The 115,183-nt window shown below is 45.7% G+C and overlaps 3 protein-coding genes and 1 long non-coding RNA gene across 9 annotated transcripts; 1 reads left to right on the top strand and 3 right to left on the bottom strand.

Moving 5' to 3' along the window:
* Positions 1 to 21,387: 21,387 nt before the first annotated feature.
* On the bottom strand, positions 21,388 to 35,449 carry LOC134341468 (uncharacterized). Its single transcript, XM_063039329.1, has 8 exons — positions 35,172 to 35,449; positions 30,423 to 35,012; positions 29,917 to 30,234; positions 25,577 to 25,697; positions 24,371 to 24,426; positions 24,068 to 24,132; positions 23,182 to 23,225; positions 21,388 to 22,802 (listed from the first exon to the last, which is right to left on the bottom strand). The coding sequence occupies exons 2-8, from the start codon at positions 30,472 to 30,474 to the stop codon at positions 22,799 to 22,801; spliced, it is 660 nt and encodes a 219-aa protein (XP_062895399.1). The 5' UTR covers positions 30,475 to 35,012; positions 35,172 to 35,449; the 3' UTR covers positions 21,388 to 22,798.
* Positions 35,450 to 35,745: 296 nt separating this feature from the next.
* On the top strand, positions 35,746 to 55,041 carry LOC134341469 (uncharacterized). 2 transcript variants are annotated; one of them, XR_010016766.1, is made up of 5 exons: positions 35,746 to 35,864; positions 49,844 to 49,992; positions 52,239 to 52,413; positions 53,673 to 53,782; positions 54,124 to 55,041. It is a non-coding gene; the product is annotated as an uncharacterized LOC134341469 (long non-coding RNA). The 2 variants fall into 2 exon arrangements; XR_010016765.1 differs by lacking the exon at positions 35,746 to 35,864 and having other exon boundaries at positions 49,084 to 49,992.
* Positions 43,170 to 64,178, bottom strand: LOC134341466 (carcinoembryonic antigen-related cell adhesion molecule 5-like). 5 transcript variants are annotated; one of them, XM_063039323.1, is made up of 12 exons: positions 62,927 to 64,178; positions 62,407 to 62,724; positions 58,311 to 58,628; positions 52,953 to 53,213; positions 51,019 to 51,294; positions 50,611 to 50,868; positions 50,248 to 50,371; positions 49,038 to 49,075; positions 48,288 to 48,352; positions 47,017 to 47,058; positions 45,130 to 45,173; positions 43,170 to 44,757 (listed from the first exon to the last, which is right to left on the bottom strand). In XM_063039323.1, the coding sequence occupies exons 1-12, from the start codon at positions 62,976 to 62,978 to the stop codon at positions 44,754 to 44,756; spliced, it is 1,800 nt and encodes a 599-aa protein (XP_062895393.1). In that variant the 5' UTR covers positions 62,979 to 64,178; the 3' UTR covers positions 43,170 to 44,753. The 5 variants fall into 5 exon arrangements, with proteins under 5 accessions (XP_062895393.1, XP_062895395.1, XP_062895394.1 ...); XM_063039325.1 differs by having other exon boundaries at positions 52,953 to 53,114; XM_063039324.1 differs by lacking the exon at positions 58,311 to 58,628 and adding an exon at positions 53,611 to 53,886.
* A 14,601-nt stretch (positions 64,179 to 78,779) lies between these two features.
* Positions 78,780 to 93,619, bottom strand: LOC134341460 (uncharacterized). Its single transcript, XM_063039316.1, has 8 exons — positions 93,568 to 93,619; positions 93,049 to 93,366; positions 87,954 to 88,074; positions 84,752 to 84,807; positions 84,279 to 84,343; positions 79,994 to 80,035; positions 79,283 to 79,326; positions 78,780 to 78,909 (listed from the first exon to the last, which is right to left on the bottom strand). The coding sequence occupies exons 1-8, from the start codon at positions 93,617 to 93,619 to the stop codon at positions 78,906 to 78,908; spliced, it is 702 nt and encodes a 233-aa protein (XP_062895386.1). The 3' UTR covers positions 78,780 to 78,905.
* Positions 93,620 to 115,183: the final 21,564 nt, after the last annotated feature.

Below are 115,183 nucleotides of genomic sequence, written 5' to 3'. Positions count from 1 at the left end.
CGGGTTCACCGCAGAAGCACGGTTGTATCCGGAACGGAGGGGTCACAGTCAGTGACCTCAGAAGACATTAAAAAGGACTCGCGCCGATAGCTAACTGCGAAGACCAAAGGTCGGTCTGTGGACTCCGATTTGAATATCAGCATTCGCTCTCTCTCTCTCTCCCCAACGGCACGACGGCGATCACTGCGAACTGAAACAGAACTGAACTCTGTGTCACTTGAGACTGATCATTTTACCCCCAGACTGCGATAGAGCTTGATTGATCCTATTATCCTAGTTCTGTGTACATGTGTGTTTTATCATTGCTAACCTGTTGCATTTATATCGTTACTATTAGAGAACTGTGTTACTTATTTCTTTAATAAAACTTTCTTCGTTCCAGTAATCCAGACTCCAACTAAGTGGTCCATTTCTGCTGGTTTGGCAACCCAGTTACGGGGTACGTAACAGTGTGTTGTTGCGACCCTGCGGTTGTCCTTTTGAGTGTTACTTTAAGAGCGCCTGAGAGGCGGGTGTATGACGTCAGTCAGAGGCTGTGGCAGCCTGCTGTGGACTGAAACAGAGAGAGAGAGAGAGAGAGAGAGAGAGAGAGAGAGAGAGAGAGAGAGAGAGAGAGAAAGTTAGTATCGCAATCTTCGCAAAACTTGGAACTACGAGCTACCAGGGCAAGTTTGCTCCAGAATGTGTGTGAAGCCCAGAGTTTTCCCATTACCCAAAAGTTTGGGTTAATGGACAATACTGAGAACAACGAACGCGTGACTGTCATTTCGTATAATCCACAGAATTGGAGATATCCTGTGGGACCACTTGTGTTAACCCTTGCCTGGGTATGTTGTCTGGTAACTACTCGAAGATGATATTCCTGTGACAAGTCACTTTTGGTGAGAATTTGGATGTGGACGGATTCTCCGGACAAGATCTTCCGCGACAATGACTTTGTTTACCTGACGTGGAACCTCTGGAAAGCTTCATACTTACCTTTTCACTACATCACAGCGCGGATTACATAGAATAGTACAGCACAGTACCGGCCCTTCAACAAACAATGTTGTGCTGACCCTGAAACCCTGCCTCCCGTATAACCCCCCACCTTAAATTCCTCCATATACCTGTCTAGTAGTCTCTTAAACTTCACTCGTGTATCTGCCTCCACCACTGACTCAGGCAGTGCATTCCACGCACCAACCACTCTCTGAGTAAAAAACCTTCCTCTAATATCCCCCTTGAACTTCCTACCCTTTACCTTAAAGCCATGTCCTCTTGTAGTGAGCAGTGGTGCCCTGGGGAAGAGGCGCTGGCTATCCACTCTATCTATTCCTCTTAATATCTTGTACACCTCTATCATGTCTCCTCTCATCCTCCTTCTCTCCAAAGAGTAAAGTCCTAGCTCCCTTAATCTCTGATCATAATGCATACTCTCTAAACCAGGCAGCATCCTGGTAAATCTCCTCTGTACCCTTTCCAATGCTTCCACACCCTTCCTATAGTGAGGTGACCAGAACTGGACACAATACTCCAAGTGTGGCCTAACCAGAGTTTTATAGAGCTGTATCATTACCCCACGACTCTTAAACTGTATCCATCAATTTATGAAAGCTAACACCCCATAAGCTTTCTTAACTACCCTATCTACCTGTGAGGCAACTTTCAGGGATCTGTGGACATGTACCCCTCGATCCCTCTACTCCTCCATACTACCAAGTATCCTGCCATTTACTTTGTACTCTGCCTTGGAGTTTGTCCTTCCAAAGTGTACCACCTCACACTTCTCCGGGTTGATCTCCATCTGTCACTTCTCACCCCACTTCTGCATCCTGTCAATGTCTCTCTGCAATCTTTGACAATCCTCTACACTATCTACAACACCACCAACCTTTGTGTCGTCTGCAAACTTGCCAACCCAGCCTTCTACCCCCACAACCAGGTCGTTAATAAACATCACGAACAGTAGAGATCCCAGAACAGATCCTTGTGGGACACCACTAGTCACAATCCTCCAATCTGAATAACGAAAAATCTCTCTCCATCATTTGTTCCGTGGATTACTAAACCTTACTAATGTTCCATCTTAAGACTTCAATAACTATTCCTAAGCTTGATAGTTACACATATATACACATAACACTGTTAACTTTTGTTTTTCTCGTTAAGTTACCATATTATGAGTAGATAATAATAAAGATAGTGGTTTTAGCATGAAAACCTGACTCAGAGTGAAATCTCTTGCTTCTGGCTCGTTCCTAAAACGTTACAATTTGTAACAGTGTCACCAAAGAGTGGGAAGTGTACGTACATGCAAGGTGGGGAGCATTCTGTTGTGTAGGCTCCAATTCACAGGATCGACAACGATTGCAGAATGTTGGACACACAATTGCATCCCAACCTCACCATAACCGACGACCATTCGGTAACATGCTGTCTTCTCACGACTACCAACCGGGAGATAGTCTCATCTCATAACAACCATAGCCTCCAACCTGATGGCATGAACATTGACTTCTCAAACTTCCGCTAATGCCCCACCTCCCCCTCGTACACCATCCGTTATCCGTCATATACACACATTATTTTTTTTCTCTCTCTCTCCTTTTTCTCCCTCTGCCCCTCTCACTGTTCCCCTAGCCCATCCTCTTGGGTACCCCACCCCTCCTGTCCCATGATCCTCTCATATCCCTTTTGCCAATCAACTGTCCAGCTCTTGGCTTCATCCCTCCCCCTCCTGTCTTCTCTTATCATTTCGGATCTCCCCCTCGCCCTCCCACTTTCAAATTCCTTACTCACTCTTCCTTCAGTTAGTCCTGACGAAGGGTCTCGGCCCGAAACGTCGACTGTACCTCTTCCTGTAGATGCTGCCTAGCCTGGTGCGTTCACCAGCAACTTTGATATGTGTTGCTTATAACTCGTCACATCCTGTTTCCAAACCCATTCGTTGGGAGCAGGTAGCATTTGGTTTTGCTGTGGCTGCTCTGTGTTCAGTCATGCGCAGTTTCTTGCTGACGGGAAGGAGATCCAGTATAGAGTGCCGGATGAAATCCTGCAAGCGGGCTGTGATGGATTGGAAAATCGAACCATATTCATCAAGCCAGAATTCCTTCTTGTGAGACGGAGTCCAAGGCGATTTTTGTTTTCTTGCTTGCTGCTTCGAAACCCGGTGCTGGAAGTAGGTACTGTTTTAATGGCTCAACACATTGTCCAGGCTGAATCCTCAGTAACTCAGCCTTGTGTGACATCGGCGCTTAAGCTTGCGAGACACTTAGCAAAGTCAGCCAACGATCGAGTTTAACAACACGAAACTTTGCCTTCTGTGGACAAACTAATTCAGGATTCTCAAGGGAAGGCCCCTTGGCCCCCATGCCTCCTCACTATCTGAATGAGCCTTGCATGAGAACCTTAGCATATACCTTGCTGAAATCCATATACACTACATCCAGTGTTCCTCCTTCACCAGTCTGGTTTGTTGCACCCTTTAATAATTCAGTCAGGCACCTAAGGCACAACCTGCCCTTGACAAAGCCACGCTGACTATCCCTGATCAGATTGTTCTGCTCCGAATGACCATAAATCCTGCCTCACGCGATCTTCTCCAATATCCTGCCCACCACTGAAAGAAGGCTCACTGGTCTATTATTTCCTGGGTTGATTTCAATATTCCTTCATTCAATTTTGTCATCTATTTCCTCATTTATGTGCTTTGTCTGTAAGTTGGTTTGTTTATTTTGTAGCTACGTTCGCTTGAAGAAAAAACGAGACGATTAACTCACCAATCCACACCACAGCGTGCGGAAGGACAGATCGGGTCTGTATTTTGCAGATCATTTTAATTGGCAAATAACGGCTGTGTTATTGACAGAGAGAGCTGGTCTGGCTGCCATACTACAGTTGAAGGTGTACGTTCGGTATTACTCAATACAGATTCAGCATACGATCTCGATTTCTGTTGAAAATGGGCCAGACAACTTCACGATTCAGCTTCAGAGTCTCCCTGTAGCAGATATCGTTACAACCCTGAAATTAATTGGTTCTGCCCAGTCAGTTCCCAATGCTGACGATAGATGGCGCAATGGGACAAACTATGTGCAGACAGGACAGGGCTACGTCAACGAGTCAGTACTCAACGTTGAATGTAGAAATTATACTTGCCAGGTTGAGAACAGAATAACCATGGAAAACAACGGCCTTTCTGCAAAGATCACTGAACAGGGCAAATGGAAGTTTCTGTCGATATTCCGCTTCCAACCAACGCTTCAACTTCTCAGCAACTTTATATTGCAGTTTTCGCGTTTTTCTTTTCTGTATACCTTAGTCGTAAGAAAAAAAAACTGTTTATCAGGGACAGGGGATGTGGAACAGGGTAACAGATATACTGGAGCTCCTCAAAGGGTTTAAGTCAAGATCCCGGACATGTTTATGTCAAATTTCCGGTGATCTTCATTTAAATCTACAGCGGATAAGCTCTCACGCTTCCCAGAGCATTTCAACTCTTCATTTAAAATAACGGAGAACCACGCCGGTTTATCTGACTGTGTCACACGGGGACATTCCTTCCCCGTGCTTGTAAGTAGGATTGCCCCGCGCTTCTCTTCACACCGGCAGCTTCATTTGGAATCACCACCGACTGTGCAGTGAAGCTCTGAGTTTTGAGAAGTAGATCTGTTTCTCAGAGTACAGACCTCCGAGCAGAGAGGACGTGACTCCACGAAGTGAAGGAATCGATCCATTTATGAATGAATTTCAGCCGCTGGACATACTGAACAAACCAATCCTAAATCAAATCCAATTAAGCAGGCAGAGAAAAAAAAAAGAGGCCGACAAAATAAAACGCATCTTCTCCATGCTTCCATAGAATTATAGCCGGGAACTCCTTTTCATAAACTCCAATTTGTTTGCTATTCAAGTTAATACGTCGGCCACGATTGTAACTTGGTGTGAGAGTCCCAGCTGATATGACTGAGTTGCAGTAGAAAGGAATAATTCCATTCCTCTTTCAGTTCTATTTGCAGAGCCCGTGTCTCATCTCAATGTGAACATCAACTATTACAGTCCTCAGGAAAACAACGGTAAAGTTGTATTCACCTGTGATGCTAAGGTCACAATTCAGATAAAACATGGTTAGAAGACATCTAACCGAACCAATATCTCTGCTTTCAGAAAAAAACTAATCTGAACATAATCCGTCTTAACAGAAATGACACAGAAAAAAAAAATTATAGACGTACCGTCAGTATTGATTACAGCAGCGACAGTGCAGAGATCTACCAGCAAGTTAATCGTAGGTACGCAGGTCGGTCATTATATAAGTTTCCATTCACTATTTCCGATCACAGAAACAGTGCACAATCTCTGTTTCTGTTCCAGATGGATCAAACAACATCAGGATTCAACCGCAGTGGCCGGTTGTCGCAGACACTGTCACATGCCAGAAATTAACTTGTTCAGTCCCCGATACTGACTATAGATGGCGCAATGGAGCAATTGATCAGCAGACAGGACGGGGCATCGCCGTCGAGTGATTTATCAACGTTGACAGTGGGAATTATACTTGTCAACACAGCAGCCTTTCTGTAACCATCAGCTTGCGCCTAAATAAATGTTCCTGTTGATAGCGACGACTTAAACGTAAACGTCCAAGTGTTTTTTTTTGCAATTTTGTAATTTTCACGCTGTGGTCCTCTGTCGACTTCTGTTACCAGAGGTTAAAAATATGGGGCCGAGTTGCAGATACCATGGAGGGTCTGGAGTGATTTATTTAGAAGTCAGTTTGCCGGAAATTTGGTATCTACATCTGAGTCTACGGCGAATAGTATTTCATGTTTCCCAGAGTATAGAGAATTAAAGTTCAGGTAGAAGTATTCGGTTAAAATTACGGAGTGCCATGTCGGTTTATCTGCTTCAGTACCCGAGGGACAAACTGTTCATGCTTGTGAGCAGGATCACTCAAAGCCGTTCTTCACAGTAGCCGCTTCAGTTGACGTCACGACGTATTGTCGAGGGAAATTCCTGATGTTTTGAGAAGTAGATGTGTTTCTCAGAAGACAGAATCGCGAGCAGTGAAAGCCTGACTTTACTAAGTTAAGGAAAGAAACAAATTGTGAATAAAATACAGCCGCTGGAAGTACTGAACGAACCAATCTTGGAGCCAGTTACCGGGGGTATAAGTAACATAACGTTAAGGGGGAGAAACATAAACTGCTGGAAACACTCAGCAGGTCGGGCAGCATCTGTGAAGGGAGATACAGAAGTCGACATTGCAATGCAGGATGGGAAGGTGGGGAAAAAATAAAGCGGCAATAATATGTGAGATGAGCTTTCACCGGAGAGGGAGGGTCATGTGTCCAGCAGTTCTCACAGAGGATCTTCGACTTGAAATCTTCACAGTTTCTGCTCCACAGAGGCTGCCTGACCGTCTGAGTGTATTCCGGGATCACCTTTTTAAAAAAAAAAATATTTCCATCAATTCCAGCGCGTGCGTTGTCTTAAAATTCAGTTAATTCTAATACAAATGTGAACGAAATGAACTTTCAGGTAACCCGTCCTGCTGGGAGATCCCGATTTTTCAGGCGAACGATGCTTAGGTCACCGGTAATGGGGTGTCCCAATTCACCGCGGGTCTCAGCGACATATAGGTGACCACACGGAGAGCACCGAGAACAGTACTCTCTATGACCCCGATTCACTCACAGGTGGGTTGTCGCCTCACCTGGGAAGATCGTTTGGGTCCCTGAATGGTGGCCCGGAAGGAGGTGAAGGGACAGGTCTTTCACTTGTTCCGCGTGCAAGGATAAGTGCCCGGAGGTACATCAGTGCGGAGGGACAAATGGAGAAGGGAGTCACGCAGGGTGCGATCCATGCGGAAAGCACATATTGGGGTGGTGTGGTGGGAAAGATCTACTTGGTGGTGGGATCGCGCTGGAGTTTGAGGAGGTTCTGGACAACTCTGTACTGCAAGCGGAGTCTGGGCTCTCTGTTTTGCCATTTGCCGCTCCAGTTCCACATAAAACTTTCAAACGTCAGGTCCAGATTTTCCAATCAGGCAACGTCTGCCCAGACTGAACTGTATTTCACAACTGCAATCGGTGAATAGATTCATGTCAGTCACTCTGGATATAAAACAACTAGAGAACGTTCAAAAATGAGGAAATAACACGAAATCATGGATACTTTCTCTGTCTCTGAAACCCCAGCCTCTACACCACTCCCTCTCTGAAAAGGCAAGCATTCTATTCACACCCTCCCTGTCTCTATAAAGACTTTTATCCCGCGCCCCTCCGACTCTGTGACCAATCCTGCCACAAACCCCATCCATGGCTCTGTAACCACCACCCTCCAAGCCAGGACACTGCTCGGCTGTCGATAAACCCTCCTACCGCTACACCCTCTCGTCTGTAAATCCGTCAAGACCCTACATCCATCCATCCGAACCTCCTCTCTCCTTTACGCTTCCCTGCTTCTGAAGCACGCTGCAAGCACGACATATCTCCCACTTTCTGTCCCCTACAACCACCTGTCTCTGTATTCACCTCAATTGCTGCTCCCATCAGAGTCTCCGTAACCCTCTCCGGTCCCAATAACCTTCCCCATCTCTGTAACGGCTTACACCGTTAATGAAATATTTAAGATTCCTTGGGAGGTATGGACATTCTGGTGTGAAACATAGAAACATAGAAAATAGGTGCAGGAGTAGGCCATTCGGCCCTTCGAGCCTGCACCGCCATTTATTATGATCATGGCTGATCATCCAACTCAGAACCCAGCCTTCCCTCCATACCCCCTGACCCCTGTAGCCACAAGGGCCATATCTAACTTCCTTTTAAACATAGCTGATGAACTGGCCTCAACAGTTTGCTGTGGCAGAGAATTCCACAGATTCACCACTCTCTGTGTGAAGAAGTTTTTCCTAACCTCGGTCCTAAAAGGCTTCCCCTCTATCCTCAAACTGTGACCCCTCGTTCTAGACCTCCCCAACATCGGGAACAATCTTCCTGCATCTAGCCTGTCCAATCCCTTTAGGATCTTATACGTTTCAATCAGATCCCCCCTCAATCTTCTAAATTCCAACGAGTACAAGCCCAGTTCATCCAGTCTTTCTTCATATGAAAGATGTATTTTTTAACCACCTTCGTTACTATTTGTGGATGGGATCCAATTGTCAGATTGAATCGGTTGTGTTTGGGAAATTCTGCTCAGATTTGGGGAATCATCTATCCAGGATGCAAATTGAGGGGGGATCACTTGGAGGGAATTAAAGAGGAGATGAATACTGCTCGAAAGGTCGGTGTGGTGAGTTGGGGCGGGATTGGAGATGATGGGGAACCGGGACAGGAGTGTCTGGGGTAGATCCTTGTGAATGGTTGGGGAGGGGGTCGAGGAGCCGAGTGGTTCCTTGTGTTGTTGTCTCCGTGTGTACATCCGGCATCAGGTGTTGTGGACACTGTGGGTATAAAACAAGGCTTGGGACAGGGTCTCTGATCTGACAAAACGGGATTAAGCGCGCCAAACTTTGACATTCGCGAGGTGCTTTTCCATTGTTTTTCTCACAATTCAGGGCTCGTTGAATTAAGTTCCGGAAATGTTTGTTACACAATACCAGTTTGCTCAGAACCAACTTTAATGATGACAAAGGATGGAGCCGATTGCAGCTGCAGAAATCAGATCCACAGCAACCTTACTAACCCTTTATGAAGGCCCAGAGACTCATAGAGAGGGCGGAGAGCCAGACTGAACACTGGACTCTGCGGCTGCGCCACTGCAGAACACATTGGTCTCTGATCTCCTGTCAGTGCTGTGTTTCCGAGTGTCATTTCTTCCTCGAATTGGCTCAAATTACTGTAAGGACACGCCGGTTCAGGGAGTAGCTGTGGAGAGAGACACTGTCTACTTTTCGGGTCCGAGATGAAGGCACCACGACCCAGAACATCAGCTGGTTCTCACACCCAGATATTTGGCAGTGATGTTTAACACACTTTAACACACCGAGCGAAACAACAGCCAGCATATCCATGACCCCACCCACACAGGACATTCTCTCTACCCTTTTCCCCACCCCATTCCTTCGGTACAAGCCTGATAACACGTACCACCAGTCACAAGGACGGAGAGGAGACATGTTAGCGAGTTAGTGCTCACGGTTTCATTGTCCATTCAGAATCCTTCTGTGGAAGGGAAGAAAATGCTCATGAAATTTTGTCTGCGTGTCTCCTGTCTCCATGCCTTTGCAGCTACTCCCTGATTGTGGTAATTCGAAGATAGGAAAGAGATTAATGTTTGAAAGTTCGGGGATTGAGGGCCATGGCAAAAGGTGACGGAAGATGAGATCTGGAGCTGATTAGCTCTGATCATACCGGAAGTTAGGGCAGGGTAGAGTGGACAAGTGGCCTTCGTTTCTTCCTGTTTGCTTGTTCTTGTCTTCCAGGACAAGAGTAAGGTGGAAGGAGATTCAAAATCTTGTATACCCACAAATTAAACTGTTAGACGCCGCGGCGAGACGGGCTTCGTGTTCACCGTGACTCATACCCTTTTTGAAAGATTTACATAGCTTTGCACTGTTGGTATTTTAAAGTATGTTTATAATGAATGAAGTTTTTTATTTCTTCCCTATCCCCAGCCACCTTCTGTAACCGCTGCAATGTCTCTGATGCTGGTTTGCCTGCAGGGTCCATTTTAGGGACCCTCTTGATACACGGAGGACAGACTAGATTTTGGTACTGCTCGCCAGATGGATTTGAACTGTTACAGCTGAAGTCATCATCACTGGCGTTTCAGTTTGACCTGCTCCTCCCGCCCGACATTCTTGTCTTGGCTTCTTGTCCTTTTCTTTTCCAGTCTTAGTGAAGGGCTCTGATCTGCAACATTGTCCTTCCTCATATGCTGTAGGACTTGATGAGTTCCTCGAGCATTGTGTGTTTGTAAGTGCTGTAGAGCGCTGGGCGTGTGTAAACATCTCTCAGATTATTTAAAGAAATGCGATCGACAATTTACAATGATCGCGGAGGAGTTTAAACTCGAATCTCTCAATGGCTGCAACCCACCCACGTCACTGACAGTGTTCAACCCTTCAGAGGCAACAAAATGAATGAGTTTGAGGCGTCTGCGACATTGGTCACAGTGCACCCATGGGTGGTGCCGATGCCGGACAGTTCCCGAGTACACCCCGAGGTGTGTGTGTGTGTGTGTGTGTGTGTGTGTGTGTGTGTGTGTGGAATGAACGTGTGTGAAGAAGAGCGGGTTAGAGAAAACTGCTGGGGGATGGGTTGTGAGGTCTGTGGTTGAATTTTCATTACAGTCCCATGGAACAGATTCAACGCTTAAGACGAGAAGGCTTGGATGTGGTGTGAACGCTACAATTAGTAAAGCCTCAGGTCTTGATGGAAAAATAAACTGTTATTTACTTGGATGTTTAAATCACCCTGTATTTTGTCCGCCATGAACTATCCTGTGGAGTAGAGGGAGAGAAGCATCAGAAAGTGGGTTCTGTTCTGTATTATTTATTGTTTAATTGAACCGTTGAGGAACTATGAGGAAGTCATTCCCACAGTTTCCCTTTTCTCTCTTATCTATTGTTAACAGACAGTGTGCCCAATTAAACGTTTTCCTCTGCTCTCTGATTCTATCCGTTGCCATGATACTGTTAAAGGTCTGGGCGCGGTGGTTACTGTCCCCCAGATGCTCACCTAGTGAGAGATCTGTGACCTGACCCGGATCGTTAACTGGTACTAGATCTAGTATGGCATTCCCCCTAGTCGGCCTGTCAAAATATTGTGACAGGAATCGGTCCTGGACACACATAACAAACGCTGCCCCGTCAAAACCATTGGAACTAATCAGATGCCATTCAACATTCGGGTAGTTAAAGTCACCCATGATAACATCCCAGTTAGTATTGCACCTTTCCAAAATCTGATTCCCAATCTGCTCCTCGGTATCTCTGCTGCTACCAGGAGACCTATAGAATACTCCCAGGAGAGTAACTGCTCCCTTCCTGTTCCTGACTTCTTCCCATACTGACTCAAAAGAGGATCCTACTACATTACCCACCCTTTCTGTAGCTGTAATAGTTTTCCTGACCAATCATGCCGGCACTGTTCCTCCCCCCGCCCCCATCCCTTTTAAAGCACTGAAATCCAGGAGGGTTGAGAATCCATTCTTGTCCTGGAGCCTGGCAAGTATCTCTATTGGCCACTACATCATAATTTCATGTATGTATCCAAGCTCACAGTTCATCACGTTTGTTCCTGATGCTTCTTGTATTGAAGTACACGCACTTGAGCCGTTCCACTTTCCTACCTTTACACCCTTTTTTACTGCTTCTCTTTCCTCGGAGCCTCTTCATATCTGTAAGCGGGTTTCGTCTTTTATGTTGCTGCGGAGGCTAATTAAAATGGCTTCCTTGCTATGTTATAATCGGGAATGCTTCTTTGTTATGTTAAACGCTGAGAAAGCTTTGCACTGGCAGCTTGTTTTGGGTTAGCGGGTGATAAGGGGATTTACGAACCAGTTGGGATAGCTGTTATAACTTTGGCGCATCTGGAAAATTGTATGTGCGGGGTTTTGAGGGAGAAGGAGGGAGAGAGAGACAGAGAATGGGCCAGGTGCTGTGATGTCCGCGAACCGGGTCGGACCCCGAAGAGGGCGTTCGGCGAGGAGGGGAGACGGAGACGGACTCGTGTGGAGCGTCTGGTCGACCACCGTTGTTGGTCCCAGGCGGCCGGTCGAGCTGGCCCGAGGGGACGCAGGGTGAAGGAGAAGGGTCCCGAGATCCAACTGTTTGTGCACGAAGAGATTGAACTTTGATAAGTGTGGCGCCTTTTATTTTCCTTTTATATTTTATTCTCTATTAATTATAAAGTCCAGTAATTTCTATAAACTGTAATGCATTTAATTGTATCTGATGTATTGTCTGTTATTTGGGAGGAGTGGGGTACATCACAAGCATCCACACAAACTAATTACCCAGTCTGGCGGGGCCGAGGGCTGTTTCCCTAGACAACAGCGAGGCGAGCGACCCTGAGACTGGCCGGGGGGCGCTACATATGTTAGAACTTGCTTTACTCCATGCACTGTACTTCCTGTTCTCGCATAACCTTTATCCTCCTCCAGCTCAGCATCTGCTCTAACACTCTGCTTCCCTCCCTCTGAACATCTAGTTTAAACCCTGCAGAGAAACACGAGCAAACCTTCCCGCAAGGATGTTAGTCCCCCTCCTATTCTGCGAAGTTACCTGTGGAAAGGGAATTATGAAGCGAGGCTTCGGACAGGATCTGTAATCTGACAAAACAGGACTAAGCACATCAAAGGCTGACATTTCTGAGACGAGATCCACTTCCTTTTTTGGAATGAACGGTGGGTTGTACTGAGCTCGGGATTTGCTCGTTACACTTGCAGGACGAGTGGAAAGATATTGGTGAATTAGTTTTCATGGATTCATTGTGCAATCTGAAATCATATGGCGGAGGGGAAGCAGCTGTTCATGAATTGCTCACTGCCTGCCTGCTGCCTTCATGCCCCCGCACCTCCCCCAATTGTAGCAATTGGAAGGTAGGGAGGTTATAAATGATTGAATGTTAGGTGATTGGGGGTCAGGCAAAATGAGACAGAAGATGAGATCTGCAGCTGATTCGCTGACTGGTGGGTCAAGCGGCCATTTCATCCTCTTCCTATTTACAGACCGTCGCCAAGTCGTCCTCAGTTAATTACAATTTAATATCGTTCGTTCAGATGCTGTGGTTTATCGTTACAAAATAGTCTCTGGTCCTCCATCACGTCGGGTTCACACACAATGGAAGAAAGAAAGAAGCAGTGGTAATCAGGACTGAGGAAGAAGAAGAAGATCGGCGGTGGTGGGGGGAGGGAGAACAAGGTTAATATTTGCAGCACCAGAGGTCTCTCCAAGCTGCTGCTCAGGTTGACTCTGTGGTTAAGAAGGCATATGATGTGCTGGCCCTCATCAACCGTGGGATTGAGTTTGAGAGCGGACAGGTAGTGTTGCAGCTATATAGGATCCCGGTCAGACCCCACTTGGAGTACTGTGCTCAGTTGTGGTCGCCTCACTACAGGAGAGATGTGGAAACTATTGAAAGGGTGCAGAGGAGATTTACGAGGATGTTGCCTGGATTGGAGAGCATGCCTTATGAGAATAGGTTGAGGGAACTCGGACTTTTCTCCTTGGAGTGACAGAGGATGAGGGGTGACCTGATAGGGGTGTACAAGATGGTGAGAGGCATTGATCGTGTGGATAGTCGGAGGACTTTTCCCAGGGATGAAATGGCTAACACGAGAGGGCAGAGTTTTAAGGTGATTGGAAGTTGGTACAGAGCAGATGTCCGGGGTAAATTATGTTTACGATGAGCGTGGTGAGTGCGTGGAATGGACTGTAGGTCGAGGCAGATAAGGTAGAGACCCCTGGACAGGTACCCATGGAGATTAGGAAAATGGGTAATCCTAGTTTGTTTCTAGAATAAGCACATGATCGGCACATCTTTGTGCGCAGACGGGCCTGTATTGTGCTGTAGGATTTTTCAGTCTCTACAAGATCGGCGGTGCTGGAGGGGGGGAGGGAGAGCTAGATTCGTATCTGTTGCACAAGGAGCCTAAAGAGTGAAAGATCCAGCAAATGATGCGATTAATCATTCAACCACAGCATGTCACCTCCCAGAATTCACAGAGTCTGAGAAATGTAAGGAACGAGGCGATTAAAACCACTTTTGCCTCCAAGTCAATGTCTGGACTCTGCCGAGAGACGGTAGTCTTCACCGCCACACATTGCCTTCTTGAAGGATGAAAGAGAGATGACACCGTTTACTTTTCAAAACTTTTTCATGCTGAATGAAGCTTCACCCCATTCCCAGGCTGCCTCCCGGAATCACTGCCGTTGCCAAGTGGCCACCTTGTTGGTGACACTGCTGCTTCACGGGGGTCGGACTGGATTCAGTCACTGCTCGGCAGATGGGTTTGATCAACAACCCGGTCAGCACTGAAGTCCCTATCACTGACCTTACAGTTTGACCGACTGGCCCTCCTCTCGCATTCTTGTTCCAGCTTCTTGGCTCCTTCCATAGAAACCATGGAAACCATAGAAAAACTACAGCACAGAAACAGGCCTTTTGGCCCTTCTTGGCTGTGCCGAACCATTTTCTGCCTAGTCCCACTGACCTGCACACGGACCATATCCCTCCATACACCTCCCATCCATGTATCTGTCCAATTTATTCTTAAATGTTAAAAAAAAAACCATTTACCATCTCGTCTGGTAGCTCATTCCATACTCCCACCACCCTCTGTGTGAAGAAGCCCCACCCCATGTTCCCTTTAAACTTTTCCCCCTCACCCTTAACCCATGTCCTCTGTTGTTTTTCTCCCCTTGCCTCAGAGGAGAAAGCCTGCTTGCATTCGCTCTATCTATACCCATCATAATTTTATATACCTCTTCCTTTCCACTCCTGGTGAAGGGTCTCGACCTACAACGTCGAACTTCTACAGGTTTTGTTGAACCTACCCAGCTCCTCCAGTATTGAGTGTTTGCTCCCCCTGCGATGCCCTGGAAACTTGTTGGGGGATGGGATGTGTGGCACGTGGTTTATTTTGTTTTTACAGTCCCTTGGAACTGACTTAATGCTTGAGAGTGGGTGAAGAAGGGTTTGGCGAGGTGTGAATACTATACGTACTACAGCCTTCAGTCCTGAAGGGGGAGAAAAAAACAAGCTATAACTAACATCGATTTTTAAAACGGTTTGTATGTTTTTCAGCATGAACTGGCCTGTGGAGTGAGGTGATCGATAGAGGGGGAACTGAGTTGTTTTTGACAGCATTTCTGTTTGGATTGAACTGCTGAAGAAATATGGGAAGTGATTACCACAGTTCCCCATTTCTCTCTTATCTATTGCTAGCAGACAGTGTAGCGTTAGACACTGCAACAGAACTAACGGATACAATAACAACATTAAAGTTCCCTGCCTCCACCACCGGCACTTAACAGCCGATGTGTGCACAGTCTATAGAATGCAGTGCAGTTACTCACCAGGACTATTATACGTGAACCTACGACCACCACTCCCACCACTACACCCACCGCCGCACCCCACCTCCCACCTCCTCCCTCGCACCCTCTCTATCGCTCTCGCCGTGAGGGCGAATGGCAGCAATAAGATGAACGAATAGCGCCACCCGCTTGTCCCGCCACTCGGAAATCTGCCTGTCCTGTCTACATCACAGCGCGGGTCCGATTCCCGGAACCCGCTGCCTGACAGCACTTTGGAACCACCTTCCCCAGACAGGGTCTGACAGTTCAAGGAGGGAACCCACCAGTAACACCTCAGTGAGGGGTTTTGGTAAGGGAGGAGTGATAAATTCCAGCCTTGCCAACAGCACCCAGATTCATCCCTTAAAATATTAATGAACAATCCCCACAACACTCCGGTGAAAATATTCCCCTGGGAATTGTTTTCCATACAACCATTTTACTATATAGCAATTACAGCACGGAAACGGGCCATCTGGGGCCTTCTAGTTCGTGCCGAACTCTTATTCTCACCTAGTCCTACCGACCTGCAATCAGCCCATAACGCTCCATTCCTTTCCTGTCCATATAGCTGTCTAATTTTACTTTAAATGACAATATCGAAACTGCCTCTACCTCCTCTACTGGAAGCTCGTTCCACACAACTACCACTCTCTGAGTAAAGAAGTTCCCCCACGTGTTACCCCTCAACTTTTGCACCCTAAAACTCAATTCATGGCCTCTTGTTTGAATCTCTCCCACTCTCAATGGAAAAAGCCTATCCACGTCAACTCTATCTATCCACCTGATAAATTTAGATACCTCTATCAAGTCCCCCCTCAACATTCTCGGCTCTAAAGTATAAATACCCAACTCGCTCAATCTTTCTCTGTAAATTAGGTGCTGAAATCCAGGTAACATCTAGTAAATCTTCTCTGTACTCTCTCTGTTTTGTTGACATCTTTCCTGCACTTCGGTGTCCAGAACAGTACACAGTACTCCAAATTTGGCCTTTCCAGTGCCTTTTACAAATTTAACATTACATTCCTGGTGACCATATCTCGCTGAGGTATGTCTCAGTGGAGAGACTATGTTCATTCTGTAATCTATCAACATACATTGATATTCGACAAATCAACCAACCTCCCTTACCACCCGGTCCCGAGAAGCTCAATCCTTCCTGCTGAATCTGTCTGCTCCTTGTTTTTAAAATGCTCTCCCTGGTACATCTACAGATTTTTTTCTACAATCATTGGTGACGTACCACGTACTCTGATAGTTTAAGGAGAGAGCCCACCAGAAACACCTCAGTGAGGGTTTTGGTAAGAGAGCGGTGATAAGTTCCAGCCTTGCCAACAACACACAGATTCATCCCTTAAAATACTCAGCAACAATCCCAACCACTCTTTCCTAACACCCGGTTAAATATCTCAATTGCTATGTTTATATTTTCTGTCATCCTCTGTAGTTGCATTAATGTGCTTGACACAGATTAGATACTCTGAAATGTTGACAGCCAACAGCATGAAGCTGATCACGTTTGCATTGCTGACCCATCATTAAGCGCTGGTGCATTCCACGCACCAACCACTCTCTGAGTAAAAAACCTTCCTCTAATATCACCCTTGAACTTCCCACCCCTTACCTTAAAGCCATGTTCTCTTGTATAGAGCAATGGTGCTCTGGGAAGGAGGCGCTGGCTATCCACTCTATCTATTCCTATTATTATCTTGTACACCTCTCTCATGTCTCCTCTCATCCTCCTTCTCTCCAAACAGTAAAGCCCTAGCTCCCTTAATCTCTGATCATAATGCATACTTTCTAAACCAGGCAGCGTCTGGTAAATATCCTCTGTACCCTTTCCAGTGCTACGACATCCTTCCTATAGTGAGGTGACCAGAATTGGGCACAGTACTCCTAGTGTGGCCTAACCAGAGTTTTATAGAGCTGCATCATTTCATCGCGACTCTTAAACTCTATCCCTCGACTTATGAAAGCTAACACCCCATAAGCTTTCCTAACTACCCTATCCACCTGTCAAGCAACTTTCAGGGATCTGTGGACATATACCCCGATATCCGTCTGTTCCTCCACACTACCCAGTATCCTGCCATTTACCTTGTACTCTGCCTTGGAGTTTGTCCTTCCAAAGTGTACCACCTCACACTTCTCCAGGTTGAACTCCATCCGCCTCTTCTCAGCCCACTTCTGCATCCTATCAACGTCTCTCCGCAATCTTTGACAATCCTCTACACTATCCACAACACCACCAACCTTTGTGTTGTCTGCAAACTTGCCAACCCACCCTTCTACCCCCACATCCAGGTCGTTAACAAAAATCACGAAAAATAGAGGTCCCAGAACAGATCCTTGTGAGGCAACACTAGTCACAATCCTCCAGTCTGAATGTACTCTCTCCACCACCACCCTCTGTCTTCTGCAGGCAAGCCAATTCTGAATCCACCTGGCCAAACTTCCCTGGATCCCATGCCTTCTAACTTTCTGAATAAGCCTACCGTGTGGAACCTTGTCAAATGCCTTACTAAATTCCATATAGATCACATCCACTGCACTACCCTCATCTATATGCCTGATCACCTCTTCAAAAAACTCTCTCAGGTTTGTTAGACACGATGTGCCCTTCACAAAGCCATGCTGACTGTCCCTGATCAAACTATGATTCTTTAAATGCCTATAGATCCTATCTCTAAGAATCTTTTCCAACAGCTTTCCCACCACAGACGTCAGACTCACTGGTCTATAATTACCCGGCCTATCCCTACTACCTTTTTTGAACAAGGGGACAGCATTCGCCTCCCTCCAATCCTCCGGTACCATTCCCGTGGACAACGAGGACATAAAGATCCTAGCCAGAGGCTCAGCAATCTCTTCTCTCGCCTCGTGGAGCAGCCTGGGGAGTATACCTTCAGGCCCCGGGGACTTATCTGTCCTAATGTATTTTAACAACTCCAACACCTCCTCTTCCTTAATATCAACATGCTCCAGAAGATCAACCTCACTCATATTGTTCTCACCATCATCAAGTTGCCTCTCATTGGTAAATACCGAAGAGAAGTATTCATTGAGGATCTCGCTCACTCCAAAGCCTCCAGGCACATCTTCCCACCTTTATCTCTAATCGGTCCTACCTTCACTCCTGTAATCCTTTTTTTCCTCAGATAATTGAAGAATGCCTTGGGGTTTTCCTTTACCCTACTTGCCAAGGCCTTCTCATGCCCCGTTCTTGCTCTTCTCAGCCCCTTCTTAAGCTCCTTTCTTGCTGCCCTATATTCCTCAATAGACCCATCTGACCCTTGCTTCCTAAACCTCATGTATGTTGCCTTCTTCCACCTGACTAGATTTTCCACCTCACTTGTCACTCATGGTTCCTTCACCCTACCATTCTTTATCCAGTTCCCAGCCTTCTCCCCGTTACCTTGTAATGCCATGTCAAATCAAGAACCTATCAATCTCTGTCTTACATACACCCAACGACCTGACCCCCACAGCTACATGTGGCAACAAGTTCCACAAATTCACCACCCTTTGGCTGACGAAATTCCTCCGCATCTCGGTTTTGAAAGTGCGCCCATCTATCCGGAGGCTGGGCCCTCTTGTCCCAGACTTGACCACCATGGGAAATATCCTTTCCACATCTACTCTGTCTGTGCTTTTGAACATGCGAAACGTTTCAAAGAGATCTTCCCTCATCCTTCTGAATTCCGGCGAGTACAGGCCCAGGCGTTCTTCGTAAGATAACCCTTTCATTCCCGGTATCATCACCGTTCACGTACTCTGTACCCTCTCTAATGCCAGCATCTTTTGAAAAAGGAGGGGATGGAGGTAGAGGGCAGATTACTCGGAGGTATTGAAAGTCTGGAAGAAGAATAATGGAATGGTCGGGGAGGGGTGAGTTGGCAGGGGATAGAGGGTGATAGGGAATTGGGAGTGAAGTGCTTGGGACATATTGTACTGAATGGTTGGGCATGTTAGAGGACCGGAGAATTGTTTAATGTTGTTGTTCCTCTGTGCTCATCAGACAACAAGTGGTGCGGAGGGTATAAGGATAAAACAAAGTTTGAGACAGGATCTCTAACCTGACAACATAGGACTAAGCTCGTCAAAGGCTGACATTCGTGAGATGTTCTTTTTTTCTCCTGTTTTTCTTAGAATTGAGCTCGGGAAGTGTGTGTTACACAATACCGGTTTGTTCGGAACCAACTTTGTTTACAACAAAGGAAGCAGCCGATTGCAATCTGCAGAAACTAGATCGACAGAAAGTTAACTCTTTATAAACAGCAACAGAGATACGGAGAAGGTGGGGAGCGTGATTGAACACGGGTCACCGCGGGTGCGCCAGAACACACCACGTCCATCTCAGATCTCTTATCGCCTTTTTTTTTTTCGAGTATCATCTTCTTCTTATAAGTACGCCTTCTAATCCTGAGGGTGTGTCTTCTGGTCTTAGATTCCACTACCATAAGAAACAGCCTCTCCACATCCACTCTCTCTGTGTCAACTGGTCCTAGCTTCCCCCACTATAGGAAACATCCTCTCCACATCCACTCTCTCTGTGTCAACTGGTCCTGGATTCCCCCACTATGGAAAACATCTTCTCCACATCCACTCTCTCAAGGCCGTTCACCATTCGACAGGTTTTATTGAGGTCACCCCTCATTCTTCTGAACTCTCTGTATACAGGGCCAGAGCCATTGAAAGCTCTTCATCGGACAATCCATTCTATCCTGGAATGACTTCCACACAGCTGCTTTGAACTCTTCATCAGTTTCAGCTCCTCGCTTGTCAGACAAACGGCTTAGACCTGCTTACAATGCCGCAATTTAGCTGTCACCAGAGCATTGTCCTCTTGAAATGAATTCCAACACCTCATTTACCTTCGTAATCAGAGATTGATCCTGCAAGTCAACCTTTAGCGAACCCTGCACAGGGATCCTCAAGTCCCTTTGTACCCCAGTTTTTGTCTTGTTTTTTTTTTTATTTGGAAAATGGTCAACCTTCCATTTCATCCCCCAAAGCGCATTTTCAACACTTCCGAAAGTACATTAAATGTGCCTTTTTTACCCAAACTCCCAATCTGTCTGAGTCCTTCTTTAGCCTCTCTAATTTGATGTCTCTTCATCTCTCTTCAAATCGTCTGCAAACCTTACAACAAAGCCATCACTACCACCATCCCGCTCATTGACATCTGACGGAAAAGAGCCTTTCCCAACAGAGACCCTATGAAACACCACTCGTCACCGTTTGCCAGTCCGAAAAGGTGTCCTGTATTCCCACCCTTCGTCTCCTTCCCGGGATATGTATTCCCGTTCTGGGAAATCGCCAAGCGGCCTGCATTATTTCCGGATTTCCTGGATCTGCTTCGGCTACGTGTGCTTTCGGGGTGAGGCTGTGGGTGTGACCCGATTCCTCGCCGATTTTGCCGACTGAAGCATCTGGAGAGACTGAACGTCGAGACAGCAGGCGCTGTGCGAGCTATCGGAGGCCTCTCTCTCTCTCGATGATGGCAGAGAGTCCACTGGTCCCGGAGTCAGGGCAGCTCGAATAGACTCAGGTTATCAAATCATTTTGATGTAACTGACTGGAATTCAAAGCGATCTGCGTGGGATTCAGGGGTACGCGCAAGAAGAAAATTATATTCAGGTGGAGAGCGGCAAGGTGAATTGTTGAAATCCATCAGTGAGTGAAGACAACACAGTCAACTTGAATACTATGGGTTATTGACTGCAGGAGTCCATACTGATATAATTTGATTCATGTTATCCAAATGAAAGAAAAAAAAATACCGGAAGCACAACGTGGGGGGCGGGTGGTAAATACGAGAGGGATTGGTGACCAGGTGAGAGAAGGAAAAGTGAAATCCAGATTTGTATGAAATACTGAGAGTGGTCGGTGCCTTGAACGCACTGTCAGGGGAAGCAGAGAATCGCAGCTTAAGTGTCATTTGGGCACTTACGCGGGGAATGGAGGGGTGCTGATCTCATATTGGCAGATGTTTTGTTCTAATCTCACAAGATGGTTTTCGTTGGCCGAACTGCCAGTTCCTATTCACGTCTGTTCCCCCTAACCCCCCGCCACCCCCAGTCACCTTGAGCTGTACGAACCAAAGAGCAAAGAAAGAAGTTTGAATCCATAATACCCAACAAAAAATCACGTAATTGCGTTACAGTGAAACATAGACACCAGGGAGACTGGTGGAAGAACCAGGGGATGTGAACGGGTTATGGGGTAAATCAGGGTTTTTCAAACAGGAAGTGACGTCATAATCTCGGGGTACAGGAACATTGGTGACGGGGGCTGAAACAGTGACTCGGATTGATAATCATTTACTGAGCTAATTCACGCAGAAATCAGGAGGCAACTCAGGGTTTCAGCAAAGGTTTCTATTTTATTACATTTATTATTCAGCCATAAAGCGCGGAATAGACTTTCAGCAACTGACGACAAACCCCATTAACAGAGGAGGTTTACGGGGGCGATGCCTGGGTTGGGGAGCATGGCCTATGAGAATAGGTTGCGTGACCTCGGCCTTTTCTCCTTGGAGCGACGGAGGATGAGAGGTGACTGAGAGAGGTGTACAAGACGATGACGGTGATTGATCGTGCGGATTGCAAGAGGCTTTTCCCCAGGGCTGAAATGACTAACGCCAGAGCGCGTACCTTTAAGGAATTTGGGGGTAGGTACAAGGGGAAGGTCAGGGGTAATCTTTTCCACGGATGCTGCCCGACCTGCTGAGTTCCTCCAGCGTGTTGTGGGGATCTTTTAAGTGTCTCTGTGATCTGCGCATGGAGCTTAGAAACATACAGGGCGATGTGGCAGGGTAATTCAAGGCAGTTTCCAGAGTAGGTGACATGGTCGGCACAACATTGTAGGCCGAAGAGCCTGTAATTTGCTGTAGATGTCTATGTTCTGTGTTCAATGTTCTGACACTAACTTAACCACGGGACCCTTTACAATGACCAATTAACCTTCCCGGACTCTGGATATGGAGATCGACAGATTTCTTACACGTGACGCCGGACTTCATCTCCGAACTCGCAATGCTAACAGCACCAGAGTAGAATAGCTTTAATCGAAGCTAAGAGCACAGAGACTATGTTATTTGCTGCTTTGATTGGAACACTAAAGCTCATTAGGTATTTTCTAATCGCTGGAAAAGCACTTCTGCCTTCCATTCTCGTATCTACACCGCTCTGTCCAAATGGCTTTGTGCCTCTGAGACACTAACGGAAGCTGAATACGAGGAGACTGACACAGTATTCAGTGCGCGAATACGTATCCCTTGCTCACAGCCAGCTCCGTGACGCTAAGGGTGAAATTAATGGAATTATTCCCACTTGGCCGCTTGTGCAGCTGAACCGGCCTCACGCCAAGTGAATAACGGAGCGACGCTGAGGGTTGAGAGCGACACGCTACGATATTTCATGTTTCTGAGCGTACCAAGTGGTCAGAAACCTATCGGCCCATGATGTGGGTCAGGACGGTACAGAGATTGTATCACACAGCAACGTTGAGAGGGTATATGTTGGTGGCAGTGTGGAGGTGGCAATTATGGGATGTAAAGTCTGGGTTGAGCTGAGCGAACTAATCTGCTATGGTACAAACGAGTCAGAACCGTCAGCGATGTCTTCGTCGTGAGGATGTTAACCGCAGAAGCTATGTAGCGGAGACATGGAGAACAATTATAAAGAAATAACGAAAGACATTGTGAACGATGGCTTTTTCCTCGATGGTTGTCCTTCCTCTGTGTCAATTCACCTGCCAACCATCCTCTTCCGTTCCCCAGTGACGTCATCTGAGGAAACAACACACCATTTACGTTGACTACGTCAGCAACCCGGAAGCGCTGCTGCTGGTGAGTTTTAATTACGGGATGATGATTTTCCAATCTGTGACAAAACATCATGACAATGCAACTTTGCATACAACTAGTATATTTCATACAGCCACGGGCCCAGGGAATTTGTTCCTTTCAAAATCATTAAAACGCTGTATAATACCGCCTAACTCAAATCTTGCGTTGTTACGTGTCTCAAAACTGCTGATCACAGGGTAATATATACAGTACATGGACACAACCATGGCACTGCATGACTAACAGACCTGAAATTAGTAGATACGTTTCCTTTACAAGTGACACTGTGTATCGCCAGCCCAATATTCCATTCACATACCTCTTCAGATCACTGTAAACAGATCGGTCCTCCAGCACAAGTCCCTATAATGTGAGGAAATCAGCATGATTAGCAGCTTCTGTTTTTTTATCAAAAGCATTTTGTGGCAGAGTAGAACTGCAATAATATTGAAGAGTATTTGCACTTATTTAATAAATTCTGTCTGAAAGTAACACGGAATAGTCAGACCATGATGAAAAGAGGATCAGAGACAGACAGTCATGATCCCCAAGCGAAAGGGAGCATAATCCCTTGTCATTCCCTTCCCTTCCTTCAAAATATCAGAGTGATATTTGCAACTTTCCAGTGCTCAAAAACAATTCCATAGTAATCTGTAGCTTGGAATATCAGTAATCTTCCCTCGAATCCCTCTTCAGAATGCTGGGGTGCGGTTAATCTCGTCCATTTAGTCCACGTATCCCAGACCATGACCTTCAGCCCTTCAAGTTGGGGAGAGGAAGGACGTCTGTGTGGAAGGTGATTGGTGGGCCTGGAGAGTGGGCAAGGTGAACTGCTGAAGAAAAAGGAATCCGATTACAGAGGACTAGACCATGGTAGAAATGGAAGATGGAGAAGTGCCGGGGAAAGTTGTTGGGCATCTGAAGAGAAGAGAAATGAGTCCGGAGAGTAGAATAGAAGAAGAGTGAAGTGAACAAAAAACACCAGTAGGAAAAGGACGATTTTCATGCCATCTGGTTTGGGTCTACTTTGAGGTGTTCCACCTCAGTTAACTGGAAATGAGAATCGGGGAGATCATCCCTGATATAAATAAATAGCCAATCAAAGCCGAAGGCTCTGATGGACGCTACCGATCACATTACCTATGTTTTTACCTTCCCTTTGCAAAACAATGACTGAGGCCATGAGCATAATACAAACATCCAACCTGCTCATTCCTTGGGAAATGTTCATCGTTTTGCGATGCCTTCACGGTGTTTGTATCCAAGGTGCCTGTCGGAACAAAACAGATATGTCAAAACGCTGAATGCAATCAGGAGCCGTTGTTAATACAGCAGAGGTCAATCCGGGCCACCCAACAAACGCCAGCGATAGCATGAGCAACATTTTAGGCCGAGATACAACAACCTCCAGCTCCCGTGCTTATGAGCTTCCATATTTAAATGCAATGTGCAATGTTGAGATTTCCATGGGCTCAGTCACAAAATAGTTCAAAAGGAATTTCACTCACTCCTTCTTCGGGAATCCATGCTCGTGTAGTATTGGGATTGTGGTGGATCCCTGATCCTGAATAAACAGAAACAAGCGTCAAAACATGAATTCGGCAGGATGTCACTTCCCTGCACTGATATCCCGAATGAGAACGACTCCTATAATTCCATCGGATGCTCTCGTTGTTGCTTGATACTGTTCCGGTTGCCCGATACCAGATTCCAGCCCTGCTGGATCTCAACAACAGTGGTCATACTCTGTTAAACGGAGAAAATTATTTTGCTCATTCGGATGTCGGTTCTCCGGGAGAAAGTTGCGCACGTATCACGGATTGCGCGGATTGACCAACTGCTCCTCTGTGATTGAAACTGATTGTTATCGACAGGGTAATATTCACCCATAGATCCCTTATCTCACGGAAAGGACACCAGTGCCTGGTGGGGATCTCCACCAATGCACCGGTCGTGTTCCATTCCTGAACCTTGCACATGAATCGTCACCATTTAATTATCCATTTCCCTCTTAAAGGCCGAAGCGGATCCGCCCTCAGGAGATCTGCAAACAGAGCGCCCCCTGTTCCAACAGCAAACTGCTGGAAAACTAACCATTCCCCCTGACTTGTAATGCCTGCCTCTTTCATCTTGAGTCTCTAGTCTTTAATCCTGGACTCAGTGATGTGGGAGAACAACTTCAAACTCACATATGAACTCTGATGTTTATGCGTTTCACTATGAACTCCACTCAAAATATCTTCCAGGAAACAGCGTGCTTCCAAAAGCACAATCTGTCCCTGAACCCAGTATCCGCTCTGGTATATTTCTTCAGCACCATTTCTGAATCCTTAGCTTCCCTCCTGTCACATGGTGAGAAGGCAGGAAATAATAACTTCCAACACGGCCAATAGTTCTGTTCCTTCTATTCATGCATTCCTGACTTCAATAATTGTTGTTTCGGAAACAGATCCCAGAACTCTTTGTGCTGTGTGAAGCACTTCCTCATCCTGCACCCCCGCATCTCAAAAGGGTCTGTTCATGTTCCCCCACAAATAATGCCTGACTCGCCAGTTTCCTCCAGCTCCAGTTTGTGTACCCTTCTTCGTTTACCGGCTGCATCGCAAATTCGCGTTAAAGCTTCCAATATACCCGCTTCTGCCAAAAAAAAATCTTCCGCACTAATTGAAAGTAGAGGTGACATTCGGAAATAAACAAAAAAAACATGCATTTACTCGTCAGTTTTCCGGGTGATCAACCATCCACTGACTCCGCCGATCAGGGTCACGCCAAGGAAAAATACCACAATGCCCACGATTGCGCCAGAGCTGAGGGTACATTTGCCATCTGTTTTTGCTGTTAACACACAAAGAAAATGTATATCTTACATTCCGAGAACACGTCTTCATCAGTGACAAATTCATTTTCGCAGCAATTTGACTGGGTCAGTTTAGAGTTGTATATTGTCTCACAAGGATTACCCCCGGAATGAAAGCGTTAACATACGATGAACGTTTAATTGCTGTGGGTGTGCAGTCGTTTGAATTTACAAGGATTGTCGCGGGGGGCGGGGGGGCCGTGGAGGGAATCCCATTGAAACTTTCAACGAATGTTGGAAGGTCTAGACAGAGTAGATGTGGAAAGTGTGTTTCATGCGGTGGGGGTGTCTCGGATATGGAGGCACAACCTGAGGATAGAGGGGTGTCAATTTAAAATAGAGATGCGCGAAAATTTCTTCATAAGTCCATAAGACAAAGGAGCAGAAGTCGGCCATTCGGCCCATCGAGTCTGCTCCGCCATTTTATCATGAGCTAATCCATTCTCCCATTTAGTCCCACTCCCCCGCCTTCTCACCATAACCTTTGATTCCCTGGCTACTCAGATACCTATCAATCTCTGCCTTAAATATGACTTGGCCTCCACTGCCCCCGTCGCAACAAATTCCATCGATTCACCACCCTCTGGCTGAAAGAACTTTCTTCGCATCCCCGTTCTGAATGGGCGCCCTTCAATCCTTAAATCGTTGCCTCACGTACCAAACCCCGAGATCATAGGAAACAGGTTTGCTACATCCACTTTGTCCATGCTGTTCAACATTCGAAATGTTTCTATGAGGTCTCCCCTCATTCTTCTAAACTTCAAGGAATACAGTCCGAGTGCGGATAAACGTTCCTCATATGTTAACCTTATTCCTGAAATTATTCCAGTGAATCTTCTCTGCACCCTATCCAACGTCAGCACATCCTTTCTTAAATAAGGAGCCCAAAAATGCCCACAATACTCCAAGTGAGGTCTTACCAGCGCCTTATAGAGCCTCAAAATCACATCCCTGCTGCTATACTCTATTCCGCAGGAAATGAATGCCAACATTGCATTCGCCTTCTTGACCACCGACTCAACCTGGAGGTTAATCTTACGGGTTTCCTGGCACGAGGACTCCCAAATCTCGTTGCACCTCAGAAGTCTGAATTCTCTCCCTATTTAAATAATAGTCTGCCCGTTTATTTCTTCTGCCAAAGTGCATAACCATACAGTTTCTAACATTGTATTTCATTTGTCACCTCTTTGCCCATTCTTCCAATCTATCCAAATCTCTCTGCAGACTCTCCGTTTCCTCAGTACTACAGGCCCCTCCACCAATCTGTGTAGCATCAGCAAACTCAGCCACAAAGCCATTTATTCATTAATCCAAATCGTTGATGTGCAACGTAAGAAGAAGCGGCCCCAACACGGACCCCTCTGCAAAACCACTGGTAACCGGCAGCCAACCCAAATAGGATTCCTTCATTCCAAATCTCTGTTTCCTGCCAATCGGCCAACGCCATATCCATATATGTAAATTTCCCGTAATTCCATGGGCTGTTGTCTTGTTAAGAAGCCGCATGTGTGGCCCCTTGTCAAAGACCTTCTGAAAATCTAAATATACAACATCCACCTCATCTCCCTGCTCTAATCTACCTGTAATTTCCTCAAAAAATTGTAACAGGTTTGTCAGGCAGGATTTTCCTTTAAGGAATCCATGCTGAGTTCTGTCTATCTTGTCATATGCCTCCAGGTGCTCCGTATCCATAACCTCATCCTTGACAATCGACTCCAACAACTTCCCAACCACGGATGTCAAGGTAACAGGTCTATAATTTCCTTTTTGCTTCCCTGCCCCCTTCTTAAATAGCTGAGTGACATTTCCAATCTTCCAGTCCTCCGGAACCATGCCAGAATCTATCGACTTTTGAGCGATCATTGCTAATGCCTTTGCAATCTCCACAGCTATATCCTTCAGAACACGCGGGTGCATTCCATCTGGTCCGGGAGATTTATCTACCTTTAGACTATTCAGTTTCCTGTGTACTTTCTCTGTCGTAATTGTGACTGCGCACACTTCTCTTCCCTGCCACCCTTGAGTGTCCGGTATCCTGCTGTCTTCCTCAATGAAGACTGATGCAAAATACTCGTTCAGTTCCTCTGCCATCTCCGTATCTCGCATTACAATTTCTCCAGTATCATTTTCTATTGGTCCTATATCTACACTCAACTCTCTTTTTCTCTTTATATACTTGATAAAGCTTTTAGTATCCTCTTTGATATTATTTGCTAGCTTACTTTCATAGTTTCAGTTTCCTCGCTTCTGCATCCTAACATCCTAATAATCTGAACATCCCAATAATCTGTGTTGTTGATTTCACAAACTTCTATATGGTCAGGCCAAGGCCTTCCACGCTCCGAGGATAACTCGAACAATCTCCCATTCCAGTAGCATCCTTGTGAATTTTTTTCTGCACTTTTAAGGCTGAATGAAATTCTTCTCAGAATTCTTTCTGCCTATTCGAGGACTGATAATGCAATTCCTAACCATAAACTTCAAGGTGAATTTTATGTCCCATCAAAACATCCAACCCTACAGTACAATTCGTCATTCGCGTCAAATCACCTCAGCGGGAATCTTGATGGGCTAAGCCCGCAAGCGTCGCCTCGACCCTGGCTCCAGGATAGCAGTCCCAAAACTTACTAAAGCTAATTGCACCTCTTTCGGATGTTTGCGGGGACCGGAGCTCCCATTGTCTTTCGGACTGATGAAGGGCTGCGGCCCGAAACGTCGACTGTACCTCCTCCTATAGATGCTGCCTGGCCTTCTGCCTTCCACTAGCATTTTGTCTGTGTCACCTCAAAGATGGTTGCTTAGCCCACTGATATACGCTCTCAACACCCACGACGACGTGACTAGTGACAGATCATATTCCAACCATCAAATTGCCGGTGATACAACTATTGTTGACAGGATTTTAGATGCAACGATAAGGCATACGGGAGAGTGACATATCAGCTTGGTGACAGGGGCCGCAACAATTACCTTGTACTCAACTTCACTGAGTCTGAGGAAGTGATTTGAACATCAAGAAGGATTAGTCGAGTGCAAACACCCACCAGTCCTCATCGAGGGAACGGAAGTGGAAACAGTCAGCAGTCTCAAGATGTTGGATGTCAACCTCTCTCAGGATCTACCCTGGGCCGAACATATTGATGCAATTCCAATGAAGGTACTGCGGCGGCCATTTTTCATCAGTAGTTTGAGGATACTACGTTACTGAAGATACTCGCAAATTTCTACAGATGTACCGTGGGGAGCATTCCAACTGTTTGCAGGACGTGCTGGTCTTGGACTCAGCACATAAGTGCAATAGCGAAGATTGCATGGCAGCTTCTCCACTTCCTTTGGAGTTTGTGAAGATTCGTCATGGCGTCTCAAAGATTGACAAACTTCGATAGATGTGTAATGCTAAGTGTATTGACCTGCTGCCTCGTGGCCTGGTCTGAGAACAATCAATGCCTTTGAATGGAAAATCCCACAGAAAGTAATGGACACGGCCCAGTTCATCACCGGTAAATCCCTCCCAAGCACTGAGTGCAATCTACATGAACGGCTGTCGCAGGAAGACATAATTCACCATCAAACATCATCACCACCCAGGACTTGCTATTTTCGCGATGCTGCCATCAGGTAGAAGGTACAAGAACCTCAGGACTCGCACCACCACGTTCAAGAACAGTTACAATCCATCAGCCATCAGGCTCTTGAACAAAGCGGATCACTACACTCACTGGCCATCCACTGACATGTTCCCACAACCAATGATCTCAGTTTAAGGACCCTTACCACGTGATTTCATGTCCTGAGTATTTATTACTATTTATCTATATTTGTATTTGCACAGTATGTTGTCTTGCCCACTCCCGTGGGCTGTTCATTGATCCTGTTGTAGTTACTAATCTACAGCTTTACTGGGACGGGTGAGAGTTGAACAGTCCGCAAATTGGGACCGGCAGGGGGCGCTAGAGGCGAGGTTCACATCCACAGCCACCGATCACCGCCGAAGGTTGTCCGAGAGGATCTTCAAACTAAATCTAATGCAGATCTGTGTTGTTCACAAGGGATAGTTTTTTTCTTTTTTTTCATTCAGAAACAATACGTCATCCAGCAACGAACTGTAAAGGTTATATTGTATTCTACCACCACAGGAATACAAATGAATGTTACAATCCGAGATCGCATGACTCTGAATAACTCTGTCTCACTTACCAATGACACCCAGAGTGATGGTCACTGAGGACTGGGAGCCAATCGTTGGAACCATATTCACACGGTATCTCCCACTGTCTGACATCTTCACCGACTTCAGCAGAAGCGACCCGTTGGAGATGAATAACTTAGCCCGCGATGTTAAGGCATCGTCAACAGACACTGACTGGTTGATCCACTGGGCGACTGTTCTCCCATTAAAACTCCAGCTTCCATTGTAGATATTGGCCGACGGCCGCACTGAAAAGAGCGCATCTCCCCCGACGGTGACATTTATCTGTTTGTGCTCAACGAAAATGGTAAACTGCTGAGAATCACCTGAGGAGGAGAAAATCGTACGAGTGAAAAGCGACAGAGACGGATAGCATCCAGAACTGCAATTAACTCAATCTGCACCGATACCAGAAGTCTCTACATAGCTCTGTAAGTCGACCCATATAACCTGATCTTCATCCCCCACGCTGATGATTATCCGACAACTAACAGTTTCAGAGAGCGATCCTTACCGGCTGTTATGCAGAGACACAGAACGAGCGCTGCGAAGGGCAGTCCCGACATCCCGACAGAGAGCAGCGCCGATCTCTGTTACACTCGGAGACTGAGCCGCACTTCCGGGTTTGCGCGTCAGATAACTGGATGCTGACGTCACAGGCGGCAGCGCTGATTGGATCAGAGAATCTGGACTCTGCTCAAATCTGAACCAAACCTTGTGTGTTGTTCTACAAATATCTGCTGCTGTGTTGAATCCGATAATGATCTCAAAGTGAGTTTCTTTCACCCTCCGACATGAACAGATAGAGAGAGAGACATTGCTTTGCAGATCCAGAACTGGCTTGCCCGCAGAAGGGAAAGAGTAGTCGAAGACGGGTTATATTCTGCATGGAGGTCGGTGACCAGTGGAGAGCCTCAGGGATCTTTTATGGGACCCCTACTCTTCGTCATTTTTATAAACCACCGAGATGAGGAAGGGGAGTTATAGGTTAGTAAGTTTGCTAACGACAGAAAGGATGGAGGTGTTGTAGATAGTGTGGAGGACTGTCAGAGCTTACAGCGGGACATTGATAGGATGCAAAACTGGGCTGAGAAGTGGCAGATGGTGTTAAACACAGATAAGTGTGAAGTGGTTCATTTTGGTAGGTCAAATATAATGGCAGAATATTGTATTAATGGTAAGACTCTTGGCAGTGAGGTGGATCAGAGGGAACTCGGAACCGAACCCATAGGACGCTCAAAGCAGCTGCGCAGGTTGACTCTGTGGTTAAGAAGGCGTACGTTGTATTGGCCTTCATCAATAGTGGAATTGAATTTAGGGGCCGAGAGGTAATGTTGTAGCTATATAGGACCTTGGTCAGACCGCACTTGGAGTACTGTGCTCAGTTCTGGTCGCCTCACTACAGGAATGACGTGGAAACCATAGAAATGGTGCAGAGGAGATTTACTAGGATTTTGCCTGGATTGGGGAGCATGCTTAATGACAATAGGTTGAGTGAACTCGGCCTTGAGCGACGGAGGATGAGAGGTGATCTGATAGAGGTGTATAAGATCATGGGAGGCATTGATCGTGTTGATCTTCAGAGGCATTTCCCAGGGCTGAAATGGTTGCTACAAGAGCCAACAGGTATTAGGTGTGGTAAGTAGGTACAGAGGAGATGTCAGAGGTATGTGAGACATTGGGTGACAGTCAGAGGGGGGAAAGCGAAGGTGAGCAGACAGGTAGTGCAGGGAACCCCAGTAGCCATTCCCCTGAATAATAAGTTTACCGTCCCTGATGCCGTTGGCGGGGACGACCAACCAGGTGTGAGCCACGGTGGCAGGGCCTCCGGCACTGAGTCTGACCCTGCGGTGCAGGAGGGTCCGGGATGTCTCTGACCGGGTGCACGACATCCTGGTACGAGAGGGAAAACAACCAGAAGTCGTGATATATGTTGGGACCAACGACATAGGCAGGAAGAGGGATGAGGTCCTGAAGTGTGAGTTTCGGGAACTAGGCAGAAGGCTGAAGAACAGGACCTCAAGGGTGGCGTTCTCAGGATTGCTGCCAGTGCTACGTGACAGTGATGGTAAGAATTGGAGGAGATGGCAGTTTAATGCATGGCTGAGGAGTTGGTCCAGGGAGCAAGGTTTTAGATTTTTAGATCATTGGAATCTCTTCTGGGTAAGGTGGGACCTGTGCAGAATGGATGGGTTGTACCTGAACTCCAGGGAGAGCAATATCCTTGCGGGTGGGTTTGCCAGCATGGTTCGGGAGGGTTTAAACTAATTTGCAAGGGGGATGGGACCCAGAGCGATAGAGCAGTGAAAGAAGTGCATGGAGTAAAGCCAGATCTAACATACAGAGAGGCTTTGAGGAAAGAGAAGCAGAATAAACGGTGTAAAGACAGTAAGGTAGAAGGGCTGAAATGTGTGTACCTCAATGCAAGAAGCATCAGGAACAAAGGTGATTAACTGAGCGCTTGGATACATACATGGAATTATGATGTAGTGGCCATTATAGAGACTTGGCTGGCACCAGGGCAGGAATGGATTCTCAATATTCCTGGATTTCAGTGCTTTAAAAGGGATAGAGACGGTGGAAAGAGGGGAGGAGGGGTGGCATTACTGGTCAGGGATACTATTACAGCTACAGAAAGGGTGGGTAATGTAGCAGGATCCTCTTTGGAGTTAATGTGGGTGGATGTCAGGAACAGGAAGGGAGCAGTTACTCTACTGGGGGTATTCTATAGGCCACCTGGTAGCAGCAGAGATACGGAGGAGCAGACTGAGAGGCAGATTTTGGAAAGGTGCAAAAATAACAGGGTTGTTATCATGGGTGACTTTAACTTCCCTCGTATTGATTGGCACCTGATTAGTTCCAGGGGTTTAGATGGGGCAGAGTTTGTTAAGTGTGTCCAGGAGGGATTCCTGTCACAGTACGTGGACAGGCCGAGCAGGGGGAATGCCATACTAGATCTAGTACTAGGTAATGAGCCGGGTCAGGTCACAGATCTCTCTGTGGGTGAGCATCTGGGGGACAGTAACCACCGCTTCCTGGCCTTTACCATTATCATGGGAAAGGATAGAATCAGAGAGGACAGAATTTTTTTTTAAGTGGGGAAAGGCGAATAGGGAGGATATAAGGCTAGAACTTGCGGGTGTGAATTGGGATGATGTTTTATGCAGGCAAATGTACTGTGGGCATGTGGTCGATGTTTGGCGATCTCTTGCCGGATGTAAGAGATAAATTTGTCTCTGTGAGGAAGATAAAGAATGGTAGGGTGAAGGAACCATGGGTGACAAGTGAGGTGGAAAATCTAATCAGGTGGAAGAAGGCAGCATACATGAGGTTTAGGAAGCAAGAATGAGATGCGTCTATTGAGGAATATAGGGAAACAAGAAAGGAGCTTAAGAAGGGGCTGAGAAGAGCAAGAAGGGGGCATGAGAAGGCCTTGGCGAGTACGGTAAAGGAAAACCCCAAGGCATTCTTCAATTATGTGAAGAAAAAAGGGATGACAGGTGTGAAGGTAGGACCGATTAGAGATAAAGCTGGGAAGATGTGCCTGGAGGCTGTGGAAGTGACCGAGGTCCTCAATGAATTGACCGACCGAAAGTAAGGCATTTGACAAGATTCCATACGGTAGGCTTATTCAGAAAGTTGGAAGGCATGGGATCCAGGGAAGTTTGGCCAGGTGGATTCAGAATTGGCTTGCCTGCAGAAGGCAGAGGGTGGTGCTGGAGAGAGTGCATTCAGATTGGAGGATTGTGACTAGTGGTGTCCCACAAGGATCTATTCTGGGTCCTCTACTTTTCGTGATTTTTATTAACGACCTGGATGTGGGGGTAGAAGGGTGCGTTGGCAAGTTTGCAGACGACACAAAGGTTGGTGGTGTTGTAGATAGTGTAGAGGATTGTCAAAGATTGCAGAGAGACATCGATAGGATGCAGAAGTGGGCTGAGAAGTGGCAGATGGAGTTCAACCCGGAGAAGTGTGAGGTGGTACACTTTGGAAGGACAAACTCCAAGGCAGAGTACAAAGTAAATGGCAGGATACTTGGTAGTGTGGAGGAGCAGAGGGATCTCGGCGTACATGTCCACAGATCCCTGAAAGTTGCCTCACAGGTGGATAGGGTAGTTAAGAAAGCTTATGGGGTATTAGCTTTCATAAGTCGAGGGATAGAGTTTAAGAGTCGCGATGTAATGGTGTAGCTCTATAAAACTCTGGTTAGGCCACACTTGGAGTACTGTGCCCAGTTCTGGTCACCTCACTACAGGAAGAATGTGGAAGCATTGGAAAGGGTACAGAGGAGATTTACCAGGATGATGCCTGGTTTAGAATGTCTGCATTATGATCAGAGATTAAGGGAGCTAGGGCTTTACTCTTTGGAGAGAAGGAGGATGAGAGGAGACATGATAGAGGTGTACAAGATAATAAGAGGAATAGATAGAGTGGATAGCCAGCGCCTCTGCCACAGGGCACCACTGCTCAATACAAGAGGACATGGCTTTAAGGTAAGGGGTGGGAAGTTCAAGGGGGATATTAGAGGAAGGTTTTTTACTCAGAGAGTGGTTGGTGCGTGGAATGCACTGCCTGAGTCAGTGATGGAGGCAGATACACGAGTGAAGTTTAGGAGACGACTAGACAGGTATATGGAGGAATTTAAGGTGGTGGCTTATATGGGAGGCAGGGTCTGAGGGTCAGCACAAAATTTTGGACCGAAGGGCCTGTACTGTGCTGTGCTATTCTATGTTCTATGTTCTAAATCACCCCAGAATCATGGCGTGAAGCAGAAATTAGGACATGGGTATGCAGTTGTCGTAAACTTCCCCTGGGTCGACTGAAAAGGCGCCCATGTGAGTTCGCATCCGAGAGATGAGTGGATAACTACAGACAACTGAGAGAAACGCCCTTTTAGCGGGCGCCTCCAGAAACATGGCTGGTTACCCCCTCGTTAACAAACCAATGGACTCAGCGGTGAGAAAGCCGACTTTCAACAGCTCCGTACGTCCTGCGTCGTTGTGACTTGGGACCCAGCAGACCGGGAGAGTCCGAATGCTTCAACCATCTGCCCCCAAATATCTGCGAATACAGTGTAAATGCTGTCCCCTTGTCCCCTTGTACACTGCACAGAAATAGAATAAAGTTAAATTTATCAATGCCAACGTAAGGGAACAGAAGAAAAATAAATAAATAAATAAAGCTGCCATTATTTTAAAGTAGTCAAATTTGTACGACGTTGTAGCTCAAATCATCCAAAAGGTGGCGCTGTCCTTGTACTCACGGCGTCGAAAGAACTTTCCCCTTGGACTCCATAGTATGGAGCATTCCGATTGGATGGAATCCTCCCGCTGGTTCCCTCGGCCTTCCTCTCTCTTCGTCTCCCACCGAAGAAGCCCCCGTCCCGTTCCCTGTCAGCCCAGCTTTCTCAGCAACTGTCCAGCATCCTGATTGACTGAGCAGACGCTCCTGAGAGAGTGACCCGCAGGAATGAACAGACAAAGAGCAAGCTCTGAGATGGACAACCCCGCCATCCCGAGAGAGAGCAGCGCCTGTGTCTGTTACACTCGGAGACTGAGCCGCACTTCCTGGTCTCCGCGCCGGATCACTGCAGCCCGTCATCTGAAAAGGCGGAGCTGAATGGGTCGCGGAGCGAGAACGTGTCGAGGGGAATAAACGAACCGAAAACGCGGAAGAAGGAGAAGGCCGATCCGTCCTCGCTCCTCTTATTTCATCCTCTACCAGCTCACGTGTCATTTTTCTGAATACTGCTTAACTGCCAGATAGATAGACTGGTTGAGTGAAGCCGCACAGCAAGACAGCGAGACGAAGGAATGTATTGTGGACTTCACGAAGGAGAATTCAAGCGAACAGACACACGTCCTCCCGGAAGTGGTGAGCAGCTTTAAGCTTCTTGGCGTGAACTTCTGAGAGGATCTCTGCTTGGCCTCACATATTTATAATTTCACAAAGAAAGGTAAGTAAAGCGCGTAGAGCATGGAAGAGGATTTAATTTAATGAGGCAAAGAGAACAGACATGATGAGATGTTGCTGAGATCACCTGAGCATCCTGGAGTGGTGTAGAGATCAGGATATGCGAGTAAAGATGTCTCACGCCTCCACTGGGACGACTGAGAGAGCTCACATGTGAGTGTTTACATTGAGAGATGAGTAGATCACTGAAGATCTAGTGTGCGCCGTGGGCTTTCACTGTGCACAGTTTCCGTAGGGGTGAGGTCAGTAAATCCGGATTCACACCTTCTCAGGTGGAACTGTCCACTTACAGGCAAATGAGTGAAACTCCCTTTTACCGGGCTCCTCCTGAAACACGGCTCGTTAACAGGGCCAATGGAGTCAGCGGTGAGAAAACCACCTTTCGCCAACGCGGTGCGTCTCACAATTGAGCCCCACCAGACCCAGAGAGCAGGGATGTTTCAACCACTCGCGCCCCAATCTGAGCGAATTCTGTGTCCACTTGCAATTATGCGTCGGCAAGATATAACAAATTATACAATGCAGACTGTTATAAGAAAGGCATATTTATGAAATTTAACTTAACCAAAGAGTTATTAAAGAAGAAAGAAAAAAGATAAAAATAGGAGAATACATTATAATTCAATCATTCAAATGTGCACAAAGTTGTTGCCGAGGTCTCCTAATGGCTGGAGAGCCTTGTACTCACAGCATCAACTCCTATTCACCAGCAACCGATAGAACCTCTCATCCGATTCTTCATCGAATCGTCCATTCCTTGAGATCTCTCTGTCCCCCTAGGGCGGCCTTCCCCTGCCCATTACTTGTGCTTCCCGGAAACTCAAGTCACTTCGTCACTTAACGGCGTTCCGGTGTATCCCCAATTACGCAGGAGTCCAAATTCATTATCAAGCATTGAGTCTGTATTTCCACTGCTAGTCTCACCCTCCGCAAGTCAGCTTGGAGTGGTTTCCGAATATCTTCAACATTTATTGGGTTGGGGGGTGTTTGCATAAAGTAACGTTTATCACACCCCAAGCTCCTCATCCTCTGATTCAACACAGCATTCAGTGATGATGTCGCCTGCAAGTCTCTCCGTTGGTTGCCTTTCTGTCGTGACATTCTGCCAGAGTTTTCTTACTAGTTGTAGGGTAAATACTAGGCCCTGGGTCAACACGTACCGTCTTATAACCATATAACCAGCACATATATAAACATAGAACCATATAACAATTACAGCATCGAAACAGGTCATCGCGGCCCTTCTAGTCCGTGCCGAACTCTTACTCTCACCTAGTCCCACCGACCTGCACTCGGCCCATAACCCTCCATTCCTTTCCTGCCCGTATTCCTATCGAACTTAACTTTAAACGACAGCATCGAACCCGCCTCAACCACTTCTGCTGGAAGCTCGTTCCACACAGCTACCACTCTCTGAGTAAAGAAGTTCCCCCTCATGTTAACCCTAAACTTTGGCCCTATAACTCTCAACTCATGTCCTCTTATTTGAACCTCCCCCATAATCAATGGAAAAAGCCTGTCCACGTCAACTCCATCAATCCCACCCCCCATAATTTTAAACACATCTGTCATGTGCTTCTCAACATTATACGCTCCAAAGAATAAAGACCTAATTTGTTCAACCTTCCTCTGTAACTTAGGAGATGAAACCCAGGCAACATTTTAGTGAATCTCCTCTGTACTCTCTCAAATGTATTGACATCTTTCCTATAATTCGGTGACCAGAATTGCAATTGGTGACCAGAACGGTTGCCTAGAGGTTTTGAACGGACATTCCCCATCTTCTAGCATCACCCGAAAACTGGAAAATCTGCTCTGTATTCCATAATAAACCACGATTCTTTCAGGAATTGAGAGATTCTGGCACTGTACCGGGCGGCTGAAAAATTGCAAATGTTATTCCACGACATAAAAAGGGTGGGAGGAGGCAGTAAGGAGACTACAGGCCTGTTAGTCTGACATCAGTGGTTGGAAAGTTGTTGGAATCGATTGATAGGGATGAGGTTGCGGAGTACCTGGAGACACATGACAGGATAGGCCAACACCAGCATAGTTTCCTGAAAGAAAAATCCTTCCTGAGAAACCTATTGCAAGTCTTTAATGAAATTACAAGCAGGGTAGACAAAGGAGATGCAGTAGACCTGGTGTACTTGGATTTTCAGAAGGCCTTCGCCAAGGTGCTGCAGAGCCCATGGAATGACACGGAAATTAATTGCATGGGTGGACCATTGGCTGATCGGCAGAAAACAGAGTGAGAATATATGAAGCATTATTCTGGCTGGCTGTCGGTTATCAGTGGAGTTCCACAGGGGTCGTTGTTGGGGCACTGCTTGTTACGATATATGTTAGTGATTCGGACAACGGTATTAATGGTTTTGTGGCTATATCTGCCGATGATACAAAGATAGTAGTGTTGAGGAAACAGAGAACTTGCAGAGAGACTCGGATAGTTTAGGGCAATGGACAGAGAAGTGACAAATGAAATACAATGTTAGAAAGTGTATGGTCATGCACCTTGGTGGGAGAAATAAACGGGCAGACTATTATTTAGATGAGGAGGGAATTCAAAATGCAGAGATGCAAAGGAACTTGGTACTCCTTGTGCAGAATATCCTAAAGATTAACCTCCAGGTTGAGTCGGATGTATAGAGGGGGAATGCAATTTTGGGATTCATTTCTAGAGGTATAGAATATAAGAGCAGAGAATGTGATGTTGAGGCTCTATAAGGCACTCGTGATATCACACTTGGAGTATTGCGTGCAGTTTTAGGCTCTTTGTTTTTGAAAAGATATACTGACATTGGAGAGCGGTCAGAGAAGATTCACGTGAATGATTCCAGAAATGAAAGGGTTACCGTATGAGGAACCTCTTGCAGCTCTTACACTGTATTCCCTGGAGTTCAGGAGAATGAGGGGGCGGGGGTGGGGGTGATCTCATAGAAACATTCTGAATGTCAACAGGCCTGAACAGATTAGATATGGCAATGTTATACCCCGTGGTAGGGGATTCTAGGGCAAGAGGGCACGACTTCAGGATTGAAGGAAGTCCATTTAGAACTGAGATAGGCTGAAATTACTTTAGTCAGATGGTAGTATGTCTGTGGAATTCGTTGACTCGAGCGGCAGTGGAGGCCAAGTCATTGGGTGTATTTAAGCGAGAGATAGACAGGTTCTTGATTAGGCAGGGCGTCAAAGGGTATGGGGTGAAGGCAGCGGAGTGAGGATAACTGGAACAATTGGAACAGCACATGTTTGAATAGCGGAGCAGACTCGATGGACCGAATGGCCTACTTCTGCTCCTATATCGTATAGTCTTATGATTTTATTATGGTCTTATTGCAACGTAAGTGATTACAGACTCACGACCGATTGTTTAACAGGTGGAATTCTACCTCCGAAACACCTGATTTCGTTGGATACTTCCTAAAACCCTACTGCGAATGAGCCCAAATGTTCCCCAGCTTATGGGCCAACGGAAAGAAATTGTTTGCACGACAAATTAAGCCTGTTGGAGTTATCCACCTTTGGCGTGATCGACTGGTTTCTGCTCTTTACCCAAAGGCTGTATCACCTGATCATCTACCCTGCTGGCTTCGATTGTACCCTCATGGAAACAACAGACGTGTTACCACAAAATAATGCATTCACGTATTTAAGGGTTTAGGGACCAGGGTTATTATATGCAGTATTTGGCAGAAAATGGTTATCCATCTGAAATTTCAGCATTTACCCTGAAACCGTGACCTCTATTGTAGTCTCACCAAAAGTACCAACCAACAATTAGCCTCTCTCTATCGCTGATAATTCTGCATACTTCCAATAAACCTCCGCTCTAACCTCTCAATTGTGATAGTGCTCTAATTGTTCAATTGTCGCATTGAGCAGTCCGGAAAATCGAGCAGATGCCGCTAACCAATCACTAATCATCTTCCTAAAAGGTTAATGTAGGTATAAGACTGAATGTCGACTGCAGGCCTCGTTGTACATATTTTATGAACTAATAACTGCAACGAGGTGAACTTTGGATGGAATTAAAAATCCAAACAAATCATGTTTTCCGACCTGAAATGGCATTGTCAGCTTGTGGATTAGTTGTCAATGTAGTTTGATCTCTGCTCAGAATTACATATTAACTTTAGGTTTTTATAATGCCCACAGTATGACTTTCAAAGTTCTCCTTTAGTAACTTTATCACTGCTGATAAATATCCAGCAGTGAATTTGTAGTCTGGGCTGCTTCAGCGAAGTTTCGCAAGATGTCTCTTTTTTTTAATCTTATCGCTTGAGAAATAAACAGACAGGTTAATCTATAATCGGACGCCATGCGATTCAGCTGAGGAGAGAAACGGCCTGTGGAAGGGAAATGGGAGATTTCCTTTTCTGCCAGAAGTACAGATTAAGGTGGAGGTATATGAGATGCACATCCAGATTTGGCAGTATAAAGCGAATGGTCAGATGAACGTATGAAATACCAGGTCTAGGAATGTTGTGGAACTCGACCTGGAAACTGGGTTTCACGAGACAATATAATTAGGACAGGCAAGGATAATATGAGCCGAATTCCCCACTTCCATAATGTGTGACCCTGTAGTTTAACGGCTGATCTCGTGCGGTTCTGTGATAGCTGTCGCAAAGGAATTTAGCCTGCGTGTTTTACTGGTTTAAAATCTACTTGTATGGAAGAATATTTACTTATGGGAAAAACAACCAGTCACGGAGTATCGGTGAAAAGGTAATTAGCACAATTTTTCATAATTAGTTTGCCTGCAATAAAATTTCTCGCTTTGAGAGAGGGCGATGCAGAGAAGTTAAGTGAACAAGTTTGGAGTTGAGAAACTTCAATGTCGTCAAAGTATGGGATTGTCCAGCACACATTGGAGTCTGTGTAAACAGTTAAAAGAGTTGGATCGATAAATAGGGTGACAGAGATAGAGAAAGAACGAGAGAGAGAGAGAGAGAGAGAGAGAGAGAGAGAGAGAGAGAGAGAGAGAGAGAGAAAGAGAGAGAGAGAGAGAGGGAGAGAGAGAGGGAGGGAGAATTAGGGTTAGGGTAGTGATAGTGATCCTGCCCTACACGAGTGTCAGTGTTTAGGCCCTGCATTTGTGCCAGGGAGCAATATTGGGGTTAGTGCTGACGCTTTGCAATAGTGACGCACCTTTTCCTGAAAAATCGACGGCAGTCGGAGGCCTCTGCCCTCGACAGATCTCCCCGTGTCTCTCCCAATGGTGTCAGCGATTCGGCTCGAAGTCGAATAAGCGATGCTGCAGATTGAAACATCGAAACAGCGAGGTTTTGGCCTGTGGTCAGGAACAAGAGGGTGTGACTCCCACTGAGGTGGGTAGTGGGATTGGAGAGACAGTGCTGGACGAGCCTCAGCCCTTTAGCCTGTCCAACAGGACTGAGGTCCTTGCTCCCAGTTTGGAGGAGAGTGGGGGCTGAAGGAAGGATGCGCAACCTAACCGTGGCACCGTCGATCAGCGAGTCATTCAAGACGGGAGAGAACAGAAATGTAGCGGTAATTGAGGATAATGCAGAAAGAGGAATAGACAGAGTTCCCTGTCGCGGGGACAGAGCGTTGCCAAAGCTGTGTTGCCTGCCTGGTGTCCGGGTGCGGGACCGTTTCCGTCCAGCAAAGGAATTTGCAGTGGGAGGGAAAATATCCAGTTGGCCTATTCCATGTGGGTAGCACCGACTCAGGTAGAACGAGGAAGGGTGTTCTACTGAGTGTATTTGGGCAGCTGGGGACTAAAGTAAAAAACAGATACAAAAGGGTGGTAATATCTGCATTAACACCAGAGCCACGGCAAATTGGCAGAGGGCCAAGAAGATTGGAGAGTTAAATGCGTTATCTAAGGATTGGTTTGGAAGAGGTAGGTTTGAATTCATGGGGGAACTGACACCGGTATTGGGAAGGAGGGTGCTGTACCAATGGGACGATATGCACTTGGAATCTAGCAAAAGAGAAAATTGTGGATGAAGATATAGCAAAGGCAAAAGATTAAACAAGAGAAATGTAAGACTGGAGTGAAGACAAGTCAAGTGCGAAAGGGAAAAAAAAGTTTAAAAGATTTCAATCGTGTAATGAGTGTAAGGGGAATTTTTTTCTTAATGCCCGTCATATTCTAAGCAGGGTCAGTGAAATTTTGGCACAAATAAGTACAGAGGGGTATGATTTAGTGGTCATTACAGAAACGTGGTTGTAGGGTGACCGGGATTGCGAATTCAATTTCCCAGGAGATCAAGGAATAAGGAAGGATAAGCAAGAAGGTAAGGGAGCTGAGGCAGGGCTCTTAGATAAAGATATCATGGCGATTGTGAAATATGATATACGATCTAAAGAGCAGAAGGTTAAATCCATCTGGGCAGAGATTAGAAATTGTAAAGTGAAAAAATCATTGGTGGGAGTTTTCTATAGGCCACCGATAGACAACAGAAATATCTAAGGCATGTGAAAATGGAACAACAGCTATCATGGGGGATTTTAACTTGTGCGTAGATTGGGTGAATCAAGTTGGTCGTGACAGAATTGAAGAGAACTTCACAGAATGCAATCTCGATATCTTCCTCAAACAGTAGTAGAGCTACTAGGACTTGATGTTACAATCCCTATGGTAAGTTGGTGAGAAGGAGGGAGAGGTATAACGCTTCAATCTATCACCTGCAAAGAAACTGATCCATCAGGCAGACGCGGCATGGATTCAGAAAAGGCAGGCCCTGTTTGACGAACCTGCTGGAGTTCTTTGAGGATTTAGCGAGCGCAGTGGATAGAGGGGAACAAATGGGTGATAGTTACTTGGATTTCCAGAAGGCGTTCGATATGGTGCCGCATAAACGTTCTAACCATAAGGGAGGGATGCACAGTGTTGGGGGTGGTGTATCAGCACGGATAGAAGATCGGTTAACTAGCAGGAAGCAGAGAGTTGTGATGCACGGGTGTTACGCTGGTTAGCAATCAGTGGTGAGCATTGTCTTACCCCGCAGTAGTCGATGCTGGTCCCACAGATGTACACGATATACATTAACGATGTGGAAGAGGGGACAGAGTGTAATGTATCTAAGTTTGCTAAGTGGGTGGAAAGCGGATTACCCTGGAATAACGCAACCAACAGGAATTCTGCAGATGCTGGATATTCAAGCAACACACTTTGATGTGTGCCCCCTGCAATAACACACGGATTCCACGAGGTATATCTATAGACATGTTACAGATGACACCGGAATTGACTCTGAACTCCGGATCGACTGGAGCTGTAATAGAATACAATTGAATAGATCTGAATTGAATTGACTTGAGTTTATTACTTATATCCCTCAGATACATGAGGAGTAGAATATCTCACGTTATGTCTCCTTCTAAATTGCAATGTGTAATTTATAGTAATTTATACTAAATAGTATGTATAACAAGATAGTCATTATAACGGAATAAAGCTGCATCGGTATGAATTAAGCGGTCTGATGGCCTGGTGGAAGAAACCGTCCCGGAGCCTGTTGGGCCTGGCTTTTATGCTGCGGTACCGTTTCCCGGATGGTAGCAGCTGGAACAGTTTGTGGTTGGGGTGACTCGGGTCCCCAATGATCCTTCGGACCCGTTTTACACATCCGTCTTTGGAAATGTGCTGAATCATGGGAAGTTCACATCTACAGATGACCTGGGCGTGAAACATGGAGGGCGATTTGGTCGGACCAACAGTGGACGGTAATGTCTATGGCCGCCTTCAGTTTCAGCTTCCGCCTATGCTTTGGCCGCATCAAGCTGGAGGAGTGATCCAATTTTCCAAATGGGCGGCGAAGGAGCGCTTTGTAAGCGTGGCGGAAAGGAGAGTAGCAGTGTCGAGTGCGCTATTTCTCCGTGAGCTCACCTGGATGTGTTGACAAAGCTTCGGAGAGACTTTGTGCAGTGACGGTCTATTAAAGTCTCCGGCGACGATGAAGGCAGCCTCCGGGAGCGCAGCCTCCAGGGTGCTGATGGCCTCGTACAGTTCCTCGAGAGTCAGGTCAGTATCAGCCTGCGGAGGAATATACACCGCTGTGACAATAACAGCCGTGTACTCCTAGACATCCAGAAATGAAACACACAGCAACTCCTAGTACTCCGAATCAGGGATGGCAAAAGGTCTTGATGTGATTGAATGGCGGGGCAGGCTCAGTGGGCCGGATGGATAACTCCTTCTCCTATTTCTTATGTTCTTATGTCATCGCGATATCAATGCTCTTTTCACGTTCATGGTCCAGGCCAGGATTTGATAATTCTTTGCTCACAGCAATGCCTTATCATTCTTTACATTACTCCTTGATCGAAAATGAAGAACAAATAAACAATGTTGATTTGCTAGTCATTTACCAAGCGCTAACGCTGAGTATGTATCTTCAAATCATTGGGAAATCACTTCTCCTGCCCGTGCTCGTATCGCCACCACTCAGCCCGAATGAGCTCCTGCCTCCGTGACACTTCGTGAAGGTGGGACGGGAATACTCGGAAGCTGACGCGGTATTCAGTGAGCGAAATCTATTGTTTGGTAGCAGGAAACTTCAAAAAACACCTGTCCATGATGTGGATGAAGAGTTTATAGAGAGTATATCGCACCAAAATGTCGAGAGGGCAGCTGCCTGTGGCAGTGTGACGGTGCCAAGTATCGGATGTAGGAGTCTGGCTTGAGGTGAGAGAACTCAGCTTCTATGATGCAAATCAGTCAAAATCTTCAGTGATGTCTCCGGCGTCAAGCTGTGAGCGCGCAGAAGAAATCTAACGGAGATATGAATTAAGAATGGCAAAGAAATAGTCAGAGAGGTTTTCAGTAAACATCCTGGATGGTTGTCTTTCTGATGTGTCCGTCCACGTCCCGACCATCCTCTTCCATTCACCAGTGACGTCACCTGCGGAAACAATACACAACTCATGTTGACTCCGCAGGCAACCCGAAGGAGTTGCTGTTGGTGAGGAGAAAGACGAGCGGTGTTTTCTCAATCCGTGTCAAACATCGTGACAAAGCAACCTTGCATACAATTTACATGTTTCATATGACCACGGCCCCACGAAAATTGTTCGTTTGATTATCAATATATCGCCTCTCAACGCCTCCTGATTCCAGTCGTACACTGTTACATCTATGTATATTGCTAATCACAATGTGATATGTGCACGGGAACGATCACATATCCTGCACGACTCACAGTCTTGAACATTATCGATATGTTTCTTTTGTAGGTAACATTTTACATCGAGAGCCGGATGTTCTGTTCACTTACCTCTTCAGATCACTGTAAACAGATCGATCGCCCAGATTAAGTTCCTGTTAACGTGAGGAAATCGTCAGCATTAACAAAAAATATTATCAAAATCAGGACATGGTAGAGGAGAATTGGAGGAATATTGGAAAGGACCTGCCCGTATTTAACGATCTCGCTTTGAAAGAACCGCGGATCAGCCAGAACATGATGGAAAGAGGATTTTCTGAGACACGTAGTTATTGAAAATTGAGGGAGGAACGAGACTTCCATGAGTCTCCAGGAGAAGACGCAGGGGAAGGTTTAATCAATTCCTGACATGGAGCCCGCTCCCTCATTTTATCATGTCCGATTTACTGTCACTCTCAACCCCATTCACCCGCCTTCACTCTGCAACATTCGGCGCGATCAACGCTTCATAACAGAGTACATTGGCCTCCACAGCCATAAGCGACAATAAATAGCGCAGATAAAACACGCTCTGTCTAAAGATATTCCTTCTTATCTCTCCGTTCCAAAGGGCGTTCATTGTACTCTCAGGCTGTGCCCTTTGGTCTGAGACACTCCCGCGATAAGTATGTTTCAAATAAGTCATTCTGCCAAACTACAGTGGGTAGAGAACTCAGAGTCGTTAAACGCTTTCACTCCTTAGATAATTCTCGTTAATTTCCTCCAAAGCCACCCTGTCCTTTCTAAGAAAAGGTCTTCAACACTCTTCAAAATATTCTGAGTCTTCTCTGACAAATCCCTTCAATATCTTTCACGTTTGTGTTCGATACCTGTCAAAATGATGGACAACAATGCACTTGCCTTCCTTCCTTATCACTAACGCAACCTGAAAGTTCGACTTTCAGCAACCTTGCACTACAACTGCATAGGGCATTTTCACCTCCGATTTGTAAGTTCAATCCCTTTCGGAAAATAGGCTCCGGCTTCACGCCTGTCAAAGAGCACGAACTAATGCTTCCATGCACTGGATTTTAGTTGCAGTTGTTTCTCTGTTTCCCTCATTGTTCCAACTCCTTCTGCAGACCCGCAGCTTCCTAAGTCCTGCACACCCCCTACAACTATCTTTGCATCGTCCCCAAGCCTGACCACACATCCACCAGCTCATTTGTCGATCTCATTGACTGGAAACACGGGAAGAAGCGGCCGAACACCGACACCAGCAGAACCGCACTGGTAGCCCAATTCGGCAGCCCAACACACAACTATCCCATTCAATCCCACTCTTCCCTTCCTTCCGGTCGGACAAACCTCTGTGCATGCTGTCTTCTGCCATGTAATACCATGCGCTCTTATGTTCAGTGGCCTGATGTGCGTTACCTTGTCAAAGGCCGTCTGAAAATCCAAGTGCACAACTCCCTCTGACTCTCTTTTGTCGATCGCACATGTGATTTCCTCCAAGAATTCCAACAGCATTGCCAGGCAGGATTTTCGCAGGGGCAAAACATTCCTGCCTGCCACCCGTTTTATCTCGTGCCTCCATCTATCCTCAAACCTCCTCTTTTATCGTGCAGTCTTACCCCATCCTGTCAGTTCAGCCCCTTTCCTCGTAAAGAGCGTAGTGATATTTGCAACTTTGCAGTCCTTCAAAACAATTCAATAGTGACGTGAGGCTTGGAATATCAGTGCTAATTCCTCCACTCCCTCTTCAGCGGCCCATTTCAGAACCCTAGTGTGTAGCTCATCTCGTCCATTTAGTCCAGTTGACTCTTCTACCTTCCTCCCTTTCAGCTTCCCATGACACTGCCCCTTATTATAGTGACCGCAATCACTTTCGTATCCTGACACTGACATATTAATGTTGTGCTCAACACTGCAGTCTATGGAACGTCTCACTTCAGGGTCTATTTCTTACTCAATGAAATGGAAACAATTACTTCAATGAGAGATTGACGCATATACCATGTAAGTGGAGTTTTCGTCTTGTGCATTGTGACTTGCGCCCTGCAAAGAGAAAAAGGCGTTTTTTTATCATGACGTTTAAACAAGTGAACAACAATTGTATTCTGACTCTGCACATATAAACCCGGAGGGTATCAATGGTCACAGTCGTTGCTGCTTGGAGCGAAATTGTATCGGTCACCGTTCGATGCTCTGCGAGTTTCTGATTCAGAGCGAGTGCAATATACATTTTCCCCAACGTCAGCAATGTTACTGAATGTCATTAAACCATTCGTCAATATTCAGTCACCATGGAGCGTGGTGAATATTATTTGAGGAGTAATTTGCCTTTAAAACCATTCCTTCTGAGAGATTTGTCTGGATCAGAACGTTCACTCGGCGGATTGAAAGCCATTCATCTTGACAGGTAAGTCTGGATCAGAATGCGGACTCGTGGCCTCAGGCTGTTCACCGTAAGCTGCTGTTTCTCTTGAACGCTCACAGAGATCACTGTTGATCAGAGACAGAAATGTGCAAACCTGACCACGGCTTCACTCTGTGAGTGATTGTGGAGTCTCCGGCGTTACTCACATTGATCGGACGTTATAAAAGACTCTTTCATGAAAAATGTTGCAGCAAAGGTCGGATATGTTTTTGCATCTTACAGGTATAATAGATTCTGGGGTATACTGTGGAAATTCTGCAGGTGCTGGAAAATCAGAGCAACACGCACAAAATGCCGAAGGAACTCAGAGTGTCAGGCAGCATTAATAGAATTTATTAATCCGTTTAGGTTTTGTGACGATACACATCTACTGGGCTGAGAAGGAGGCAGGAAGACGCCTGAACAAAATGGTGGCGAGGGGAAGGGGGCCTGGCTGGGAGCTGATAGGTGAGGCCTGACGGGTGGGACAAGGGAAGATGAAGAAAAAGTAGTCGGATTGCAGAGGCGAGTGTGCCATAGGAGAAAGGGAAGAAGGAGGGGCACCAGGGGGAGATGATGGGCAGATAAGGAGAAGGGATAAGAGGCCAGAGTGACAATAGAAGAAGACGGAGGTGAAAAGAAATACCGGTGGGATAAGGTCGATGTTCATACCATCAGGATTGGGTTTACTTTGCAGAATATGATGTGTTGTTTCTCCATTAACTGACAATGAGATCCGACATCGATGAACCATGATCTTATTAAATGACCAATCAGAGCGGAAAGGCCCGATGGACGCTACCGGTCGCATTACTCGTGTTCTTATCGTCCCTGGGCAAAACCATGACGGAGATCATGACCACCCTACCTGTTCATTCCTGGGGAAATTCTCATAGTTTTGCGGTGTGTTCACGGTATTTGTATCCAAGGTGCCTGTGGGAACCAAACAGATATGTGACAACGGTGCAGAGCGGCAGGAGCCGTTGTTGAACACAGCAGACGTCAATCCGGCCCAAAACAAAACGCCATTGATAGCATGAGCTTCCGTCCCACCAATCGCCAGAACCAGGAAGTGAGGACCGATATTGATCAATATGAAGAGAAATTACGTTGTATAAACTGCTATCCCATCTCTCCGCTGATATTCTAATCTTGAGCAGAAAATTTCACCTTATATAAATGGAAAACTCCACGACAAAAGTCGCGTAATTCGTGACCATTCGCTCTGATGAAAACCTCCATATTCCATAAGACCATAGGACAAAGGAGCAGAAGACGGCCATTCGGCCCATCGAGTCTGCTCCGCCATTTTTCCATGAACTGATCCATTCTCCCCTTTTGTCCCACTCCCCAATGATTTGGCCTCCACTGCTGCCCGTGGCAACAAATTCCATAGATTCGCCACCCTCAGACTAAAAAAAAATCTTCGTATTTCTGTTCTGAATCGGCTCCATTCAATCCTTAAGTCATGCCCTCTCGTACTAGACTCCCCCATCATGGGAAACAACTTTGTCACATCCACTCTGTCAATGCCGTGCACTATGAGCTCCCAAATTAAAATCAATGTTAAGATTTCCATTGGCTCCAAGTTAGAAAATTTCAAATGCAGTTCACTCACTCTTCCTTCCGGATTTGGATTGTGGTGGATCTTTGATCCTGAATAAACAGAAACAAAGGTCAAAACATGGATTCGGCAGGAAGTCACTTTCCTGCACGGATACACTGAATGAGAACGGCTCCTACAATTGCATTGGATACTCTCTTGTTATTCCTTGATACTGTTCTGGTTATTGGACGCCGGATTCCAGCCCTACTCGATCACAACAACAGTGACCATAATTCGTAAAGGAAAGAAAATTGCTTTGGCCCTTTTTGACATATATGCTGTTTACAGAAATCTTGCTGAACACAGGCCTCTTTCAGACAGATGTTCAGATTTCAGACAAAGAACGTCACCGTGAAGGCGGAATGCTGATTCTGCCCACAGATGATCCCGGATCCGGGCAGAAGTCGGTTCTGCCGAAATCCTCAAAAAATCTGGTTTTGGTAGGGCAAATCTGATGGCAGAATATAGTATTAATGGTAAGACTCTTGGCAGTGTGGAGGATCAGAGGGATCTTGGGGTCCGAGTCCATAGGACGCTCAAAGCAGCTACGCCGCTTGACACTGTTGTTAAGAAGGCACACGGTGTATTGACCTTCATTAGTCGTGGAATTGAATTTAGGACCCGAGTGGTAATGTTGCAGCTATATAGAACCCTGGGCAAACCAAACTTGGAGTACTGTGCTCAGTTCTGGTCGCCTCACTAGAGGAAGGATGTGGAAGCCACAGAAAGGGTGCAGAGGAGGTGTACAAGGATGTTGGCTGGAATAGGGAGGATGCCTTATGAGAATAGTTTGAGTGAACTCTGCCTTTTCTCCTTAGAGCGACGGAGGATGAGAGGTGACCTGATAAGATGATGAGAGGCACTGACCGTGTGGATAGTCAGAGGCTCTTTCTCAAGGCTGAAATGGTTGAAACAAGTGAACACAAGTTTAAGGTGTTGGGGAATAGGTACAGAGGAGATATTACAGGTAAGTTTTTTTTACTCAGAGTGTGGTGAGTGCGTGGAAGGGGCTGCCGGCAATGGTGTTGGAGGCGGATAAGATCTGGTCTTTTAAGGGGCTTTTAGATAGGTACATGAAGCTCAGTAAAATAGAGGGATATGGGGATGTCTAGTAATTTCTTCACGGGCCGATAGGCCTGTTTTGTGTTGTAGGTTTCTACGTTTCTATGTTTATATGAAATAATTAAAGGTAGAAACGAGATTCGGAGAGCGATGAGTTTACCCGCTCGTTTTCCTTGCGATGAACCATCCAGTGACTCCCCCGATCAGGCCCATGCCAAGTAAACCAAGTACAATGCCCACGATCGCGCCGGCGGTGAGGGTGATATTGTCATCTGTTTTTGGTGCTAACACAGAAAACAAGCATATATTGTACATGGCGAAAACTCATCTTTTTTTTTAGAAACTCCCGAAAGTTCTGGTCGCTGCTCTCGATATTTAATCTCTTTAAATCAATTATTATTCTCTCTGATAAGCAATTTGGAAGGGGGAATGAAGGTACGGCGTGAGGAGGGCGTGAGAGGGAAATGGTTTGGATCTTTGACCATCGGGTTTACATGGACGAATAAGAGACACATTCACTCACCTTCTGCGGTGACATGGACAGTAAGGTTACTGTTCCTGTTGGTTACGCGGTTAGTAACCCGACATGTATAACTCCCAACGTCAACCATTCTGGCTGACAAAAGACGGAGTTCCTGCCCTGTCTGCAGGAGATTGTTCCCGTTGTACCATACATATATGCCCCAGGGGACTGACAGAGCAAAGCAAGTTAATGTCAGGTTTGACACAGTATTGGACACAACTGGACGCTCCGGTACAATTCTGATCATCTCTGGTCCATCTAAAATGAAAAAAAAAAAATGCTGATTAGAGTGATATCTCGCTGGATCCGGGATATTCCGTTCTTATGTGGTCGCCCCACAATGATTACATATCTTGATAAATGTAATATCGGATACAAATGAACGCGGTTGATTTACTGAGTACTTACAGTAAACTTGCACGTAGGTCTCTCCAGAGCCACTGCTGAAAGAGTTGCTGGCGATGCACTTGTACGTCCCTGCGTCGTTTCTGTAAACACTGATTATAATCAGTTTCGCCTTCCCGGATGATGTAAATATTCTGTTGTTTTCCTGGATGGGTTGGTTATCCTTGAACCATGCCCGGGCCTGAACAGGGCCCGACGCGTCACAACTCAGTGCGATGGTATCAAGATTTTCCAGGGGAGTGGAATCATTGGCCACCACAGTAACACCGGTCACCGGCTCTGTAAATACAATTAAATGCAAACACTTTTACACTTGCTTTGATCTGCAACATGTACATGCTTCGTGGATCCAGAACCTGCTTGCGCACATGAGACAAAGCGTGTTCGTAGACGGTTCATATTCTGCCTGGAGGTCGGTGACCAGTGAGGTGCCTCGGGGATCCGTTCTGGGACTCTTACTCTACGTGATGTTCATACATGACCTGGATGAGGAAGCGGAGGGTTGGGTTAGTAAGTTAGCTGATGTCACAAAGGTTGGGGGAGTTGTGGATAGTGTGGAGAGCTGTCGGAAGTTACAGAAGAGCATTGGTAGGATGGAAAACTGTGCGGAGAACTGGCAGACGGAGTTCAACACAGATAAGCGTGAAGTGGTTCATTTTGGTAGATCAAATATGAAGGCAGAATGCGGTATTAATGGTAAGACTCTTGGCAGTGTGGAGGATCAGGGGGATCTTGGGGTCCGAGACGATAGGACGCTCAAAGCAGCTGCTCAGGTCACCTCTGTGGTTGAGAATGCATTGTATTGGCCTTCATTAATCGTGGAATCGAATTTAGAAGCCGGGAGGTAATGTTGCAGCTATATAGGTTCCTCTTCAGACCCCACTTGCGGTGCTGTGTTTAGTTCTGGTTGTTTCACTATAGAAGGGATGTGACCGCCATAGAAAGGGGGCAGATGAGATTTACAAGGATATTGCCTGGATCGTGGAGAACCCGTTATGAGAATAGGTGGAGTAAACTCGGCCTTTTCTCCTTGGAGTGACGGAGGATGAGAGGTGACCTGATAGAGGAGTCTCAGATGATGAGAGCAATCGATCCTGTGGATAATCAGAGAATTTTTCCAGGGCTGAAATGGCTGCCACAGGAGCGCGCAGGGTTAAGGTGCTGGCGAGTAGGTACAGAGGAGATCTCAGGCGTAAGTTTTTTTTTTGTTTTTTTTTACGCAGAGAGTGGTGAGTTCGTGGAATGAACAGGATTGAACAACTTTTCATAAGCAGAGTGTTTGATGGTTTTGGGCCTCTGCCGACTGGAAATCAGAAGAATATGGGGTGACGTCATGAGACCTATCGAATTGTGAAAGGCCTTATTAGAGTGGATGTGGAGAGGATGTTTCCCATGGCGGTGAGTTTAAAACCAAAAGGCACACCTTTTAAATAGAGTGGCGTCCTTTTAGAACGGAGACGAAAGGGAATTTATTTCGCCTGAGGGTGGTCAATCTGGAAATTATGTTTCATGGGAAGCTGTAGAGGCCATGTCCTTCCGTAAGTGTAAAGAGAGGATGATAGATTCTTGATTGGTCAGTGCATCAATGCATATGCAGAGAAGGCTTGTACAGTAATTGGAACTGTGAGGAATATTAGATTAACCACGATGAAATGGCGGAGCAGACTCCATTGCCCAGTTGTCTAAATCTCCTGCCTATGCCTTATGGCCTTATGGTCCTAACTGCAGCAAGTAAATATTTGTAGTTTAATCGACAAGTCAAAACAATTCCGATTTGCCTCTTAATCAATACTCTGTTTCATCAATGTTCACCGTTGTGGATTAAGGTTGTTAGTCAATATTCTAATCGGGTTTAGGCATTCAGTTCAATTACACTGCCCTGGCTGCACCAACGCCGCTATATACGACCTCAACAAAGGGAGGAGCAGACTACCTACCGTAAACATCAATTTCCCTGGTTGAGGAATTTTTCTTCATTGTAAGCATGTTATAAGCCTCACAAGTATACCTTCCCGTCTGGCTCACAGAGATGTTGTCGAGGATGAGAAGCTGCCCACTTTGGAGATGGGCACCGTTCAGTTGCCAATTCAGTTCAGCGTCTGGGTGCGACAGTGTGAAACATGTTAACGATACGCTGCTTCCGGCAACGTGAAGAGTAGAGTCCGGTTCAGTGATGATATGTGGACGATCCGGTCCGTCTGAAATGAAACGGACAAAACGGATTCCTCTTGCCGCGAGAGGAAGAACAGCCCACCAGCAGAGAAAGTGCTCCCACACAACGACGGCGGCATTGGTCTGGAAGCCACCCGCGGTAAATAGGGGAGTCAGGTCACAGTGTCAGATTAAACACGTTTTAAGAAACTATGCACAGTTACCTCCTATCCCCAAACCCGTCTCCTTCTCCAACCTGGATACAATGCACATCACTCATAAGCATATCGATAGACCCCGATCCGTCTCCCAATTAACTGTTCAGTTGTTCCGGTGTTAGTCCATTGATGTAACGTTCAATGATATAATCACACACTCCCGGAACCCTGTATCTAGCGCGACCTGTAATATTATGTGTTACTACGGAACTCTCGGGGTGCTTACAGTTGACATCGAGAGAAAACGGAGCGCTTGTGATTTCAATAATCAGGTTGTTTGCTCTGCAGGTGAAAGTTCCGTCTGTCCGTAGCACTCCAGAAACAATAAGTGTGCTGTTGTCCGCACTTAGTTCAATCCTGCCGCCAGGAATTATCATGCTATTCTCCTCAAGCCACAGGTAAGAGACTGCCGTGCCTCTTGCGAGGCAGGTTAGAGTGACGGTGTCATTGTACTCTATCAGTCTGGTGGCATTAGATGTTACGGTGACATTGGAAACAGGTTCTGTTAAAACAGACAGGAGAAGTTAATGAACGACCCAGGAATAGAATCCGGCAGTTTATGGCTTCTGTTCTGAATCTTAAAATAAAATCATTATTCTCCATAATAAGTAAACATTAACAAATAATTCCACTTGATTGAGTTAAGGATTGAGATGGAGACACTAGAATTGAGACAAGTGACTTCATTCTTTATTCATCGCTTACTCAGAGACAGTATGTTGAAATTCTCTCCCTTCAGGTGTAGCCATATCATTCATCGCCTCAAGGACCCTTCTGCCGATCTCGTTCATGCTGACCAAGCTATTTCGTTGAACTATTCCCATTTGCCTGCAACTGGACCATGTATAAACTGTTATATACTTCTGTTGTCTACATGATTTCTGAACATTATATTTCCACGCATCTCCAGCATTCCCTTTGGCAGTTCCTAGCATTTGCGGAACACATTGTGCATAAGGCTGTCCCTTTTACTTTACCTCACTAGCTATGAATCTAAGTTCTTTATTTTAGACCACTGTAGCCTGCTAAAATAGGTGAACATCGAAATTACTTGTGCCTTTCGTGATTTTAGAAACTTCTGTATGATCATGCCACGACCTGCCACGCTCGGAGAGTAAGGTCTCGGTCGAACCACCCTCCTAAGTTCAAGAGACTCCCATTCCAGTTGGACGATTGTGAATCATTTTCTGGACCGCTTGCGGCTTCAGGATGAAGGACTTACATTATGATCATGATGTTGAAGATTAACCATATTGTCTCTCTGTTTTAATCTGCGACGCCATGGCGTTTTGAAATTGCATATGTCAAAAACAAACCCGACAAAAATGGCAAATCAATGGAGCTCGTGAAGGAGGAAGTAGGAAATGATTCACTTCAGGCAAGGGTCACTTGGCAATGAGAAAGATGATGCATAATCACTGGCAAACACAGAACAGAAATACTGACAACAGTTTCTAATATCATCCAGAGAATCTATCGCTACTGAAATGATCCAAAGTTCAGTGTTAATGTTAATGTTTTGGAGCCAATGGAAATTGTTATCACACGAGACGGAACAGATATAATTTGGGAACAACAGGAATTCTGCAGATGCTGGAAATTCAACCAACACACATAAAAGTTGCTGGTGAACGCAGCAGGCCAGGCAGCATCTCTATGAAGAGGTGCAGTCGACGTTTCAGGCCGAGACCCTACGTCAGGACTAACTGAAGGAAGAGTGAGTAAGGGATTTGAAAGTGGGAGGGGGAGGGGGGATCCAAAATGATAGGAGAAGACAGGAGGGGAAGGGATAGAGCCAAGAGCTGGACAGGTGATAGGCAAAAGGGATACGAGAGGATCATGGGACAGGAGGTCCGGGAAGAAAGGCAAGGAGGTGGCGGGGGGGGGGGGGGAGGATCCAGAGGATGAGCAAGGGGTATATTCAGAGGGACAGAGGGAGAAAAAGGAGAGTGAGAGAAATAATGTGTGTATAAAAATAAGTAACAGTGGGGTACGAGGGGGAGGTGGGGCATTAGCGGTAGTTAGAGAAGTCGATGTTCATGCCATCAGGTTGGAGGCTACCCAGTCGGAATATAAGGTGTTGTTCCTCCAACCTGAGTGTGGCTTCATCTTTACAGTAGAGGAGGCCGTGGATAGAACTGTCAGAATGTGAATGGGATGTGGAATTAAAATGTCTGGCCACTGGGAGATCCTGCTTTCTCTGGCGGACAGAGCGTAGATGTTCAGCAAACGACTCCCAGTCTGCGGCAATATATAAGAGGCCAGATCGGAAGCACCGGACGCAGTCTATCACCCCAGTCGACTCACAGGTAAAGTGATGCCTCACCTGGAAGGACTGTTTGGGGCCCTGAATGGTGGTAAGGGAGGAAGTGTAAGGGCATGTGTAACACTTGTTCCGCTTACACGGATAAGTGCCAGGAGGGAGATCAGTGGGGAGGGATGGGAGGGGGAACGAATGGGCAAGGGAGTTGTGTAGGGAGCGATCTCTGCGGAATGCAGAGAAATTGGTGGAGCGATAGATGTGCTTAGTGGTGGGATCCCGTTGGAGGTGGCGGAAGTTATGGAGAATAATATGTTGGACCCGGAGGCTGGTGGGGTGGTAGGTGAGGACCAGGGGAACCCTATTCCTAGTGGGGTGGCGGGAGGATGGAGTGAGACCAGATGTACGTGAAATGGGGGAGTATGCTTTTAAGAGCAGAGTTGATAGTGGAGGGAGGGAAGCCCCTTTCTTTAAAAAAGGAAGACATCTCCCTCTTCCTAGAATGAAAAGCCTCATCCTGAGAGCAGATGCGGCGGAGACGGAGGAATTGCGAGATGGGGATGGCGTTTTTGCAAGAGACAGGGTGAGAAGAGGAATAGTCCAGATAGCTGTGAGAGTCAGTAGGCTTATAGTAGACATCAGTGGATAAGCTGTCTCCAGAGACAGAGACAGAAAGATCTAGAAAGGGGAGGGAGGTGTCGGAAATGGACCAGGTAAACTTGAGGGCAGGGTGAAAGTTGGAGGCAAAGTTAATAAAGTCAACGCGCTCTGCATGCCTGCAGGAAACAGCGCCAATGCAGTCATCGATGTAGCGAAGGAAAAGTGGGGGACAGATAGCAGAATAGACACGGAACATAGATTGTTCCACAAAGCCAACAAAAAGGCAGGCAGAGCTAGGACCCATACGGGTGCCCATAGCTACACCTTTAGTTTGGAGGAAGTGGGAGGAGCCAAAGGAGAAATTATTAAGAGTAAGGACTAATTCCGCTAGACGGAGCAGGGTGGTGGTAGAGGGGAACTGATTAGGGCTGGAAACCAACAAGAAGCGTAGAGCTTTGAGACCTTCCTGATGGGGGATGGAAGTATATAGGGACTGGACATCCATGGTGAAAATAAAGCGGTGGGCGCCAGGGAACTTAAAATTCGATGATTTTCAGTTCCATGGCCCCCACCCCTCCTGCTCCAACTTTCAAATCCCTTACTCACTCTTCTTTCAGTTAGTCCTGACGAAGGGTCTCGGCCTGAAACGTCGACTGCACCTCTTCCTAGAGATGCCGCCTGGCCTCCTGCGTTCACCAGCAACTTTTAGATATAATTTGGGGTTCGTCTTAAAAGTATGCGTTGCAAGCCCAGTACTGCGTAATGACACACATCAGAATATCTTACTCAGCACCGGACTCCACCTTACCAGATGCTGATAACTGAAAAAAATAAAAATAAACTCTGTGTTCATGGATACGCAAGTTAGACACTTTTTGTCCACCTCTGGGGATAATACAAACGGTATCCTAGAAGAAATTATTTCGTGTACTGAGCTGGATAGTTGGTTTGCATTGTTAAATGCTCACACGTAAATAAAAATATGGGGATAAATCGACAAATATGCAACGCTGTCCAGATTATTGTAAAAGGACCACAGGGGTCGGATACAGCCGAAAAGGGGCAAATCGTGTTTGACCCCGTCCCGTCTGCAGCACGTTCTGGTTTGATGGATTTCTCTGGAATGAACTCACTAAGGGGACGGTGAGCAACATATTCTCCTCTCAGAGGTTACCCACTGCAGCAAATATCAAAGCAGAATAAACGGAATTGCACTTGGTTATAGCATAATTGTTCCGTGGAACATGTGAACATAAGCCACTCGGCAGAGGGGGTGCTCCCGGCTCGGTGTCGGAGCCTCGAAGTTTCCTTTGAAAATAGAATCAATGTTTGACACATGGTCTAATACAGCGACACTGGCAGTAAACGTTCAGTCGATGTGCTGCTCACCGTAATCCTAACGGCAGAGCTAACTGTCTTGCTTTTCATTAACCACGAATAAGGAGCATGTCCCCCTCTTGCCGAGCAAGCGACACTGACCGTGTCATTGTGTTCTACAGAGCCAGCGGCATTTGATGTGGTGTTGGGCCAGGATACGGCTTCTGTCAAAATACTAATACCATGTATCACGCGTATCGTACTGTGCTGAAATGATGGCTCCAAGAATATACATTCCGCTTAAAGTAAAATACTACCGATGCACAGATGAGAGATAAAACTACAGAATGCTGTCAATATACTTTCATAGACATGTGGGCGGCACCGGGGAGGGGCGCATCGTTAAACTTTCAGGTGGATGATTTAGAACTGATCGTTTCCAGCTGACTTGAAAAACAGTCCGTTTAAAAAAAAATACAGTATAATACAGCAAAAAATGTTATTTGGTAGACTTAAAAGCTGAACTGACATTCGGCAAAGACAAGTGCGGAGAACCTGCAAACAGAAACGGCGATACACAGCCACGCAAAACAGTGAGAACTGAACAGTCCGAAAATAGGTCTGGCAGAGTTCACTGGAGTCCAGGTTCTGCGATACCGTAATGGTTATATTGTATTCTTTCACCACAGGAATAAAATGAAATTTACAGTCCGAGATCGCATGACTGTGTATAACTCTGTCTCACTTACCAATAACACGCAGAGTGATGGTCGCTGAGCTTTGGGAGCCACTGACTGGAATCATATTCACACGGTATTCCCCGCTGTCCCGCACTTTCACCGATTTCAGCAGAAGCGACCCATTGGAGGTGAATAACTCTGCCCGCGTTTTGTAAACATTGTCAACAGACACGGTCTGATCGATCCACCAGACGGCTAAAATCCCATTAACAGACCAGTCTCCCCTGCTGACCATGGACGACGGCCGTACTGAAAAAAGCGCATCACCCCCAACGGGGACATTTATCTGGCTGTGCTCAACGGTAATAGTAAACTGCTGGGACTCACCTGAGAAAGAGAAAATCATATGAGGGAAAAGCGACCGACGCAGATAGTCGTGAGAAACTGCACTTAACTCAGTCTGTACAGATACCAGGGATCGGTTCTCAGCTCAGTACGGTCGATAATTATAAAATCACCTTCATTCACCTAACTACCCGTCGTTCTGTTGATGATACGATCACTACTGGTTAGAGAGAGTGATCCTCACCCGCCGTTATGCAGAGACACAGAAGGAGCGCTGCGAAGGGCAGTCCCGACATCCCGACAGAGAGCAGCGCCGATCTCTGTTACACTCGGAGACTGAGCCGCACTTCCGGGTTTGCGCGTCAGATAATTGGATGCTGACGTCACAAGCGGCAGCGCTGATTGGATCAGAGAATCTGGACTCTGCTCAGATCTGAATCAAACCTTGTGTGCTGTTAAACCATAGAAACCATAGAAACTACAGCACAGAAACAAGCTTTTTGGCCCTTATTGGCTGTGCCGAACCATTGTCTGCCTAGTCCCACTGACCTGCACACGGTCCATATCACTGCATAAACATCCCGTCCATGTATCTGTCCAATTTATTCTTAAATGTTAAAAAAGATCCCGCATTTACCACCTCGTCTGGCAGCTCATTCCATACTCCCACCACTCTCTGTGTTAAGAAGCCCCACTAATGTTCCCTTTAAACTTTTCCCCCCTCACCCTTAACCCATGTCCTTTTTTTTTTCTCCCCTTGCCTCAGTGGAAAAAGCCTGCTTGCATTCACTCTTACAATACCCATCATAATTTTATATACCTCTATCAAATCTCCCCTCATTCTTCTACGCTCCAGGGAATAAAGTCATAACATTTTCAACCTTTCTCTGTAACAGAGATTCTCAAGTCCCGGCAACATTCTTGTAAACCTTCTCTGCACTCTTTCAACCTTATTTATATACTTCCTGTAATTTGGTGACCAAAACTGAACACAATACTCCAGATTCGGCCTCACCAATGCCTTGTACAACCTCATCATAACAATCCAGCTCTAATACTCAATACTTCAATTAATAAAGGCCAATGTACCAAAAGCTCACTTTACGACCCTATCTACCTGTAACGCCACTTTGAGGGAATTTTGCATCTGTTTTCCCAGATCCCTCTGTTCCACTGCACTCCTCAGTGCCTTACCATTAACCCTGTTTGTTCTACCTTGGTTTGTCCTTCCAACGTGCAATACCTCACACTTGTCTGTATTATACTCCATCTGCCAATTTTCAGCCCATTTTTCCAGCTGGTCCAAGTCCTTCTGCAGGCTCTGAAAACTTTCCTCACTGTCTACTACACCTCAAATCTTAGTATCATCTGCAAATTTGCTGATCCAATTTACCACATTATTATCCAAATCATTGATATAGATGACAAATAACAAGGGACCCAGCACTGATACCTGTAGCATACCACTAGTCACAGGCCTCCACTCGGTGAAGCAATTCTCTACTACCACTCTTTGGCTTTTTCCATTGAGCCAATGTCTAATCCAATTTACCACCTCTCCATGTATACCTAGCGACTGAATTTTCCTTAAGAACCTCCCATGCGGGACCTTGTCAAAGGCCTTACTGAAGTCCATGTAGACAATATCCACTGCCTTCCCTTCATCCACTTTCCTGGTAACCTCCTCGAAAAACTCCAATACATTGGTCAAACATGACCTACCACGCACAAAGCCATGTTGACTCTCCCTAATTTGTCCCTGTCTATCCAAATGCTTGTAGATTCTGTCTTTTGGTACTCTCTCCAATAACTTACCTACTATCGACGTTAAATTTACTGGCCTATAATTTCCCGGATTACTTTTCGATCCTTTTTCAAACAACGGAACAACAGGAGCCACTCTCCAACTCTCCAGCACCTCACGAAGAGACAGCGACTTTTTAAATATTTCTGCCAGGGCCCCTGCAATTTCAAGACTAGTCTCCTGCAAGGTCCGAGGGAACACCCTGTCAGGACCCGGGGATTTATCCACTTTAATTTTCCTCACGACAGCAAGGACCTCCTCCTTTTCGATCTGTACAGTCTCCATGATCTCATTACTTGTTTCCCTTAATTCCAAAGACTTCATGCCAGTTTCCTTAGTAAATACAGAAGCAAAAGATATTTAATATCTCCCCCATTTCCTTTGGTTCCGCACATAGCCGACCACTCTGAACTTCAAGAGGACCAATTTCATCCCTTACAATCCTTTTGCTCTTAATATACCTGTAAAAGCTCTTTGGATTATCCTTCACTTTGACTGCCAATGCAACCTCATGTCTTCTTTTACCCTCCTGATTACTTTCTGAAGTATTTTCTTGCACTTCTTATACTCCTCAAGCACCTTATTTACTCTCTGTTTCTTATACATGTCATACAACTCCCTCTTCTTCTTTATCAGAGTTGCAATATCCCTTAAGAACAAAGGTTCCTTATTCCTATTCACTTTGCCTTTAATCCTGACAGGAACATACAAATTCTGCAGTCTCAGAATTTCTCCTTTGAAGGCTTCCCACCTACCGATCACGTCCTTGCCAGAGAACAACCTGTCCCAAACCACGCTTTTTAGATCCTTTCTCATTTTTTTCAATTCTGGCCTTCTTCCAGTTAAGAACCTCTACCCTAGGACCAGATCTATCCTTGTCCATGATCAAGTTGAATTTAATGGTGTTATGATCACTGGAACCAAAGTGCTCCCCTACACAGACTTCTGTCACTTGTCCTAACTCGTTTCCTAACAGGAGATCCAATATTGCATCCCCTCCAGTTGGTCCCTCTATATATTGATTTAGAAAACTTTCCTGAATACATTTTACAAACTCTAAACCATCTAGATCTCTAAAGGTATGGGAGAACCAATCAATATATGGAAAATTAAAATCCCCTACCACCAGAACTTTATGTTTCCTGCAGTTGCCTGCTATCTCTCTGCAGATTTGCTCTTCCAATTCTCATTGACTATTGGGTGTTCTGTAATACAATCCCACTAATGTGGCCATACCTTTCCTGTTTCCCAGCTCCACCCATAAAGACTCAGTAGACAAGCCCTCTAATCTGTCCAGCCTGACAACTGCTGTAATATTTTCCCTAACAAGCAATGCTAATCCCCCACCTTTCATTCCTCTACCTCGATCCCATCTGAAACATCGGAACCCTGGAATATTAAGCTGCCAGTCCTGCCCCTCCTGTAGCCAAGTTTCACTAATTGATATAATATCATAATTCCACGTGTCAATCCACGCTCTCAACTCACCCGCCTTCCCCGCATTACTCCTAGCATTGAAATATATACACCTCAGAAGACTTTTGAAGCAAAAAGAAGCAAAAATACTACAGGTATACTACAGGAAGAAGCAAAATACTACAGATGCACAGATCAGAGATAAAACTACAGAATGCTGTCAATATACTGTCATTCACTTGTGGGCGGCACTGGGGAGGGGAACATATTTAAACTTTCAGGTGGATGATTACGACTGATTATTTCCAGCTGCTTGAAAAACAGTCCGTTTTCAAAAATATAGTATAATACAGCAAAAAAAAGTTACTTGATAGAGTTAAAGACCGAACTGACATACGGCACAGGCAAGTGAACAGAAACGGCGATAAACAGCCACGCACAACAGTGAGAACTGAACAGTCCGAAAGTAGGTCTGGCAGAGTTCACTGGAGTCCAGGTTCTGCGATACCGTAATGGTTATATTGTATTCTTTCACCACAGGAATAAAATGAAATTTACAGTCCGAGATCGCATGACTGTGTATAACTCTGTCTCACTTACCAATAACACGCAGAGTGATGGTCGCTGAGGTTTGGGAGCCACTGACTGGAACCATATTCACACGGTATTCCCCGCTGTCCCGCACGTTCACCGATTTCAGCAGAAGCGACCCATTGGAGGTGAATAACTCTGCCCGCGGTTTGTAAACATTGTCAACAGACACGGTCTGATCGATCCACCAGACGGCTAAAATCCCATTAACAGACCAGTCTCCACTTCTGACCTTGGACGACGGCCGCACTGAAAAAAGCGCATCACCCCCAACGGGGACATTTATCTGGCTGTGCTCAACGGTAATAGTAAACTGCTGGGACTGACCTAAGAACGAGAAAATCATATGAGGAAAAAGCGACCGACGCAGATAGTCGTGAGAAACTGCACTTAACTCAGTCTGTACAGATACCAGGGATCCGTTCTTAGCTCAGTACGGTCGATAATTATAAAGTCACCTTCATTCACCTAACTACCCGTCGTTCAGTTGATTATACGATCACTACTGGTTAGAGAGAGTGATCCTTACCGGCTGTTATGCAGAGACACAGAAGGAGCGCTGCGAAGGGCAGTCCCGACATCCCGACAGAGAGCAGCGCCGATCTCTGTTACACTCGGAGACTGAGCCGCACTTCCGGGTTTGCGCGTCAGATAATTGGATGCTGACGTCACAGGCGGCAGCGCTGATTGGATCAGAGAATCTGGACTCTGCTCAGATCTGAATCAAACCTTGTGTGTTGTTCTACAAATATCTGCTGCTGTGTTGAATCCGACAATGATCTCAAAGTGAGTTTCTATCACCCACAGACATGAAGAGTAAAAGAGAGAGTAAAGTGAGCGTCGTCCACGCGATCCCGAGAGAGCGGCGCCTGTCTCTGTTACATTCGGAGAGTGAGTCTCATTTCCTGGTCTCCATGACGGATCCCGGGAGCCCGTTACCTGAAAAGCCGGAGCTGATCGGAGCGCAGAGCGAGAGAGCGGAGAGTGAACCAACCAATAACACTGAAGAAGCAGAAGGCCGTTCGGCCCGCGATACTCTGGTGTCTTCCTCCACCAGATCACGTGGGATTTTCCTCAAAATTACTTCCCTCCGGGATAGGTAGACGAGTTGAGAGTTGCCGCCGCAATAATCTTGTACACAAAGACAGCAAGATGTGATTGTGAACTCCGCGGAGGACAGGTCGAGAGAACACACACCAGTCCTCATTGAAGGATCGGCGGTGGGAAGGGTGAGCAGCTTTAAGCTCCTTCTGAGAGAATCTCTGCTTGGCCTCACATGGTTATACATTCACAAAGAAAGGCAAGTCAGCGGCTGTATTCCATTAGGTGATAAATACACAGAAACAGAGAAGACCAACAGCATAATAAAGGCCCTGGATAAAGCGGTGTGCCCCCACAAGTTGGTGAAAGTTTTGGTGGTCTGGTCTCGGGACCAGCCATAGACGCACAGGGTGAGAAGGTACGGTCGGCGGGAACCTGGTGTGTGTGTCCACCCTTGCCTGGATGCCGGGTTCACCGCAGAAGCACGGTTGTATCCGGAACGGAGGGGGTCACAGTCGGTGACCTGAGAAGACATTAAAAAGGACTCGCACCGATAGCTAACTGCGAAGACCAAAGGTCGGTCTGTGGACTCCGATTTGAATATCAGCATTCGCTCTCTCTCTCTCTCCCCAACGGCACGACGGCGATCACTGCGAACTGAAACTGAACTGAACTCTGTGTCACTTGAGACTGATCATTTTACCCCCAGACTGCGTTAGAGCTTGATTGATCCTATTATCCTAGTTCTGTGTACATGTGTGTTTTATCATTGCTAACCTGTTGCATTTATATCGTTGCTATTAGAGAACTGTGTTACTTATTTCTTTAATAAAACTTTCTTCGTTCCAGTAATCCAGACTCCAACTAAGTGGTCCATTTCTGCTGGTTTGGCAACCCAGTTGCGGGGTACGTAACAGTGTGTTGTTGCGACCCTGCGGTTGTCCTTTTGAGTGTTACTTTAAGAGCGCCTGAGAGGCGGGTGTATGACGTCAGTCAGAGGCTGTGGCAGTCTGCTGTGGACTGAAACAGAGAGAGAGAGAGAGAGAGAGAGAGAAAGAGAGAGAGAGAGAGAGAGAGAGAGAAAGTTAGTATCGCAATCTTCGCAAGACTTGGAACTACGAGCTACCAGGGCAAGTTTGCTCCAGAATGTGTGTGAAGCCCAGAGTTTTCCCATTACCCAAAAGTTTGGGTTAATCGACAATACTGAGAACAACGAACGCGTGACTGTCATTTCGTATAATCCACAGAATTGGAGATATCCTGTGGGACCACTTGTGTTAACCCTTGCCTGGGTATGTTGTCTGGTAACTACTCGAAGATGATATTCCTGTGACAAGGCACTTTTGGTGAGAATTTGGATGTGGACGGATTCTCCGGACAAGATCTTCCGCGACAATGACTTTGTTTACCTGACGTGGAACCTCTGGAAAACTTCATACTTACCTTTTCACTACATCACAGCGCGGATTACATAGAATAGTACAGCACAGTACCGGCCCTTCAACAAACAATGTTGTACTGACCCTGAAACCCTGCCTCCCGTATAACCCCCCCCACCTTAAATTCCTCCATATACCTGTCTCGTGGTCTCTTAAACTTCGCTAGTGTATCTGCCTCCACCACTGACTCAGGCAGTGCATTCCACGCACCAACCACTCTCTGAGTAAAAAACCTTCCTCTAATATCCCCCTTGAACTTCCCACCCTTTACCTTAAAGCCATATCCTCTTGTATTGAGCAGTGGTGCCCTGGGGAAGAGGCGCTGGCTATCCACTCTATCTATTCCTCTTATTATCTTGTACACTTCTATCATGTCTCCTCTCATCCTTCTTCTCTCCAAAGAGTAAAGTCCTAGCTCCCTTAACCTCTGATCATAATGCATACTCTCTATACCAGGCAGCATCCTGGTAAATCTCCTCTGTACCCTTTCCAATGCTTCCACACCCTTCCTATAGTGAGGTGACCAGAACTGGACACAATACTCCAAGTGTGGCCTAACCAGAGTTTTATAGAGCTGTATCATTACCCCACGACTCTTAAACTGTATCCCTCAATTTATGAAAGCTAACACCCCATAAGCTTTCTTAACTACCCTATCTACCTGTGAGGCAACTTTCAGGGATCTGTGGACATGTACCCCTCGATCCCTCTACTCCTCCATACTACCAAGTATCCTGCCATTTACTTTGTACTCTGCCTTGGAGTTTGTCCTTCCAAAGTGTACCACCTCACACTTCTCCGGGTTGATCTCCATCTGTCACTTCTCACCCCACTTCTGCATCCTGTCAATGTCTCTCTGCAATCTTCGACAATCCTCTACACTGTCTACAACACCACCAACCTTTGTGTCGTCTGCAAACTTGCCAACCCACCCTTCTACCCCCACAACCAGGTCGTTAATAAAAATCACGAAAAGTAGAGGTCCAGGAACCAATCCTTGCGGGACACCACGAGTCACAAACCTCCAATCTGAATAACGAAAAATCTCTCTCCATCATTTGTTCCGTGGATTACTAAACCTTACTAATGTTCCATCTTAAGACTTCAATAACTATTCCTAAGCTTGATAGTTACACATATATACACATAACACTGTTAACTTTTGTTTATCTCGTTAAGTTACCATATTATGAGTAGATAATAATAAAGATAGTGGTTTTAGCATGAAAACCTGACTCAGAGTGAAATCTCTTGCTGCTGGCTCGTTCCTAAAACGTTACAATTCGTAACAGTGTCACCAAAGAGTGGGAAGTGTACGTACATGCAAGGTGGGGAGCATTCTGTTGTGTAGGCTCCAATGCACAGGATCGACAACGATTGCAGAATGTTGGACACACAATTGCATCCCAGCCTCACCATAACCGACGACCATTCGGTACATGCTGTCTTCTCACGACTACCAACCGGGAGGTAGTCTCATCTCATAACAACCATAGCCTCCAACCTGATGGCATGAACATTGACTTCTCGAACTTCCGCTAATGCCCCACCTCCCCCTCGTACACCATCCGTTATCCGTCATATAGACACATTATTTTTTTCTCTCTCTCTCCTTTTTCTCCCTCTGCCCCTCTCACTGTTCCCCTTGCCCATCCTCTTGAGTTCCCCACCACTCCTGTCCCATGATCCTCTCATATCCCTTTTGCCAATCAACTGTCCAGCTCTTGGCTTCATCCCTCCCCCTCATGTCTTCTCTTATCATTTCGGATCTCCCCCTCCCCTTCCCACTTTCAAATTCCTTACTCACTCTTCCTTCAGTTAGTTCCGACGAAGGGTCTCGGCCCGAAACGTCGACTGTACCTCTTCCTGTAGATGCTGCCTAGCCTGGTGCGTTCACCAGCAACTTTGATGTGTGTTGCTTATAACTCGTCACATCCTGTTTCCAAACCCATTCGTTGGGAGCAGGTAGCATTTGGTTTTGCTGTGGCTGCTCTGTGTTCAGTCATGCGCAGTTTCTTGGCGACGGGAAGGAGATCTAGTATAGAGTGCCGGATGAAATCCTGCAAGCGGGCTGTGATGGATTGGAAAATCGAACCATATTCATCAAGCCAGAATTCCTTCTTGTGAGACGGAGTCCAAGGCGATTTTTGTTTTCTTGCTTGCTGCTTCGAAACCCGGTGCTGGAAGTAGGTACTGTTTTAATGGCTCAACACATTGTCCAGGCTGAATCCTCGGTAACTCAGCCTTGTGTGACATCGGCGCTTACGCTTGCGAGACACTTAGCAAAGTCAGCCAACGATCGAGTTTAACAACACGAAACTTTGCCTTCTGTGGACAAACTAATTCAGGATTCTCAAGGGAAGGCCCCTTGGCCCCCATGCCTCCTCACTCTCTGAATGAGCCTTGCATGGGTACCTTAGCATATACCTTGCTGAAATCCATATACACTACATCCAGTGTTCCTCCTTCACCAGTCTGGTTTCTTGCACCCTTTAATAATTCAGTCAGGCACCTAAGGCACAACCTGCCTTTGACAAAGCCACGCTGACTATCCCTGATCAGATTGTTCTGCTCCGAATGACCATAAATCCTCCCTCACGCGATCTTCTCCAATATCCTGCCCACCACTGAAAGAAGGCTCACTGGTCTATTATTTCCTGGGTTGAGTTCAATATTCCTTCATTCAATTTTGTCATCTATTTCCTCATTTATGTGCTTTGTCTGTAAGTTGGTTTGTTTATTTTGTAGCTACGTTCGCTTGAAGAAAAAACGAGACGATTAACTCACCAATCCACACCACAGCGTGCGGAAGGACAGATCGGGTCTGTATTTTGCAGATCATTTTAATTGGCAAATAACGACTGTGTTATTGACAGAGAGAGCTGGTCTGGCTTCCATACGACAGTTGAAGGTGTACGTTCGGTATTACTCAATACAGATTCAGCATACGATCTCGATTTCTGTTGAAAATGGGCCAGACAACTTCACGATTCAGCTTCAGAGTCTCCCTGTGGCAGATATCGTTACAACCCTGAAATTAATTGGTTCTGCCCAGTGAGTTCCCAATGCTGACGATAGATGGCGCAATGGGACAAACTATGTGCAGACAGGACAGGGCTACGTCAACGAGTCAGTACTCAACGTTGAATGTAGAAATTATACTTGCCAGGTTGAGAACAGAATAACCATGGAAAACAACGGCCTTTCTGCAAAGATCACTGAACAGGGCAAATGGAAGTTTCTGTCGATATTCCGCTTCCAACCAACGCTTCAACTTCTCAGCAACTTTATATTGCAGTTTTCGCGTTTTTCTTTTCTGTATACCTTAGTCGTAAGAAAAAAAAACTGTTTATCAGGGACAGGGGAGGTGGAACAGGGTAACAGATATACTGGAGCTCCTCAAAGGGTTTAAGTCAAGATCCCGGACATGTTTATGTCAAATTTCCGGTGATCTTCATTTAAGTCTACAGCGGATAAGCTCTCATGCTTCCCAAAGCATTTCAACTCTTCATTTAAAATAATGGAGAACCACGCCGGTTTATCTGACTGTGTCACACGGGGACATTCCTTCCCCGTGCTTGTAAGTAGGATTGCCCCGCGCTTCTCTTTCACACCGGCAGCTTCATTTGGAATCACCACCGACTGTGCAGTGAAGCTCTGAGTTTTGATCTGTTTCTCAGAGTACAGACCTCCGAGCAGTGCGGACGTGACTACACGAAGTGAAGGAATCGATCCATTTATGAATGAATTTCAGCCACTGGACATACTGAACAAACCAATCCTAAATCAAATTCAATTAAGCAGGCAGAGAGAAAAAAAAGAGGCCGACAAAATAAAACGCATCTTCTCCATGCTTCCATAGAATTATAGCCGGGAACTCCTTTTCATAAACTCCAATTTGTTTGCTATTCAAGTTAATACGTCGGCCACGATTGTAACTTGGTGTGAGAGTCCCAGCTGATATGACTGAGTTGCAGTAGAAAGGAATAATTCCATTCCTCTTTCAGTTCTATTTGCAGAGCCCGTGTCTCATCTCAATGTGAACATCAACTATTGCAGTCCTCAGGAAAACAACGGTAAAGTTGTATTCACCTGTGATGCTAAGGTCCCAATTCAGATAAAACATGGTTAGAAGACATCTAACCCAACCAATATCTCTGCTTTCAGAAAAAAACTAATCTGAACATAATCCGTCTTAACAGAAATGACTCAGAAAAAAATTATACACGTACTGTCAGTATTGATTACAGCAGCGACAGTGCAGAGATCTACCAGCAAGTTAATCGTAGGTACGCAGGTCGCTCATTATATAAGTTTCCATTCACTATTTCCGATCACAGAAACAGTGCACAATCTGTATTTCTGTTCCAGATGGATCAAACAACATCAGGATTCAACCGCAGTGGCCGGTTGTCGTAGACACTGTCACATGCCAGAAATTAACTTGTTCAGTCCCCGATACTGACTATAGATGGCGCAATGGAGCAATTGATCAGTGGACAGGACGGGGCATCACCGTCGAGTGATTTATCAACGTTGACAGTCGGAATTATACTTGTCAACACAGCAGCCTTTCTGTAACCATCAGCTTGCGCCTAAATAAATGTTCCTGTTGATAGCGACGACTTAAACGTAAACGTCCAAGTTTTTTTTTGCAATTTTGTAATTTTCACGCTGTGGTCCTCTGTCGACTTCTGTTACCAGAGGTTAAAAATATGGAGCCGAGTTGCAGATACCATGGAGGGTCTGGAGTGATTTATTTAGAAGTCAGTTTGCCGGAAATTTGATATCTACATTTAAGTCTACGGCGAATAGTATTTCATGTTTCCCAGAGTATAGAGAATTAAAGTGCAGGTAGAAGTATTCGGTTAAAATTACGGAGTGCCATGTCGGTTTATCTGCTTCAGTACCCGAGGGACAAACTGTTCATGCTTGTGAGCAGGATCACTCAAAGCCGTTCTTCACAGTAGCCGCTCCAGTTGACGTCACGACGTATTGTCGAGCGAAATTCCTGATGTTTTGAGAAGTAGATGTGTTTCTCAGAAGACAGAATGGCGAGCAGTGAAAGCCTGACTTTACTAAGTTAAGGAAAGAAACAAATTGTGAATAAAATACAGCCTCTGGAAGTACTGAACGAACAGATCTTCGAGCCAGTTACCGGGGGTATAGCTAACATAACGTTAATGGGGAGAAACATAAACTGCTGGAAACACTCAGCAGGTCGGGCAGCATCTGTGAAGGGAGATACAAAAGTCGACATTGCAAAGCAGAATGGGAAGGTGGGGAATCAATAAAGCGGCAATAATATGTTAGATGAGCTTTCACCGGAGAGGGAGGGTCATGTGTCCAGCAGTTCTGACAGAGGATCTTCGACTTGAAATCGAAGGGAAGGGAAGCAGCTGTTCATGAATTGCTCACTGCCTGCCTGCTGCCTTCATGCCCCCGCACCTCCCCCAATTGCAGCAATTCGAAGGTAGGGAGGTGATAAATGATTGAATGTTAGGTGATTGAGGGTCAGGCAAAATGAGACAGAAGATGAGATCTGCAGCTGATTCGCTGACTGGTGGGTCAAGCGGCCATTTCATCCTCTTCCTATTTACAGACCGTCGCCAAGTCGTCCTCAGTTAATTACTATTTAATATCGTTCGTTCAGATCCTGTGGCTTATCGTTACAAAGTAGGCTCTGCTCCTCCATCATGTCGGGTTCACACACAATGGAAGAAAGAAAGAAGCAGTGGTAATCAGGACTGAGGAAGAAGATGAAGATCGGCGGTGGTGGGGGGAGGGAGAACAAGGTTAATACATCCAGCACCAGAGGTCTCTCCAAGCTGCTGCTCAGGTTGACTCTGTGGTTAAGAAGGCATATGATGTGTTGGCCCTCATCAACCGTGGGATTGAGTTTGAGAGCGGACAGGTAGTGTTGCAGCTATATAGGATCCCGGTCAGACCCCACTTGGAGTACTGTGCTCAGTTATGGTCGCCTCACTACAGGAGAGATGTGGAAACTATTGAAAGGGTGCAGAGGAGATTTACGAGGACGTTGCCTGGATTGGAGAGCATGCCTTATGAGAATAGGTTGAGTGAACTCGGACTTTACTCCTCGGAGTGACAGAGGATGAGGGGTGACCTGATAGGGGTGTACAAGATGGTGAGAGGCATTGATCGTGTGGATAGTCGGAGGACTTTTCCCAGGGATGAAATGGCTAACACGAGAGGGCAGAGTTTTAAGGTGATTGGAAGTTGGTACAGAGCAGATGTCCGGGGTAAATTATGTTTACGATGAGCGTGGTGAGTGCGTGGAATGGACTGTAGGTCGAGGCAGATAAGGTAGAGACCCCTGGACAGGTACCCATGGAGATTAGGAAAGTGGGACATCCGAGTTTGTTTCTAGAATAAGCACATGATCGGCACAGCTTTGTGCGCAGACGGGCCTGTATTGTGCTGTAGGATTTTTCAGGCTCTACAAGATCGGCGGTGCTGGAGGGGGGGAGGGAGAGCTAGATTCGTATCTGTTGCACAAGGAGCCTAAAGAGTGAAAGATCCAGCAAATGATGCGATTAATCATTCAACCACAGCATGTCACCTCCCAGAATTCACAGAGTCTGAGAAATGTAAGGAACGAGGCGATTAAAACCACTTTTGCCCCCAAGTCAATGTCTGGACTCTGCCGAGAGACGGTAGTCTTCACCGCGACCCATTGCCTTCTTGAAGGATGAAAGAGAGATGACACCGTTTACTTTTCAAAACATTGTCATGCTGAATGAAGCTTCACCCCATTCCCAGTCTGCCTCCCGGAATCACTGCCATTGCCAAGTGGCCACATTGTTGGTGACCCTGCTGCTTCACGGGGGTCGGACTGGATTCAGTCACTGCTCGGCAGATGGGTTTGATCAACAATCCGGTCAGCACTGAAGTCCCCATCACTGACCTTTCAGTTTGACCGACTGGCCCTCCTCTCGCATTCTTGTTCCAGCTTCTTGGCTCCTTCCATTGAAACCATGGAAACCATAGAAAAACTACAGCACAGAAACAGGCCTTTTGGCCCTTCTTGGCTGTGCCGAACCATTTTCTGCCTAGTCCCACTGACCTGCACACGGACCATATCCCTCCATACACCTCCCATCCATGTATCTGTCCAATTTATTCTTAAATGTTAAAAAAAAAACCCGCATTTACCACATCGCCCGGCAGCTCATTCCTTACTCCCACCACTCTCTGTGTGAAGAAGCCCTCCTAATGTTCCTTTAAACTTTTCCCCCCTCACCCTTAACCCATGTCCTCTGTTTTATTTTCTCCCCTTGCCTCAGAGGAGAAAGCCTGCTTGCATTCACTCTATCTCTACCCATCATAATTTTATATACCTCTTCCTTTCCACTCCTGGTGAAGGGTCTCGACCTACAACGTTGATCTTCTACAGGTGTTGTTGAACCTACCCAGCTCCTCCAGTATTGAGTGTTTGCTCCCCCTGCGATGCCCTGGAAACTTGTTGGGGGGTGGGATGTGTGGCTCGTAGTTTATTTATTTTTTTACAGTCCCTTGGAACTGACTTAATGCTTGAGAGTGGGTGAGGAAGGGTTTGGCGAGGTGTGAGTACTATACGTACTACAGCCTTCAGTCCTGAAGGGGGAGGAAAAAACAAGCTATAACTAACATCGATCTGTAAAACTGTTTGTATGTTTTTCAGCATGAACTGGCCTGTGGGGTGAGGGGATCGATGGAGGGGGAACTGAGTTGTTTTTGACAGCATTTCTGTTTGGATTGAACTGCTGAAGAAATATGGGAAGTGATTACCGCAGTTCCCCATTTCTCTCTTATCTATTGCTAGCAGACAGTGTAGCGTTAGACACTGCAACAGAACTAACGGATACAATGACAACATTAAAGTTCCCTGCCTCCACCACCGGCACTTAACAGCCGATGTGTGCACAGTCTATAGAATGCAGTGCAGTTACTCACCAGGACTATTATACGTGAACCTACGACCACCACTCCCACCACTACACCCACCGCCGCACCCCACCTCCCACCTCCTCCCTCGCACCCTCTCTATCGCTCTCGCCGTGAGGGCGAATGGCAGCAATAAGATGAACGAATAGCGCCACCCGCTTATCCCGCCACTCGGAAATCTGCCTGTCCTGCCTACATCACAGTGCGGGTCCGATTCCCGGAACCCGCTACCTGACAGCACTTTGGAACCACCTTCCCCAGACAGGGTCTGACAGTTCAAGGAGGGAACCCACCAGTAACACCTCAGTGAGGGGTTTTGGTAAGGGAGGAGTGATGAATTCCGGCCTTGCCAACAGCACCCAGATTCATCCCTTAAAATATTAATGAACAATCCCCACAACGCTCCGGTGAAAATATTCCCCTGGGAATTGTTTTCCATACAACCATTTTACCATATAGCAATTACAGCACGGGAAAGGGCCATCTCGGGCCTTCTAGTTCGTGCCGAACTCTTATTCTCACCTAGTCCTACCGACCTGCACTCAGCCCATAACCCTCCATTCCTTTCCTGTCCATATAGCTGTCCATTTTTACTTTAAATGACAATATCGAAACTGCCTCTACCTCTTTACTGGAAGCTCGTTCACACAACTACCACTCGCTGAGTAAAGAAGTTCCCCCACGTGTTACCCCTAAATTTTGCCCTGTAAAACTCAATTCATGTCCTCTTGTTTGAATCTCCCCTACTCTCAGTGGAAAAAGCCTATCCACGTCAACTCTATCTATCCACATCATAATTTTAAATACCTCTATCAAGTCCCCCCTCAACCTTCTACGCTCCAAAGAATAAAGACCCAACTTGCTCAATCTTTCTCTGTAAATTAGGTGCTGAAATCCAGGTAACATCTTGTAAATCATCTCTGTACTCTCTCTATTTTATTGACATCTTTCCTGCAATTCGGTGAACAGAACTGTACACAGTACTCCAAATGTTGCCTTTCCAATGCCTTGTACAATTTTAACATTACATTCCTGGTGACCATATCTCGCTGAGGTATGTCTCAGTGGAGAGACTATGTTCTTTCTGTAATCTATCAACACACATTGATATTGGACAAATCAACCAACCTCCCTTACCACCCGATCCCGAGAAGCTCAATCCTTCCTGCTGAATCTGTCTGCTCCTTGTTTTTAAAATGCTCTCCCTGGTACATCTATAGATTTCTCTCTACAATCATTGGTGACGTACCACGTACTCTGATAGTTTAAGGAGAGAGCCCACCAGAAACACCTCAGTAACATTTTGGTAAGGGAGCGGTGATAAATTCCTACCTTGCCAACAACACACAGATTCATCCCTTAAAATACTCAGCAACAATCCCAACCACTCTTTCGTAACACCCGGTTAAATATCTCAATTGCTATGTTTTTATTTTCTTTCATCCTCTGTAGTTGCATTAATGTGCTTGACACAGATTAGATACTCTGAAATGTTGACAGCCAACAGCATGAAGCTGATCACGTTGGCATTGCTGACCCATCATTAAGGGCTGGTGCATTCCACGCACCAACCACTCTCTGAGTAAAAAACCTTCCTCTAATATCACCGTTGAACTTCCCACCCCTTACCTTAAAGCCATGTTCTCTTGTATAGAGCAGTGGTGCCCTGGGGAAGAGGCGCTGGCTATCCACTGTGTCTATTCCTCTTATTACCTTGTACACCTCTATCATGTCTCCTCTCATCCTCCTTCTCTCCAAACAGTAAAGCCCTAGCTCCCTTGATCTCTGATCATAATGCATACTCTCTAAACCAGGTAGCGTCTGGTAAATATCCTCTGTACCCTTTCCAGTGCTTCGAAATCCTTCCCATAGTGAGGTGACCAGAATTGGGCACAGTACTCCAAGAGTCTTCCTAGTCTGGAAGAAGAATAATGGAATGGTCGGGGAGGGGTGAGTTGGCAGGGGATAGAGGGTGATAGGGAATTGGGAGTGAAGTGCTTGGGACATATTGTACTGAATGGTTGGGCATGTTAGAGGACCGGAGAATTGTTTAATGTTGTTTTCCCCTGTGCTCATCAGACAACAAGTGGTGCGGAGGGTATAAGGATGAAACAAAGTTTGAGACAGGATCTCTAACCTGACAACATAGGACTAAGCTCGTCAAAGGCTGACATTCGGGAGATGTTTTTTTTTTCTCCTGTTTTTCTTAGAATTGAGCTCGGGAAGTATGTGTTACACAACGCCAGTTTGTTCGGAACCAACTTTGTTTACAACAAAGGAAGCAGCCGATTGCAATCTGCAGAAACTAGATCGACAGAAAGTTAACTCTTTATAAACAGCAACAGAGAGACAGAGAAGGTGGGGAGCGTGATTGAACACGGGTCACCGCGGGTGCGTCAGAACAGACCACGTCCATCTCAGATCTCTTATCGCCTCTTTTTTTTTCGAGTGTCATCTTCTTCTTATAAGTGCGCCTTCTAATCCTGAGGGTTTGTCTTCTGGTCTTAGTTTCCACTACCATAAGAAACAGCCTCTCCACATCCACTCTCTCTGTGTCAACTGGTCCTAGCTTCCCCCACTATAGGAAACATCCTCTCCACATCCACTCTCTCTGTGTCAACTGGTCCTAGATTCCCCCACTATGGAAAACATCCTCTCCACATCCAATCTCTCAACGCCGTTCACCATTCGATAGGTTTAATTGAGGTCACCCCTCCTGCTTCTGAACTCGCTGTATACAGGGCCACAGCCATTGAAAGCTCTTCAACGGACAAGCCATTCTATCCTGGAATGACTTCCACACAACTGCTTTGAACTCTTCATCAGTTTCAGCTCATCGTTTGTCAGACAAACGGCTCAGACCTGCTTACAATGCCGCAATTTAGCTGTCACCAGAGCATTGTCCTCTTGAAATGAATTCCAACACCTCATTTACCTTCGTAATCAAAGATTGATCCTGCAAGTCAACCTTTAGCGAACCCTGCACAGGGAATCTCAAGTCCCTTTGTACCCCAGTTTTTGTCTTGTTTTTTTTTTTGTTTAGAAAATGGTCAACCTTCCATTTCATCCCCCAAAGCGCATTTTCAACACTTCCGAAAGTACATTAAATGTGCCTTTTTTACCCAAACTCCCAATCTGTCTGAGTCCTTCTTTAGCCTCTCTAATTTGATGTCTCTTCATCTCTCTTCAAATCGTCTGCAAACCTTACAACAAAGCCATCACTACCACCATCCCACTCACTGACATCTGACGGAAAGGAACCTTTCCCAACACAGACACTGTGAAACACCACTCGTCACCGTTTGCCAGTCCGAAAAGGCTTCCTTTATTCCCACCCTTCGTCTCCTTCCCGGGCTACGTGTTCCCGTTCTGGGAAACTGCCAAGCGGCCTGCATTATTTCCGGATTTCCTGGAGCTGCTTCGGCGACGTGTGCTTTCGGGGTGAGGCTGTGGGTGTGACCCTTTTCCGCGCCGATTTTGCCGACTGAAGCATCTGGAGAGACGGAAACGTCGAGACAGCAGGCGCTGTGCGAGCTACCGGAGGCCTCTCTCTCTCCCTATGGTGACAGAGAATCCACTGGTCCCGGAGTCAGGGCAGCTCGAATAGACTCAGGTTATCAAATCATCTTAATGTAACTGACTGGAATTCAAAGCGATCTGCGTGGGATTCAGGGGTACACGCGAGAAGAAAATTATATTCAGGTGGAGAGCGGCAAGGTGAATTGTTGAATTGCAACAGTGAGAGAATACAACACAGTCAACTTGAATACTATGGGTTATTGACTGCAGGAGCCCATACTGATATAATTTGATTCATGTTATCCAAATGAAAGAAAAAAAAAAACGGAAAGCACAAATTCGGGGGCGGGTGGTAAATACGACAGGAACTGGTGACCAGGTGAGAGAAGGAAAAGTGAAATCCAGATTTGTATGAAATACCGAGAGTGGTCGGTGCCTTGAACGCACTGTCAGGGGAAGCAGAGAATCGCAGCTTAAGTGTCATTTGGGCACTTACGCGGGGAATGGAGGTGTGCTGATCTCATATCGGCAGATGTATTGTTCTAATATCACATGATGGTTTTCGTTGGCCGAGGTGTCAGTTCCTATTCACGTCTGTTCCCGCCCACCCCCCCGCCACCCCCCAGCCACCTTGAGCTGTCCGAACCAAAGAGCAAAGAAAGAAATTTGAATCCATAATACGCAGCAAAAAATCACGTAACTGCGTTACAGTGAAACATAGACACCAGGGAGACTGGTGGAAGAACCAGGGGATGTGAACGGGTTATGGGGTAAATCAGGGTTTTTCAAACAGGAAGTGACGTCATAATCTCGGGGTACGGGAACATTGGTGACGGGGGCTGAAACAGTGACTCGGATTGATAATCATTTACTGAGCTAATTCACGCAGAAATCAGGAGGCAACTCAGGGTTTCAGCAAAGGTTTCTATTTTATTACATTTATTATTCAGCCATAAAGCGCGGAATAGACTTTCAGCAACCGACGACAAACCCCACGAACAGAGTAAATTTACGAGGGCAATGCCTGGGTTGGGGAGCATGGCCTATGAGAATAGGTTGCGTGACCTCGGCCTTTTCTCCTTGGAGCGACGGAGGATGAGAGGTGACTGAGAGAGGTGTACAAGACGATGACGGTGATTGATCGTGCGGATTGCAAGAGGCTTTTCCCCAGGGCTGAAATGACTAACGCCAGAGCGCGTACCTTTATGGAATTTGGGGGTAGGTACTAGGGGAAGGTCAGGGGTAAGATTTTCACACAGAGAGTGCAGGGTGCGTGGAATGCACTCCCAGCGAAGGCGGATGCAATGGATCTTTGAAGTGCAAACTCAAAATAATCTGCAGCTGCTGGGGTCAAAGCAACACTCACTGCACGCTGGAGGAATTCAGTAGGTCGGGCAGTATCCGTCGAAAAGTTTGGTCGACGTTTCGGGCCGGAACGTCCTGACGAAGGGTTCCGGCCAGAAACGTCGACCAATCTTTTCCACGGATGCTGCCCGACCTGCTGAGTTCCTCCAGCGTGTTGTGGGGATCTTTTAAGTGTCTCTGTGATCTGCGCATGGAGCTTAGAAACATACAGGGCGATGTGGCAGGGTAATTCAAGGCAGTTTCCAGAGTAGGTGACATGGTCGGCACAACATTGTAGGCCGAAGAGCCTGTAATTTGCTGTAGATGTCTATGTTCTGTGTTCGATGTTCTGACACTAACTTAACCACGGGACACTTTACAATGACCAATTAACCTTCCCGGACTCTGGACAGGGAGATCTACAGATTTATTACACGTGACGCCGGACTTCATCTCCGAACTCGCAATGCTAACAGCACCAGAGTAGAATAGCTTTAATCGAAGCTAAGAGCACAGAGACTATGTTATTTGCTGCTTTGCTTAGAAACACTAAAGCTCATTAGGTATTTTCTAATCACTGGAAAAGCACTTCTGCCTTCCGTTCTCGTATCCCCACCGCTCTGTCCAAATGGGTTTGTGGCTCTGAGACACTAACGGAAGCTGAATACGAGGAGACTGACACAGTATTCAGTGCGCGAATACGTATCCCTTGCTCACAGCCAGCTCCGTGACGCTGAGGGTGAAATTAATGGAATTATTCCCACTTGGCCGCTTGTGCCGCTGAACCGGCCTCACGCCAAGTGAATAACGGAGCGACGCTGAGGGTTGAGAGCGACACGCTACGATATTTCATGTTTCTGAGCGTACCAAGTGGTCAGAAACCTATCGGCCCATGATGTGGGTCAGGACGGTACAGAGATTGTATCACACAGCAACGTTGAGAGGGTATATGTTGGTGGCAGTGTGGAGGTGACAATTATGGGATGTAAAGTCTGGGCTGAGCTGAGCGAACTAAGCTGCTATGGTACAAACGAGTCAGAACCGTCAGCGATGTCTTCGTCGTGAGGATGTTAACCGCAGAAGCTATCTAGCGGAGACATGGAGAACAATTATAAAGAAATAACGAAAGACATTGTGAACGATGGCTTTTTCCTCGATGGTTGTCCTTCCTCTGTGTCAATTCACCTGCCAACCATCCTCTTCCGTTCCCCAGTGACGTCATCTGAGGAAACAACACACCATTTACGTTGACTACGTCAGCAACCCGGAAGCGCTGCTGCTGGTGAGTTTTAATTACGGGATGATGATTTTAGACTCTGTGCCAAACATCATGACAATGCAACTTTGCATACAACTTGTATCTTTCATATCGCCACGGGCCCAGGAAATTTGTTCCTTTCAATATCAATATAACGCTGTATGATACCGCCTAACTCGCATCTTGCCCTGTTAAGTGTCTCGAAACTGCTAATCACAGTGTAATATATACATGGGCACAAACACGGCACTGCATAACTCACAGACCTGAAATTAGTAGATACGTTTCCTTTACAAGCGACACTGTGTATCGCCAGCCCAATATTCCATTCACATACCTCTTCAGATCACTGTAAACAGATCGGTCCTCCAGCACAAGTCCCTGTCAATGTAACGTAATCAGCATGATTAGCAGAATTTTTTTGAATCAAAAGCAACTTGTGACAGAAGGGAACAGCTGGAATATTGAAGATGACTTCCGCTTATTTAATAAATTATGTCTGAAAGTAACACGGAATAGTCAGACCATGATGAAAAGAGGATCCGAGACAGACAGGCATGATCCCCAAACGAAAGGGAGCATAATCCCTTGTCAATTCGCTTCCCTTCCTTCAAGAATATCAGAGTGATATTTGCAACTTTCCGGTCCTCAAAAACAATTCCATAGCAATCTGCAGATGGGAATATCAGTACTAATCCGTCTAATACCTCTTCAGCGGCCCATTTCAGAATGTTGTGGTGTAGTTCATCTCGTCCATTTAGTCCAAGTGACTTATCTACCTTCGGCCCTTCCAGCTTGCCTGGCAAATTCTCCTTATTATAGTGACTGCAAGCACTCACTTGTACTGACACTGTTACACTGATGATTTGCTCCACTGTGAAGACTGACACATCATACTTCATGAGATGATCCGCCATTTCTCTATCCCCTTCTGTTGCATCTTCTACTTTATTTTCGCTATCGAATGTCTCACTTCAGGTTCTGTTTCTTATTGTGTGAAGTTAAAACAATTACTTCAAAAAGAGACTGATGCAAATATAGTCCTTACCATATAAGTAGAGCTTCCATCGTCTGCATTGTCCCTTGTGCCCTGGAAAGAGAAGACGAGGATTTCTATTGAGACGTTTAACCAAGCGCACAACAATTGCAGTCTGACTCTCCACATTAAACTCCCGACAGCATCAATTTTCATATTCTATGCTGCTTGAGCAATATGACACCATTCTCGGTCGATGCACTGTGTCTGTCTGATTCAGTGTCAGAGCAATATATATTTTCTCTGACACCAGGAACGCTTCCGAACAGCATGGACTCATTCGTAAGCATTCAGCGATAAGGACAGCAGGATGCATGTTGCTGGACGAGGAGCTCGCATGCAGAACCAATCCTCTTGAGAGATTAGTCTGGATCAGAACGTGCACGTGACAGAGTGGGGATCTGGGCTTGTGGCCCCAGGATGCTGAGCGTATTTGTTATTTCTCTAAACGCTACCGGGATCATCGCTGATCACAGTCCGGCAGGTGCAGACCTGACCCTGCTTTTCCTCTGTGACTCACCCGCATTGACCGCACATTTAAAACGGATCTTTCCTGACATATATTCCAGAGTAAGATATGTTTTCGCATAGTACTAGCATTATGGATTCTGTGGAAACCGCAAATAACTCCAGTGAGTAAAATCTGCAGGTACTGGAAATCCGGTGCAAAGCACACAAAATGCCGGAGGAACCCAGCATTTCTGGTTGCATCACTGGAAATAGAAACATAGAAACATAGAAAATAGGTGCAGGAGTAGGCCATTCGGCCCTTCGAGCCTGCACCGCCATTTATTATGATCATGGCTGATCATCCAACTCAGAACCCCGCCCCAGCCTTCCCTCCATACCCCCTGATCCCCGTAGCCACAAGGGCCATATCTAACTCCCTCTTAAACATAGCCAATGAACTGGCCTCAACTGTTTCCTGTGGCAGAGAATTCCACAGATTCACCACTCTCGGTGTGAAGAAGTTTTTCCCAATCTCGGTCCTAAAAGGCTCCCCCTTTATCCTCAAACAGTGACCCCTTGTTCTGGACTTCCCCAACATCGGGAACAATCTTCCTGCATCTAGCCTGTCCAATCCCTTTAGGATTTTATACGTTTCAATCAGATCCCCCCTCAATCTTCTAAATTCCAACGAGTACAAGCCCAGTTCATCCAGTCTTTCTTCATATGAAAAGCCTGCCATCCCAGGAATCAAATTGGTGAACCTTCTTTGTAGCCCCTCTATGGCAAGGATGTCTTTCCTCAGATTAGGGGACCAAAACTGCACACAATACTCCAGGTGTGGTCTCACCAAGGCCTTGTACAACTGCAGTAGTACCTCCCTGCTCCTGTACTCGAATCCTCTCGCTATAAATGCCAGCATACCATTCGCCTTTTTCACCGCCTGCTGTACCTGCATGCCCACTTTCAATGACTGGTGTATAATGACACCCAGGTCTCGTTGCACCTCCCCTTTTCCTAATCGGCCACCATTCAGATAATAATTTGTTTTCCTATTTTTGCTACCAAAGTGGATAACCTCACATTTATCCACATTATATTGCATCTGCCATGAATTTGCCCACTCACCCAACCTATCCAAGTCACTCTGCATTCTCTTAACACCCCCCTCACAGCGAACACTGCCACCCAGCTTCGTGTCATCCGCAAACTTGGAGATGTTGCATTTAATTCCCTCATCCAAGTCATTAATATATATTGTAAACAACTAGGGTCCCAGCACTGAGCCTTGTGGTACCCCACTCGTCACCGCCTGCCATTCTGAAAAGGTCCCGTTTATTCTGCTAACCATTCTCCATCCACATCAATACCTTACCCCCAATACCGTGTGCTTTAAGTTTGCACACTAATCTCCTGTGTGTGACCTTGTCAAAACCCTTTTGAAAATCCAAATATACCACATCCACTAGTTCTCCCCTATCCACTCTACTAGTAACATCCTCAAAAAATTGTATGAAATTCGCCAGACATGATTTTCCATTCACAAATCCATGCTGACTTCTGTCCGATGATTTCACCGCTTTCCAAATGTGCTGTTATCACATCTTTGATAACTGACTCCAGCAGTTTCCCCACCACCGACTGGAAATGCATCAACAGCCCACGTTTTGGGCCGAGACCATTCCGCTGGACTGAAAAGGAAGCAGAAAGGCGCCAGAATAATTAAGTCGGGGAGAGGAAGGTTGTCTATTTGGAAGGTGAATGGTGAGCCTGGAGTGTGGGGAAAGTAAAGCGCTGAAGGAAAATGAATCCGATTACAGAGCAGACTGGACCATGGCAGAAATGAAAGATGGAAAGGGACCAGGGGAAGTTGATGGGTATCTGAAGTGAAGAGAAATGGGTCCAGAGAGTAGAATACAAAAGGAGGGAAGTGAACAGGTACCATCTGTTTTGGGTCTACTTTGAGTTGTTGTTCCTCAGTTAACTGGAAATGAGAACCGGGGAGATCGTCCCTGATCTTATTAAATGACCAATCAGTGCCGAAAGGTCCGTTGGACGCTACCGATCTCATTACCTATTGTAGCCCCCCCGCCAGCCCCCGGTAAGCCGCAGCGTCGCTGAGCTCGCTTTCGTTTAGCGGCCTTACTACCCCCTAAGTCCTGCTGAAATCTGGAAGGAAGAAAAGTCTGAGGCTCAACATAATAATTTAAACCTCGGGTCTTGCTATCATGGGCCTCAACAGGCTTCGTAAACATACTTCGAGTATCTGTGCCTGTGGGATAACTATCAGTCGTTCTGTGTGAATTCTCAGCAGCTACTTGGCTCATCAATTGAACAGCTATTCAACATTATCTTGGAGAGGTGTCAACGTTCCTCCATTGTTTACGAAACTTAGCACCATCACCAGGCTTATGAGAACCATGTATACAGTGTGGAAGAGACCAAACAATCCATTCATCTGATTACGACCTTCACTCCGACTTGTCTCCATAGCAACGTCCACCCCAGAACCATAACCATTCTTCTTCTTCACAACATCAAACAAAATTCAACAGAGTTCCACATCTTTCCTCAGCAGGCCTTCGTCCTGCAAGCAGGATCAAAGGTCGCGCAACCAATCCAAACTTTCGCAATACTTTATCCAAAAGTCCAGGAGCAGCACTTTCCCCTTATTTCCATTAACACTTAGCTTACGAATTTTCACCATATCACACTTTTAGCTCGCTGTCTAATGCAAGTGACTGAGAATCCTCACATCCCACTGGTACCAAGGTTAACCTCTTATTCACTGAACCAAGATCATCTGACACAGAAATGTGCATTCCTTTTCAACTAAGTCAGACACCTCAGAATTTAACTGAGCTTCAACACAAGGTTCAGAAACCTGTGAATTCACAGGTACTTCAGCAACCTGAACACAGGCAATCTGGACAGCTGCCTCTTCTGGGCTGTCAACACTTGTCCCAGTTTCAAATTCATGGTCACCCCGAATCTCCCAGCTACACTCTGGGTAACTCTCATCTGGAGTAAACTCAACCCCGTGGGTTAAAACAACGTCGTCTGCTTTCTGAGCAGACCCCGCAGGGTGGCGACATCCTCTGCATCCGGGTATGCCCTTACAGCATAGGGGACACAACTTTTAAATTCATCAAACAAGACGAGCCCTTCCAAGCTGTAAAATGATCAGGGTCCGACACTAAACCTCTCAGCTACGACATCTCCCTTTTAAACTGTCTCTGTCTTTCTGCCCACTTTTTCTTTGGGCACAATAAAGCTCATTCAGTGTTTAGAAACATCTGCCTGAGGTCTATCATCTGACCTCCTATTTCCCTCAACGTACTGAATATCAACTGTCATTCAAATAACTCCTCCTTGCTTTGTCTGTGTGAGAAATGTACAAGCAGGCAAATGTCCTTGAGGGAAGTATAAACATACTCCAGAGAAACTATAAACTGGTAGTCCATCAAATAACGCCGCCCTCAGTCACCATAGCGACTTACGAGTTGATTGGTGCTCTCTCTGTCTCTCCTTAACTCAGCAGAAATCCTGAAGTTATTCTCGTGCCTTAGAGTGACAGTCCAAAAGTTAGTGTTCGTTTGTCTCTGTTTATTTCTCTCTCTCTCTCTCTCTCTCTCTCTTTTCAAAACGAGATATCGGTGTTAAATAACTCTCTCTCTCTCTTTTCAAAAGCACAGTTCATAGGGGTAATTCAGGACCCCGTCACACAACAAAGAAGTCACTTTAATTATCCTACGCTGCAACATAAAGGAAGAAACCCCTTTCACCTATGTTCTTAACTTCCATTTGAAAAACAATGGCTGGGACCGTGAACATAATACAAACATCCAACCTGTTCAATCCCCATGAAATTTTCATAGATTTGCGATGGGTTCACGGTGTTTGTATCCGGCGTGCCTGTCGGAACAAAACGGACATGTCACAACGGTGAAGAGCAGTAGGGACCGTTGTTAGTACTGCAGACGTCAGTCCGGGCCCCAAACAAAATGCCAGCGATCGCGTCAGCTACATCCCCTCCAGTTGCCAGAAACATGTACTCCCTTGTATAGAGTACCTGTAACTGAGGGCCGATATTGATCAATAAGAAGGCAAATGAAGTTGAATAAACAACCGTTCCATCTCTCCACTGATATTCTAATCTTTCGTTCAAAATTTCAGCTTTTTTTTAAAACTGGAATACTCAACCATTGGCCGAGATAAAAAGAAAACCTCCAGCTTCCGTGCACTGTGAGATCCTATATTTAAATGCAATGTTTAGATTTCCATGGGCTCAGTCACAGAACAGTTGAAAAGGAGTTCACTCACTCTTTCTTCCGGAATTGACGCTCCTGTCGTGCTTGGATTGTGGTATATCTTTGATCCTGAATAATCAGAAGCAAAGGTCAAAACATGAATTCGGCAGGACGTCACTTTTCTGCACTGATAAACCGAATGAGAACATCTCCTATAATTCCGTTTGTCTCTAGTTATTCCTTGATACTGAGCCGGTTATCAGATATCCGATTCCAGCCCTACTCGATCTGAACAACAGTGATCATAATGGTTTCAGCAGAGTAAAAATGTTTTGCTCGTTCGGATATCCGTTTTCCAGCAGAAATTGACACATGTATCACTGAACGCAACCCGAATTCAGACAAGTGTTCAAATTTGAGGAAAACATCGTCGACATGAAAGATTAATGCTGATCCTGACCACTTCTGACCCTGATAATTCCAGAATTGATAATTAATTTTAGCACCTCCCTGGGAAACGAGACTTTAAAACAAATGCAAACAGGTGGACACTGACCGGTGCGGATTGACCAACTGCTCCACTGTGACTGAAACTGATTGTTATCGACAGGGTAATATTCAGTCATAGATCCGTTATCTCACGGAGGGACAGCAGTGTCTGGTGGGGATCTACACCCATGCACGGTTATTTTTCCATTCCTGAGCCCTGCACATTGTCACCAGATATTTATCCAATTCCCTCTTCATTGCCACAGCTGATCCGCTGTCAGGAGATCTGCAAACAAAGCCTCCCATGTTCCACCAGCGCGCTGCTCGAAAACAAACCATTCTCCTTGACGTGTAATGCCTGCCTGTTCATCTTGTATCTGTGACCTTTAATCTTGGACTCACTGATGTGGCAGAGCAACTTCAAACTCACACACGAACTCTGATGTGTACGTGTTTCAGTATAAACTCCTCTCAGCATTCCTTCCAGGAAACAGTGGACTCCCAAAAGCACATTCGATCCCTGAACCAATTTTCTGCTTTTCTACATTTCTACTGGACCATTCCTGAATCCTTCGCTTGCCTCCGGTCACAGAGTGACGAGAAATGAAAATTAAACTTTCAGCACCGCCCATGTTTCTGTTCCTGTTATGTACGCATTCCTGACTCCAATAATTGTTGCCTCTGTAATAAATCCCAGAACTTGTTGTGCCGTGTGAAACACCTATTCATCCTGCATCCCCGCTAAAATGTAACATCTCACACTTACCAGCATTACACTCCATCTGCCATCTTTCAACTCACTCTTCTAACAGGCTTAAATCTCTCTGCCAGCTTTGAAAACCTGCTTCATTATCCAGAACCGAACTTATCTTAGTATCATCTGCATACCTACTGATCTAATTTACCACCCCATCATTCAGATAATAATGTATATGACAAACAACATTGGACCCAGTACAGATCCCTGAGGCACACCGCTACACACCGTCTTCCAATCTGACAAACTGTTATCCACCACTACTCTCTGGCGTCTCCCATCTAGCCACTGTTGAATACATTATACTACTTCAATATTAATACCTAACGATTGAATCTTCCTAACAGACCTTCTGTGTGGAACCTTGTCAAAGGCCTTACTGAAGGCCATATGTAGAGCATCCACAGTTTTACACTCGTCAACTTCCCTAATAACCTCTCCAAAAATTCGATAAGGTTTGTCAAATATGACCTTCCATGCACAAATCCATGTTGATTTTTTCTAATCAGACCTTGTCTATCCAGATAATTATATATACCATCTCTAAGAATACGTGCCATTAATTTACCCACCTCTGACGTCAGACTCACAGGCCGATAATTGCGAGGTTTACTCTTAGAACCCTTTTTAAACAAAGGGCAAGAAAAACAAATAGCCAATCCCCCGGCCCCTGCTATTTCTATACTAACATCACTCATGGTCCGAGGGAATATCTGGTCAGGACCCGGAGTCATATCCATTTTTATATTCCTTAAAAGCGCCAGTACGTCCTCTCTTTAATCATCATAGTTTCCATAACCTCCCTAACTGCGCCCCTTACCTGACACAATTCAATATCCTTCTTCCTAGTGAATACCGAAGAAAAGAAATTGTTCAAAATCTCTCCCATCTCTTTTGGCTTCACACGAAACTGTTCACTCTGATTCTCTAAGGGACAAATTTTATCCCTCACTACCCTTTTGCTATTAAAATAACTGAAGAAACCCTTTGGATTTATTTTCAGCTTACTTGGCAAAGGAACCTCGTATCTTTATTTGCTTTTCTAATTTCTTTGTTAAGATTCTTTTTACATTATTTATATTCCTCCAGCGCCTCATTTACTCGATGCTGCCTATATTTATTGTAGATATCTCTTTTTTTTTCTAACCAAGTTTCCAATACCCCTTTAAAACCATGGCTCTCTCAAACTTTTAACCTTGCCTTTCAACTTACCAGTAACATAAAGATTCTGTACTCTCAAAATTTGACATTAAAATTTCCTCCATTTCTCAATTACACTATTCCAATAAAACAAATTGCCCCAATCCACTCCTTCTAAATTCTTTCGCATCTCCTCAGAATTAACCTTTCTGCAATGAAAAATCTCAACCCTGGGTCCAAACCTATCCTTCTCCATAATTATACTGAACCAATGACATTGTGATCACTGGACACGAAGTGCTCCCCAATACATACCTCCGTCACCTGACCTATCTCATTCCCTAACAGGAGATCCAACACTGCCCCTTCTCTAGTTGGTATCTCTATGAATTGCTGCAAAAAACTATCCTGCGCTCATTTTACAAACTCCAAACCATCCAGACATTTACAGAAGGTGTGTGGAAAATTAAAATCTCGCACAATCACACACTTGCGCTTACTACAAATATCTGCTATCTCCTTACAAATTAGCTCTTTCAGTTCTCGCTCCCCATTCGGTAATCTATAATACACCCCTGTAAGTGTTACAACAGCTTACCCATTCCTCAATTCCACACAAATATTCTCCCTAGACGAGCCCTCTATCTATCCTGCCAGAGAACAGCTGTAATATTTTCTCTGACAATCAGTGCAACACTTTCCCCTTTTGTCCCTCCGAGTCTGGAGTTCCCTCCAGCTCCAACTTGTGTATCTTCCTTCATCACCCTGTCGAATCGCAAATTCGTGTAAAAGCTTCCAATATATACAATTTCTGCCAAAAATAAAAAGAAAAGAAATCTACCGCACCAATTAAAAGTCGATGCGATTTTCGGAGAAAACATGCATTTACCCGCCAATTTTCCTCGCCATCAACAATCCACTGACTCCGCCAATCAGTCCCACGACAAGTAAACCAAGCACAATGCCCACGATTGCGCCAGAGCCGAGGGTATATTTGTCATCTGTTTTTGCTGTTAACACAGAAAGCAAATGAATATTTAACATTCCGAGAACACACCTTTATCAGTGGCAAATTTATTTTCACAGCAATCTGACTGGGTCAGGTTCGAGTTCGAAATTGTGTCACAAGGATTATTCCCGGAAGGAGAGGGTTACCATACGAGCAACGTACGTTTAATTGCTCTGGGTGTGCACTCGTTTGAATTTAGAAGGATGGCGACGGGGCATCCCATTGAAACTTTCCGAATGTTGAAAGGTCGAGACAGAGTAGATGTGGAAAGTATGTTTCATATGGTGGATGGGTCTCAGATATGGAGACACAAACTCAGGATAGAGGGGCTTGAATTAAAAAAAAAGAGATACGCAGAAATTTCGTCTGCCAGAAGTTGTCGAATTAAAAAAAATGCTCCCACAGGAAGCTGTGGAGTCCGCCTCGTTGGCTGAATTTAAAGCAGAGTTTGATAGGTTCTTGAGTGAACACGGCTTCAAAGGTTAAGGGGAGAAGGCCAAGAAGTGGGGTTGAGGATCCCCCATTGGTGATGGCGAAGGAGTCTCGATGGGCGTAATGGCCGGATATCCGCTCCTGTGACGTATGCTGTTATTGTCTGGAATAAGTGCCATCTACTGCGCAAACTCGAGGCAATCTACTATACCCTCTACTGGACCTACTCTCTTGCTTATTATTTATTATTATGATTTATTGTAGAGCCTGCACTGTTTTGTGCGCTTATGCAGTCCTGGATGGATCTGTAGTCTAGGGTAGTTTATGTGTTTTATTCACACGTGGTTCAGTGTAGTTTATGTATTGTTTCATGCAGCGCCAATGTACTGGAAAACATTGTCTCATTTTTACTTTGTTCTGTACCAGCATTTCCGGTTGAAATGACAATAAAAAAGTGACTTCACTTGAGATGCTGGAAATTCGAGCAACACACCCAAAAATGCTGGTGGAACGCAGCAGGGCGGGAGGCATATGTAGGAAGGGGGACCGTCGACGTTTTCGGGCCGAGACCAATCGTCCGGACGAACTGAGAGAAGAGATAGTAGGAGATCTGAAAGTGGGAGTGGGAGGGGGAGATTCGAAATGACAGAAAAAGACAGGAGAGGAAGGGGTGGAGCTAAGAGCTGGAAAGTTGATTGGCAAAAGGGATACAAAGCTGAAGAAATGTCAAATGTTTATAGAGCTGTGGTAAAATTCCCTCATGGGTATTGTTTAGAGACCACAAGATCCCTCTGATCCTCCACACTGCCAGGAGTCTTACCATTAATACTATATTCTGCCATCATATTGGACCTAATCAAATGAACCACTTCACACTTTTCTGGGTTACAGAGAAAGTACTCAGGAAGCTGATTAGTCTAAAGGGAGATATATCTCACGGACCAGATGAAATGCACCCTCGTGTTCTGAAGGAAGTAGCTGTGGAAATTGCAGAGGCATTAGCGATGATCTTTCAAAAATCGGTAGATTTCGGAATTGTTCCGGAGAACGGGAGGATTTCAAACGTCACTCCACTATTTAAGGAGGGGATAGGGAAGCAAGCAGGAAGTTATAGACCTGTTAGCTTGACATCGGTGGTTGGGCAGTTCTTGGAGTCGATTACCAAGGATGAGGTGACGGAGTACCTGAAGGAATATGGCAAGATAGGCAGAACTCAGCATTGTTTCCTTAAAGCAAAATCCTGCCTGACAAACCTATTACAATTTTTTGAGGAAATTACAAGTAGGCTAGACAAGGGAGATGCAGTGGATGTTGTATATTTGAATTTTCATCAGGTCTTTGTCAAGGTGCCACACATGAGGCTGCATAACAAGATAAGAGCCCATGGAATTACACTAAAGTTACATACGTGGATAGAGCATTGGGGTTGATTGGTAGGAAACAGAGAGTGGGAATAAAGGGATTCTATTCTGGTTGGCTGCCGGTTACCAGCGGTGTTCCACAAGGGTCCGTGTTTGGGCCGCTCCTTTGTACATTGTACATCAACGATTTGGATTATGGAATAGATTGCTTTGTGGCTAAGTTTGCTGACGATACGAAGATAGGTGGAGGGGCCGGTAGTGCTGAGGAAACGGAGAGTCTGCAGAGAGACTTGGATAGATTGGAAGAATGGGCAGAGAAGTGGCAAATGAAATACAATGTTGGAAAGTGTATGGTTATGCACTTTAACAGAAGAAATAAACGGGCAGACTATTATTTAAATGGAGAAAGAATTCAAAGTTCTGAGATGCAACGGGACCTGGGAGTCCTCGTGCCGGATACCCTGAAGGTTAACCTCCTAGTTGAGTCGGTGATGAAGAAGGCGAATGCAATTTTGGCATTCATTTCTGTAGGAATAGAGTATGGGAGCGGGTAGAGTATAGAATCACTTGCCCATCAGATAGAAGGTACAAGAACCTCAGGACTCGCACCACTTGGTTCAAGAACAGTTACAACCCTTCAGGCATCAGGCTCTGAAAGAAAGCGGGTAACTACGCTCACTGGACATCCAGTGATATGTTCCCACAGCCAATGATCTCACTGTGCGGACATTATATTTCGTCATTTCATATTCTCAATATTTATTACTATTTATTTATAATAGTATTTTCACAGAATGCTGTCTGGTCCACTCTCGTGGATTGTTCATTGATCCTGTTATAGTTACTAATCTACAGCTTTACAGATTGTAAGTGGAAGTTTAGCAGCCCGAAAAGTGGGAATTGGCAGGGTTCACGAGAGAAACCATAGAAACTATAGAAACTACAGCACAGAAACAGTCCTTTTGGCCCTCAGCCCAAGCCGACTCACAGCTGAAGTGTTGCCTCACCTTGAAAGACTGTTTGGGGCCCTGAATGGTGGTAAGGGAGGAAGTGTAAGGGCATGTGTAGCACTTGTTCCGCTTACACGGATAAGTGCCAGGAGGGATATCAGTGGGGAGGGATGGGGGGGACGAATGGACAAGGGAGTCGCGTAGGGAGCGATCCCTGCGGAAGGCCGGGGGGGGGGGTGGGGGAGGGAAAGATGTGCTTAGTGGTGGGATCCTGTTGGAGGTGGTGGAAGTTACGGAGAATAATATGTTGGACCCGGAGGCTGGTGGGGTGGTAGGTGAGGACCAGGGGAACCCTATTCCTAGTGGGGTGGCGGGAGGATGGAGTGAGAGCAGATGTACGTGAAATGGGGGATATGCGTTTAAGAGCAGAGTTGATAGTGGAGGAAGGGAAGCCCCTTTCTTGAAAAAAAAAGAAGACATCTCCCTCTTCCTAGAATTAAAAGCCTCCTCCTGAGAGCAGATGCGGCGGAGACGGAGGAATTGCGAGAAGGGGATGGCGTTTTTGCAAGAGACAGGGTGAGAAGAGGAATAGTCCAGATAGCTGTGAGAGTCAGTAGGTTTATAGTAGGCATCAGTGGATAAGCTGTCTCCAGAGACAGAGACAGAAAGATCTAGAAAGGGGAGGGAGGTGTCGGAAAACTTGAGGGCAGGGTGAAAGTTGGAGGCAAAGTTAATAAATTCAACGCGCTCTGCATGCGTGCAGGAAGCAGCGCCAATGCAGTCGTCGATGTAGCGAAGGAAAAGTGGGGGACAGATACCAGAATAGACACGGAACATCGATTGTTCCACAAAGCCAACAAAAATGCAGGCATAGTTAGGACCCATACGGGTGCCCATAGCTTCATCTTTAGTTTGGAGGAAGTGGGAGGAGCCAAAGGAGAAATTGTTAAGAGTAAGGACTAATTCCGCTAGACGGAGCAGGGTGGTGGTAACGGGGAACTGATTAGGTCTGGAATCCAACAAGAAGCGTAGAGCTTTGAGACCTTCCTGATGGGGGATGGAAGTATATAAGGACTGGACATCCATGGTGAAAATAAAGCGGTGGGGGCCAGGGAACTTAAAATGTGAGGATTTTCACACGTAAAAAAAATGGGGATAAATCGACAAATATGCAACGCTGTCCAGATTATTGTAAAAGGACCACAGGGGTCGGATACAGCCGAAAAGGGGCAAATCGTGTTTGACCCCGTCCCGTCTGCAGCACGTTCTGGTTTGATGGATTTCTCTGGAATGAACTCACTAAGGGGACGGTGAGCAACATATTCTCCTTTCAGAGGTTACCCACTGCAGCAAATATCAAAGCAGAATAAACGGAATTGCACTTGGTTATAGCATAATTGTTCCGTGGAACATGTGAACATAAGCCACTCGGCAGAGGGGGTGCTCCCGGCTCGGTGTCGGAGCCTCGAAGTTTCCTTTGAAAATATAATCAGTGTTTGACACATGGTCTAATACAGCGACACTGGCAGTAAACGTTCAGTCGATGTGCTGCTCACCGTAATCCTAACGGCAGAGCTAACTGTCTTGCTTTTCATTAAACACGAATAAGGAGCATGTCCCCCTCTTGCCGAGCAAGCGACACTGACCGTGTCATTGTGTTCTACAGAGCCAGCGGCATTTGATGTGGTGTTGGGCCAAGATACGGCTTCTGTCAAAATACTAATATCATGTATCACGTGTATCGTACTGTGCTGAAATGATGGCTCCAAGAATATACATTCCGCTTAAAGTAAAATACTACCGATGCACAGATGAGAGATAAAACTACAGAATGCTGTCAATATAGTTTCATAGACATGTGGGCGGCACCGGGGAGGGGCGCATCGTTAAACTTTCAGGTGGATGATTTAGAACTGATCATTTCCAGCTGACTTGAAAAACAGTCCGTTTAAAAAAAATACAGTATAATACAGCAAAAAATGTTATTTGGTAGACTTAAACGCTGAACTGACATACGGCAAAGACGAGTGCGGAGAACCTGCAAACAGGAAATTCGATACACAGCCACGCACAACAGTGAGAACTGAACAGTCCGAAAATAGGTCTGGCAGAGTTCACTGGAGTCCAGGTTCTGCGATACCGTAATGGTTATATTGTATTCATTCACCACAGGAGTAAAATGAAATTTACAGTCCGAGATCGCATGACTGTGTATAACTCTGTCTCACTTACCAATAACACGCAGAGTGATGGTCGCTGAGCTTTGGGAGCCACTGACTGGAACCATATTCACACGGTATTCCCCGCTGTCCCGCACGTTCACCGATTTCAGCAGAAGCGACCCATTGGAGGTGAATAACTCTGCCCGCGATGTGTACTCATTGCCAACAGACACGGTCTGATCGAGCCACCGGACGACTGATATCCCATTAACAGACCAGTCTCCACTTCTGACCTTGGACGACGGCCGCACTGAAAAAAGCGCATCACCCCCAACGGGGACATTTATCTGGCTGTTCTCAACGGTAATAGTAAACTGCTGGGACTGACCTAAGAACGAGAAAATCATATGAGGAAAAAGCGACCGACGTAGATAGTCGTCAGAACTGCACTTAACTCAATCTGCACAGATACCAGGGATCGGTTCTTAGCTCAGTACGGTCGATAATTATAAAGTCACCTTCATTCACCTAACTACCCGTCGTTCTGTTGATTATACGATCACTACTGGTTAGAGAGAGTGATCCTCACCCGCCGTTATGCAGAGACACAGAAGGAGCGCTGCGAAGGGCCGTCCCGACATCCCGACAGAGAGCAGCGCCGATCTCTGTTACACTCGGAGACTGAGCCGCACTTCCGGGTTTGCGCGTCAGATAATTGGATGCTGACGTCACAAGCGGCAGCGCTGATTGGATCAGAGAATCTGGACTCTGCTCAGATCTGAATCAAACCTTGTGTGCTGTTAAACCATAGAAACCATAGAAACTACAGCACAGAAACAAGCTTTTTGGCCCTTATTGGCTGTGCCGAACCATTGTCTGCCTAGTCCCACTGACCTGCACACGGTCCATATCACTGCATAAACATCCCGTCCATGTATCTGTCCAATTTATTCTTAAATGTTAAAAAAGATCCCGCATTTACCACCTCGTCTGGCAGCTCATTCCATACTCCCACCACTCTCTGTGTTAAGAAGCCCCACTAATGTTCCCTTTAAACTTTTCCCCCCTCACCCTTAACCCATGTCCTTTTTTTTTTCTCCCCTTGCCTCAGTGGAAAAAGCCTGCTTGCATTCACTCTTACAATACCCATCATAATTTTATATACCTCTATCAAATCTCCCCTCATTCTTCTACGCTCCAGGGAATAAAGTCATAACATTTTCAACCTTTCTCTGTAACAGAGATTCTCAAGTCCCGGCAACATTCTTGTAAACCTTCTCTGCACTCTTTCAACCTTATTTATATACTTCCTGTAATTTGGTGACCAAAACTGAACACAATACTCCAGATTCGGCCTCACCAATGCCTTGTACAACCTCATCATAACAATCCAGCTCTAATACTCAATACTTCAATTAATAAAGGCCAATGTACCAAAAGCTCACTTTACGACCCTATCTACCTGTAACGCCACTTTGAGGGAATTTTGCATCTGTTTTCCCAGATCCCTCTGTTCCACTGCACTCCTCAGTGCCTTACCATTAACCCTGTTTGTTCTACCTTGGTTTGTCCTTCCAACGTGCAATACCTCACACTTGTCTGTATTATACTCCATCTGCCATTTTTCAGCCCATTTTTCCAGCTGGTCCAAGTCCTTCTGCAGGCTCTGAAAACTTTCCTCACTGTCTACTACACCTCAAATCTTAGTATCATCTGCAAATTTGCTGATCCAATTTACCACATTATTATCCAAATCATTGATATAGATGACAAATAACAAGGGACCCAGCACTGATACCTGTAGCATACCACTAGTCACAGGCCTCCACTCGGTGAAGCAATTCTCTACTACCACTCTTTGGCTTTTTCCATTGAGCCAATGTCTAATCCAATTTACCACCTCTCCATGTATACCTAGCGACTGAATTTTCCTTAAGAACCTCCCATGCGGGACCTTGTCAAAGGCCTTACTGAAGTCCATGTAGACAATATCCACTGCCTTCCCTTCATCCACTTTCCTGGTAACCTCCTCGAAAAACTCCAATACATTGGTCAAACATGACCTACCACGCACAAAGCCATGTTGACTCTCCCTAATTTGTCCCTGTCTATCCAAATGCTTGTAGATTCTGTCTTTTGGTACTCTCTCCAATAACTTACCTACTATCGACGTTAAATTTACTGGCCTATAATTTCCCGGATTACTTTTCGATCCTTTTTCAAACAACGGAACAACAGGAGCCACTCTCCAACTCTCCAGCACCTCACGAAGAGACAGCGACTTTTTAAATATTTCTGCCAGGGCCCCTGCAATTTCAAGACTAGTCTCCTGCAAGGTCCGAGGGAACACCCTGTCAGGACCCGGGGATTTATCCACTTTAATTTTCCTCACGACAGCAAGGACCTCCTCCTTTTCGATCTGTACAGTCTCCATGATCTCATTACTTGTTTCCCTTAATTCCAAAGACTTCATGCCAGTTTCCTTAGTAAATACAGAAGCAAAAGATATTTAATATCTCCCCCATTTCCTTTGGTTCCGCACATAGCCGACCACTCTGAACTTCAAGAGGACCAATTTCATCCCTTACAATCCTTTTGCTCTTAATATACCTGTAAAAGCTCTTTGGATTATCCTTCACTTTGACTGCCAATGCAACCTCATGTCTTCTTTTACCCTCCTGATTACTTTCTGAAGTATTTTCTTGCACTTCTTATACTCCTCAAGCACCTTATTTACTCTCTGTTTCTTATACATGTCATACAACTCCCTCTTCTTCTTTATCAGAGTTGCAATATCCCTTAAGAACAAAGGTTCCTTATTCCTATTCACTTTGCCTTTAATCCTGACAGGAACATACAAATTCTGCAGTCTCAGAATTTCTCCTTTGAAGGCTTCCCACCTACCGATCACGTCCTTGCCAGAGAACAACCTGTCCCAAACCACGCTTTTTAGATCCTTTCTCATTTTTTTCAATTCTGGCCTTCTTCCAGTTAAGAACCTCTACCCTAGGACCAGATCTATCCTTGTCCATGATCAAGTTGAATTTAATGGTGTTATGATCACTGGAACCAAAGTGCTCCCCTACACAGACTTCTGTCACTTGTCCTAACTCGTTTCCTAACAGGAGATCCAATATTGCATCCCCTCCAGTTGGTCCCTCTATATATTGATTTAGAAAACTTTCCTGAATACATTTTACAAACTCTAAACCATCTAGATCTCTAAAGGTATGGGAGAACCAATCAATATATGGAAAATTAAAATCCCCTACCACCAGAACTTTATGTTTCCTGCAGTTGCCTGCTATCTCTCTGCAGATTTGCTCTTCCAATTCTCATTGACTATTGGGTGTTCTGTAATACAATCCCACTAATGTGGCCATACCTTTCCTGTTTCCCAGCTCCACCCATAAAGACTCAGTAGACAAGCCCTCTAATCTGTCCAGCCTGACAACTGCTGTAATATTTTCCCTAACAAGCAATGCTAATCCCCCACCTTTCATTCCTCTACCTCGATCCCATCTGAAACATCGGAACCCTGGAATATTAAGCTGCCAGTCCTGCCCCTCCTGTAGCCAAGTTTCACTAATTGATATAATATCATAATTCCACGTGTCAATCCACGCTCTCAACTCACCCGCCTTCCCCGCATTACTCCTAGCATTGAAATATATACACCTCAGAAGACTTTTGAAGCAAAAAGAAGCAAAAATACTACAGGTATACTACAGGAAGAAGCAAAATACTACAGATGCACAGATCAGAGATAAAACTACAGAATGCTGTCAATATACTGTCATTCACTTGTGGGCGGCACTGGGGAGGGGAACATATTTAAACTTTCAGGTGGATGATTACGACTGATTATTTCCAGCTGCTTGAAAAACAGTCCGTTTTCAAAAATATAGTATAATACAGCAAAAAAAAGTTACTTGATAGAGTTAAAGACCGAACTGACATACGGCACAGGCAAGTGAACAGAAACGGCGATAAACAGCCACGCACAACAGTGAGAACTGAACAGTCCGAAAGTAGGTCTGGCAGAGTTCACTGGAGTCCAGGTTCTGCGATACCGTAATGGTTATATTGTATTCTTTCACCACAGGAATAAAATGAAATTTACAGTCCGAGATCGCATGACTGTGTATAACTCTGTCTCACTTACCAATAACACGCAGAGTGATGGTCGCTGAGGTTTGGGAGCCACTGACTGGAACCATATTCACACGGTATTCCCCGCTGTCCCGCACGTTCACCGATTTCAGCAGAAGCGACCCATTGGAGGTGAATAACTCTGCCCGCGGTTTGTAAACATTGTCAACAGACACGGTCTGATCGATCCACCAGACGGCTAAAATCCCATTAACAGACCAGTCTCCACTTCTGACCTTGGACGACGGCCGCACTGAAAAAAGCGCATCACCCCCAACGGGGACATTTATCTGGCTGTGCTCAACGGTAATAGTAAACTGCTGGGACTGACCTAAGAACGAGAAAATCATATGAGGAAAAAGCGACCGACGCAGATAGTCGTGAGAAACTGCACTTAACTCAGTCTGTACAGATACCAGGGATCCGTTCTTAGCTCAGTACGGTCGATAATTATAAAGTCACCTTCATTCACCTAACTACCCGTCGTTCAGTTGATTATACGATCACTACTGGTTAGAGAGAGTGATCCTTACCGGCTGTTATGCAGAGACACAGAAGGAGCGCTGCGAAGGGCAGTCCCGACATCCCGACAGAGAGCAGCGCCGATCTCTGTTACACTCGGAGACTGAGCCGCACTTCCGGGTTTGCGCGTCAGATAATTGGATGCTGACGTCACAGGCGGCAGCGCTGATTGGATCAGAGAATCTGGACTCTGCTCAGATCTGAATCAAACCTTGTGTGTTGTTCTACAAATATCTGCTGCTGTGTTGAATCCGACAATGATCTCAAAGTGAGTTTCTATCACCCACAGACATGAAGAGTAAAAGAGAGAGTAAAGTGAGCGTCGTCCACGCGATCCCGAGAGAGCGGCGCCTGTCTCTGTTACATTCGGAGAGTGAGTCTCATTTCCTGGTCTCCATGACGGATCCCGGGAGCCCGTTACCTGAAAAGCCGGAGCTGATCGGAGCGCAGAGCGAGAGAGCGGAGAGTGAACCAACCAATAACACTGAAGAAGCAGAAGGCCGTTCGGCCCGCGATACTCTGGTGTCTTCCTCCACCAGATCACGTGGGATTTTCCTCAAAATTACTTCCCTCCGGGATAGGTAGACGAGTTGAGAGTTGCCGCCGCAATAATCTTGTACACAAAGACAGCAAGATGTGATTGTGAACTCCGCGGAGGACAGGTCGAGAGAACACACACCAGTCCTCATTGAAGGATCGGCGGTGGGAAGGGTGAGCAGCTTTAAGCTCCTTCTGAGAGAATCTCTGCTTGGCCTCACATGGTTATACATTCACAAAGAAAGGCAAGTCAGCGGCTGTATTCCATTAGGTGATAAATACACAGAAACAGAGAAGACCAACAGCATAATAAAGGCCCTGGATAAAGCGGTGTGCCCCCACAAGTTGGTGAAAGTTTTGGTGGTCTGGTCTCGGGACCAGCCATAGACGCACAGGGTGAGAAGGTACGGTCGGCGGGAACCTGGTGTGTGTGTCCACCCTTGCCTGGATGCCGGGTTCACCGCAGAAGCACGGTTGTATCCGGAACGGAGGGGGTCACAGTCGGTGACCTGAGAAGACATTAAAAAGGACTCGCACCGATAGCTAACTGCGAAGACCAAAGGTCGGTCTGTGGACTCCGATTTGAATATCAGCATTCGCTCTCTCTCTCTCTCCCCAACGGCACGACGGCGATCACTGCGAACTGAAACTGAACTGAACTCTGTGTCACTTGAGACTGATCATTTTACCCCCAGACTGCGTTAGAGCTTGATTGATTGATCCTATTATCCTAGTTCTGTGTACATGTGTGTTTTATCATTGCTAACCTGTTGCATTTATATCGTTGCTATTAGAGAACTGTGTTACTTATTTCTTTAATAAAACTTTCTTCGTTCCAGTAATCCAGACTCCAACTAAGTGGTCCATTTCTGCTGGTTTGGCAACCCAGTTGCGGGGTACGTAACAGTGTGTTGTTGCGACCCTGCGGTTGTCCTTTTGAGTGTTACTTTAAGAGCGCCTGAGAGGCGGGTGTATGACGTCAGTCAGAGGCTGTGGCAGTCTGCTGTGGACTGAAACAGAGAGAGAGAGAGAGAGAGAGAGAGAAAGAGAGAGAGAGAGAGAGAGAGAGAGAAAGTTAGTATCGCAATCTTCGCAAGACTTGGAACTACGAGCTACCAGGGCAAGTTTGCTCCAGAATGTGTGTGAAGCCCAGAGTTTTCCCATTACCCAAAAGTTTGGGTTAATCGACAATACTGAGAACAACGAACGCGTGACTGTCATTTCGTATAATCCACAGAATTGGAGATATCCTGTGGGACCACTTGTGTTAACCCTTGCCTGGGTATGTTGTCTGGTAACTACTCGAAGATGATATTCCTGTGACAAGGCACTTTTGGTGAGAATTTGGATGTGGACGGATTCTCCGGACAAGATCTTCCGCGACAATGACTTTGTTTACCTGACGTGGAACCTCTGGAAAACTTCATACTTACCTTTTCACTACATCACAGCGCGGATTACATAGAATAGTACAGCACAGTACCGGCCCTTCAACAAACAATGTTGTACTGACCCTGAAACCCTGCCTCCCGTATAACCCCCCCCACCTTAAATTCCTCCATATACCTGTCTCGTGGTCTCTTAAACTTCGCTAGTGTATCTGCCTCCACCACTGACTCAGGCAGTGCATACCACGCACCAACCACTCTCTGAGTAAAAAACCTTCCTCTAATATCCCCCTTGAACTTCCCACCCTTTACCTTAAAGCCATATCCTCTTGTATTGAGCAGTGGTGCCCTGGGGAAGAGGCGCTGGCTATCCACTCTATCTATTCCTCTTATTATCTTGTACACTTCTATCATGTCTCCTCTCATCCTTCTTCTCTCCAAAGAGTAAAGTCCTAGCTCCCTTAACCTCTGATCATAATGCATACTCTCTATACCAGGCAGCATCCTGGTAAATCTCCTCTGTACCCTTTCCAATGCTTCCACACCCTTCCTATAGTGAGGTGACCAGAACTGGACACAATACTCCAAGTGTGGCCTAACCAGAGTTTTATAGAGCTGTATCATTACCCCACGACTCTTAAACTGTATCCCTCAATTTATGAAAGCTAACACCCCATAAGCTTTCTTAACTACCCTATCTACCTGTGAGGCAACTTTCAGGGATCTGTGGACATGTACCCCTCGATCCCTCTACTCCTCCATACTACCAAGTATCCTGCCATTTACTTTGTACTCTGCCTTGGAGTTTGTCCTTCCAAAGTGTACCACCTCACACTTCTCCGGGTTGATCTCCATCTGTCACTTCTCACCCCACTTCTGCATCCTGTCAATGTCTCTCTGCAATCTTCGACAATCCTCTACACTGTCTACAACACCACCAACCTTTGTGTCGTCTGCAAACTTGCCAACCCACCCTTCTACCCCCACAACCAGGTCGTTAATAAAAATCACGAAAAGTAGAGGTCCAGGAACCAATCCTTGCGGGACACCACGAGTCACAAACCTCCAATCTGAATAACGAAAAATCTCTCTCCATCATTTGTTCCGTGGATTACTAAACCTTACTAATGTTCCATCTTAAGACTTCAATAACTATTCCTAAGCTTGATAGTTACACATATATACACATAACACTGTTAACTTTTGTTTATCTCGTTAAGTTACCATATTATGAGTAGATAATAATAAAGATAGTGGTTTTAGCATGAAAACCTGACTCAGAGTGAAATCTCTTGCTGCTGGCTCGTTCCTAAAACGTTACAATTCGTAACAGTGTCACCAAAGAGTGGGAAGTGTACGTACATGCAAGGTGGGGAGCATTCTGTTGTGTAGGCTCACACTTCTCCGGGTTGATCTCCATCTGTCACTTCTCACCCCACTTCTGCATCCTGTCAATGTCTCTCTGCAATCTTCGACAATCCTCTACACTGTCTACAACACCACCAACCTTTGTGTCGTCTGCAAACAATGGAAATAAAAATGGTTTTACGATTGGTTTTATCTGCACGTTCAGGATATTTGTGTGCCGCCAACCCAATATCGTCGCCATTCCCATCTCTTATCGCCATGTGTTTCGATATCTGGTCAGATGGCAGACCGAATGAAACTCCGGCAGAGTTTGAAGTTTTACTGTTGTTACTTAGGGGAACTAAGCAACTTGGCGAGAGTTTAATTATCCTCTGGAACAAATGGGAATAAGCTAGTCTCCCCGTATACTCTGTTTTCACAAATCTTATTAGACCTACAAGATTAGTCCTTTAATATTGTCGGCAACACTGAATCACGGCGGAAAGAATATAGCCGGGAGCTTGATGTCCAAGGATACACATTGTATCGAAAGGACAAGCAGGAAGACTAGCGGGTCCGCATTGCTCTGTTGGTAAAACATGAATTCCAATGATTAGAAAGAGGTGAAAGTGGGTCGGAATTGTATCAAACCGATGTGCACAGAGCTGTGGACCAGCAAGGGTAAAACGTCCCTGATGGGAGTTGCACAGAGACCGACAAACAGAGTAATGATGTGGCCTAAAATTACAATGTGTGATAGAAAATGCATGGCAAAAGGGCAATGTTAGAATAAGTCATGGGCATTTTAATATGAATATAGATTGGGAAAATGAAGTTGGTGCTGGATTCCAGCATGCGATCATGTAGAGTCCCTGCAAGCTGGTGTTTCAGGGCACCTCATGTATCATCTATTCTGGGTTTTGTGTTGAGCAATGAGTCAGAATTGTACAGAGACCTTAAGGGAAAATAAAACAAACAACGTCCGGACCTTGTTTATAATATGATCGAATTCACCCTGAAAATTGTGAAGGGGCAGCTGAAGTCATATGCATAAGCATTACAATGGAGCAAATTGAATTACAAACACACGAGAGGGGAGTTGGACAGAATTTTTTGGAAAGCAGTCGATTATTAAAGATGAGGTGTCAGGGTACTGGGAGGCACGTGATAAAATAGGCTGCAGTCAGCATGCTTCCCTCAGGGAGATATCTTGCCTGACAAATCTGTTGAAATCTATTGAAGAAATAACAGAGAGGATAGAGAAAGGATATCCGGTTCATGTTGTGTTCTGGAAGGCCATGACAAGGTGCTATACATGAGACTGTTTCACAGGCTACGAGTTAATGGTATTATTGGAAAGATTTAGCATGGATACGTTAGTGGTTGATTGGCGAAAGCCAAAGAGTCAGCCTTTTCTGGCTGTCTGCCAGTAACTCGTGCTGTTCCACGGTGGTCTATGTTGGGGCCGACTATTTTCCTGTTGCATGTCAATGATTTGGACGACGGAATTGATTGCACTCTTGTAAAGTTTGTAGGCGACATGAATACATGTAGATGGGGAATGTTGCTTTCAGGAATTAGAGAGGCCACATAAGTACTTAGACATATTAGGAGAATGGGCAAAGAAATGGCAGATGGAAATCAGTGCCGGTAAGTGACCGGTCATTCACTTTGGTTGAGAAATGAGAGTTGAATATTGCCTAAGTGGCGAGAAAATACAAAATATTGAAGTGCAATGGGACTTGGGAGTCCTGGTGCAAGATTCAGGAAAAGTTAATTTTCATGTTGATTTTGTGGTGAGAAAGGCAAATGCAATGTTAGCATTCATTTCATGTGGACGAGTTTAAAAAAGCAACGATGCAATATTTTAACATTTTAAGCACTAGTGAGACCTCACCTGCAGTATTATGAACAGATTTCTGTCACTTTTCTTAGGATGCATGTGTTGAAACTGACGGGACTTCAGAGGAATTTCACATTTTTGAGTGTATTATTGAATGGTTGTGATATGAAGAGCATTTGATGGCTTCGGGTCTGCATTCACTCGAATCCACAAGAATGAGGGGTCACTTCATAGACAAATATCGAATGGTGAGAGGCCTTGTCTGAGTGTATGTGGAGAGGCTGTTTCCACGGCTTCCGACGCTCCGAGAATATGGTCTCAGACTAACCACCCTCCTAACTCCAAAGTCCCTCCAGAGCAGTTGCGTGTTTGTGAATCTTTTTTGCACATTTTGAGTTTCATGCAATTGCTCCCAAACCTGGTCGAAGATGAAAGATACAATGACCGTGCCGTGTGCGTCAAATCGCCTCAGCGAGGATCTTCTTAGGTGAAGCTCACAAGTGTTGCAAGTAACTATTATCGTTCCTCTTTGGAATGTATGTGGAAACCGTAGCAACCATCACCTAACCTGCCTGTGCACTCAAAGTACCTACACTCAATGTGAAGAAAATCTTACGACGAGCATCTCATTTGAACTTGCCCCTCTCGCTTTGACATCTCAGACTGGACATGTTGACCCTGGATAGAAAGTTAGTGGCTCTCCACTCCGTCTCAGAACGCCAGTATCATGTTGCCTATGCTCTCTGAATCAGGCAGCATCCTTGTCGGACTCTTCTGCGCCGTTTCTAATGTCTCCAAAATATTGAAACACTATCCAGTCACCAGCCCTCCTGGACCTCACCTCTGTCGATCGGGGACAGGGAAATATCTTCCATAGGACCCCGACTCTCTGAACAATCTTGTGTATGCCCCTTGAGATCGTGGGGGATTTATCCACTTTGTTGTTCTTCAGGAGTGCCAATACCTCCACTCCTAATTCCATTTTCGAGTTATCTCCCAGTTGTGATTGTCAACTAATCAAGGGCCATGTTTGATTTTAGCTTCCTCATAATTATATTTGCTTAATTTTATGTTCCTTGTTAACTTACTACTGTCTCGTAATCTAAAGAGCTCTGACGTTGAAATGCTGCTCCTTCTTTCGTTCATGTGACGGACGGAATTTTAAAGCTCATGGGATATAACTCCGGTCACTGAGAGAAACAAGGTATAAGAGTGAATGGGACTGGACGCATTCTCTTTCCTCTCCAGCCGCAGGTGGGCCGACAGATCACTGGCGAAAAGAGCAGAACTTTTTGAATTATCCACCACGGGCCGATAGGGAGATAGATAGATTGCTTGACTGATTAGTAGATAGAGGGATAAAGAGAGAGAGCGAGAGAGAAAGAGAGAGAGAGGGAGAAAGAGAGAGAGAGAGAGAGAGAGAAAGAGAGAGAGAGAGAGAGAGAGAGAGAAAGAGAGAGAGAGAGATGGATGGATGATGCTTGATGGGCGGATAGATCTAGTACGGCATTCCCCCTCGTCGGCCCGTCAAAATATTGTGACAGGAATCCGTCCTGGACACAATAATGTCACCCTTCACTCTTCTGGATTCTGGTGAATACAGACCCAGAGACATCAAAGGCTCAACACATGACAAGTCTTTTAATCCGGAATCATTTTCGTGAACCCGCTTTGAACCCTCTCCAATTTCAACACATCCTTTCTCGGATACGGGGCTAAAAACTGTTACAATACTCCAAGTGAGGCCTCTCCAGTGCTTATTAAACTTTCAATATTATATGCTTACTTTTATATTCTTGTCCTTGTGAAAAGAATGCTATCATCGCATTCACCTGACTCACAACAGAGTCAACCCCTAAATTAGACTTTAGACAATCCGACAGAAAGGACTGCCTAGTCCCTTCGCACATCACTCTTTGTTGTTGCATGTTCTCCATTGAAAATATAATCAGTGTTTGACACATGGGCTAATGCAGCGACACTGGCAGTAAACATTCTGTTGATGTGCTGCTCACCGTAATCCTAACGTCAGAGCTAACTGTCTTGCTTTTCATTAACCACGAATAAGAAACATGCTCCTCTCTTGCCGTGCCCTCCAAACTAACAGTGTCATTGTGTTCTACCGGGTCAGCGTCATTTTTTGATGCAGTGTTGGGCCAGGATACGGCTTCAGTAAAAATACGACAGATCACGTATCACGTGTAACTAACTGTGCTGAAATGATGGCTCCAAGAATATATATTCTGCTTCAAGCAAATTACTACAGATGCACAGATCAGAGATAAAACTACAGAATGCTGTCAATATAGTTTCATAGACATGTGGGCGGCAGTGGGGAGGGGGACATCGTTAAACTTTCAGGTGGATGATTGAGAACTGATCATTTCCAGCTGACTTGAAAATATATTCCGTTTTTAAAAAAGTACAGTATAATACAGCAAAAAATATTGCTTGATAGACTTAAACGCTGAACTGACATACGGCACAGACAAGTGCGAGCAACCTGCAAACAGAAACTTCGATACACAGCCACGCACAACACTGAGAACTGAGCAGTCCGAAAATAGGTCTGGCAGAGTTCACTGGAGTCCAGGTTCTGCGATACCGTAATGATTATATTGTATTCTTTCACCACATGAATAAAATGAAATTTACAGTCCGAGATCGCATGACTGTGTATAACTCTGTCTCACTTACCACTAACACGCAGAGTGATGGTCGCTGAGGATTGGGAGCCACTGACTGGAATCATATTCACACGGTATTCCCCGCTGTCCCGCACGTTCACCGATTTCAGCAGAAGCGACCCGTTAGTCGTGAATAACTCTGCCCGCGATGTGTAAACATTGTCAACAGACACGGTCTGATCGAGCCACCGGACGACTGATATCCCATTAACAGACCAGTCTCCACTTCTGCCCTTGGACGACGGCCGCACTGAAAAAAGCGCATCACCCCCAACGGTGACATTTATCTGTCTGTGCTCAACGGCAATAGTAAACTGCTGGGACTCACCTAAGAACGAGAAAATCATATGAGGAAAAAGCGACCAACGCGGATAGTCGTGAGAACTGCACTTAACTCAGTCTGTACAGATACCAGGGATCCGTTCTTAGCTCAGTAATACTCATCATTATAACGTCATCTTCATTCACCTAACTACCCGTCGTTCTGTTGATTATACGATCACTACTGGTTAGAGAGAGTGATTCTTACCCGCCGTTATGCAGAGACACAGAAGGAGCGCTGCGAAGGGCAGTCCCGACATCCCGACAGAGAGCAGCGCCGATCTCTGTTACACTCGGAGACTGAGCCGCACTTCCGGGTTTGCGCGTCAGATAATTGGATGCTGACGTCACAAGCGGCAGCGCTGATTGGATCAGAGAATCTGGACTCTGCTCAGATCTGAATCAAACCTTGTGTGTTGTTCTACAAATATCTGCTGCTGTGTTGAATCCGATAATGATCTCAAAGAGAGTTTCTCTCACCCACCGACATGAAGAGAAAGAGAGAGAGTGAAGTGAACGTCATGCACTCGATCCCAGGAGAGCAGCGGCTGCCTCTGTTACATTGAGAGAGTGAGACGCATTCCCTGGTGTCCGTGACAGCTGTGTTGAATCCGATAATGATCTCAAAGTGAGTTTCTCTCACCCACCGACATGAAGAGGAAGAGAGAGAGAGTAAAGTGAACGTCATCCACGCGATCCCGAGAGAGCAGCGGCTGTCTGTGTTACACTGGGAGAGGGAGACACATTTCCTCGTCACCACTGCAGATCTCGAGAGTCCTTATCTGAAAAACTGGAGCTGATTGAATCGCACAGCCAGAAGGCGGAGATTGAACGAACATAAAACGCTGCTGAAACAAGAGGTTATTCGGCCCTTAATATTCTTCTCTCCTCCTCTATCAGCTCACGTAGTATTTTTCAGAAAACTATATTCCTGCGAGTTTCATAGATCGCTCGGGTGTTGTCGTAGCATTAATTTTTACCCACAAAGACAGCAAAACCAGGGAATTGATTGTAACTTCACGAAGGAGAACTCGGGAGAACACACTCCAGTTCTCATTGACGGGTCGGCGGTGGTAAGGGTGAGCAGCTCTAAGCTCCTTCTTAGAGGATCTCTGCTTGGCCTCTCATATTTTAGCATTCACTAAGAAAGGCTCGTTAGCGGTTGTATTCTATTAGGCCATTGAAAAGATTTGGTATTGGTCCATAATTAAGGGCCATCACCGTCCCGTATATGGTCTTGCCTCATTACTTGAATTCGGGATATGCACCGCTCCCATTAGTTCGATTATGCTCTCTCCCCATTGCTACTCTACGGAATATGCACTCGTCTCATTACTACTATCCGGGATATGCAGTTGTCTTATTACTAACACCCGGGATTTGCAGTCGTCTTATTACTAACATCTGGGATATGCAATTGTCTTATTACTAACATCCGGGATAAGCAGTTGTCTCATTACTACTATCCGGGATATGCAGTTGTCTTATTACTAACACCCGGGATATGCAGTTGTCTTATTACTAACATCTGGGATATGCAATTGTCTTATTACTAACATCCGGGATATGCAGTTGTCTTATTACTAACATCCGGGATATGCAGTTGTCTTATTACTAACATCCGGGATATGCAATTGTCTTATTACTAACATCCGGGATATGCAGTTGCCTTATTACTAACATCCGGGATATGCAGTTGTCTTATTACTAACATCCAGGATATGCAATTGTCATATTACTAACACCCGGGATATGCAGTTGTCTCATTACTAACATCCGGGATATGCAATTGTCTCATTACTAACATCCGGGATATGCAGTTGTCTTATTACTAACATCCGGGATATGCAGTTGTCTCATTACTAACATCCGGGATATGCAATTGTCTTATTACTAACATCCGGGATATGCAGTTGTCTCATTACTAACATCCGGGATATGCAGTTGTCTTATTACTAACATCCGGGATATGCAGTTGTCTCATTACTAACATCCGGGATATGCAGTTGTCTTATTACTAACATCCGGCATATGCAATTGTCTCATTACTAACATCCGGGATATGCAGTTGTCTTATTACTAACATCCGGGATATGCAGTTGTCTCATTACTAACATCCGGGATATGCAGTTGTCATATTACTAACATCCGGGATAGGCAATTGTCGTATTACTAACATCCGGGATATGCAATTGTCTTATTACTAACATCCGGGATATGCAGTTGTCTTATTACTAACATCCGGGATATGCAATTGTCTTATTACTAACACCCGGGATATGCAATTGTCTTATTACTAACATCCGGGATATGCAGTTGTCTTATTACTAACATCTGGGATATGCAGTTGTCTTATTACTAACATCTGGGATATGCAGTTGTCTTATTACTAACATCCGGGATGTGTTCTCCTCTCATTTTTACCTCCCTAATGATAGGACGTTGAAGTCCGACGGTCAACAATTTACATCCAGCTTCTCCAACCAGATTTCTGCACGGTCCAGGATCCCATCGAGACTACCTCACAATTCTTTTGATTTTTTGATTTGTTCATTTACATGTTTCTCTCTTATTTAATTTATTTGTTCATTCGTTTGTTTACCCAACGAAGGAGTCAGTTATATTTTATCGATTTATTACCGATTTCTTCACTTACGGCGCATTACGCCGCCGGCGTTTCAGACAGCAATAAAGGCTCTCTGTCTCTGAATCGGCCACGCAGGTGTGGAAGGATTCTCCTTTGGTCGAACGGCCATTGATGCAGTGAGTCATTTGTAGAGTCGTCCGGCTTTAGTGAAACAGGCTTTGGCGAGAACCTACTTGGACAAGCGCAGGCGAGTGTTCTGAGTAAGTAACCAAGGACGTTACAAGTAAGTTTGTTTGTTTGTTTGTTTGTTTTTCCCCTCACTGTTATTACAAGGCTGGTGCGCTGATAACGCATCCCGAGTCAGCGGTATGTTCGCCGTGTATAAGGTAGTAAATTTCAGAGAACAACAGTATCCCGCATAACAACATCAGCACAAAGCGCATCGAGTGCAGCTCCGCAGGGAACATGTTGAGACACTGCAGCTGCTGTTCGATGAGCTTCACCTCATGCGGGAGAATGAGGAGATGACAGATAGGAGCTGCAGTGAGGTAGTCACTCCAAGGCTGACGGAGGCAATTCCACGCGTGAATGTCAGGAGACGCAGCCAGGGCAGAATTTGCCAGCGGCCGTACTCCCAATATTAAGTATAAGAAAAGATGAAGGAAAAAGAAGGGAAATAATCGGACAGTTAACTTTCGTAGTTGGGAGTGTCGGATTCTAATATTAAAGATGAGGGATACTTGGAGATTAATGATAAAATATGTCAAAGTCAGCATGGCTTTTGTACCGGAGACTCTGTCTGACAAATCTGTCAGAATTATTCGCGGAAGTTACAGGCAGGGCGGACAAAGCAGAGGCACCTGGATGACATTTACTTGGAATGTCAGAAGGTATTTGATAAGGTGCCACACACGAGGACTGCTTAACAAGACAGATTCGCATGGCATCTACAGAATTTTTCCTTTTTGTGGTCCCACAAGATTTTATTTTCCCTCCCGAATCTCATTGTTAGCTTATCGATTTGTTGTCACTGCAGTCTGACCTCTGTTTAGAGTTAAATATTAGCTTGAGGTTTCAGTAAGACACACGGGGCGTCATTGAAGTTCAAAGGAAGCCCCTTTTAAACGGCTAATGAATATCCAGCAGATTAGTTTGTAATCTGGACTTCATTAATAAAGTTTCGCAAATTGTTTGGTTTCAGTTTATCGTCTCAAAGTAAACAGACCATAACCAGACTCCACACGATTAAGGGGAGGTTAGGATGTTATGTGGAAGGGAAATGGGCGATTTCTTGTTCAGTCCGAGCTGCTGATTGAGGAGGAGCTGTATTCGAATTCAGTTTATTTTTATTTCCAGTACAAAGCAATTATTTAGATGGACATACTAAAGACAATATATAGCGAATATTCCAGCTCCATTTTGTGACCTTGTAGCTTTATGGCTGATCTTATGGGCTGTGTGTTACTTATCACAAAGCACTTTAACCTGTATTTGTTTTAATGCTTACTTATAGGGAAAAGAAACTGACAGGGATTATAACACCAAAAATTCAGACAAAATATCTTCATAGTCAGTTTACCTATACAAATATTTTTTTTTCGCTTAGAGAGAGGGGGAGGAAGAGAGTTAAGAGATTAGGGGTTATAAACTTGAATATCGTGCCAAATATGGGATTAAGAAAGAGAGAGAGTGAGTGAGTGAGAGATAGATCGGGAGAGAGAGTGAGTGAGTGAGAGATAGATCGGGAGAGAGAGAGAGAGAGAGAGAGAGAGAGAGAGAGAGAGAGAGAGAGAGAGAGAGAGAGAGAGAGAGAGAGACAGACAGAGAGAGAGAGAGAGAGAGAGAGAGAGAGAGAGAGAGAGAGAGAGAGAGAGAGAGAGAGAGAGAGAGAGAGAGAGAGAGAGAGATAGATCGGGAGAGAGAGAGAGAGAGAGACAGAGAGAGAGAGAGAGAGAGAGAGAGAGAGAGAGAGAGAGAGAGAGAGACAGAGAGAGAGAGAGATAGATCGGGAGAGTGAGAGAGAGAGAGAGACAGAGAGAGAGAGAGAGAGAGAGAGAGAGAGAGAGAGAGAGAGAGAGAGAGGTGGGGGTGGGTGGGAGAGGTATGTGGTTTTACATTGACGAGATCAAATCCCCGTGTGTACAGAACCCTTGTGTTCCCGATCGCCCAGTGATGACACCACTGTGAACGTCGGACATATACCGCCTGCGACTCGTCAGATGGAAGACGTTTCTATGATCCGCTGAAACCAAAATTGGGTTTTTGGACATCAGTTTAATGCTATGTTTGCCGTGAGCTAAACACCGCACATCACCAAAAACACACCACTACAGCAGACCCTGGAAGGCTTGTGAAGTTAGAGGGTAAAATGGATGCAGGAAAACACAGGGAGGTGTTGCTGCAGCGACACCTGCTGGTTGAGTGATGTCGCTGCAGCAGCCTTGCACTGAGTGTCAGGAAGACCAAAAAGCTGATAGTGGACTTCAGAGAGAGTCGGATGAGGGAACACGGGCCAATTCTCACAGAGGGATCAGAAGTGGAGAAAGTGAGCAATTGCAAGATCCTGTGCGTCAAGATGTCTGAGGATATGACCTGGTCCGAACACATTGGTGCGAAAATATTTCATTAGGAGTTTAAGGATATTTGGTTTGTCACATAAAACTCTAGAAACAGATGTACCCTGGAGTACGCAAACATAGGAAATCTCCAGATGCTGCAATTTCAAGCAACACACATAAACGTTGCTGTTCTCGGCCCGAAACGTCGACTGTACCTCTTCCTAGCGGTACTGGCTGTACCCTGGGGTAGGTTCGGACCAGCTGGGTGCCGAGGTAGTGGCGGAAGGTTGGCAACTGCGGAGAATGAAAATAAGCTACAGAAAGTGTTAAAACTGCAAGTCTCCTCTCTCCACGCCACCGTTGATGTCCAAGGGAAGGGACGATACAGCTTGGCAGCGGTGTCGTCGCAGAGCAGTGTGTCGTTACGTGCTTTTCTCAAGGACACACACACGCTGAGGGTCGAACTAGCGGCCTTCAGATCACTAGACCGACGCCTTACCCACTTGTCCACGCGGAAACACTAAACTAACTTACAACGCTGAGGAAATAGAAGACTATTCGGCCCTCGATACTCTCCTGTCATGTCTTACCGGCTCAGGTGGCATTTCCTTAAAAGTACGTTCCTGTGAGACAGATAGAATGGTTGAGTGCTGTCGCCGCACGTTAGCTGCTGGATTCTATCAGGGGATCGAAGAGATTTGGTACTGGTATGTGAACAAAGACTGGGAATTGTACGGGCCAGCAAGGTGGAGAGTATTCTGACTGTTTTCATCACCGTCTGGTGTGCAGGCTTCAATGCCTGCGACAAAGATATCAGGCAGTCATATCCATCACGGTACAAGCCTCACCATAATCCAGGACATCTTCACGCTTGGACAAATGCAGCTCGAAGTAAGGACTGAAGTGTCTCGTAAGATGATTTTTCCCTCTGTTATTACATAGAGATTGCGCTGAGAATAGATGCGGAGCCAGTGTTATGTTCATTGTGTGATGCTTAGGGAAATTAGGATACGACCTCTATCCGCATAGGTACAACTGCACAATGTGAATCGGGTGCAGCTCCTGAGGGAGCATGTTCAAGAACAGGAGCTGCTGTTCCGTGAGCCTCGATTCACACGGGAGAATGAGGAGGAGACAGATAGAAGCTACAGGGAGGTAGTCCCCCCGAGATGAAGGAGGCAGTATCATGGGTGACTGGCAGGAGAGGGAAATGGGATGGGGCAGAGCAGCGCCCCCTGTGGCCGTCTCGATAAAACAGAGAACACAGGATCCCTGGTTTCCCTTCGGACCAGCAATCTTGCCCTTAGGCCCTGTACTGTACTCCCGGATGAATGTACATTAGCCAAGAAGAGGATATGGAACAGTGATACCATCAGGCTGAGTGTTTCCGTGTTCTATCATCTGCCTATGCTTCCTCACAAACTCCCTGCAAGCTGCCGTTACTTGTGCGCCAGCCGTCCGATCCTCTGTCTCTTCTCTTGTCCCACTCCAAAAATACAGTTTGAAATCCCCCCATTAGCATTACCCTCCAGAATATTCGATGCACATGGTAATCGTCATTTGGATGGTTTGGGATTGTCGCACCTGTTCCCAACAGATGGCGGCCAAGGAAGCATTTTCCCCATTCTCCCAGTCTGAGAATCAGGGGAATTTCTCACGAAAAAGAAAGCCAAAAAAAAAAAAATAATGTGGTTCCTGCGTTCCCAAAGGTGAAATGAATGCGGGTGTAGCGAAATAAGCCGGATGCTTCGAGTCTAAAGACAACTGGGAGCATGGATTAGGTGGTCTGGAAAACATATAGAAAATATGGTGTTAATCTGATTTACGATTGAAACTTGTGACTGGAAATAAGAGCATCAACTACACTGGATTGCTACAGGTTTCATTCAATCGCATGAGAAAAATGTAAAACTGACTACCTGCAGTTTCTGGATAAAACATTCATCAGCCTTGAAAGTTTCCATGTTTTATTGCGGTAAGCACTTAATCTCAGTGGATTTAATTCGGCATTTTTTTAACAGTGATCACAGTGATCAGCAAAAAGAACAAGCAAAAATATCCCTTCGTGTAAAAGTTAAAACAGATATCGACAAAGTGGTCTAAATTAACGGCAACGATGAACGCAAAATAACATACAGCATCAGCATTTACTTCCCCCACGCTTAATATAACACGGCAAATCATGACACACAAATTTGACAGCATCAGCAGTCACACAATGAGTTAAACGGAGGTCTGTTTTTGCAGATCTTTGTGCAGTCAAGTTGTTTCAGTTGATTGCAGTACAAATCCAGCTGTAACAGGAAGGTCCAACTGCTGTTAGTCAGGATCCAGGCAAAAACTACACCATGAATACAAAATAGCACTCCAAGCAACTGTGCGAGAAGGAAATTGAAAAACACATGTCAGGAGATGAATCCAGAAAACTTCCAAGTCACTGAATACCCCTTGGGGTACAGTTAAGTCAATCATCAAGAAATGGAAAGAATATGTCACACTGTAAATCAGCCTAAAACAGGCTGCCCTCAAAAACTGAGTGACCGTGCAAGAAGGGGACCAGTGAGAGAGGCTACCCAGAGACACATGACAACTTTGGAGGTTGCAAGCTTCAGTATCTGATGGGAGAGAATGCTCAAACAACTGTGGCCGGGTGCTTCACCAGTTGCAGCTTTATGTGAGAGCGGCACAGAGAAACTTGTTGCTCAAAAAAATGAATCTCGTATAAAGTTCGCCAGAAGGCATGTCGAAGATTGTAACGTCAGCTGGAAGAAGTTTTTGTGATCTGATGAAACAACAACGGGGCTTTTTGGCCATTAGACTAAATGCTATGTTTGCCGTGAGCGAAACACCGCACATCATCAAAAACACACTATCCCTACCGTGAAGCATGGTGGTGACCGCATCATGCTCGGGGGACGTTTCACTACAGCAGGCCCTGGAAGGCTTGTGAAGTTAGAGGGTAAAATGAATGCAGGAAAACACAGGGAGGTGTTGCTGCAGCGACACCTGCTGGTTGAGTGATGTCGCTGCAGCAGCCTTGCACTGAGTGTCAGGAAGACCAAAAAGCTGATAGTGGACTTCAGAGAGAGTCGGATGAGGGAACACGGACCAATTCTCACAGAGGGATCAGAAGTGGAGAAAGTGAGCAGTTTTACATTCCTGTGCGTCAAGATGTCTGAGGATATGACCTGGTCCCAACACATTGATGCGGCAGTATTTCATTAGGAGTTTGAGGATATTTGGTTTGTCAACTAAAACACTTCACAACGTTTGCAGATGTACAGTGGAGAGCATTCGGACTGGCTGCAGGGCTATGGCGGGGCTGCTAGGGGGAAAGTTCGGAACTCCCGAGGATCGAAAGAAGCTACAGAATATTGTATAATCACCATGGATACTCGCCACCTTTGTATTCAAGACACCTTCAAGGAGAGGTGCCGCAGAAAGGCGGCGTCTATCAAAAAGGAACCCCGCCACCCGGGACATCCCCTCCTCTCAATGTCATCACCGATCGGGAAGGAGGTACAGAAGCCTGAAGACACACGCTTAGGGATTCAGAAACAGCTTTACCCCTCTGCCGTTCCAATATAAATGGGCATTGGACCCATAAACCTTGCCTCACTTTTCCATAGTATTTCCATTTTGCGCTATTTAATTTCAGTATTTAATATAACGCACATTGTATTGCAGTAATTAATTTCCTGATTTATTTATTTTCTATATCTTCATGCATTGCATCGTACTGCTTGCGCAAAGCTAACAGATTTCACGACATGTGTCGGTGATATTAAACCTGATTCTCATTCAGTTCCACTCAGAGTGCGCTGAGATAGTGAAATGAGCTGACAGCACAAGCGGTCCATGCGACGCTGAAGCGTAGTTTCGGATATGGTCCTGAACGGTCGGGAATCTGCAGCCGCAGGTCATTGGGAGCAGGCAGATGAATTTGTTTCTCCATGTTCTCGATGGCTGAAGACCCTGTTTCTTTGGTGTAAATCTCAAAGCAAAACAGGTGAGCTCTACCTGCAGTCTGCTTCTGAGATACCTGGAACCTCCTGCACACAGCAATGTGACGAAATCCTAAGGTTTATTCATTATGGACTGTGCCTTTAAAAAGAGAGAGAGAGGAGTGTACGGCTGATTCCGAGAGAGAGAGAAGCACCGAGCAGCTCGTGAGTCGCTATGGTGATGGAGGGGCGGAGCTATATCACGGACAGCTGATGTCCAGCATGTTTGGATATATATGGAAGGTCCGCTGGCTTTCTG

Source organism: Mobula hypostoma, unplaced genomic scaffold, assembly GCF_963921235.1.
Source record: "Mobula hypostoma unplaced genomic scaffold, sMobHyp1.1 scaffold_61, whole genome shotgun sequence".
Lineage (NCBI taxonomy): Eukaryota > Metazoa > Chordata > Chondrichthyes > Myliobatiformes > Myliobatidae > Mobula > Mobula hypostoma.
This window is presented reverse-complemented; position numbering and strand designations above follow the sequence as displayed.

Bases quoted from the DNA above. Each gene is read 5' to 3' on its own strand.
- LOC134341460 (XM_063039316.1), bottom strand. From the start codon at position 93,619: ATGTCGGGACGGCCCTTCGCAGCGCTCCTTCTGTGTCTCTGCATAACG. The intron at 93,367-93,567 runs GTGAGGATCACT...TCTCGTTCTTAG, and splicing joins GTGTCTCTGCATAACGGCGG to GTCAGTCCCAGCAGTTTACT. The intron at 80,036-84,278 runs GTTGGATGTTTG...TTCTCTTTCCAG, and splicing joins ATTTCATGGGGATTGAACAG to GGCACAAGGGACAATGCAGA.
- LOC134341466 (XM_063039323.1), bottom strand. From the start codon at position 62,978: ATGTCGGGACTGCCCTTCGCAGCGCTCCTTCTGTGTCTCTGCATAACA. The intron at 47,059-48,287 runs GTAGGGTGGTCA...TTCTCTTTGCAG, and splicing joins ATTTCCCCAGGAATGAACAG to GGCGCAAGTCACAATGCACA. The intron at 45,174-47,016 runs GTATATGCGTCA...TCACGTTAACAG, and splicing joins ACGAAAACTCCACTTACATG to GAACTTAATCTGGGCGATCG.
- LOC134341468 (XM_063039329.1), bottom strand. From the start codon at position 30,474: ATGTCGGGACTGCCCTTCGCAGCGCTCGTTCTGTGTCTCTGCATAACA. The intron at 30,235-30,422 runs GTAAGGATCGCT...TCTCCTCCTCAG, and splicing joins GTGTCTCTGCATAACAGCCG to GTGATTCTCAGCAGTTTACC. The intron at 25,698-29,916 runs GTAAGTGAGACA...GTGTGTTAACAG, and splicing joins CATCACTCTGGGTGTCATTG to CAAAAACAGATGGCAAATGT.